General features: G+C 36.2%; 2 protein-coding genes, 4 long non-coding RNA genes and 5 pseudogenes across 8 annotated transcripts; 6 read left to right on the forward strand and 5 right to left on the reverse strand.

Moving 5' to 3' along the window:
* Positions 1–10667: 10667 nt before the first annotated feature.
* LOC146872051 (large subunit ribosomal RNA) lies at positions 10668–12848 on the reverse strand (annotated as a pseudogene).
* Positions 12849–23948: 11100 nt separating this feature from the next.
* On the forward strand, positions 23949–37215 carry LOC146872052 (uncharacterized). Its single transcript, XR_014983696.1, has 3 exons — positions 23949–24106; positions 24199–24342; positions 33164–37215. It is a non-coding gene; the product is annotated as an uncharacterized LOC146872052 (long non-coding RNA).
* A 1471-nt stretch (positions 37216–38686) lies between these two features.
* LOC146872053 (uncharacterized) lies at positions 38687–39563 on the forward strand (annotated as a pseudogene).
* A 9929-nt stretch (positions 39564–49492) lies between these two features.
* Positions 49493–52402, reverse strand: LOC118450397 (uncharacterized). 2 transcript variants are annotated; one of them, XR_014983722.1, is made up of 7 exons: positions 52288–52402; positions 51943–52123; positions 51289–51455; positions 50881–51201; positions 50640–50797; positions 50033–50552; positions 49493–49949 (listed from the first exon to the last, which is right to left on the reverse strand). It is a non-coding gene; the product is annotated as an uncharacterized LOC118450397 (long non-coding RNA). The 2 variants fall into 2 exon arrangements; XR_014983721.1 differs by having other exon boundaries at positions 50881–51455.
* Positions 52403–52449: 47 nt separating this feature from the next.
* Positions 52450–53366, forward strand: LOC118450401 (uncharacterized). The gene is made up of 3 exons (XR_004840703.2): positions 52450–52958; positions 53053–53132; positions 53226–53366. It is a non-coding gene; the product is annotated as an uncharacterized LOC118450401 (long non-coding RNA).
* A 3525-nt stretch (positions 53367–56891) lies between these two features.
* LOC118450398 (uncharacterized) lies at positions 56892–59685 on the forward strand. 2 transcript variants are annotated; one of them, XR_014983706.1, is made up of 3 exons: positions 56892–57182; positions 57269–58038; positions 58961–59685. It is a non-coding gene; the product is annotated as an uncharacterized LOC118450398 (long non-coding RNA). The 2 variants fall into 2 exon arrangements; XR_004840698.2 differs by lacking the exon at positions 58961–59685 and having other exon boundaries at positions 56895–57182; positions 57269–57477; positions 57637–58462.
* Positions 59686–65944: 6259 nt separating this feature from the next.
* LOC118450405 (uncharacterized) lies at positions 65945–69043 on the reverse strand (annotated as a pseudogene).
* Positions 69044–73178: 4135 nt separating this feature from the next.
* On the forward strand, positions 73179–74182 carry LOC146872054 (uncharacterized). The gene is made up of 2 exons (XM_085664505.1): positions 73179–73522; positions 73622–74182. The coding sequence occupies exon 2, from the start codon at positions 73641–73643 to the stop codon at positions 73980–73982; it is 342 nt and encodes a 113-aa protein (XP_085520631.1). The 5' UTR covers positions 73179–73522; positions 73622–73640; the 3' UTR covers positions 73983–74182.
* On the forward strand, positions 74004–74673 carry LOC146872055 (uncharacterized; annotated as a pseudogene).
* A 20692-nt stretch (positions 74674–95365) lies between these two features.
* On the reverse strand, positions 95366–97156 carry LOC146872056 (small subunit ribosomal RNA; annotated as a pseudogene).
* Positions 97157–103312: 6156 nt separating this feature from the next.
* Positions 103313–117548, reverse strand: LOC118450400 (uncharacterized). Its single transcript, XM_085664507.1, has 2 exons — positions 109193–117548; positions 103313–108999 (listed from the first exon to the last, which is right to left on the reverse strand). Exon 2 carries the CDS (start codon positions 108326–108328, stop codon positions 107948–107950), a length of 381 nt encoding a protein of 126 aa, XP_085520633.1. The 5' UTR covers positions 108329–108999; positions 109193–117548; the 3' UTR covers positions 103313–107947.
* Between the last annotated feature and the right edge of the window lie 16843 nt (positions 117549–134391).

The following is a 134391-nucleotide window of genomic DNA, read 5'->3' on the forward strand; positions in this document are numbered from 1 at the left end:
ACGCCTCAGAGTCATCAAACGCACATACGGGAAACCAAAAGTAAAATATAACCTAAAGAAAAAAGACAACAAAGACCCTGAAAAGAAAAGAGACGGAAAAGATGCCGGAAGCACAAAAAGAATTATTCTTCCTTTGATTCTTTTGGAGATTTTAGCCATAGGAGCTGTAAGTCATAGTCTAATTGTATCTACTATATATTGAAAATAATTAATCTTTTGCGGACGATGAGAGAGCGTCGGCGTGGATGACAGGAATTTGAGCGCGCAGTAAAAAAATTGTCTACGTCGCACCTGTACGTTAGAAAAACTAAAGCTTTATTTAAATAACTTTTTCATGATAACAATATCATAAACATACAAATTTAGTCATGTTTACATATGAGACCTTTTATATTCAAGTTTTGTATGGTATAGTTCGAAGCTATCACCTATGTGCAGAATAAGACTTCATCACTACAAAGTTTCAAATTTCATTGAGACTATTTGTCTTTTTAGGCTAGTATATCCATGCTTATCTTATCGTTTAAGAGGACAAAAGAACGCCAGCTACTGTGCGAGAATTGGGAGGCTATATGCCGACACGCGTCCGCAACGATAAAAAGGCTTGAGCGGGTATTTACCGACACTCGTTCGCAAAGGGTTAAATAAACATATCACTATTGCAAAGTTTTTTCTACATAGTATGTTGTCAATGATAAAACCTACACATATCGTTCAAAAGCATAATATCCACGAAAGCCATTATAGTGATGTAACGTAAGATAATCTAATAAAATAAGTATAATAAGATAATATACGCGGAAGCCATTAGAACAGCATTTACTATCTAATAGGTTAAAATCAATGCATTGGCTTATTCTTTCTTGTTAGAAGCCTTTTCTTTAGTCCTGATATTTTTTTAAACTCACTAATGAGACAAAATTAATACGTCTACTAATTAATCGTGATGCCTCAATTGATCGTGGAGAAACAGTATGAAAACATGTGCACTTCGATCATAAGATAGTAAGACAAGGAGAAACAATAACAGACGAAAGCCAAAGAAATGAAAGGAAACGTTTCATAATTTTTTCACATGTCGTTTGTATTAGATATCTGTCGATGGCGAACATTTGTCGAAATAATTAAGAACATGATTTCTTGATAATTCGCGCGTCAAATCACCACATAATGTGATATATTTTTCCTTCTTTTGTTATCAAAAATTACCATCATCGTATATGTCATGATGTAAATAATTATATTCTTCTGTTTTTTCTTATTATTATTACTATATCATATATTATATCATATATTATTATTATAGTAACATTAATAATAATAGTAATATAATGAAGTGACATTTCCTACAAAGGAAACCATAACAAAATAGTGCTTGGAGAGAAATCTCGTAGATAATGTAGAAACGAACTCCTGTTTTGGCCTTCATAAAAAGTAATGCATTATATACATATATATATGCTCATTAATTATTAATTATAAACAAATAATCGACAAATGTATATATTTTATATGCATTTTTTATCGAATAAAATTATACTGCTACACTGTCCTATCTACCATAGATCACCGCGAAATTCACGTCACGTTTATCAGTGGAGAAATTAAATATAAGATGTTGGATAGTAACAACTTAGTAATTTATCAAATAAGGAAAAAAGAGCAAATTCATTATTTTCGTTTACATCGATGCAATGAAAAAATCACCGGAATTATTTACGTCTTGAACTTAAAATTCCTGAATTACGAATCTATACGCTTGCCAATATGTGGTACATTGTTTATAGAATCTCTATCTTCTTAGTCTATAAAATCTAACAGAAACTATATTTTTTCAAAAATTTAAATATTTGAGAAATTCAGACCTGGTTGACATAAAAGATTTGACCCATATTTTCTTATTTTTGCCATAAAATCATTTGGCCAGACCTCATTATCGAATGAATTACGGTAGCTTTTTCGTTTGAGCATCGTGGAACACATTTCTTTAGGTTTGGAAATGTTCAAAAAATCTGAGCATCAGCTATTTACATACACAATTTAGCAAACAATTGTTACTTCTCGGACATAAAACATGTACAATTCAAACGTTTATATGAAAACTAATAGTGGTGATACGAGCTTTAACTCTTTTGCCGCAAATTTCGAGGAGCGCCGCAGTATACTAAACTTTCTTCGTGAAAAATATCGAAAAGAGCATTTACGCCATCAAAGACAACAGTTTAATCTACGCTATAATTTCGACGGATTTTTAAAAAAGCTTGGTATTTGTACATAAACTGTTCTCGAAAAAATACCATTTTTTGACACAATTCTTTTCAAAGAAAATAAATCTATTTTAAAAATCCATTTACTGTAAATTAAACCTTCGTCTTTAAAATGAGACTCAGTTCGTCAAAATCTGTCAAGAATTACGCCTCATCTCTTTAATGGCATTAATACATTGTGTACGGTATTCTGCGCACTCAACGCGCTCCCAAGGCCCGCACATTTTTGAACACTCCAGATGCATGCTTGGCAAACAATAGGATGGGTATATGCACATTTTTGATTTGCATTTGGTATTATATTTACATAAATTCTTAACTATAAATTTTATACTTCTATTTATTATGTAAGGTTTTTTACATTTTGACGATTATTTATTTCACAAACTTGAATAATGTTTTAGAGTGTGATATCTAGTTAAGCATAGTCCATTGTGCAATAGTGTTCGACACGAAGTGCAGCAGTATCTTGTTTCATTCTTTTTTTCATTGGACGAACAAATTTTATATTGTTCGACTGAAAAATTTTTGCCTTTACTCGTTATTGGTTCAAGTATATGCTGCTTTATATTACCAGCGAGTCTTATGGTGGGTCGATGCGTAGATGATTTGTTGTATTTGAAATACTTTTCTATATTCATAACTGTATCCGTTTATTTTTCTTCCGTCGTCCATAATTTCATCACAGGAAGTTGAAAATCTTTATATTTCATTTTTATTCTCACACGAATTATAGATCTTGAATGCATTGAACAGACCGCAGTTGAGATATAATACTACCTTTTTTGGCCATTTAATTGTTTTTCTCAATATTGAGTAGTATGATAGATACCAATCAGCAAATTTGTCACGTCCCACTCGGTACGGGCCTCAAAAATTTTTTAAGTACACGACTTATCTTGAGGCGCTTTGACCTTTGTGAGCTTTGTGCCCCTTTTGGCCGTTACCTGCTATGCGCAGTTCGTGGCACGGGATGGACACCTATACGTACAGTCGTCTGGCTTGGCAACGTTGACTAGAAACTTCAGATTGCTCATCGCCCGGGGATTGGATGGTGCTAAGTCCCTCAGGATGAAGATTTTTCTTTGTAATGGGTACGGATCGATATTGAACTATTTTGCGTTTGTTAGTAGTCTCTGATGGAGCGATTCCAAAGTCCGCGTGATGACGAAGCGGATCGTAATACGCCGCGAGTATCCGTCGTAGGTGATACTTTCTTCCACCACGTCGTGTTCTTGGCATAAAGGATGATGAGATTTGGGAATGGAGAATAATAACTCTAGTTATTATTTAATGGATGATTACGATATCTCGTGCGATTTGTTCGCACCTCTAGTTATCTGGGATTGGATGAGTTTACGATAACTCGTGCGATTCGTATGCAACTCTAGTTATCGGGTGCTGGATGAGGTTACGATTACTCGTGCAATTCGTACGCACATCTAGTTATCAGATAAGGTTGTTATTGCCTTTTACTCGTGCGATTCATACACACCTTTAGTAAAGGATAACAAAGGTGAAGATTTTCACGTTAAAAATGGAAGCCTTTAGCTTTGAACTTGTCGACTGTGTAGTAGGAAGATCTTGAGACTCGCGAGTGAATTTAATGATTTTAATTTAGAACTACGCGAGGTTGCCTGGGAAGCACAGCCGTGGTTATGAACGAACACCGAATTAAACTTAACTAATTTATTAATAATTGTCAAATAACAGTGTACAATCATCTTTAAAATATAAGGAAACGAAGTTCGTATAAGAACGACACGTAGCGAATAGTAATCACATAGTATAACGACTAACTATGCGTTAGTATAATCAAAGTGTAGTAGTCGAAAGACGGAACAGTATAATTGAAGTGTCGTAGTCGAACGACCGAACAATATAACCGTAGAGACAAGAGATGCGGTTGTTTACATACTCTGTTGGTCTGCGGTAAGCGGCTCGAAGTGGCGTCGTAGTGGGAATGATGGCGTCGTGCGTAGTGGAGATGTCGCCGCCATGGCCCCGTGGTGAGGATGGAATTTTAGAAAGTTCTACCTGGAAAACACGTGCGTTTTCACTTTCACAAATTCCTTGAATTTCTTTGTCCCTTTTTGCTTTTCCAGAATTTCGCATCGCTTTCACAAATTCCTTAGATTCTTTCGTTGCTTTCTCTTTTCTGGAATTTGGTGTCACTTTCATAAATTTCTCAGATTCCTTCGTCGCTTTCACTTTTTGGCGTCGCTTTCATAAATTCCTCAGGTTCTTTCGTCTCTTGAATTTAATGTTTATACGTTCGTTACTTATTTGCTAGTGTGTATTCTATAATAATGTTAGTTTGTAATAATAGAGACTCCCTTTACATCGGGCTCGAATGTGTCATATAATTGTGTTAGTTACTTATACATGTAAGGGTCTTAACTTATACGCTTCTTTGATTAATAAAAGAGTTTGAAAAAATTTATAATATAATGTGTCATACAAAAGGTGTCTCCATTTATTCCTATACTTAATGATATAAGAAAAGTTTTATTTGTTGGTATTAATACTTTGAGTGTGTGAAGGGTGCGGAATGTAACGACGCCGTTCATGTTTGAATTATATTCTGCAATGCATTTTTGCATGGTTTTTTATTTTCCAGTACATTCAACCATTTCAAATTTATGAATTGTCGAAATCATTCGGATATCTCTTTTATCTTTCCAAATTTGCAACAAAATATCACGTTTACGTTTGAAAATATTCTCCCCTTTTTTTAGATTTAACGATTTTATAATGTATAATTTTAAAATTTTATATGGTATAACGGCTTCGTATAATGATAATTTTTTGTTGGTTTATAGACGGTTCGAAATTTATGTTTGAAATGGTCTGTCATGGGTTTAATCTTGTCCAATCGGTCTTGACATTTTTCGTTATCGTTGAGATGCCAGTATTTCCAAATTTGGCGAAATTTCTTGGCATGACTCTTCCGAAAATTGGTGTGCAAATTAATGGACTTGTTGTCCAGTATTCATCTTTTTCTGACTTTTTTACTAATCTCATCAGAATTATTAAAGCGAGAAATTTATTCATCTCCTCAGTGTCTGTATCCGTCCACTTTCTATCTTTACATTCTTCGATATCAATTTGTTGCCGTTTGTGATATAGATTCGTTTCAGTTACGAATAATTTCATTAAATCTTCACCAAAGAAAAGGTCTACAGCTGATTGTATGCTCCATTCATCAAGCGATATTTGCATTCCTGTTTGTTCCTTACAGTTTTGCATATTACTGGTGCCATTTGTTCGGCTCCATTCCATTTCCTTTTCGTCGGAAATACTATTATCCTCCTCATCGGAATCTATTACTGGCTTCATCAAATTTTTCAGTTTTCTAACAAGAATTTCCCTTCCACTGTCTGAATCTACCCTGTCATTTGATTCTGGCGCACTAACATTTGACAGGTTATTGGCTTATATCTCGTCGTTACTTTTACTCATTTTTGAGGATTGGATATTTATATGAATATAAATAGGTAGGTAGATAGATGGACATAAATAGATAGATATATTATAGTAGATATAGTAATCGATACTCCGTGATCCTAATCGATACTCAGTAGACAAACACTTGACAAATAATAGACAAACAATAGATGAACAATAAGCAACTGACGCTTTGCAAATATTTGTATACATGAACCCAGCCGGTAACTGATGATTGCGCGAAGGCACGTATACGTGAGTTCGGCCGTCAAAGTGTTAATATTTGGTCTTAGAAATCGATTCCATTCATTCCTTTGTTGTACTCTGTAATAAAATTTGGTTTTGTAATTCGATTGGACCCTTGTGTTGTCATTTTGACTGTTTCATGTTTTGTCGTCATAATATAAACATCTCGCTTGTCTTTCCATTTTATAGTAAGTATTCAGTTGCAGCTTCTTATTGCGTATTCCCCCTTTTTAATTTTACATTACACAAATCTTTTGGCATATGCTTTCTATTTCCACGTACTGTGACAATTACATTTGTCTTATAATTAAACGATAATGTCATAAACAATTTTGGGGAAGAAGGCCAGTTATTTATGTACAAAGTGTGATCTCTGTGCAACACTACCTCAGAACTCTCTTTGACAACACTTTCCGAAGCGCTAATCTTCACGGTTTATTTTATCGCGGCCTGTATATATTTTAAATTCATAGTAATAAGTCTTATCGAATGCCCATTTCTCGTAAGATACGATCGCGTTGTATGGATCTAGACGTGCTTTGTGTGTTCGATAACATTTTTGTAGGACGTAATCCATCATCTGTCTCTATCGTCCCGCATCCTGTCCCACATGTGCGGTCGTAAATCCTTCCTCTTGTTGTTCTAGATTTAATTGGTAGTGCGTTTATTCAAATTTTGCTAGCATTGACGAAGGCCCGCCCTGATAGTAACTGAGAGCCGTTAGTTATTTATTGATATTGATGGAGGATTTTCCTTGATTCCCTTAAACTGCCGCCATCTGTTGAGCCATGAAGAGCTTTCGCCCATCTCTCTTCCAGCTTGCCTATTTGCTAGTCCGTTCTGATCTTCTCGAGTCGGCCGCCGGCCATCCTTGCATGTTTTCGGAAGAAGTATCTCCATGAGATCCTTCAGTTCAGCCGTTACCTCGTCCTGTGACCACATTGACATGTTCTTATAAGTCGTCCCCAGTCTACCAGCCCGAAATTTGGAGCCAGTAAGCGGGTTTGAATTGTCAATTTTCTTAGAAATAGTCCTTTAAGGTTAATTATTGGATCAACTAATTCAACAAAGCTTACGTCTGGTTCCATAAGTGTCCCCTTCCGTAGCTTTGCCAAGTAACGTTGTACTAAGTCTTTATGACACTGGTAGCATCTTTGACCCTTAATGATTGTTTGCGTGCGGTTAGGGAAATACGGCATGAAAGCCACATTCAAGGATTTAGCGCCTCTTTGGAGCAATCTTGCATCTTGTTTCGCGAGGACGCTAGATTCTTCATCACTCCATGGCGTCTTCTGGGTTTCTAGATATGATAGACTTTTGTTATCATATAAATTTTTGTGCTTCCGCTGTTCATGCACACTTCTTCCCCTAGCTTTATCAAAAGTCCTGTCGTATCCGTTTATTCCGCACCGATAAGTTGGTGGACCATAAGTGGGGTTGGAATAATCTGAGTGTTTTCTAGCATTAGTAAAACTATTCATGGCTCTTCTCTTGTTCTTGGGCCGACTTGAAAGCGGTCGAAGAGAGCTGGCAATTCTCCAGGACCATGATTTCGCTGAGACAATTCTTGGCCTATCCTTCCTCAGGAGAGTTTTATTCGAAGGACGATTGATGGTGGAATCTGGTAATGAGAGACTGCTTGGTAACTATGACTTAAAAGAATTATAGTTACTCTGAAAGTTTACCCGTGCTTGTTTGAATTTCTTCATGTTGACATTCAGAGCATTTGGCAGAGCACTTTGCATCAACACCCGTGAGTCCCATCGCTTTGTTTTAATTAGTTATTCGGAATTCCATAATCCGTGGCAGTATATTGTAAAGGTGGACACCCGAGGGCGCCTACATCTATACTACCTCGCCCATTAGGGCATACGCTACGGAACTATCTACAGACAGCAGCCACCACAACGAAGAAAACGGATTTGGAAAAATCCAAAACTCCTGCCGGCGGGCAAGGTGAGCAGTTTAGCCACGACCAACATCCTCGCAGCAACGAATCGCCACGTTGATGCCAGCCGTGCCCACGAGGAACCACGGGGAGGACCACTCACAGTACCACGACCCTTGGTACTCGTTCCGTAGGATGGGATGGGATTGGAAGGATAGAATTAGGGAGAGTGTTGGGTGATATGGAAAAAAATAGGGCGTTGCGTTCGATCATCTCCGACCCTATCCAGATCGAGAATGGGTTTACCTGAGAAGATTACAGGCTCTCATCCCCCATCACAAGGACTCCGACAATCCCATCTGAACAGGACTTACGAACTAACAACCCTTGATAAGGAGGGTTTCTTTGCAAAACTCCGCGAAGAGTGAGAAGGCCTCTGCCGAGTGAATATGCCTCGCTGCTTCCGCCCAACTCCTTTCACTGAGAATTTCCCCCAAAGCCACCCTTTGGGGTTCAAAAACCGGACAGTCGACGATTTGATGCAAAACCGTATCTTCTTCGCCACATTCGCATGTTCCTTCCATGGTGATGTTCAGCGACTTCAGCTTGCCCTTAAAAGTTCCATGTCCTGTAAGAAACTGAGATGTGAAGTGGTTAGGATAGACGAAACGGGCACCCATCTTTTCCTTGATGTCCGGGAAATACGCGTACGTAGTCCTTCGTTTTAAGGAGTTCTCCCATTTGGACTGCCAATCCCTGAAAATTTCTTCGTCGGCCTGTCTTACCATTGCGCGCTTATTTTTCGCGCCTTCCAGTTTTCGCATCGCTGTTTCAATGTTCCTATCTTCCCTAATACTGTATAATTTTCTACGCTTTAATAAATGGAGATCTATCGATGGCTCCGCCGCCACGACGCAGAGGGATTCCGCCGCGGTTGTACGGTACGCAGATGTTACCGAAATGAGGGCTGATCGTTGAGTCGCGCTTAACTTTTTCAGATCTCATTCGGTGCAGAGATCCGACCATCCTGCTGCCGCGTACGTGACCATGGGGATAAATACGCCTCGATAGATCGCCCATAGAGCCCAATGGCGGAGTCCCTATTCTATGGCCGCTAATCTATCTAACTTCGCGAACAATGGCCCGATTTTGTGGTTGAGGTACCGGCAATGCGTCGTAACCGCCAGGCCTTTATCAAAGTATACCCCGAGGTATCTAACGGAGTTCCTAAATTTTACGGTTTTATCCCCTATACTAATGGTGGGTGGTCTACTAGCTAAGTCGATCTTTTTTGATGTCGTTTTCCGCTTCCTATCCGGGCGTAGCCTCTCCTACCTATAGGTTTCCTCTTAACCCAGTCACTTTTCCGTACGATAGCCTCCGTCTTGCGTTCAGAGATAGATAATTTGGCCGTCGAGCCCCATCCGGTAATGCTTTTAACCACGCGATTTCTCTTCTCCTCAAGTTCCTTTCGAAAATCTCCATCTAGGGTGACGAGTAGGTCGTCCGCGTTGACTTCCGATGAGTATCCGGAGGAGCTGGACAAACATGACTTTCCAGCAGGTGGGGCCTATTACCAATCCTTGTGGTCATCCTCTCGAAGCCTGTTTGGAAATCTCATGAGCGATTTTTACCTTACGGTCCGCGAAGTAGCTTGTCATTACATTGAAGACGTTTCTCGGGCAGTCCCGGTCCCGGAGTGCCTTAAGAACTAAGGCCCATCAAACATTGTCGAAGGCTCCCGAGATGTCAAATAACAATGCAATGAGATATCTCCGTGAGGAGGCAGAAATGATTCGGCGCATCTCTACTATCGCGTCTTTGGTGGAGCGTCCCAGAACAAAGCCATATTATTTGTCCAACAGTTTAGCCGGTACGAGGGATGTTTCATTAAGACGCAACTTCAGCAGCCTTTCCAGAACCTTTACTACTACGGAGAGAAGACAAATGGGAAGGTAAAACTTGGAGTCCTCTGCGTTCTTATCCACGCCTTTAAGAAGTGCTCTTAAGGAGCCCTCTTTCCAGATGGATGGGAAGATAACCCATTGGAGGCATCCGTTAGAGGTCTACGAATAGGGATACGATGGCGGAAAATGCTCTCTTGAGCACGCATACCTCGATAAGATCGGGCACCGGGGTCCTTCTGTTTCTGAGGGATCCTATTACTCGCGCGACCTCTTCCTTCGTGAAGAGGGGGGCATCTTCGGTTTCAGAGACGTTTCGGGAAGTACTGCGTACCGCACGCTGTTCCGTTGTGTCTTCGGACATACAGTCGTGCGGGACATGCGTGTTGAAGAGGACTCTAGCCGTATCGCGAACGTTCACGGTTTTGTCGCCCTATCGCTTGAGGATATTTATCACTCTCTCAATGCGGAGTTTTCCCGCCTGCTGTTTATAGATGTATCTCCACGCGTTGCCCTGTTCCGTGACGAATTTCCGCCAGTTTTCTAATTTCGCACCTCGTACCGCCTTACTGTATTCCCGCAACGACGAACGGTATTCGCGCATTAACCCGACACGTGCCTGGGAATTTCTTTCCCTCTGGAAATGGCAGTCGAATGGCAGTCGAAGAGGACAACCATGAGAGAGCTATCTGCCAGAAAGACTCGCACCAAGGAAGATCCGCGGGAGGCCAAGGGACGAGATCGAGTTCGAATCCCAGTACCGTAAACGGAACTGTTCATCTCGTCCAGGTTCGGCACGTCAGCCAGACCCGCTTCCCTACCAAGGCCGATATTGCCCGCTCATCGGAGCCAAACCTTATTCCGAAGTAACGGATTCAATTTGACGACTTCCCTTATCTATCTATTAAGTACTTCATTTAAAGGGACTTCATCTTAGAGACATGCTGCGGATATGAGAACGAACCGGCGCGACACCTCCTCGTGGCCCACTCCTGGATTTTCAGAGTCCGAGGGGAAGATCCGGACATCGCCATAAGTGCAGTACTCTTCACGTTCCTAACCCTATCCCTCTGCTAGAGGTTTCCAGGGAACTCGAACGCTTATATAGGAAAGAAAACTCTTCCTCGGTTTCCCGACTGCATCTACAATTCATTTTGGGTTACCTCGACGAATACTCTTACGAGGGCTCGAATTGCATGCGATTCCGTTACCGGTATCCGGAATAGGAACCGGATTCCCTTTCGCCGGACGAGTGTTTCGTTACTTACGAACAATATTATGTATGCACAACGTCATTGACATAGGATTTCTCCTAGGGCATAGGATTGACTGACTCATATGCAATGTATGTACACAAGAAACCCTTCTCCATGTCAGTTTTGCAGGGCCTCGCTGGGGTATTTGCTACTGCCATCAAGAACTGCACCGATGGCGGCACTAGACAGGCTCAAGCCAAGACCGTTCTGCGCACACCGCCCTCCTACTCGTCAGGGCTTCATAGCGACGCATCGTAAGGGTAAACCGCTACACTTGCCGCTGACGGCAGAGTATGGACGCGACGTTTTAACGCCATCCATTTTCAGGGCTAGTTGCTTCGGCAGGAGAGTTGTTACACGATACTTAGCGGATTCCAATTTCCATGGCAACCGTCCAAATGTCTTAAGCAACTTACGCTTTTCATGGTATCCCATAAGCGTCGATTTAGGCGCTTTAACTCTGCATTAGGTTCATTCCACAGAGCCAGTTTTGCTAACAAAAATTGGCCCACTTGGCACTCTGATCCGAAATCTCTCATGTCTTCATAGTTCAAACAACCAAGAGATCTCACTCATTTAAAGTTGGAGAACATGTTGAAATAGTTTCGGCCTCAAGGCCTATAGCCATTCGCTTTATCAGATGAGAATCGTTTGCGTACGAGGTGAACGGGCGAGAGCCAGCTATCCTGAGGGAAACTTCGAAGGGAAACATCTACTAGATGGTTCAATTATTCTTTCGTCCCTATACTCAGTTCCGACGATCGATTTGCACGTCAGAATTTCTACGATCCTCCATCAGCGTTTCTCCTGACTTCGTCCTGACTAGGCATCATAGTTCACCATCTTTCGGATCACAAAGGGTACTCTGGGTACGTCTCTTTTTGCAATGAGAACGAGACTCTCCGGGAGTGCGGAGCCGCATCTTAACGCAGTCTATACTCTTGAAATGGACCTTCACTTTTATTACGCCTTTAAGCTTTGCAATCCCAGTGACATCTTAGATTCCTTGGTTCGTGATCCAAGACGGGTCCTGAGATTGTCCAAAGCAGTAGCGTCGCAGACTGGTATTATTGTGTATTTCCCGTCCAAGTACTCCGCCTGCCAAAAGCTGGTCCGGCTCGGGGACGGCACCAGGTCCGTACCTCCGAGACACTGACCGCGCTTGCGGCGGTCCCGACGCGGTTCGATAATTGCGGCAAGATACCTTATAAGTTCGACCGCCGGGCAGCCGGCCGAGTCTACCGCTCGGAAAGTAGAAAGCTATCCAATGAGTCGCAACGTTCTACTAGAGGAGAAATGCACGACGATGACACCGTACAAGGCATGAGTGATAACGTGTTGCCAACTGTATTCGGCCACATCGCTCACCCGGCCGAGGCTGAGCCGCTGATTCTAAATCTCCTTATTCGATCTTTCCTATAAACTATACCAGAACGTTTTCACGTACAATTGAACTCTAACTTCGAAGTTCTTTTCAACCTTCCCTCATGTTAATTTTTCAATATCGGTATCTTGGTCATATTTATCCTTAGATGGAGTTTACCATCCACTTAGAGCTACACTCTCAAGCAACTCGTCTCTAAGGAAATATCTTTCGGAGACGTTGCACCGGCCGCTATGGGCCTAGCATCCTCTACGTGTAAATGGCCCCATTCAAAATGGATTTGGACGCGGTATTGCGCTTCGGGATGTAAGGCAGATCCTCCCGAACAAAATATTTCCCTGCGGCTGTATCGGGGAATTTATTGCTGGACTGCTTCCTCTTCCCCCCACGCAGTTACAAACGAAATCTTTGTTATTTTCTCCTCTTCTGCTTAATAATATGCTTAAATTCAGCAGGTGATCTTGCCTACTCTGAAGTCGTCTTAGATTATTTTAATCGATATAGGAACATACTAAATAGAAGAAAAGAGAAAAAATTGCGGAACGAAAAGAAATATCCAACGAAGAAAGGTCGTATAAAGCAAAAAACGCCTTCGTTCGAGGACACAACAATCTCAATCAACAAAACTCGAGCCATGGCTATAGGGGCAGTGAGAGCTTGAGCACAAATTCAAGATACGTCCGAGATGACACGATATCGCAAGAGAGCCAATGTCTCGATTCAATTGCTCGGTAAACCTCGTCTCACCCTTTTCGAATTGTTCTCGCAATGGTGGACTTTCGTCCGAAAGTTTCTATCTCCTCCCAGCTTAATTAAGTTCGAATGCGGGGGAAAGGAGGCACACTTCGTGGACAAAACGAACCACTGGGTGCACGAATCCTTTTCGAAGGAGGCGGCAACCGCGAGCGAGAGATTCAGATATTATTTAGAAAAAAGCGACGTCGCTATGAACGCTTGGCCGCCATAAGCCAATTATCCCTGTGGTAACTTTTCTGACACCTCTTTCTGAAAATTTTTCAAGCCAAAAGCATAGATAGGCCGTGATTTCGCATTCTCTATGCGTACTAAATATCAAGACCAAGCCAGCTTTTGTCCTTTTACTCTACGCGAGGTTTCTGTCCTCGCTGAGCTGACCTTAGGACACCTGCGTTATTCTTTGACAGATGTACCGTTCCAGTCAAACTTTCCGCCTGCCAGTGTCCTCGAATCGGATCACGCGGTTGTATTGACGGCGATCGGCAAAAGCCTCACGCCAATCTTACACGCTTGGCTCTAGAACACCGTGACAATCAAGTGCAATGGCTCGAAGCACGCGCTCCGTATAACCGAGTAAGTAAAGGAACGATGAAAGTAGTGATATTTCACCGGTGATGTTGCCATCTCCCACTTATGCTACACCTCTTATATCTCCTTACAGTGCCAGACAAGAGCCAAGCTCAACAGGGTTATCTTTCCCCGCTAATTTTTCCCATGAAAAATTTCACACAGAGCCTGTTCCCATGGCAGTGGTTTCGTTAGAAAATAGATAGGGACAGAGGAAATCTCGTTAATCCATTCATGCGCGTCGCTAATTAAATTTAGGCATTGGGCTATTTTTTTTTATACAGAGAGGAAATGCATTACGCATACCGTCAGACCATATCTTTTGGTTATGTGGGACTACAGATTTGCTACCCACTAAAATCTACTTGTCACCGCTTTCTTGCTCGTTGCGGATTTAAATATTGTGGGGTACCCCAAAAGAATTAAAAATTTCCGTTTCTTTGCTTCACATATGTTCTCGTGACAATAAGACGGGACACAGTTGTTCTCGTGTTAAAAATTTTGAAAGCATGAAGACCACCTATAACGACTCTGGAAGATATTATTCTCAGATCACTTTTCTTAATAAAATAATTATCCAGTAGATTCTCAGCCGAATGTGAACACCACATACCGCGATTGTTAAGAGTGATACCAAAGACACTAACATCTTCAACTCGAAACCGATCCTTAACTAGTTATATCATTTTCGCGTCATCATAATTGGAAATTTTATTCACATCCGCGTAATTAGGGTCATACTTATCACATATTACTTGATCATCAAACACAAAACATTTATCATCTTTAGTTGCCACGATGTCTTGTTTCTTTAGGCCTTGGGGTGTCCTGATCTTCGTCGCCTCATCCACCACAAGGTTGTTGCTTTTAAGCCTACCGACAACATAATGGGAAACACAATCATGTCTACGAATTCTAGCATCATGTGTACGATGGCATTGTTGCAGGATATGATTCTGTGTTTCAACGCAATCACATCTAGCTCGGCACGAACGATCTTTAACTTTGCCACGCGAAGTTCGAGACTTAATAGGCAATGCGTTAACTGTGACTCTCTTAAGTCCAGCCCCTCCTCGTGGTGTGAGTCGGTAACATACATTTCTATTTAGTGTGTATGGCTAACGTGGCTCTGGCAGAGGGTTTTTGTGGTTACCAACCCTTCAAACTCCTAAATTTTATTGATCCAAGAAACATAAATGTGCCTCGGATAAACGCAAATAACCTTGAGTTCTCTGACTCTAGTGACCAAAAAATTCAGAATGAAGCTGAAATGTTTAGCGGTGAATTCGCTGACTGTACTAGAGAATTCGGAAGCAAGAGAGGGCGAAGTGTGCACTACAATCATGCACGTAAAGATTGGTATGAAGAGCAGAAGCTATGTTGTCTTGGCAACAAGGCGAGATGAACTGAGGAAGAAAATAGATTATTAGTTAGGAGAGAAGCACAAATCATTCATAATGCCGAATGCCTAGACAAGAGAGTCAATATCAACCAGGCTCTTGAACTCCTATTTTCCGGAGAGGACTGTAGATGCTATTAAGAACTATAGAGTCGATTATAAGACAATGGTTGAAAAGTTCCTGGCTGAACTTAGGGAACAACATCATGAACCTGACAGACTCCGGAAAAACAGGAAGTACTGTCGGACAACTATAGTGTTGATTTGAGGATCTTCCTAGCCTCTTCGCAACCATTGGGCATTGAAAGATATCGTAGATTTAATGTGAGTCTGCTAAATGCTATATGCAACGACATTAGAGATATAAATACTGATGGGCTTAAAGATCGTATAGCTTGCTACATCGAAATTTTTCCACCTTAATGTCGTGGGGCAAAGAAAATTAGGCAAGCAGAGGAAAGTCTTCGATTGTCTAACAAGAGGCTGAGAAGAATTATCTACACTAAATGTCAACAACTATGGGAGAAATACAGAGGTAGGTGCTGGAGAGCGATTGAGAGCGAAAAGCTACAAGATGCCTTGATTTGTCTGACTCGTGATGTAATGGAATCCTATTGGCATGCAATATTCACCGATGAAAACCGTTGTGCACCCGAGCTTCGATCAATTTGAATACTATGCACTATGTACTATACACTATGGAATCCCACAAGTATTGCTGAAATAACATCATCTTTTCCAGCTATCAGTTCTTCTCCTGGTCCGGATGAAATGGCGACAAAGGAATTAAAGGAGATTCCTGTAGAAATACTCCTACGGATTTACAACATCTTCATGATCTGTAGAGTATTCCTGAATATCTTTTGGAATCTCGGTCGATTTTTATACCGTCCTAAAAGAAAGATGTTTTAGAACCAGGTCAACTAAGACATTTAACCGTAGCACCAGTCTTGATTAGATCATTTCATAAAGTTTTGGCGAATAGGCTGAAAGCAGTCCATATTGATGATAGGCAACGAGCATTTAGAAATACATATGGCTGCAGTGATAATATTTGTCTGCTGGACTTGGCTTTAAGATACACGAGAGGTTCGGTAGGCTAACTATACATGGCTTCAATAGATATTGACAATGCCTTCGATTCTATATATTTTGAAGCATTAGAAGTAGTCATGAGAGCAAAGGGATTACCACAACCCATGATTCGTTACATTTCATTAATATACAGAAAAAGTGTCACTCGTTTTGATTATGGTTGGTCGCTTTCTGATCTTATACATCTATCCTATGGGATAAAACAAGGTGACCCATTGTCACCTATGTTATTTAATCTTGTTATAGATGAAATGATAAAGAGCTTGCCGGAGGGTATTGGAGTTGAAATCTCCGGCATGACCATAAACATCTTGGCCTTTGCTGATGATCTCAAATTAATGGCTACTACTACTTTTGGATTACTACATCTGCTTGATTGCGTCAGAAAGTTTTTGAGTAGTGTTGGACTGAAAGTGAATGCTCAGAAATCATGCTCCATAGCTATAATAGCTCTTGGTAAGCTGAAAAAGGCAGCTATTGATTGCTCATATGTCTTCAAAATACTTGATCAAGAAATCCCGATTCTCAAAAGGACTGATGAGTTTAGATATCTAAGCGTCTCATTTACACCTGAAGGACATGTTACGATAATCATTAGGAACATGCTGAAGGAGAAAATTCAGAAATTAGATAAGGCTCCGTTCAAGCCTCAACAACGGCTTTGGATTTTTTGCGTGTATGCATTATACCATCTCTTTACTATCTTCTGACTATTGACGCGATACGGGTTGGTCTTCTTCGTACGATTGATCGCGACATTAGAGCTGCTGTTAGGAAGTGGCTTCGATTACCATCTGACTGTCCTAATGCTTATTTTCATTCCGATAAGCAAGATGGTGGACTTAGTATCCTCTCCTTGAGGTTTCGTGCTCCGTATTTGCGTCGAGCGAAAATTAGACGGTTAAGAAGATCTGAACTTATTATCGGCGATGTTTCGTGACGGACGAGTTTCTTGAGAAGGAAGAAAGTACATGTGATAAGAGGCTAAAGAGTGGTGGTTTCTGGATTAGTCATGATGATCTGAGAAAAATGTGGCGAGAAAAGCTTGCGGAATCGTTTGCTGGTAAAGCACTGGCTGATTCTATAAAAGTTTTGAACCAACATGATTAGACCAACTGATGGGACGAAGTTTTTGAGTGGAAGAGACTACGTCAATTCCTTAACACATTGTAGGCCGGCCCAACGAAAACGCGGGATTCGAAGTCTGTCGCTTTAACGCCGGCCCTACGATAATGCGGGATTCTTTTGCTTGGTAATTTGCCTTCTGTTGCCATGATTACGCCGATCTTCATTTTTTTATACCATCGAAACGTAACGTATACGATGGTTCAGCAACAACTAAAACAAGAGTCACTCTCGAGCTACGTTTTCCATAGCCAGTACATCTATCGTAGTCTTACGCTTTTAGTTGAAGAGCATAAGTCTTCTTATTCTGTATATTTTTACCTCTATAATATGAGTGAATTTACTGAGTATATTGCTGATCCTCTGTCAGATTATTCAGTAGAATCAGAAAATTTTGACATAGAAGTCGGGGACAGTGATAGTGATGTGGCTCCAAGGAGGAAATCAAAAGCTGTTCCATTACAGTACTCCAGTGAATCGCAGAATCACTTATTTATACTGATACTGAATCATGGTCAGATGTTGATAAAGCTCCTGATATAACAGAGTTTATTGCTGAGCTTGGTCCAAAGATTTTTCCTACTAATAAGCAAAGCATAAAAGAAATCGTCGAAATGATTATTGGCAATGATTTATTTGCATTGATGGTGAATGAATCAAACACCTATTATCATCAAAATAAGGACAAGATGTGTAAGGGAAAGAAAATATCTAAGTGGAATGATGTTTCTCTAGCCGAGATGAAGAAATTTCTTGGTATGATTATATTGATGGGCCAAGTGAAAAAAGATCGAAAAAATGAATACTGGTCCTCAGAATTTTATACCAAAACACCATCGTTCTCGATGATAATGTCACGTAACAGATTTCGCCAGATTTGGGACACATGGCATTTTTCAAATAATCGTACAACAGTTGGTTCTAATAAACTCGAGAAGATTCGGCCGATTCTAAATTATTGACTAGATAAATTTAAATCAATATACACCCCTAAAAAAGAGCTTTCATTTGACGAATCTATTATTCCGTGACGTGGAAAATTGTCTATAAAAACGTACAACCCAGCAAAAATAATAAAGTATGGCCTACTTTGTCGTATGTTATGTTAAGCTAGAAGTAAATATATTTGCAACATGGAAATATACTGTGCGTACTGTAAAATACTGGACCAAACTATAATGTCATTGCTCGATACAAATATAGGTATATGGTATATCATCTAACTACGGACAATTAATATAACAATATTCGTACTGCAGAATTGCTACTAAAAAATAGTACTCAAGTTTGCGGTACAATTAAAGCGAATAGAGGTATTCCCGAATCTATAAAGCATATCAGATTAAAAACTGGAGATTATACATTTAAAAGAAAAAACGAAATTTTAGTACAGGCGTGGAAGCCAAAACGCAAAAAATTTCCTGAAAGGAAAACAGTGAAATGGACAAAAAAAATAGTTTTGTTTCTGTTAAATTGTTCAATGCATATAGATTATATGTTGAGTTCAATGGTAACATTATAAGATATAAACAGTTTTTACATGCTGTGGGACGTTTATGGATCAAGGAATACTCAAGTGCTCAAAATGTATCGAGTGATTGTGCGGAAGAAATACGTCTGCATTAATTCCTACACCTCGCACACCAAAATATGATCACTCTCAGATACTTTCGAGTGATTTGAAGAAACACAACGTTACTCGAATTATTGGATCTGGGAACAAAAATCGATATGTACGACGTACATGCAAAGTTTGTTCTGCTAGCAAAAAAAGAAGCGTGAGTAGTTTTATATGTGCTCTATGCCTAGTACTATTACATCGTGGAAAATGTTTTGAAAAATACCATACATCCCTTAAATATTAATATTTTTCTTTCCGTTTATATTATATATATGTAATAATAAATCATAAATAAGACAGGTGTATTTTTTCATAATTATAAATAAAAATTTTTGATTTTGCTTCTATTTTGGGTTATCGTTAAATTGTATATGACGAAAATGGAAACAAAATATAGTGCTTTACAAAAATGTACAAAATTTTAAATATTTTCTTCACGTACTCATTGATTGTAAACAAGCGAATCATGCGGGCGCCCAGGTTTTAGGCGGCCGATACGGTACTAGCGCTCAGTCTTTAAATGTCTCAGATGCCACCGGTGTACAATGCGTTTAAACCTTTCGTAACGGCGGTTTAGTCCGCCGTAGCGCCACTCTTGAACGAGACCTCCCGCTAAAATTGTGCACATTGCGCGTAGATAATTTATTTTGAAAGAAAAGGGATTTTTCTTTAAAACAATATACTTATAATATCTACATAAGATATAAACTTATTTAATGGGTAAAAATGTTTCATTAACAATTGAAAAAAGGGAATAAATAATATATAATATACAGTAATAAAATACAATATATAATACAATATATACAATAATAATACAATATATAATACAATAATAATACAATATATAATATATAGTAATTAATAATTTAATTTCCTATGACATATTCTGAAACACGGATGCACGCACAACCCAACATTACATTCTTGGCATTGATATTGAGATTCTCGTCTGTTATCGTTCTTTGTACATACGACACACCTTCTTGATCTTTTTTTCCCGTTAATTTCATAAGGAGAAGGAAAATGTCTTCCGTTTAGTCGTGCTGAGTAATTGTTTCCGAGTCATATACAATGATTACTTGATTGTTTATGATATTTTTTCAAAATGTAGTCGATCAATTTTAATTGAAATTTTGCAATTGATAGTGTTCTACCGATTTTTAATTTATATAAACAATATGAGTTCCACAGACACATGTCGATCATATGAAAAAAATACTTCTTATACCATTTCGTCGTTTATTTCGTAGAATGTATGGTGCTGATGACCATGTCGGTCTTCGCCACAGCACCCATCAATTTATTGTATTCAAGTACACAAGATGATTTCTGTACGATATTTTGTGTACTGTACCGTTTTTTTACATCCGCAAATTCTGCCTTATGTACTGTAGAGATCATCCAAACTTCTTTTTTGTCCCGCCATTTCATGGCTAACATATTTTCTGCTGAGCGAAAGCACGCTTCACCTTTTTTCAATTTTTCGTCCATTTTCGGCACCCCTTTCCTTCTCTTTTTGGCAGTGCCACACGCATTTGTATAATTTTTGTGCAAGACATCAAATAATGCGGGACTTGTATACCAGTTGCCCACATGAAGAGTGTGGCCTTTACCCAGATATGGCTCTAGGAAGGACATTACAATGCTTCCCGATTTGCCATAATCTTTATTTTCAAGCCTTATAGTGGTATCATTCCCCCCCTCGTATAAACAAAATCTTGGATATAACCTGTCTTGCAGTCGCACAGAACAAACGATTTTATGCCGAATCTATTTTTTTTGATGGGATAAACTGTTTGAAAGACAGTCTGCCTTTGTATAGTAGCAGACTCTCATTGATACATAAGTTAGAATAAGGGTAGAAGACGTTCGAAAATGCTGCACGTAACTCATCAATGATTTTTCGGATTTTACGTAATCGATCGGAACTGGATGCTTGATCATCACTGAAGTATAACCTTCGTAGAAGTAAGAAGTACCGGTCTCTGCTCATTATATCGCTAAAAATATCGCTTCTCAATAATTTATCTCAGCTCCAGTGTTCTGCCAATGATAGCCTTTTGTTGCGGGTCATCAAAAAACATATTTCAATAATGCAGTATAGTTCACTTAGATCTGCACCAGCTATTATTTCATTATTGTTTTTCTTTTCTTACCAATAGCTATTCGTTTTTTCAACAATGTACTCCATTAATTATTCACCCACAAATAATTGGAAATAGTCTATAATTTTCCACGAGCTTCTTATCCCTGATTGTATTCCCGAATTCTGTGGATTGAAATGGTGAACTTTGGTTTCGAATTTTGCCGATATCCATACCATATTTGACACAGTCGCATTTTCCACACGATTCTCTTCGATTTCCTCAGACTCTGAGGTACTTAATACATTCAGGCGTCTTTTTTTGCGAGGAACTATTTGTAATTCGCTTTCATTGCTGCTATCCGAATCAATTTTTAATCTATCCAAGTTGAGCATCAGTTGCAATTCTCTTCTTGATGACATTTTGTGAAGGGAAAAACCTAAGCACTTTATTGAAATGAAAAGTAACTTATAATACTTGTAAGAAGTGAGGATATTTTTAGACCGCAGGCGGACGTATCAATACAAAACTTCGCTGAAATTCTTTATTCTAAAGTTTGTAGTATTTTCGATTTTCTATTTCTTTATAACACGTAACACAATAGTAATGAAAAAACGCAGGTAGAACAAATATAATTTGAATGGTGTGTCGTTTATTCGTTTCGTCAAAAGATTTACACATCAATCACAAGGGGCGCTGCTATCCAAAAACTAGATCGCGGTTTTACCAACATGTTGAATATATCCGGTGTTCGTCTCCAGAGGGCGATCATGTGAATGTCGGATATATCCGGCGTTCGACTCCGCGGGTTTTCATGTGGATGACGGATATATCCATCGTTCGGAGCGAAAGGGTTAAGACGCTTAAAGAAGGTCGACAACATTGTAAGGGCATCAGTTATGAAATGGCTCGATCTACCTCAGAACACAGTTTCCTCTTGCTTCTATGCGAACGTTAAAGGAGGATTATCGTAACGTAAAGTAGAGGACTATCAGTTCCTTCTATGAGATGACTAATGCCACTGCACAGATGGCTTCGCCTGAAAGCCAGAAGGACTGGCAGTCATAATAACTTGTATCATAAGCAGTAAATTGGTCTTGCTGAAAGAAGCACACGGGACAGACACCTTATAATTGACACACGGGAAAAGCTGGAGGAGAGATGGCCGAAAGCTCGTCATGGCTCTACGGATAGCGGCGGTTTGAGAAAATCGAGAGTAGTTCCTCAGCAACATCAATAGAAAATGGACAGCTCTCGGGCAACATCAATGACCAATCCAAGAAGAAGGCAGGAGCGAACCGGAGTAGGATAGAGGACCATGCAATATCATGTTGCCTACGAATTAGGCATAAGGAAATGGAGGAGTGGGTTTTTTAGTGGGTATTTCATCACATCGTGATGAGTCCCACACGTATAGCAACAACATGGTTACAGTGCGTAAAAGGCTGATGTGCTAGTCCGAGCGATGAGGCGTAAATCCACGTGGTTCCCCGTAGGCTTGTATCATAATGTGCATGGCTATTTCGTCCTCCCGGTTCGTCCTCCGGGTGCCTGGGGTTTTTTCAGGCTCTGCGCCAGAAGCGTAGTTTGCTAGTAAAATTTTGCCTAACACGATCTTGGCGACCACATGCCGAAGTAGGTTAAATCCTAAGGTGCGGCGCATCCCACGGGTCTAAGAAGGCCATCAGTGTCTGTCCCTATCTACTGAGTTCCATTATGGCGGCAATACGGGACTGTCGCTTCTCCGTATGCTTCTCATTTTGTTCGATTTTTGTTAATTTATTTTATTCTGTCGGCGAAAAATTTATATCTCGCATGTTAATATGCGAGCGATAAACATAATGTGAAATTATTCAAGACAGGGGACCGAATATTTATCGCGTAATTAGTGTAGAAATGTGTTCGGTTACACCGTTAAGGTTATGTACGCTTTTCCAGAAGTAGCCTGCGTTATACTCTATGGCCGGATGGAAGATTCAACTGTTATTTACAGTTGCACGATAGAAGCGTCGCCGTGGACGCAAATGGACACTACTTCGGTAGATAGATTTACGCCGCCCAGTGATTGGCTGTTGGACTTGGACATGAACTACGTGTAGTGGTAAGAGCTACATCTTATTTCCTGCACCGTTGTCGTTCCTAACCTCAATATTTATAAAGAAGGGTAACGTACGAAATATCATCTACGGCCCTACATATCTTGTCGCCTGCGGTTTAAGAAATTTGAAATTTTCAACACATCGTCATAGGAACGTGAACGTAATAAGATAGCCATGATGGAATTAGTTCATTTTAATGGTGAAATGGATGCATGATCAAATATTTACTAATTAAAAATGTTTTCTACTCTTTCGATTGTGTTAAGTTATTATTTGATTATTGCATTATCATTCCATTATTATTATAAGTATACTACACTATTTCGAAGTACTACTCCCATCATCGTGTATTGTTTCTTTCTTCTGCTTCGTTTCTTTTGTACTATTCTCCATGCCTTCTTTGTTTCACTTCCTTCGTCATATTTCCTTCGTTTTATTTCATTCGCTTTATTTCATTTGTTTAACTCCATCCCTTTTATTTCTCTCCCATACTTTCATCGTTTTATTCCTTTCACCTATTCCTTCGTCTGTTAAATAAATTCCTTCTTATTGTCCTTTTGTTGTACTTCTTTCGCTTATTTCTTTCGTTTTATTCTTCTCGCTATATTTCCTTCGTTTTATCTCCTTGCTTCACACCCACCGTCTTATTTCTTTGTTTTATTTCTTCCGTTTTATTTTTTTTTGTATTACCTTCTTTCGTTTCATTTTTTTTTCCATTCCATTTGTTCCATTTCTCTGTTTTATTTACGTATCTTATTCTCCCTTTTCTAACTCATTGTGTTTTTTCTTTCAGGTGTTTCCTTTTCAGCTTAAAGATTTCTTTTGGCATCTTCTTTCCTTAGGTATAATAAAGGAATTGCCCTTTAAATTCCATGATAGTTGCTCGTGGGGAAAAATATTCCGGAGGTAAACTAGCCTCCCGCTCGGATCTTCGGGAGGAGGCTTTCCCAGGGACGGTCAGCGTGGTGAGGAGATGTTCCTGAATAACTATTTTCAACTCATCTAGCGCGATCCCAAAGGTGACGAGTAAATGCACTTGCGGCGTTGGGTGTCGTAGGAACGCAGCAACCTGCCGTGTGTGTTCGCGCTCGTCATTTGAGGCCACTCAACAGGCAATCTCCCGTTGCGTTCCTAGCCCCGCACAATCCGGACTGGATCAGGTGGTAGCCAGTCTTCGTGCGGCTGTAGTCGTTTTGGGAAGGTGCGATAGAAGTTTGCCGAAGCCATCTTTTAAGGCCGCGCAAACAAAAACTGCGAACACTAAACCGACTGCGATTAGATTAGGGAAACACAGCGCCAGAGCTGCCGTGATAAGTCCTTCAAATTCGGATAGAAAACAGATTAAATAAAATCTAGGTTACGAATTGACAAGCTCACGATCGCGAACACGAGCATACACCCGCATGCATCCCTTGCTAAACTTTCTTGGAAAGGAACGTACGCATGCCTCAATTCACAATGATAATGACAACTCTCGCGATAACCGCGCATACGGAGTGCATGACAAGACTCTCCTACCTCCGATCATCTAACGAGACTGCGTAGAAACTCATCGGGAATCACCTGAAACGTGCTTTGAAATAAACGATGCTCCATCGGGAATTCTTGAAGCGGACTCTACATATGCAACGCTTAAAACCACCGATGTGATAAACGTGGTTCAACAGCATAAAGCATAGCGGGTTTCCTTCGTTGAACCCCGCAAAAATACCAACGGTAACGAAACGATTTCGGTCAAGAGCCCTTTCCGTCCCGTAATTTCTGCGTTTTCAAGAATCCGGTTACTGCAATTGAATATTGGACGCTCTAGAACGTTAACGGGCGAGGTTCGTGAACTAATCAGTCATAAGCACATGGATATACTGCTTTTGCAAGAGCCGTACGTCCAAAAACAAGGGCTAGGTTTTGAAATCATAGGTCTAGGTAACGGAACGAGAATTGCGGCCATCCGCGAGGAAAGACCTTGGTCGGCGGTTGCGGCGACCAACCCAAATATCGAGTTATTGTTCATCTCGCATCTTAGCACTCCGCACTGCGTCTGTGCAGAAGTGCAAGAACACGGCTCCTCCTTCTACGTTGTCTCGCAGTACTCCGAGCGCACGTTCTCCCTCGCCGCAGCAAAGCTAGAGAGAAGCAGTTTAAGATCGGCTTCAGAAGTGGAGACACGAGCCAAAGTGCTCACAAGTGTTCTCCAAGTAGCATGCTCCGAATCTATGCCTCGCAAAAAGGCTCACCGGAAGTCAAATTCATGATAGTCATTAGCATTAACAAACCAAAAAAAGCAGTAGCTCGATTAAGACGCGCGTTCCAACGGGAAATAGATGATTAGTCAGGCCGTGAGTTAATGCGGAAATATCGTTCTTTCTTGTGGGCCTACAGTAATGAGATACGACGGGTTAAAGTAGGTAACACAACAAAATTCGTCTCGCAACAAGTCAACGCGGAACCGTGGGGCAATATATATACCCAACAGACGAATAAATTTTAGGTCGAAATAGTTATAAACACCCTTAAACTATACGGCGTGAAGACCATCAACGTTCAAGATGCGGCAAAAGTTCTTAATACGCACGTACCGGACAACTGCGTATCCGATGATACACCAAAACAACGGACTATACAAGACATTTCGTGTTACGCTCCCGAAACTGCGGATATCCCTCTCTTAGCGGAGGAAGAGCTCGCGCGGGTCATAGGGTCCCTTAAAAACCGTAAAGACACGGGACCGGATCTGATCGAAGTGTGTGCTCAAAAGTGCATTCGCTGTTATTTCGACTCACTTTGTGAATCTTTTTACCTCCGATGGGACATCTTCCCTTCTATTTGGGAAGAGGGCTCCTTAAGAGCACTTGAAGAGTCACAATAAAGATGCGGTAGATCCCAAGTCATACCGACCGATTTGACTTCTCTCCGTAATAAAGAAGGTTTTGGAAAGGTTGCTGAAAGTGTATCTTACTAAAACCTTCCTCGCGACGGGTAAAATTTCGGACAAGTAGTTTGGTTTCGTCCAGAGACGCCCAACGGAATATGCTATCGTGAAGATGCTGCCTCTTCACGGAGATATGTCGTCGCATTGTTGCTCATAGGAGCTTTTGACAACGTATGGGGACCTCCAGTTCTCAAGGCAGTTCAAGATCGAAACTGTCCGAGAAACGGCTTTAATGTGATGGCAAGCTACTTCACGGATCGTAAGGTTAACATCGCTCTGGGAAACTATGAGGTTTCAAAGTATGTCTCGAGGAAATGCCCTCAATGATCGGTCCTTGCTCTTTCTTTCTGGAATCTCATGTTCAACCAGCTTCTGAGAATACTGGAGGAATCCTTGCGAGAAGTCAACGTGATTGCGTACGCGTACAATCTACTCGTTATTGTAGATGGAGATTCGTGAAAGGTACTCGAAAAGAAACGTTACTGCGTGGTAGATAACCGGATGATGCTCGTCAGCGAAATTGTCGATCTTCGAGCGTAAAACCGAAGCGATCGTTCTTAGAAGTGACTGGGTGAAAGGGAAATCCATCGGTAGAAAGGGATGACCGCGTCCGTATAGGAAACGGAAGACAGCGAAAGAAACGGACCCAGCTAGTAGTCCTTCTACTATAAGGATAGGGAATAATAGTGTAAAATTTAGAAATTTCGTAAGATATCTTGGGATACAATCGACAAAGAGTTAGGGGTGTTGACAAATTGCAGTTACCTAAACGACAAAGTCGGCCCACTGCTCGCAAAGCTAGGTAGACTAGCTGCTAGTAAATGGGGACTTCGTCACTGCACACTCTGAGCAATTTATCGCTGCGTGTTTATTCCTACGGTTACGTACATTGCAGTAGGATGGTCCGATCTCTGCACGGAGAGGGATCTCAGGACGTTACGACTCAACGGTTGGCACTTATCTCAGTAACATCCGCGTATCGCACAATCGCAACGGAATCTCTCTGCGTCGTTGCAGGGGAGTTTCCGATTGACCTCCAGTTATACAAACGGAAGAGATTAAACAACTTTAGAAAGAACAGGAACATCGAAAAGGCAAATCGAAAATTGGAAGACATGAAGCTTATCGCGCGCGTTAGCAAAAAAGGTCGACGAGGAAATCTTTGCGATTTGGCAGTCGAGATGGGAGGATTACTCCAAAGGAAAGACGATATTTACTTTATTCCCGGTCATCAACATCGCATCATATCATCGAATATCCGGTTTTCGAACCACAGAGAGTTGCTTTGGAAGAAATTCTCCGCGAAAGCAGTTGGCCAGAAGTAGCGAGACATCTTGTTTTCACGGCCGAGGCATTTTACCTCTTCGTGGAATTTTGTAAAGAAACCTTCCTCATTAAGGGTTATGAATCCTGTTCAACTGTGATAGTCGGAATTGTCGTGATGGGGATGGGTGCCCGTAATTTTCTCAAGTTTATTCATTCTCGAACAGGATAGGGTCGGGGACGCTCGCATGCATCTCCTTTTTTCCACTACAACCCAACACTCTACCTAAAATTTGCTATCCTATCATTCCTACCCTATCCAACGGAACGGGTGTCAAGGAATCGTGCGTTTTCGTCGTATCATGTTTCTCGGATCATCCATGCATTTGGTCGAATCATGCAAGCCGACCGAGATGCTCTCCTATATATATACCAATTAAGCAGCCTAGTGGTTGGCGACGCTGGACGAAATACACGGCGTATTTTGGGAAAAATCTTGCAATTGAATCGCTCAAAAGTTTCCCGTCAAGAAACATAATCAATCGACCCTTTATATTCTTTTGGGCGTCTATTTACCCATTTTAAATTTACCAGGAACAAATTTTGTACTAAAATGTCGTTTTCGTCGATAAATTGTTTAAAACATTTGTTTTCGCAAATTAACGTTAGACGCGTATCGTATCGACGAAGAAACGTTAAATAAAGCCTATCCACCGATTTGTTTCGGAAAATCTACATAACTGCACGTTTTATCCATTTGTTAATTAAGGTGAACAACGAGAACGTTACACATCACGATATCGTTCTTTCATTTGACACTACGTCATTTCATTTGATTGAGAGGACAAAAACATCGTTTTCGCCGATGAATTTTTAACCCTTTCAGCGCTATGAACCCATATATGCGTCCTCACACAACCATTCGATTTTCGCTACAAACCCATATATGCGTTCTCACACAACCATTCGGTTTAGATTATGAACGCATATGTGACAGGTACTTACAGATATATATGACTGGTAGTATAAATGTAAATGGTCTGTATAAATATAAAAAAGATATAAAGATATAAATATAAAAAAGTCAATAAGCGTTTAAATGTACTTTTATGCAATCGTTTATCAATATTGATCATTAAATTTGTGTGTGCATTCATTGCGCATTAGTTAACATATCGCTGCCAATTTTGAGGTTATCAATACTGCTACTTTCTGAAAATCTTTTTTTTGCTTTTTAAAACTTCATTTTCAATTACCTCTAAAATGTCCGAGAATGAGTTTGAGAGCATTAGTAACAGTGGTATTGACATGGCCTGTGAACATGACATTGTAACACTTGAAATTAAAACATTTGAAAAAAAAAAGATGAGGAATTCGTCTTCGGATTTCGACGAGAAATATAACAAGTGACACAAGCGGTAAATATCAGTACAATAGGTTGGATGTTAGAACGAACATAATCAAACCTTCTTTTGTAGCTTCGGAAACCGAAGAGACCATTTCATTGTATAAGCAAAGGAGAAGACGAGTTCAAATATTTAGTTCATCTTCTGAAGAGGATGAAGGTCTACATGATGAGAATAATAAGTCGACATCTAATGATACGGAAAAAAACTTTGTATGGTCTAAGAAAAATTTTGTACAAAAATTATATAATTTTGATGAATCAAATTCGGGGTTAAGGGTACACTTATCGAAAAAATCCACTGCTTTGAATGCGTTTAAGGTATTTTTCTCGGAAGAATTAATTACTGCTATCTACGAGAAAACAAATAATTACTATAAAAATGTAGTGCAAACTAAAATATACGCAGTTAATTCACGCGTAAATACCTGGACAGATACTTCACCTTCGGAAATATATTTATTTATTGCCATTACAATGCTAATTTCCAGAGTGAAAAAAACATCTATAAGTGAATATTGGTCTACTGATAAAGTTATAAAAACTGACATTTTTTCCAAACTAATGAGCAGAATTAGATATGAATCATTGTTAAAAATGTTACACTTTAATGATGACAATAATAATAGCTCGCATGATCCGTTAATAAAAATAAGACCGGTAGTTACTGAACTTAAAAACGCATTTTCTAAATCATTTTATCCATATGAATATTTATGCATAGACGAAAGTCTTTTACTTTATGAAGGAAGATTATTCTTCAAGCAATATATTCCGACAAAATGGAGTAGGTTTGGTATTAAATCCTTTGTTATTTGTGATTGCAAAACCGGCTATATACTTCATAATTTATTCTGGAAAAAATACTGATATCACTGAGGAATTATCATCAATTGGGCAATCTGGAAACATTACTTTGACACTTCTGAAATCATACGTAGGAAAAGGGCATATATTTATCAGACAACTGGTATACGAGTCCGCACTTATACAATCTACTACACGAAAAGGAAAAAACCAATGCTTTTGGAACTGTGAGAAAAAGTAGGAAAGATATGCCTAAAATGAAAGAAAAATTAAAAAGCGGAGAATGTACAAATAGATCAACACACAATCTATTAGCGTTAAAGTGGCGCGATAAAAAAGACGTGTGGATGCTGTCCACCTCATATTGTGATGATTTCGTTGAAACAACAAAACTTAATTATTAAATTGGGAAACCAACTCGAAAACTAAACTGTGTAGCAGACTACAATGCCTTGATGGGCGCAGTTGATAAAATTGATATGATTTTGAATTCACTTCACTGCGTGCGAAAAAGCACAAAATGGTATAAAAAATATTTTTTCCACCTCTTAGACCTTTCTATATATAATGCACATATCCTATATAAAATTGCTAATAAAAAAACTAACACATTTGAAAACTTTAATCTTCTTATAAAAGACATATTGAGAGAATACCAACCACATAGAGTAGAAGCTAAAGGAGAAAGAGTTCATTCGGACGACCTTTCATTTCGGTTAACGGAGAGGCATTTCCCTACATCCTGCGTAACTAAAGAAAATAAAAAATATTTTTCACAACACAGATGCGCTGTTTGCACTAAAAATTATCGCAGAACTGACTCGCGTTACGAATGCACAAAATGTAACATTGGCTTGTGTATCGAACCCTGTTTTGAGATTTACCATACTACACAAAATTATTAAATTTTCAATTTACAATATATATTTTAATACTATTATATATAATTTAATATATAATATATAATTTAATACTGTTATATTGGTTATGTTGCTTAATGAAATAAATGGTTATTAAGGCTTTTGAAGTCACCACATAATTTACTTCAGTTACAATCAATATACCTTGCAATTCAGTCTTTTTTGTACGGAGTGGGCAGTCCACGGCGCACGCTTTAGGTCGGGCAACTCACCGCTGAAAGGGTTAATAACAATTGTTTTTGTAATTTAATAAAAAATAAACAATAAACGCGGGTCGTATCGATGAAGGAACGTTAAATAAAGCCCTTCCAACAATTTATTACGAAATATTTACAGAACTGACATTTTTATTCATTTGTTAATTAAGGATGGTAAAAAGGACAATGTTATAACAAAGGATTACTTAATTAAATACGTATTAACCTTTTTATTAAAAAACTCGATTTCTAAAACAAATGGTTTATGCTTAATAATATATATTTAATTAGCAATATTATTTATAATTTTCATTTTTCTATATGAATTTTGTTAACAAAAGCGTGATGAAACGAGAAGAAACGTCTAGAAACGTATAGGGGCTCGATAGAAAATATTTTTTAAATTGGTCAATTCGTTTGGAAATTTTTTCCCATAAGACGCCGTGTATTTTGTTCAGCGTCTCCGACCACTCTGACGGATAATCGTTACATATAAGGAAACATATTCGTCGGCTTGCACGAATTACCCAAAATTGGCGATTCGTCCTAAATTCTCAGTCCGATCAAAATGTACGATTCACCCAAAGTGCACGATTCGATTGAAGCGCATGATTCGACCAAAATGCTCGATTTGATTGAAGCGCATGATTCGACCAAAATGCTCGATTCGTCTAAAATGGACGATTCAAGCGTAAGTTTCAAAAATGCTATACGACTTAACGAACGATTGAATCTATTAAAAGGACATTCTCAGTACTAAGAGGATGGAACAATTATTCGGAAATATTATGATGAATATAAAACTTATACGAAAGGGTCGTATATTAGAGAGAATTACGAAACCGTTTCTTATTGTAAACTTATACGAATGGGAGAATTAGTCGAAAGTCATTGAACTGTGACGGTAAATCGTTCCAGAAACGGAGTTCTATCATGTCTTGATGTTTTTGCAATGTTTAATTACCGTCGCCGTTACTCGGCAGAATCGAAAGGGGATGCTCTCTTTAATTTATAATTGGAAGCTAATGCGTTCGATACTCCAGGGACTAAGTTTTTTGGCGGGAAGAGGTTAGATTTTTATCCGGTTGTCCGTTCCCATAAGACTCCATGTATTTCACTGTGTGTCGCCGACCACTCGGCCGCATAATCGGTATTTTTGAGAGTGCGCACGTTTCAGCTTGCTCGAATCGTGCTTGAGAAAGTATAATATACATTACAGCATTACACGAATCGATGTCTTTGACCGAATGGCTCTTATATGGTACGCGCTTCGGCGTTAGATAGTTCATTGGTTTGTCTTTGATAAAAGAAATGTACAGAAAATCACGGCTACTTACTGATCATCAACTCTCTCGATTCCGAGCGACAAAATTAACTTCTTTATATACTCTAAGCGCACACGGAGTAGAGATTCAATCTGTAGTCTTTGCACTGAAAAGCCATCAGATCCGAACTTCAAATACCGAATTGTTTGAACCGGTGAAGGCAAACTTTTCGGGGGTGATTCAGTTAACGCTGTCTACACCACGATTGTCCGTATTCAGCATAAAATCGCAACGTTCCAATAATAATTCAGTCAAAGGTCGGAATGAGATTGAGGCCATAACAACATAATATAATATAAAGTCTCAGGCCCAATCTCTCTTAATAAGTGTTAACAACGAGAAGCGAACTTTTAAGAAAGGGTAGTCTTCTCTTTGATAAAATATGTAAAAGCGATAGTATTCCGAGGCCCCGTGATCGAAATGAATACACTTTAAATCCTTTAACGAGGATCCATTGGAGGGCAATTCCGGTGCCAGCAGCCGCGATAAGTCCAGCTCCAATAGCGTATATTAAAGTTGTTGCGGTAAAAAAGCTCGTAGCTGAATCTGTGTTTCACATTGTCAGTTCACCGCTCGCGATGTTTACTGGCATGTTGTGGGACGCTCTATCGGTGGGCTTAGCTCTTTGGAGCGGTCCGACTAATATCCCCTCGCGGTGCTCCTCAGTGAGTGTCGAAATGGGTCGGTACGTTTACTTTGAACAAATTAGAGTTCTTAAAGCAGGCTAGCCTCGCTTGAATACTGTGTGCATGGAGTAATTTAGTAGGAACTCGGTTCTATTTTGTAGGTTTTCTGAAAATAATGATTGATAGCGATATGTTACATCCCTTTTCATACTTAGAATTTTAATACCTGCAAATAACATTATTCTTAGATCATTAAGTATAGGAAGTAAATGAGGCCACCTTACGTATTACGCATTATATTATATTTTTTCAACTCTCGCTTATTACTACAAAAAAACGTATAAGTTAAGAACATTATTTGCATTTGTTAGAAACTAACACAATTATATGACACATTTGAGCCCAATGTAAAGGTGCTCAAGTACCTAGTAATACAAACTAACGTTATTATAAATTCTGGAAAAGGCAGAAAGGGACGAAGGAACCTGCGAAACAGATGATGCAAGTGTTTTCCAGACGTTAAAAGGATTTTTCCAAACTCTATTGATAGATGCAGCGTAATCCCCACCATGACTCACGGCAGCGTCATCCCCACTATGACGTCACTTCGAGGCGCCTACCACAGTCCAGTCGAATTTATAAACAACTACACGCCACGTCTCTTTGGGTATTTTGATCAATCGTTCATATGGTTATATTGTTCGGTCGTTCAACTGCTTCACTTGGTTATCTTGATACTTTGTTCTTGGGATACACTACGTGGCTACTATACGCGTCGTCTCGATATTTGTTTTCTAATTGTACACTGACACTTGACAAATATTGTGAAATTATTAATAAAATATTTAGGTTTAAATCAGTATTTGTTCATATAACTCCAGCTGCGCTTCCCAGGCAACCTCGCGTAATTCTAAGCTATATTCATTAAATTCTCTCGCGAGTCTCAAGGTCTTTCTACTACGCAGTCGACAAGTTCGGAGCAAATAGGGCTACCATTCTATAAACGTGAATCCTTCACCTTGGTTATTCTTTGCTAAAAGTGTGTACGAATTGCACGTGCAAGAGTAATATCATCCATTACCGGATAACTAGAAGTGCGTACGAAACGAACGACTTATCGTAACCACATACATCACCCGATAACTAGAGGTGCGTACGAATCTCAAGTGTTTTTGTAATCACATCCTTTATATAATAACTAGAGGTGCGTACGAATCGCACGAGTTATTATTCTGCATTCCCATATCATAACTTCCTTTATGCCGAGAACACGACGTGGTGGTAGGAAGTATCACTAATGCCGGATATTCGCGTCGTTTTACGATCCGGTTCGTCATTACACGGATTTGGGAATTCTTCCAACGGATATCACCCACACAGCAGACTTCTCACAGCAGAATTCTTCCAACGAGTATCACCCACACAGGAATTCTTCCAACGGATATCACCCACGCGAGGCAGCTCCTTATCGCCTCGTATTCAACTCAGTGGAAGAGAAGATCAGAAGCCCGAGTAACTTATCACTGTCCGATCATCGGACAAAAGGCAGCTTAGAGATTCATCATGGTCTACCACCTGTCAATGTTGAACACTGAAGAAGTCATCGCATCGGAAGACTGTTCGTATAGGTGTCTATCCCGTGTCACGAACTGCGCATAGCTGGTAACGGCACAAATCTCACGAAAGCCGGAGCTCCTCAGGTAAATCTAGAACTTACATATATTTTTGAGGCCCGTACTGAGTGAAACGTAACACAAATAGGTAATAACGGTGGGAGACGCGATTAATATGGCATGTCACCCGATAAAGCGACTCATTCCAACACACCCATCGAGAGAATGGAAATGCGTAATTCTAGACACACTGAGCGGGAAATGGTGGACGTTTATAGGAAATTGCTTCATTTGGAATCTCAAATACCTGCACGCGAGCAGGCCATTCGCGACCGCGAAGAAGTGCTAAGGCGTGAGACCGTACGCGCGTCTATCGCGAAATTAGAAATGGATCCTATAGCGTTTATGACGCAGGAAATACTCACCATAAGGAACGAGAGCCGCTCTACTTTTAACGACCACTCAACTAACGAGGATGATACCGCGTTTTGACGGGAGAAATATGCCTCTCTCCTCGTTCATAAAAGCATGTAAAAGAGTGCGATAAATGATATCGGATTACCCGGAAGACCTTTTCACAAAAGCCGCGATACGAATGTTACACGACTCAGTGTATCGCGCGATTGAAGAACGCGAACTTAAAACCATGAACTCATCATGTAATCGAATTAGGCCAATGTTAGGAACGCTTTATTCGTAGGAATTTTGCAGATCAGAACTTCGAAATATTTTATTGCGAGAAAACGAACCAATGATAGTGTATATCGGCAGAGTAAGAGAACTCCATGAAGCGCTCATGGACGAAGAAGGATACTGGGAAGAAGCGTCCGACGCGAAAAAATGCGAAAAAGATGAACTTGCTCTTCACAGCTTTTGCACCAATTGTGTTCTTCCCATTCTTATCGCCTAGCCAATGCAGAGACCTTACCGACGCTTGCAATAAGGCAATAGATTTAAATTTTACGATGCAATACAAATGGAAGAGAAGAAAGGCCGCAAAGTCATGACAACAAAGAAACAACCGCGAGAGACCAGCTGATTTTTATTATCATGAATCGCGAAAATCAAGAGGAGCTAGCACACGAATAATACAGACTGGCGTTTCACCCGAAATCTGTACATATTGCAAAAAGATAGGACATACTCGCGATAAATGATATAAAAATGCGCAAAAAGCAAAAGCGTAACCAAGCTCCTACCCATAGAACATATCATACTCCTCCCTCTCCTCGACTACCTTATACTCCACCTGCTGTAGGACCTTCCCTTTCTCCTACCTCAACAAATTCAAATTATCCAAAAGAATGTCGGTATTGCAAAAACTACTGACATACAATTGATGAATGTCTCAAGAAGAAGTGGCAAGAACGCCAGTCACCCTCCGTCTAGAGACACTACTTCGGGCGTTAACGCACAAATGCGTCAAATAATGACAGTAAGAACGGACGAACCAACTACATCCGCACAGTCCGACTAAATTGAGATCCGAGTTCGCCTTCTGTCGTCATCACTTCAACAGACCTGAAAGGAAAAATAGAATTCTTAGTCGACACGGGATCAGAGCCTAATATACTAAAAATCGGTATTGCTGACGATTATTTAATGTATAGTTAATCAAACAAAATCAAATTAAACCGAATTACAAAAGAAACAGTATCTACGTACGGTGCTTGCACTGTCGACATTTACGAATAACCCGTAAAATTCCACGTTGTACCCAACTCCTTCCCTATCCCACATGGCGGCATGATCGGATCCGACTTCATTAAAGATGCTACAAAGAACAATTATATTAAAGAACACGTAGAAAGGCATGAAATGACTATACTTTTCGTCAAACAGAAGGAGGTAAGCATTCCGGGGCGAACTAGTAACGTAATCAAAGTAGGTATATCGGACAAAAAAGATAAGCTATGTGCCCTTTTCAATTGGCGGTTGCGGTACGCCCGCATCAGACACGTTGAGGTAGACAAGGTTTCCGGTCGGCGTCACGGTGTTAGCAATGCACTTCAGGTACTCTGCTATTGGTCCTGGTATAGTAAAATTATCAGGAATTAGTTTAAAAGTTTAAATATTAAGTAAAGGAATATGTAAGATAATTGATATAACGAAGAGAACACTTATAATTATTCAGTTTTTTGTATCTGTTCTTACAATTAATTCAAATATATGTGTTCTTTTACGATCTTCGTAATTGGCTAATCTTTAGCACTATTGAAGAACATTAATAATCAAACTGAAAAATAATCAAAACTAAATAATCGGTTAATTATCGGTATCTTGGGAATACATCGGTTGGACAGTTGCGTATTTGCTTATTGCAGCTCGCTGATTGGACAGTATTTTGCACATTAATAGGATGATGTTGTTTGGTCGGTCGTTAGCACTTTAATAGGCTTTCGGAAGTTAATCAATGTGAATTTTGATCTAGCGATTGGATTGTAACTTTGACATCTATATTTATCATAGGAGTATTATTCCCAGGATTGATAATTAAGTGTGTATCTTGATGGAACAAATTTATTTAGTTCAGAAGATAGAGTGTCAAAAGTTCGTTGAATATTCGAGAGAATTCTGTTATCGTATGAAACGCGTGGTTATTCACGTGTTCAGTTGGATCATCTAATCAGTTGGTAAAAACAATTCGACTAAAAGCCCGGGAAACTACTTGATTACTTCCTTACGTACTATTCTTTCTCTTTATTTTCTTCTTCTTGTTCGATATTTTATTTGAAGATCGTTGTTCTATTTCTTTATCTTTTGCTATCTTTATTTTTTCATTTTCTTTGAAGAATGAAAGGAGACTTGAGAAAAATATCGTTCGCAATTTTCGCTGCTCACAAAAAAAAAATACATATACATAAATAGAACGCACATACTTATAATATACATATATACACATTGTTACGTATATGGAAAAGAAAAATAAGTTTGATTGGGAGAAATGAAACCACTCAACTTCATTTCCCCCATCTCCTAGTCCAACCCGGTCCTCCTATCCCCAATCCAACCCATCTTTCCAATATGAAAAATCATATGAGTACTGTTAATAATATTGATATATTATTTTAAATGTATATATATATATATATGTGTGTATGTATTTCAATATATATATTTATATATATTCATGATAGAAAAAAACATGATATAAAGTTAATCCCTTTCAATCACCCTTTAATTAAGCGATCAGAAACACTCTATCCCTATATTATAAGCATTATATTCAATATATTGAAGCGTATATTTATTGAAATAAGTAAATATATATATAAAATTATGTATCAGAAAGTTTCTATTATGTTAAAATTATAGATATTAAATAATGAATCATAATACTTTCTGTTTACTCATTACCCATCAAAAACCAAGGCAAGAAGAGTAGATTGACACAGAGGAGTTTATGTTACGGTATAGAAAAGTTGTGAACATAGTAAGAGGGCTAATTTAAGAAAAGAATGAATAAAAGAATATAAAAAAGAAAGAAAAAGGTATGCAAACATCATTTAATATCATAGCTAAATATGTGAAGTTGAGCTTAAAAGAAATGTAAAGTATGCTGCTTCTTATAACTTTTATCGGCATACCTATCTTCTCTCTCTCTCTCCCTCTCATCCTCTTCCGCTCTATGAATAGATGAACAAACTATCTTTTAATAAGAAACAAAAAAGTCTTCGTAGCAAAATATATGATAGATGAAATATATCAATATGTTGTTAAGATTGGAAGGAGACGATTTAAATATTTATTTTTACTATTTATTTATATTCTTTCTCTATCTCTCTTTTCCTCTTTCTCTCTCTCTTATTTTTTTTATATATATATTTGTTTCCAAATAAATTTTTATAATTAATTGATTTTCTCAATTGAGTTTTATATTGATTGATGTAATATTAAGATATTGATATTTAGTACATTGATAATAGAGAAAAAACAGAAAAAGAGAGAGAAAGAATAATATGTAGCGATCTTTATTAAAAAATTTCAATTTGTTCATACGATTTTTTTGAATGAATTACTTTTCGAAGATATTTACTTTATAATGAGTGAATTCACGACGATATAAGATAAAGATAAAGATCTATAATATGATGATGATATTCGATAACAGAATGTTATAAACGAAATTTGTTAGACAATTTGGATAGAATGAAGACAACAAAAAAATGGTATTAAGAATCCCATTACTTTGATTTACCGCAATAAAATAAATTCATTTTTCGGAAAATGAATCGAGGATCTTGATCTCCATCGTTTCAGTCGATACCTATTTACGCATAAATCAATATTATAATTACAAACAAAAATAATAATAATCTATTTATTCGCCTTCTGTTATAATTAATTGACTTGACTTAACAATAATATATAAATGAAAGTTTCTATTTAATTTTATTGTAATAATTACTAAATTTATTATCATTGTAGATAACAAAAGAATTTGTAAATAACAAAGGACAATGGAAGGACGGGCCATGAGAAGCGCGGCAAATCTACCTGAAGAAAGTATACTTTCTTTACATATATATATATGTGTATATATATTTATATACAAAAAAGAGGAAGGGAGAGAATCGTCGGTTCAATTTGGAGAGTTAGTAACTTTGAAATTAGTAAAACCATATACGGGACATGTGAGAAATACTGACAACTTTTTTACAAGCTTGTCAATACCGAGTAAACTTCAAACAAAAAAAACTACGCATGTTGGAACTATTCGCAGAAAAAAAAGGAAGCTACCAAATTTAGCGAGACAAGCAAAAGGATAGTGAGACACGCTTCTCAACATTATTATAAAAATCGAAAGATTTTATTCTTACAATTTAAAAAACTAAAAATAATAAAAAAGTATTGACACTTAGTTCAATGTATTTATTCGTTGAAATTGAGATAAGTGACATCCGTATACCAGAGATAATTAGATTTTACAATAGCACAAAATTCAGTGTAGATGTAACCGATCAAATAGCCAGAAAATATTGTGTAAAATCTAAATGTCAAAAATGTCCTGTACAGGTATTTTTCAGTATCTTAGATTTAGCCGAGATAAATGCCTGGATTTTATACAAAGAAACGACGGATGGAGGAATATCCAGGCAAGAATTTTTATTTCAATTGGCAGAAGAGCTTGGAACCGAATATCCAAAGGAGAGACAGCTAAGCAAAGAATGTTCATCAAATACAGCTACAAATTCATCTGGATGGAAAGTTTGTCAAATAAGATATTGTAAAGTCAATAAGACTAACAAAATCTGTATAAAATGTAAAAAATGCTTATGCGAAAAATGTGCGATACAAAATACTGTAATTTGTAAAAAATGTGTTGAAAATGCATAAGTGTAAATAAAACTTTTCTAAATAGAAAAAGAATATTTTATTTACTATCCAATTGACTAAAATCTTTTTCTATATTTAGATAAATATTTTTTTTGAAGCAGTCATTTGACCGCTCAGAGTAGGATTTGGTATACATGAAATGTCAGTAGGTTTAGTGTTAAGTGGACTCCTGAAGAGGAAATCATAACAAAATATCGCTGGGAGAAAAATCACATAGGTAATGTGGAAACGAATTAGTGTTTTGATCTTTATTAAAAATAATATACAATGTATATACCTGCTAATTATTCACTTTGAAAAAATAATGGACAAATGTACATACTTTATATGCATTTGTCATAGAACAAAATTGTACTACAGCTATATCTTATCTAGAACAGCCATACGTGGAGAAAATAAATATGAGATGCGATAGTAAAATCTTACTAAATTATCATATAAAAAAAAAAGAATAAATTAATTCATTATATTTGTTTACTTTGATACAATAAAACAAAATCATTGGAATCAACTAGCGTCGAATACCTACGATTCCTGAATTGCCAATCCAGATACTTGCAAATGTGCTATAAATTGCAGAACCTCCAGTGTTTTAATGTATAAAGTCGTACTTAATTATTTTTGTCAAAGAATCACTTGCCCGAAGCTCATTAAAATGACCGAGTAAGTTACTTCTCCGTGCGAGCTTCGAGAAATGTATTTCTTTGCGTTTGGAAATATTCAGAAAATCTGAGCATCAGCTATTTACGCACACAAAAAAGCGGGCAATCGTGATTTCACAAACATAAAACACATGCCATCCAATCCTGTATAATATTAAAATCAATACTGAAGATTCTCTTTCGTCTCTAATTTCGAAGAGCTTCATAGTACAAAAGTATTTCTTCGCGAAAAATGTCGGAAACAGCATTTACGTTATCGATGAGAATAATAGGAATTCTTGACCAATTCTAATTAGCAAGATCTCATTTTAAAAAAGAAGGTTCAATCTCGGAATAATTTTTCGAATTTTTAAAAAAGCTTTTTATTTTATATAAACTATTCTACATAAAAAATACCATTATTTAAACCGATTTTTTTCAAAGAAAATAAAGCGTTTCCAAAAATTTGATGAAGATATGTCCTAGACGAAATTTTCGTATTTAAAATGAGGCTTTGATCGTCAAAATCGGTCGAGAATTACGTCTGTTCTCATTGACAACGTAAATCATTATAAAACCAGAGGAAATAAGTAGTCTTAACGTGCTTTGATGTGCGATTTGCTCCTGCAGCAAAACATACGAATTCAAAGAACCATTTTTAAAGAGACTAATTACTGAAGATCAAACGTGGATTCTCTGCGAGAATATTAACGTAAGTATATTAAAGAATATTAAAAACGTTTAGTAACGCTCGTTAATCATAAAATAATTTTATTTAATATTCCAATACGGTTAAATTTTGAACACGGAGTAGTTGATTATTTTCAATGACTTCACTATTATCAAAATAACCTTCTTTTGGGTTCTGACACGTAAACATCGAAGATCTATCTTTCTGAACGTCTAAAATTAAAACATTAATACTTTCGCGAATTTTGTAGTTATTTAAAAAATATATAATTTACATAGAGTACAATATGTTAATATTTAATCGATGACGCATTTATTTGAACAATTTAAAGCTCTAAACTCAATACGCAAAACTTAAAATAATCTTAATTTAAATTTTCAATACTTGAAAATTTTGCAATGATTGACGACTTAAAATGTAAACATAATTGATTGCCCTTGATGTTTGCTGGGTCAGCATCCTTTTGAATTTCGATAATTATACAGCGAAACATTCTTTCTTATTAGATTTTCAAAAAAAGTTAATCAAATTTTTAATCAATTTTGTTGGTCAAATAAAGTGATAGAGAGAGATAAAGAAAATATGTTGAGGTTTAAATAATTTCAAGTAGTTCTTACAATTCTTTCATATGAATTTCTTTTCGAAAATATTTATTTTATGAGTGACAGCAACATATGATAAAGATAAAGATTTTTAATATGATGATATTCAATAAAAGAAAGTTATAAACGAAATATGCTAAACAATTTTGATAGAATGAAGATTAAAAATAATGGTATTAAAGATCCCTTTGAAATACCGCAATAAAATAAATTCATTTTGTGAGAAAAAAACGAGAATCTTGATCTCTATCATTCCAGTTGATACCTATCTGCATATACATTAATATTATAATTACGAAAAAAATTACTTCGTATCGTCATTCATTTACACTATTTGGATTAAACAAGTAATTAATTATTATGTTATTCATGTATTTTCATTTACTTACATTAAACAAATAACTAATTGCTGTGAGTTTTATAATTATAATCATTTTTCATTTTTTATATAATATTTTATGCTTTTCTTTACAAAATATCAATTATTTAAATTAAATGTAATCAAATGAATTATAGAGGGGGCGATGAGGTTGGATAAAGCTCGGATATATCAGTAGATAATATGATAGAAAAATGGACCAAATAAAGTACACTAATTTTCGATACTCTTTTTGCCGCCTCTGTTAATTATCTCACAGAGACACAGAACTTCCATTGAACCACTCCCAAACAGACCTGCCTACTCTCTCTTTCTTTCTCTCTTACATGGCCAGTTGGTATGCTCCTACTTGAACATACGGCATGTAGGTGCAAGGGTGCCAATGCACATTGAAATAATTCACCATGTTTTAAATTAAAAATAATATCTAAACCAACAGTTTTAAGAGGTAACGTTATTAACGTATTTTATATAAGGTAAAAAATTGCATCAATCTGTGTATTCAAAATTAGAGTTTTATTAAACAGAAATTGTAATTGCACTTTGTTACGACATCGATACACAAAAATGTATAAAAGTTTAATAGAAATATGTAGTATTTAATACAATTTAATTTTATTCACTATCTTTTGCTCGAAGCGTACGTAACTTCAGCGACATGTACAGACAAAATATGGATTACAAATACAAGCGAGGAACGATATCCCAATCATGGATATATCTTATCGACGTATAAGCTTGTTTAGTTCTTCCCCTCTCACACATACATAACAATTGGTATCCCGTGGGTCAGTGTAAGTAGCTTAGTAGACTGTAAACACACATTTTTCAGTTTATCATATGTATATCTTCCTTTGATAGTGCGTGCGTCATGCAAGGGCCCGACCTAGATACGCATTTGTTGCTCGATAAATGTACAAAAAGTAATAAATATAATTGACGAATATAGAGAATGATATATATATTTGCGACAAAAAATAAGAATTTTTCTAATATTTTCTTAAAAATAATAAGTGAATACTTATATTTTATATTATTTTAATACAAATCTACGTTAATTAAATAAAATATAAATTCATTTCCACACTACTTATGAGGTAGAACTTTCAGTGCTTTTCTTTACATGATTTCTCCTGTATGAGTAATCCATTCTATATTACTTCTACTATTATTTCTACTTTAATTCCTGATAATAATAATATAACAATAATAATAAAAATATAATATAATAATATATTGTCTTCAAAAATTATTTATATACATCCAAATATTATTTAATACATTTTATACTACAATTGTAAAGACAATTATCTTCGATTAATCGAAAGAAACCAGATGGAGCAAATGCATAACCATCATAAAGTAGTTACACAAGAAGAATCGATAGCGGACAAAAACAAAAGAAACGTTTTGTATTTTTCTTCATATGACATTTGTATTAGATGGACGGTCATGTGTCGAAATTATCAAGAACACGATTTGTTGAGAATTCGCGCATCAAACCAACATTTAAAATGATACATTTTTCCTTCTGTTGTTATCATAAGTTACCGTCATCATTTGTGTCACGATGTATTCAATATAAATACATTCTTTTGTTTCTTCTTATTATTACTATTTTCATTACTATATTATTTCATTACACATTATTATGGTAATTATAGTAGGAATAATAATGATATGAAGTTAACTCTTATAGAGGAAATCATAACAAAACAACGCTGGGAGAAAAATTTCATAGAAAATGTGAAAACGAATTTATCTTTTGATCTTTATTAAAAATAAAATATAATGTATATATTCCGTAATTATTAATTTTGAAAAATTAATCAACAATATATATATATATATCATATGCATTTATCATCGAAAAAAATTATACTACTGCTGTGTCCTATCTAGAACAGATTACCGCAAATTCACTTCAGCCATCAGTGGAGGAAATAAATATAAGAGATTGGATAGAAACACATTAGTAAATTATCAACTAAGGAGAAAAGAGTAAATCAGTTCGTTATTTTCGTTTACATCGATACAATAAAAAAAAACCACCAGATTATTATAAGCTCCAAACATGCTTGAATTATGAATCTAGACACATGCCAAAGGACTTGCATTGCTAATAGAATCTTTATCTTCTTAGTTAATAAAATCTAAAGAAACTATAAATTTTCCACAAATTTAATAACAATTTAGAATCTCATATTTCTTGGCATAAAGGATAGAACATGTATTTTTTTATTGTTGCCATAGAATCATCTGGACAAGGCTCATTAAAATATTCGAATGATTCACCGTAACTTCTTCTGAAACCGTACTTCTTTGCGTTTGGAAATATTCAAAAAATCTGAGCATCAGCTATTTTCTTACACAACCAAGCACGCAATAGCATTTTCACGGATATAAACATACACTATTCAAGCGTTTATATGAAAATCTGTAGTGGGTGTACGAGCTTTATCTCTTTTGTAACAATTTTCGAGGGACATCGCAGTATTAAACTTTTCCTTCGCAAAAAATGTCTAAAAGAAAATCAATAAGAATAGAAGTAATTCATGACTAATTTTGATGAACAAGATTTCATATTAAAGATAAAAGTTTAATTTACAGTGTATTGGCTTCAAATTTTTATAAAAAGTATTTATTTGTGGATATTAATTTCGAAAAATATCACTTTTTAACACGATATTTTTTTGAAGAAAAAGCATTTTTCAAATATTTGATATCAATACGCTGTATATTAAACCTTCGTTTTTAAAATGCGAGCTTGTTCATTAAAATTAGTCAAAAATTATTTTATAATATTTTTATGGCGTAATCCATTAAAAAACCAGGGGTAATGAACAGAATTGAGCAAAGTATGACTAATTAAAGGTCGACGAAGAATAATAAATGTTAAATTCTCTTCAAATGCGGCAAACGGTAGAGTGGTTGAGGAAACGGGGGAACTAGGAGATAGGAGGTGGATTAGTTGATTGGTGGGCTCTATAACAGATAGGAAGGAAAAAGAGGTAACAAAAAAGGCATCAGAAAGAACTTTCAACATATTCTCTTTCTCTCTCTCGCAAATCAAATGAAATAAAAAATCGATTGGAAGTTCTTCGCGATTGCACGCACGTGGAAAGAATCAGCGAACTCGTTTTCTTCGATCAAAAGTGAAATATTAAGTATGAAAGAGAGATAGATAGATATAAGGAGAAAGAGAGCAAATGAGTCAGTGAGTAAGTAATAAAAAGGGAAAGGAAGGGAAAGTCATAGTTGACAAAAATAATTCGACTAAAAGCCCGGGAAACTATTTAATTATTCGCTTTCTTGCTATTGTTTCTCTTTATTCTTCTTCTTCTTGTTCTATTTTCTATTGGAAGATTGTTGTTTTTCTTCTTTTTGCTTTCTTGTCTTTTATTCGTCTCTTTCCATTGCCGTACGAATAATCATTCTCTCGAACGTAAAGATGGAACGATGCTTTTCAATTTTCTATCGTATATTAATACATCTCTATAAATATATATACCCATGTATATAATATCTACCTTTGATTTATCAATTGAATACGTTTGTATAAATATTTCTATTGAAAAGCATCGATATTTCTTCCACATTACGATATATATAATATGATCGTTCCACGTGGATGAAAAGTTCTATAATTTATTTGTAATCCGTCGGAGGTATATTTTTATATATAGATTGTGACAAATCGATCTATTTTACTGACTTACAAGTTACTTTTTTCTTTCTTGAATATGGCTAATACGTATATACGTGATTAGCTTCTTCTTTTTATCCAAATAATTAAATTGTTTGGTAAAACAAAATAAGATTAACGTGATCAAATTCAGCATAAACAATAGTACATCGATTAAACATTACAAAGTTTGTAACAGGCGATAAACACAAAACAAAATCTATTTAAACTTACAATATTTCAAAATTTGAAGTATGCGATCATTGGCTACTTGTTATGTTAACGAAAACGGACTCTTGATTGTCTTTAACGCTTGCCCTATCAGCTTCCTTTGGAATTTCGGCTACTAAACGTCGAAACTTTCTTTTTTATTACATTATTAAATAAAAATTAATCAGATATTTAATCAACTTTGCAAGCAAAAGAAAAGTCTCGATGAAGTTATTGGTTTTGAATGAAAAAAGTCGAAAAAAGTTGTTACTTTGGAAGAAAAAAGTCAAGTAGAGTCATTGATAAAAGATGAAGAGACTTGTACAATCACAGAATCGTAAGCCCTGAAATAAATTAATCAATTATTAGCACTTAATAATTGATATTCAGAAATTAATATTATAAATTGGTTCTCGTTCCATTCCCTATACAATCTCGATTTTTTGTTATGTATGAGTTGCATTAGATTCATCACTTTTCTTTCACGTTCTAAAATTAGTTAAACAGTTTTAGTTCTTTAATTCCGTAATCATCGTATACTTTATAGTAGTAACTTTTCTCTTCTTTTTTTCATCGCTGCATCTTGATACCTTTCTATTACCGAAGCAGGACCTCAAAATCGAGGGATTTAGATTTTTATACGGGTGTTTAAAGTCTTTATACCTGAAATGTAAAAGGACTTCTTTTGTAGAGACGAAGAAAGAGAGAGAATGAATGAATGTTGTAGATGGAGATTGGTCAATAGTTAAAGCTAAAACATGATGCATACGAAGTATAACACTATTTAGTGTTACACATAGTGTGAAATATAGAGATAGAATATTGGTGGCATCGGCGCATTATACCGTACAGTTTCAAATCCGATTAACCACTCGTAAATGAGAAAAGTCCAATTGAGTGCGAGACATCGAACAGTATGGTTGAGTAGCCCAGTAGAGAACGCTTTCTCGATCAACAGAAAACGGGGTCAATTAGTCATTACGACATACCGTTCGTTTCCTTCTTCATTATGTTTTGTCGATCATTACTAAAAAAATTATTATAGCCTTCGATCTCTAAGAACGAACGGACAAAGAGTTGAAGTTTTTATTTTTTCACTTTTTCTTTTATTCCACCCCGAATTCTTAGAAATTACTCAACGTATTATCGCTTGTATATATAGTTAGCTATTAGTATTGTATTATCATTATCGACATTATTATTATTATTAATATCATATCTCTTTTTAAACACGTAAGTATTGGGTTGGCAATTAAGTGATTGCGGATTTTGTCGTTTCCTTCTTATTTGAAATCTAGCAATCACTTAGTTGCCAATCCAATACATTGTGTTTTAGTGCGGTCACAATTTTTTCCATTTCATTCTATTTTGATTTATTTTCTTTTTTCTTATGGAGAATTGGGAAATTTTCTAAATGCTTTACTTACTATCGATTTTATATTATTGTAGCAATTATCGATGTTCGTAAAATTAATTTAATCATGCTTTAATGCGATTTAATCGATCATCATTAGATCGATTAAATAGATACAGATGGAGAGAGTGTGAGAGAGACACATGAGTTATGTAAAGCAGTGAAAAATAAGAAGTAAATTGTTGTGAAAGTTATTGTTCATTCAAGTCTGTTTGTTTTGCAGAATAATAATCGACCAATTATGTAAAAATAAACTTTATGTGCAATATCACTCGCTCATTTTTTGATTTGATATGAGATTTACTGTTCATTTTCGTGTAATAATCAATTTTATGGAATGAAAATATAATGATGTCTCGATGATAGCATACTTTGGAATATTACAAAATTATTATTTACTTTTTATTTATTTGATTAAATGAAAAATATAATATATTATCTATGATTAATACTTTCGAATACTATTCTTTTTAATGTGCTACTTTCAGGGATGTTTTTCAAGACTTGTAATGTATTTAATAATATAAATACAATAGCTCATATGAGCAAATTACTTATAATAGTCATTTTTCTGTCAGAAGATGGTTTACGTGATAGATAATATGTTCTTTTAAATATTTCTTAAATAATTTTCATAATTTTTTATTATAATGATGATATTATTGCTTTTGTGTTTGTTTTCATCTAAAAGCAAATGAGGCATTATTCTGTTGTTCGTTATTCTGGCACATTATTTTCACTATGCAAAGATCAACATAATTGAAATCAAAGTAAGCTCTGCGCGTATTTTCTTTTTTGCTTACTTGTTTCTTTATAAAAAGAAATATCATGGAGTTCATTATTCGCGTGACTGCCGTAGTAGCTGTGAAGAAGGCGTTTTAGAGGACCATCGCAGAATTTTTCTAAGCGATAGGTGAATTTTTCAATTTCTTCGATCTTTCAATCATGCCAACGACGAATAGGTTCGAAAGTCTGTCCCTACTACACCGAACCAGTAGTCACCCAGGGTCATCCTTTCAGTCATGTTCGCGTCCGCTGTGAGTCATCCGGATATTTCTGATTGCTCCATTGATATATATGACGTCAACATTTAGTTTACACTTGCAATTGTAAACTATAGTAAAGATTGCTATATTGAATTCTTGTCGGTAATTCATATTTCTCTTACTATGATATTCTACATTTTTTGGCTTAATAGATTAATGGATAACTATTAACATAATAAGCTACTGGATAAATTCTGAAATTGTAATAGTGGCACTGCTGGGTATAACTGTTACATCTATTTCTATAGTTAATTCTAACATGTAGAAAGATAATGCTATGAGCAATCGAATTTTCAATTAGTTTAAGCTAATTTTATCAGCTCTACCAAGTAAAAGTTCTAAAGTTTCTTTATATATGATGTCATATAAGCGATAGATGTTTTATTGATAGACACACGTTATAACAAAATTAGCAAATGTAAGGTATTAATTCTAGCGACGTTCGCTTATACAATAGTTGAAACAATTTAAAGATCCATTCGACTAACGGTGTCAATGTTGTATAATATCGAGGGAAGAAAAATTTTTGTGAACTATTCGAATATTTCGGATGTAATATTTTAGCATTAATCCGATAAAATTGCAGGAAGTGCGTCGGATATGAACATTACATTGTTTCCGATGTTAGACATTATAGAAATATTAAATTGACTGCATAAATTAACATTTTACTGAATATATATATATATATATATATATATATATATATATATATATCTCGGATTGATTATGTGTGGTGATAAACGAAAATATGTTTCTCTGTGAACAAAGGAATAAATCTTTATTTGTTAATTAAAACTTATTTGTTATTTACAATCTTATCTGTGAACAAAGAAGCGACAATTTACGTTTATTATTCAAACTACTTAAATTTTATTTAATATATTATCTTTTATGAATTTCTTTATACACTCTCGTGCTACTTTTCTCGTCTAAGTTCTATTTCCTATTGCCCATTTCTCTTCCAAATCTTAACGACTCGATTTGTAGGTAAGAAAAGAATTTGTGATTAACAAAAGACAATGGAAGGGCGGGCCATGAGAACGCGCGGCAAATCTACCTGAAGAAAGTATACTTTCTTTACATATATATATGTATGTTGTGTGTGCGTAATATATATATATATATATATCAATTGAATATATATAATATATTGAAACCCATTTATAAGAGAAGAATCTTGTCGAAGTTGTGGGTGAATTTATAACATTCATTCGTACTTTATTTTTCTTTCACAATTCCTTTTTTGAATGATCAAAAGAGCGCTTTATAAAATTTTGAATATAAATAAATATAAGTCCACCATTCAGCATAATTGACATAATTGACCCTAAAGAAAACAATTCTAAACATTTTTTGATGGTAGTCTATAAAACTATCAGAAATTTTCAGTTCTTTGAATCTTCTGATGTGAGTTTTATCAAATGTTTAGCTTATTTAAAATTCGTATTAAAGTTTATTACCTACTTGTTAATTGCAATCTAAAAGTGAATATTGAGTACCTTTCATTTTTTTGATTATTATTTCAATAACCGTTACTATTAAAAATCATTTGTCAGCTGACAAGTGATTTTAACAGAATGTATTCGTGTTATTACTATGTTGTTGCTGTTTAATATCCTTTTTCATTGTACCGTTTTGCTTTCCATCATTATTTCGTCAGAGCGGTTATCGAATATTAGAGTACATATATTAAATATTTTCATCTTTTCGATTATCTGAAATGTGTGTTTATTTTATTCAGTGTTTCTATTTATCGCAATTCCGAGCTCGACTTTTGATATAAAACGTTACTTCTTACTTCATCGTTGATGTGTAAATCTTAGAATACTTTGTTGCAGTCTGTAAGCTGTCGTATCATTAGTTGCTGCTAAATTTGACTATCACAAGAGGCTCGCTTTTGTATAACATCCTTGTTGCTTGTTCCGTATTATTGAAGGCTCTTTTCTTTGATGGTCTAAATCCAGATTATTTGGTCTGAATCTTTTATTCCATTTCCATATTTTGTTTTCTTGCGGTTCCTTTTCAACGTCTTGTCAAAATGACTGTGAAATTCACAGTATTCTTCTACCTCTTTTTCAAAATATACTTATGCATCAAAGGATTACATTATGCTCATGTAATTTTTGCGCATTAATTTTTACTTGTGCAATTCATGGTCGACAATTTGAGGATGATCTTCTAAATATTGAAAATTTTCTATTTTTTTTTTTTTTGCAATACAACATGAGAAGCTATCTCTGAAGAAAAATGTCTTGTGAATGATCCTTTAACTCATTGTTCTTTCTCCATGATTTTGCTGTTAAGATTCGATTCTTTCTCTAAAATGTTATATTTCCAGGTAGTTTACTTAATCTGTTTCATTTTTTGACATCTATCTCTTATTTGTAACGAGTTTATACAATTACCTATTATTTATTGTTTTGGATTTTCTATTTTAATTCGTTTTCTAAATAATTCACGTCCTTGACTGTAGATAATGCTTTCTTCAGTTCTTTTAAGAGTTTTCCTAATGTATTAATGTCTTTTCTCCCATCATCATTGGCAATGGTAGCATATATAAGTACTATAAGATAAAATTCACATATGATTATTAACAACTTATATAAAATTTTGTAAGTAAGAATAATAAAATACTAGAGAGAGAACCTTTGAACTACCTATGTTGGCATCAAAAATGCCGTAAGAGTGCCGGATGAAGAATTGCTCAATGGACATGAAATGACCAACAAAGTACAATGTACAAAGCAAAATATCAATTCAAAATAAATTTGCACCTGATAGAAGAAACCTATAACAAGTGCTAAATTTTCATAAGACAGATGTATATTCAACTACTTTAAAAAATGCTTCTGTTTCTCGAAGAGTGTACCACCTTGCGCAATGATAGATTTGAATACATTTTGATTTCACTGCAACTCATTTTATAATATAAGAAAGTGCGTGAATATAAGCAAAAGTAAAAAATGTCTGCAACATTTAAATTTGGTTATGATTCAAGAGCATAAAGAAGAAACTATCCTCTATCTCTATTAGAAATATATAGTATGTACATACTTGTGCGATATATATGCGTCTCAACACAAATGATGGTCACAGAAGCATTCCCAAAATATTCCTTGTAGAAACATTTCCTTTACTTTATACTATTTTTGTCAATACATTTTTGTATTATGGTGTCTTTTTGGGATCCAAATATTTAACATTGGTATGATCAGAGTACTCTACAAATAAGTAATATAATGAATGTAGTGACATGACAATATGTAATGATGGATCTATGCACAGGTGATAGAAACAATGGCATGGGTCCTGTAAAACAGTACCTTCACGCAATTAACTAAGTTTATGTTACATAATAAATTTAGGTAAATATCTGTCGGTCGATATATAAATTTTATATCTGTATTTGTTCCTATAATCCAGTAAGAGTATTTTTTGCCACATCATTTGTATAAACAGTTAAAGGAAGAAAATTTTATTATGTGAAATTGATTTACTTCAATACGAACAAATTTTACGTCTCAAGTAGCTTGAAGGCTAAATCAACCTATAGCTATAAATATTTCTTATCAATGCTTTCATACTTACTGACAAAGAAATCAATAACTGTGGATATAAATATTCCAAACAGTATTTCCATTGTGATTACGGCCTATCACTATTTTTTGTTGCCTGATTACTTCGTTTAATTGCTTCTTTCATATTTACCTTTAATATATTAACTGCACCTGTTTATGTTGTCTTTTAACCAACTTTGTAAATGCTCGATAGAATCTTTTGCCTCATGTATTCCTGTTTAATAGATAACCTAAACGTGGAGTTGAAATCTTTTTGAAATTCAACGACGACATTATTCTTTCCTTTGGTTGAATTATTTAGAAACGATTCCCTGAAAAAAAACGACCTACGATTTTTATATTTATTATCTTTAATGAGAATCAATATTAGCAATAATATACAAAGAAAATGACTGGTAGAAAAAAAATAAATAGTAACGTCAAATATAATTTTTTTACTAAAGTTATTTATAATACTTTAAAAAAGAACATTTACCTTACAGTTAATAAGAAAATAGTGTGTTATTGATTTCGAATAATTCGCAACAAACACATTATGATTAAAGTATCATTTTATGATATATATATGTAGATAGTATGGTTATGCAAATGATTTTCTGTAAGTTGGTATTAACTTAACATTTTTGTTATACATGACGAAAGCATATCACTTGAAAAAATTATACGATCAAATGCATCTATTAATCTATTTTTTAAATAAGCATTAAATAAAAGGTTAAGCTAACTTAATTTTAAACGTTTAGTGACTATTTCATCACGTTTCCATTTGTAGAAGACGTTGTTATATGGCTTGGAAAGTGTAAAATAAGGGTTAGAAAAAATTTTCTAATTACCTATAATTAAGGAGACGACGAAGTTCTGTTGCAATAAAATACCACAAAGTTATGCAAACTGATTAATTCACTATTACATTCAATATTCATATATACTTATGTTTATACTTGTATATATAATAAATTTCAAATATATATGAAGTAGACGCAGTGTTTATTCGTAATACGTTTAATTTATTTTTATATCTTAAAATAATCTGATTAAATAAAATTAGATTCAATATAAATAAGCGATGTAGTGTTTATGCTAGTACATATTCTTCATGATCCTGGTGCAAAAAGCTCATCGTACAAACGATCAATGAATACTCCGGTAAGAAAATTTATTTTTAAACTTTTCTTTAATAATTTTAATAATTTTTTATTATATAACAATGATACTAACAATTTCGTTTCCTTTTTTTTAGATTCAATAAAAGAAGAATCATTTGCCATCGTTTTGAGGCAGAATGCTCATCGTGCAAAGGATCAACAAAGCCTACAATAAGTGAATTTCTTTTTTAAATATTTCCTTCATAATTCAAAAAAACTTTCATTGTAAAGATCATACTAATAACTTTGTTTTTCTTTCTTTTTTCAGATAATCAATGCAATCATGCGGGTAATAATGAATCGAGTGTTGTACCATATAATTAATATAATAATCATGAACTGGAAAGATTCTTCGTTCGTTGCTTTAATTTCGTCCACGTTTTGCAATTTAAGTTTTAGTATCATATGCACTTAAATCAACTCAAAGCAATCAATCATTGAGTTATGATTTGTTTCTATAAAGTTTAAAAGTATTTTTCTTTTTATATTGTCACAGTATTCGTGTATTAGAGTTAGTGCATCAATGATTATGAACGAAAATTAAATACGTTTTCTTCTATAAGAGCATATTGGTAAATAAATTTTTTAATTTCATACTTAAGAATTTCACAATTTTTTTATTAATATAGATTTAATAAAAATTTGTTTGTCTTTTTACTAATCACTATTACGATTATGCCTTATCGATCTACAATGACGATGTGTACCTTTATTTTCAAATTACTTATATAGCCAACTACATTGTTTTGGACATCCTATGGATCATAGCTCTTCAATTTTGACTTATTTCGCGGACAAATGTTTTAGAGCTAATGTAGAACTTGATGTAGCAGAAATCGAACGAATTAAAAATACCTTCAGTATTCAATCATGCCGAAAATGAAAGGTCTGAATCAGCACAAATTACTGTTTGTAATATTTTAAATAAGTTATTCACGAGGATGACCGTGAGAAATTCCTCTTTTGGTAATTTCTATTTTGCTCGGTATTTTTTAGGAAAGTTGTTTTGTTTCGCATGATAGACTATTAGGGAAGGTGCCTTCTCTCTCACTATCCAGTAATATGATCAAGGTACAATACAAATACAATACAAATGGACATATATAAGTAATATTATTTTCTTGTTGATTATACCATCGAAAAATTTATTTATTTTTAAAATATAAAAATTTAAATAAAGTAATTATTCTCCTAATTAATAAATAATTTTAGATATGTCACATATTATAGCATATACTCGATTAATATGGAAAAATTTAAATAAAGTAAAAATAATTATTCTTATACTCTTTAATAATGTAATTAGGTAATTATTATATTAATTAAAAATGATAAATCATTATTTATTTATTATTAATTATAATATAAATAATAAATAATTATTTTATATTCTAAATTATAATCTTTCAATGTATATTAATATAGATAATATTATTTTAATAAAAATATTTATAAGTTTTTTTAAAAAAATAATTATATAATTATAAAAATTTAATTGTAATATAAAAATAAAGTATAAATAGGTATAAATTATAAATTATAATTATCTAAATTATATAAATATTTATTGATAAATTAATAAATGTTATTAATATATATTAATAAATTTAATTTATATATACATATATATATATATATATATATATATATATATATATATATATATATATATTAAAATGTATATAAATTTAATTTGATATAATATATAAAATAATTAATTAAAATTTTTTAAGCGTTAGATTTTTATTTGGTAAAAAAATTATATAGAGGGAGGGGAATAAAATTTAAAAAAAAAATTATCAATTTTTTGATGAAAAAAATCATATTTTTATTTTAAATTAAGTAAAAAAAAAACTAAAAGTAAAAATTTATTTATTTTTTGATATTTAATGAAAATTTTAATATATATATATATTAAATATATATATTATATTTATAATAAATATATATATATATATATATATATATATATATATATATTAAAATATAAAAATTTAAATAAAGTAATTATTCTCCTAATTAATAAATAATTATCATTATTAAATAAACCGCAATTATTAATTCCTTTTTATTTCGTGCTGTTTTAGTTTATTTTATTTAGTTTTTATTAATAAAAATTCAAGTAACCCTTTTTAATTTACTTAGTATACATATACTTTCAAGTAGTTTTCTTTATTATAATAATGATATTAGTAATATTGTTTTCGCTTTATATCAGATCTTATTGTGGTTGTCCGTGCAGCCATGGATGAGTCAATTCTTGTTTCAATAAAGTAATAGAAAAATCGTGAAGCTGACTGCGTTTTTACGTTTATTTAATTTTATTTACGTTTTGCAATTTCAATTAACTTTGAGGAATATGTTTATTTGAATAGATTTCGCACAGAATTTTCTGTAAGTAATCTGCAAGGAAACCCTCCTTATTAAGGGTAATTAGTTTATAAATTCTGTTCAGCTGGAATTGTCGGAGTTCTGGTGATGAAGGTGGATGCCTGTAACCTTCTCAGATTAGGGTTGAACAGGATAGAATCGAAAGAGCTTATATGCATCTCCCTATTCTATTCTTCCTTTTTTTCTCTATTCTTTTCACAAAACCTCAATACTCGCTACATTACCCTCTATCACAACAACGCATCCTATCCTACGGAACGTGTGTTAGGGATCGTGATACTGTGAGTAGGCCTCCACGTGGTTTCCTGTGGGCACGGCTGGTATCACCGTGGTGATTCGTTGTGAATGTTGATCGTGGCTAAACCAATCAGCCTGCTTACCGGCAGAAGATTGGGCTGTTCCGGCTCTGCTCACTCGACGATTGTGGTTACTAACTGTAAATGATTTCGTAATGAACGCACGAACGTATTAATGAATGGTATTTTTTTCATTCAACTGCATTCTTTTTCTATGCCCACATACTCAAACAGAACTCCGGTGTGCTATTGGCACCCTTTCTGATACGCAGTGGTTTGTAAAAATTACCAAGGAGACGGGGTTTGTGTCAGTAGTGGATGGTAGAGCAACCTGGAACAGTAGCATAAGGTGTAAGATGCAGGTGGTTTCAGGTGAGTAGAGGCGTCATAATAAAAAGCTCTATTTGGGCCTGAGGAGGAGCTCGGAAAAAAGTCTAAAGGAGAAACAACGCACAGAAAGAGAGAGAGAGAGTGAGAGAGAGAGAGAGAGAGAGAGAGAGAGAGAGAGAGAGAGAGAGAGAGAAAGAGATTATCTTTTTACTGCCTCGTGTTTCTTCGTTCGTGCGTCGTTCTAATGACCGATTTTTTTTATTTACTTTTATAATGTTTTCTATCTCTCTCTTTCTCTCTTTCTCCTTCTTACATTTGAATGTCTTGCCGTCTGCCCTGTAAATCTCAGACATCTCTCTCACACTCTCTCTTTCTCTTTCTATCATTCTCACCTCACTCTTCGTATACTGTTTGTACCTTTATTACCATATTATCTCACATTCTCCTTCTCAGTTCCACTCTTGTTCTCTCTCAAAGGAAATCTTATCTCGCTATCTTGCTTATTCTATGTCTGTGTGTATATATATGTGTATATATTTTTATATATTATATATATATATATATATATATATATATGTAAAGAAAGTATACTTTCTTCAGATAGATTTGTCACGCGTCTCATAGCCCGCCCTTCCATTGTCCTTTACTATTTACAATTTCTTTTGTGACTTTGAAATCGAGTTGTTAAGATTTGGAAGAGAAACGGGCAGTATGAAATATAACATAGAAGAGAAAAGCAACACGAGAGCTAGAAGAAGATACATAAGATAAAAGAAATAAAATTTAACAGTGTGAATAATAAACGTTAATCGTCGTTTCTTTGTTACAGGTAAGGCTAATCAGAACTAAGCATTAATTAACAAATAAAGATTTATCACTTTGTTCACAGAGAAACATATTTTCGTTTATCACCTCCCATAATCAATCAGAGATATTATATATATACACATATGTATATACATATATGTATATATGTATATATATATATATATATATATATATATATATACATATATATATGTTATGTAAGATTTGTAAAGATAGAAGGAATCAATAATAATAAGAGAAAGAAGAAAATTTACAGAAAAAGATAGTAAAAACAGATAGCACATTGCGATCTTAAGAATCTATTAATATTTGTCACGTAATAATGTGTCGACTCGACTTTTTACTTCATCGACGAAATTAGGTACAACTGTAATGAAAAAGTAAAGAGAGAAAACCTTTTTGCATGCAGTAAATACAGTTACATAATTCTATTCGTATAAAATCGTAATAAAATCGTTCATTACAGGAAAATGAGCAGTAAATGACGCGAGTGATATTGCTCATAAAGTTCATTATCGCATAACCGGTCGATTACTGCTTCGCAAAACGAACGGACTCATATGTGATTCGACGTGAATGAACAATAACATAATGATGATCGATTAAATCGCATTAAAGCATGATTAAATTAATTTTACGAACATCGATAATTGCTACAATAATATAAAATCGATAGTAAGTAAAGCTTTTAGAAAATTTCCCAGTTCTCCATAAGAAAAAAGAAAATAAATAAAAATAGAATGAAATGGAAAGAATTATGACCGATGCTAGCGAAAGCTGCTAAAAATTTTCAAGTGCGATCACTTAATCAACAAAATAATTTAATTTACTTAGAAGACCGATTCGTCAACGGCACGATCTACTTATAAGACCGAAACTGATCTTTTTTGTGTCGATTACACCTTTGAATGCACATCGACACGATTCGATCTATCAACGAACAACGACGAATACTTTTCCATTAAAACGATATTGTGAAGAAAGTCTACGAGCCACAATCTTCTACGCCACAAGCACGAGAAATGTACAGCGCTGAAGAACAAGAAAACAATATAAATAAAATAAACATGATTTCCAATGTTAAGAGTTTAATATATAAGCGGATAAAGTTCAATTACTTTTTTCACGAGAGAACAAACATTCGTGTCAATTGGTCACGATCGACTAATAAACAAAAAAATCTTCAAATTGCAATAAAACGTGTACATAGATTAATGATACAGAGATGAAAAAAACGTGAGTATGTGTATTCACCAATTCTACTAACGAAACCAACGTGCATGCCATAGTAAAATTTGGATCCTCTATATACACGAAAACGAAATAGAGAAAATTTATTGAGCACAAGATTAATATAGAAAATGATAGAGAAAGATCGAAAGGAAATTATTACTTTTCTCACGGGAGATAATAATTCTTTTACTCTCGTGATGAAGGTTTAATGTAATAGCTACAATACGGATAGAAAAAAAACCATGCGCGCTAAAACACAATGTATTGGGTTGGCAACTAAGCGATTGCCGGATTTCAAATAAGAAAGAAACGACAAAATTCGCAACCACTTAGTTACCAACCCAGTACTTACGTGTTTAAAAAGAGATATGATATTAATAATAATAATGTCGATAATGATAATACAATACTAATAGCTAACTATATATACAAGCGATAATACGTTGAGTAATTTCTAAGAATTCGGGGTGGAATAAAAGAAAAAGTGAAAAAATAAAAACGAACGGACAAATAGTTGGTCCGTTCGTTCTTAGAGATCGAAGGCTATAATAATTTTTTTAGTAATGATCAACAAAACATAATGAAGAAGGAAACGAACGGTATGTCGTAATGACTAATTGACCCCGTTTTCTGTTGATCGAGAAAGCGTTCTCTACTGGGCTACTCAACCATACTGTTCGATGTCTCGCACTCAATTGGACTTTTCTCATTTACGAGTGGTTAATCCGATTTGAAACTGTACGGTATAATACGCCGATGCCACCAATATTCTATCTCTATATTTCACACTATGTGTAACACTAAATAGTGTTATACTTCGTATGCATCATGTTTTAGCTTTAACTATTGACCAATCTCCATCTACAACATTCATTCATTCTCTCTCTTTCTTCGTCTCTACAAAAGAAGTCCTTTTACATTTCAGGTATAAAGACTTTAAACACCCGTATAAAAATCTAAATCCCTCGATTTTGAGGTCCTGCTTCGGTAATAGAAAGGTACCAAGATGCAGCGATGAAAAAAAGAAGAGAAAAATTACTATTATAAAGTATACGATGATTACGGAATTAAAGAACTAAAACTGTTTAACTAATTTTAGAACGTGAAAGAAAAGTGATGAATCTAATGCAACTCATACATAACAAAAAATCGAGATTGTATAGGGAATGGAACGAGAACCAATTTATAATATTAATTTCTGAATATCAATTATTAAGTGCTAATAATTGATTAATTTATTTCAGGGCTTACGATTCTGTGATTGTACAAGTCTCTTCATCTTTTATCAATGACTCTACTTGACTTTTTTCTTCCAAAGTAACAACTTTTTTCGACTTTTTTCATTCAAAACCAATAACTTCATCGAGACTTTTCTTTTGCTTGCAAAGTTGATTAAATATCTGATTAATTTTTATTTAATAATGTAATAAAAAAGAAAGTTTCGACGTTTAGTAGCCGAAATTCCAAAGGAAGCTGATAGGGCAAGCGTTAAAGACAATCAAGAGTCCGTTTTCGTTAACATAACAAGTAGCCAATGATCGCATACTTCAAATTTTGAAATATTGTAAGTTTAAATAGATTTTGTTTTGTGTTTATCGCCTGTTACAAACTTTGTAATGTTTAATCGATGTACTATTGTTTATGCTGAATTTGATCACGTTAATCTTATTTTGTTTTACCAAACAATTTAATTATTTGGATAAAAAGAAGAAGCTAATCACGTATATACGCATTAGCCATATTCAAGAAAGAAAAAAGTAACTTGTAAGTCAGTAAAATAGATCGATTTGTCACAATCTATATATAAAAATATACCTCCGACGGATTACAAATAAATTATAGAACTTTTCATCCACGTGGAACGATCATATTATATATATCGTAATGTGGAAGAAATATCGATGCTTTTCAATAGAAATATTTATACAAACGTATTCAATTGATAAATCAAAGGTAGATATTATATACATGGGTATATATATTTATGGAGATGTATTAATATACGATAGAAAATTGAAAAGCATCGTTCCATCTTTACGTTCGAGAGAATGATTATTCGTACGGCAATGAAAAGAGACGAATAAAAGACAAGAAAGCAAAAAGAAGAAAAACAACAATCTTCCAATAGAAAATAGAACAAGAAGAAGAAGAATAAAGAGAAACAATAGCAAGAAAGCGAATAATTAAATAGTTTCCCGGGCTTTTAGTCGAATTATTTTTGTCAACTATGATTATGTAGTAATCCGATTACACAGCGAACGCGTGAATATCCAAGCAATTCATACGATAGCAGAATTCTCTCGAGGATTCAACAGACTTTCCCTTCCTTTCCCTTTTTATTACTTACTCACTGACTCATTTGCTCTCTTTCTCCTTATATCTATCTATCTCTCTTTCATACTTAATATTTCTCTTTTGATCGAAGAAAACAAGTCCACTGATTTTTTCCACTTGCGTGCAATCGCGAAGAACTTCCAATCGATTTTTTATTTCATTTGATTTGAGAGAGAAAGAAAGAGAATATGATGAAAGTTCTTTCTGATGCCTTTCTTGTTACCTCTTTTTCCTTCCTATCTGTTATAGAGCCCACCAATCAACTAATCCACCATCTATCTCCTAGTTCCCCCGTTTCCTCAACCACTCTACCGTTTGCCGCATTTGAAGAGAATTTAACATTTATTATTCTTCGTCGACCTTTAATTAATCATACTTTGCTCAATTCTGTTCATTACACCTGGTTTTTTAATGGATTACGCCATAAAAATATTATAAAATAATTTTTGACTAATTTTAATGAACAAGCTCGCATTTTAAAAACGAAGGTTTAATATACAGCGTATTGATATCAAATATTTGAAAAATGCTTTTTCTTCAAAAAAATATCGTGTTAAAAAGTGATATTTTTCGAAATTAATATCCACAAATAAATACTTTTTATAAAAATTTGAAGCCAATACACTGTAAATTAAACTTTTATCTTTAATATGAAATCTTGTTCATCAAAATTAGTCATGAATTACTTCTATTCTCATTGATTTTCTTTTAGACATTTTTTGCGAAGGAAAAGTTTAATACTGCGATGTCCCTCGAAAATTGTTACAAAAGAGATAAAGCTCGTACACCCACTACAGATTTTCATATAAACGCTTGAATAGTGTATGTTTATATCCGTGAAAATGCTATTGCGTGCTTGGTTGTGTAAGAAAATAGCTGATGCTCAGATTTTTTGAATATTTCCAAACGCAAAGAAGTACGGTTTCAGAAGAAGTTACGGTGAATCATTCGAATATTTTAATGAGCCTTGTCCAGATGATTCTATGGCAACAATAAAAAAATACATGTTCTATCCTTTATGCCAAGAAATATGAGATTCTAAATTGTTATTAAATTTGTGGAAAATTTATAGTTTCTTTAAATTTTATTAACTAAGAAGATAAAGATTCTATTAGCAATGCAAGTCCTTTGGCATGTGTCTAGATTCATAATTCAAGCATGTTTGGAGCTTATAATAATCTGGTGGTTTTTTTTTATTGTATCGATGTAAACGAAAATAACGAACTGATTTACTCTTTTCTCCTTAGTTGATAATTTACTAATGTGTTTCTATCCAATCTCTTATATTTATTTCCTCCACTGATGGCTGAAGTGAATTTGCGGTAATCTGTTCTAGATAGGACACAGCAGTAGTATAATTTTTTTCGATGATAAATGCATATGATATATATATATATATATATATATATATATATATATTGTTGATTAATTTTTCAAAATTAATAATTACGGAATATATACATTATATTTTATTTTTAATAAAGATCAAAAGATAAATTCGTTTTCACATTTTCTATGAAATTTTTCTCCCAGCGTTGTTTTGTTATGATTTCCTCTATAAGAGTTAACTTCATATCATTATTATTCCTACTATAATTACCATAATAATGTGTAATGAAATAATATAGTAATGAAAATAGTAATAATAAGAAGAAACAAAAGAATGTATTTATATTGAATACATCGTGACACAAATGATGACGGTAACTTATGATAACAACAGAAGGAAAAATGTATCATTTTAAATGTTGGTTTGATGCGCGAATTCTCAACAAATCGTGTTCTTGATAATTTCGACACATGACCGTCCATCTAATACAAATGTCATATGAAGAAAAATACAAAACGTTTCTTTTGTTTTTGTCCGCTATCGATTCTTCTTGTGTAACTACTTTATGATGGTTATGCATTTGCTCCATCTGGTTTCTTTCGATTAATCGAAGATAATTGTCTTTACAATTGTAGTATAAAATGTATTAAATAATATTTGGATGTATATAAATAATTTTTGAAGACAATATATTATTATATTATATTTTTATTATTATTGTTATATTATTATTATCAGGAATTAAAGTAGAAATAATAGTAGAAGTAATATAGAATGGATTACTCATACAGGAGAAATCATGTAAAGAAAAGCACTGAAAGTTCTACCTCATAAGTAGTGTGGAAATGAATTTATATTTTATTTAATTAACGTAGATTTGTATTAAAATAATATAAAATATAAGTATTCACTTATTATTTTTAAGAAAATATTAGAAAAATTCTTATTTTTTGTCGCAAATATATATATCATTCTCTATATTCGTCAATTATATTTATTACTTTTTGTACATTTATCGAGCAACAAATGCGTATCTAGGTCGGGCCCCTGCATGACGCACGCACTATCAAAGGAAGATATACATATGATAAAGTGAAAAATGTGTGTTCACAGTCTACTAAGTTACTTACACTAACCCACGGGATACCAATTGTTATGTATGTGTGAGAGGGGAATAATTAAACAAGCTTATACGCCGATAAGATAGATCCATGATTGGGATATCGTTCTTCGCTTGTATTTGTAATCCATATTTTGTCCATACATGTCGCTGAAGTTACGTACGCTTCGAGCAAAAGATAGTGAATAAAATTAAATTGTATTAAATACTACATATTTCTATTAAACTTCTATACGTTTTTGTGAATCGATGTCGTAACAAAGTGCAATTACAATTTTTGTTTAATAAAACTCTAATTTTGAATACACAGATTGATGCAATTTTTTACCTTATATAAAATACGTTAATAACGTTACCTCTTAAAACTGTTAGTTTAGATATTATTTTTAATTGAAAACATGGTGAATTATTTCAATGTGCATTGGCACCCTTGCACCTACATGCCGTATGTTCAAGTAGGAGCATACCAACTGGCCATGTAAGAGAAAAAGTAAGAGAGAGTAGGCAGGTCTGTTTGGGAGTGGTTCAATGGAAGTTCTGTGTCTCTGTGAGATAATTAACAGAGGCGGCAAAAAGAGTATCGCAAATTAGTGTACTTTATTTGGTCCATTCTTCTATCATCCTTCTATCTATCATTCTTCTGATATATCCGAGCTTTATCCAACCTCATCGCCCCCTCTATAATTCATTTGATTACATTTAATTTAAATAATTGATGTTTTGTAAAGAAAAGCATAAAATATTATATAAAAAATGAAAAATGATTATAATTATAAAACTCACAGCAATTAGTTATTTGTTTAATGTAAGTAAATGAAAATACATGAATATCATAATAATTAATTACTTGTTTAATCCAAATAGTGTAAATGAATGACGATACGAAGTAATTTTTTTCGTAATTATAATATTAATGTATATGCAGAGAGGTATCAACTGGAATGATAGAGATCAAGATTCTCGTTTTTTTCTCACAAAATGAATTTATTTTATTGCGGTATTTCAAAGGGATCTTTAATACCATTATTTTTAATCTTCATTCTATCAAAATTGTTTAGCATATTTCGTTTATAACTTTCTTTTATTGAATATCATCATATTAAAAATCTTTATCTTTATCATATGTTGCTGTCACTCATAAAATAAATATTTTCGAAAAGAAATTCATATGAAAGAATTGTAAGAACTACTTGAAATTATTTAAACCTCAACATATTTTCTTTATCTCTCTCTATCACTTTATTTGACCAACAAAATTGATTAAAAATTTGATTAACTTTTTTTGAAAATCTAATAAGAAAGAATGTTTCGCTGTATAATTATCGAAATTCAAAAGGATGCTGACCCAGCAAGCATCAAGGGCAATCAATTATGTTTACATTTTAAGTCGTCTATCATTGCAAAATTTTCAAGTATTGAAAATTTAAATTAAGATTATTTTAAGTTTTGCGTATTGAGTTTAGAGCTTTAAATTGTTCAAATAAATGCGTCATCGATTAAATATTAACATATTGTATTCCATGCAAATTATATATTTTTTGAATAACTACAAAATTCGCGAAAGTATTAATGTTTTAATTTTAGACGTTCAGAAAGATAGATCTTCGATGTTTACGTGTCAGAACCCAAAAGAAAGTTATTTTGATAATAGTGAAGTCATTGTAAATAATCAACTACTCCGTGTTCAAAATTTAACCGTATTGGAATATTAAATAAAATTATTTTATGATTAACGAGCGTTACTAAACGTTTTTAATATTCTTTAATATACTTACGTTAATATTCTCGCAGAGAATCCACGTTTGATCTTCAGTAATTAGTCTCTTTAAAAATGGTTCTTTGAATTCGTATGTTTTGCTGCAGGAGCAAATCGCACATCAAAGCACGTTAAGACTACTTATTTCCTCTGGTTTTATAATGATTTACGTTGTCAATGAGAACAGACGTAATTCTCGACCGATTTTGACGATCAAAGCCTCATTTTAAATACGAAAATTTCGTCTAGGACATATCTTCATCAAATTTTTGGAAACGCTTTATTTTCTTTGAAAAAAATCGTTTTAAATAATGGTATTTTTTATGTAGAATAGTTTATATAAAATAAAAAGCTTTTTTAAAAATTCGAAAAATTATTCCGAGATTGAACCTTCTTTTTTAAAATGAGATCTTGCTAATTAGAATTGGTCAAGAATTCCTATTATTCTCATCGATAACGTAAATGCTGTTTCCGACATTTTTCGCGAAGAAATACTTTTGTACTATGAAGCTCTTCAAGATTAGGGACGAAAGAGAATCTTCAGTATTGATTTTAATATTATACAGGATTGGATGGCATGTGTTTTATGTTTGTGAAATCACGATTGCCCGCTTTTTTGTGTGCGTAAATAGCTGATGCTCAGATTTTTTGAATATTTCCAAATGCAAAGAAATACATTTCTCGAAGCTCGCACGGAGAAGTAACTTTCTCGGTCATTTTAATGAACTTTGGACACATGATTCTATGACAAAAATAATTAAGTACTTTATACATTAAAACACTGGAGGTTCTGCAATTTATAGCACATTTGCAAGTATCTGGATTGGTAATTCAAGAATCGTAGGTATTCGAGGCTAGTTGATTCCAATGATTTTGTTTTATTGTATCAAAGTAAACAAATATAATGAATTAATTTATTCTTTTTTTTTTATATGATAATTTAGTAAGATTTTATTATCCCATCTCATATTTATTTTCTCCACATGTGGCTGTGCTAGATAAGATATAGCAGTAGTACAATTTTGTTCTATGACAAATGCATGTAAAGTATGTACATTTGTCGATTATTTTTTCAAAATGAATAATAAGCAGGTATATACATTGTATATTATTTTTAATAAAAATCAAAACACTAATTCGTTTCCACATTGCTTATGTGATGTTTCTCCCAGCGATATTTTGTTATGATTTCCTCTTCAGGAGTCCACTTAACACTAAATCTACTGACATTTCATGTATACCAAATCCTACTCTGAGCGGTCAAATGACTGCTTCAAAAAAAATATTTATCTAAATATAGAAAAAGATTTTAGTCAATTGGATAGTAAATAAAATATTCTTTTTCTATTTAGAAAAGTTTTATTTACACTTATGCATTTTCAACACATTTTTTACAAATTACAGTATTTTGTATCGCACATTTTTCGCATAAGCATTTTTTACATTTTATACAGATTTTGTTAGTCTTATTGACTTTACAATATCTTATTTGACAAACTTTCCATCCAGATGAATTTGTAGCTGTATTTGATGAACATTCTTTGCTTAGCTGTCTCTCCTTCGGATATTCGGTCCCAAGCTCTTCTGCCAATTGAAATAAAAATTCTTGCCTGGATATTCCTCCATCCGTCGTTTCTTCGTATAAAATCCAGGCATTTATCTCGGCTAAATCTAAGATACTGAAAAATACCTGTACAGGACATTTTTGACATTTAGATTTTACACAATATTTTCTGGCTATTTGATCGGTTACATCTACACTGAATTTTGTGCTATTGTAAAATCTAATTATCTCTGGTATACGGATGTCACTTATCTCAATTTCAACGAATAAATACATTGAACTAAGTGTCAATACTTTTTTATTATTTTTAGTTTTTTAAATTGTAAGAATAAAATCTTTCGATTTTTATAATAATGTTGAGAAGCGTGTCTCACTATCCTTTTGCTTGTCTCGCTAAATTTGGTAGCTTCCTTTTTTTTCTGCGAATAGTTCCAACATGCGTAGTTTTTTTTGTTTGAAGTTTACTCGGTATTGACAAGCTTGTAAAAAAGTTGTCAGTATTTCTCACATGTCCCGTATATGGTTTTACTAATTTCAAAGTTACTAACTCTCCAAATTGAACCGACGATTCTCTCCCTTCCTCTTTTCTGTATATAAATATATATACACATATATATATATGTAAAGAAAGTATACTTTCTTCAGGTAGATTTGCCGCGCTTCTCATGGCCCGTCCTTCCATTATCCTTTGTTATTTACAAATTCTTTTGTTACCTACAATGATAATAAATTTAGTAATTATTACAATAAAATTAAATAGAAACTTTCATTTATATATTATTGTTAAGTCAAGTCAATTAATTATAACAGAAGGCGAATAAATAGATTATTATTATTTTTGTTTGTAATTATAATATTGATTTATGCGTAAATAGGTATCGACTGAAACGATGGAGATCAAGATCCTCGATTCATTTTCCGAAAAATGAATTTATTTTATTGCGGTAAATCAAAGTAATGGGATTCTTAATACCATTTTTTTGTTGTCTTCATTCTATCCAAATTGTCTAACAAATTTCGTTTATAACATTCTGTTATCGAATATCATCATCATATTATAGATCTTTATCTTTATCTTATATCGTCGTGAATTCACTCATTATAAAGTAAATATCTTCGAAAAGTAATTCATTCAAAAAAATCGTATGAACAAATTGAAATTTTTTAATAAAGATCGCTACATATTATTCTTTCTCTCTCTTTTTCTGTTTTTTCTCTATTATCAATGTACTAAATATCAATATCTTAATATTACATCAATCAATATAAAACTCAATTGAGAAAATCAATTAATTATAAAAATTTATTTGGAAACAAATATATATATAAAAAAAATAAGAGAGAGAGAAAGAGGAAAAGAGAGATAGAGAAAGAATATAAATAAATAGTAAAAATAAATATTTAAATCGTCTCCTTCCAATCTTAATAACATATTGATATATTTCATCTATCATATATTTTGCTACGAAGACTTTTTTGTTTCTTATTAAAAGATAGTTTGTTCATCTATTCATAGAAAGAGCGGAAGAGGATGAGAGGGAGAGAGAGAGAGAAGATAGGTATGCCGATAAAAGTTATAAGAAGCAGCATACTTTACATTTCTTTTAAGCTCAACTTCACATATTTAGCTATGATATTAAATGATGTTTGCATACCTTTTTCTTTCTTTTTTATATTCTTTTATTCATTCTTTTCTTAAATTAGCCCTCTTACTATGTTCACAACTTTTCTATACCGTAACATAAACTCCTCTGTGTCAATCTACTCTTCTAGCCTTTTTTTTTGATAGATATTGAGTGAACAGAAAGTATTATGATTCGTTATTTAATATGTATAATTTTAACATAATAGAAACTTTTTGATATATAATTTTATATATGTATTTATTTATTTCAATAAATATACGCTTGAATATATTGAATATATGAACTTATAATATAGGAACAGAGTGTTTCTGATCGCTTAATTAAAGGGTGATTGAAAGGGATCAACTTTATATCATGTCTTTTTCTATCATGAATATATATATAAATATTATATATTGAAATACATACATATAAATATATACATTTAAAATAATATATCAATATTGTTGACAGTACTCGTATGATTTTTCATCCTTCAAATGATACATGTCAAAATTTCGTGACATTCTGATAATTACTTTACAAGTTATAGTGGTTTTAGTGAGCCCAGTTTTGTAATTTTCAAAACAATAGATAGAAGAAAACATAAGAAAAGTCCACAAAATAGTTTTGAAAGGCCGTAAAGTGGCGTTGCATGTTATAACTGATACCTTAAAAATATCAGAATGTAGTGTGTTTACAATTTTATAAGAAAATTTGAGCATGTGTAAGTTGCTTTCGAAGTTGGTGCCGCGTTTCTCACACCGGAACAAAAATAACAACGCGTCGAGGATTCAGAGCGCAGTTTAGAGTCGTTTACGCGAGATAAAAAAGATTTCTTGGGTCGGTATGTGACAATGGATGAAGCATGAATCCACAACTACACATCTAGCTCAATTGTAGAAGTTATTGCCAAAACTGAAACCTATTTTGAGAGCAAAGACAAATCGTTCTAAAAAAAAGCATCGAAAAGTAAGAGGAGTGTTGAAATGAATGTATCACTCTTGAAGGAGAATATGTTGATGAATAAAGTAGAATATCTAAAAAAGAATTTATTTTTCCTAGCTAGACCGGAAATTTATTGAGTGATGTTATACAGATTGTTATGCATATTATGTAGGTAATTTCAATCGTGACTGGGCAACAGAAACCATGTTGAATTTTCAAAGCTGAATAATTGTAAGAGCGTCATTAATTATATATTCAATCATTGTTTTCCTTATATTATTAATGTTTTTAGATTAGTTACTGTATTTTCGGTTGGTAATTCATTACACATTTCGCTCAATAGTTTCATTTTAAATTCGTCTATTTTTCATGACAAGATCGGAATGACGAGTCGATTTAGAAGATATGAAAAATAATTGACAGACGCTTAATCTGTCCTTCGTGGGGTTCATTCGTTTATGGAAGGAAGAGAAGAGGCTAAAATCCAGAGTGTGTAAGTGACATGGAAGTGCACGGATAACGAAATAACGAATAGGATAAAGACCGAAAAGGAATTAATTAATCTTTACCGAAGAGAGAAAGAAGAAAAATGAAGGGCATATATAATATATATGTAAAGAAAGTGTACTTTCTTCAGGTAGATTTGCCGCGCGTCTCATAGCCCGCCCTTCCATTGTCCTTTATTATTTACAATTTCTTTTGTGACCTACAAATCGAGTTGTTAAAATTTGGAAGAGAAACGGGCAGTATGAAATATAACATAGAAGAGAAAAGCAACACGAGAGCTAGAAGAAGATACATAAGATAAAAGAAATAAAATTTAACAGTGTGAATAATAAACGTAAATTATCGTTTCTTTGTTCACAGTTAAGACTAATTAGAAACTATGCATTAATTAACAAATAAAGATTTATCACTTTGTTCACAGAGAAACATATTTTCGTTAATCACCTCCCAAAAGCAATCCGAGATATTATATATATATTTGTATATTATATACATAAACACAGACATGGTAGCAAAAAAGAGAAAAGAAAAATAATCAACAATCCCAAGTATTGTTTCGTTGAGGAGAAATAGGAAATGAGTGAAAAGAATGTATGAGAGAGAAGAAGAAAAAGACAAAGAGAGAGCGATAGAAAGAAAGAGGGGAGTGAGAGAGAGACAAGAGGTTTTTAGATAGACATGTAAACTGATAGTCGATAATCCTTCTCCCTCTTTCTTCATATGACGGATAGAAAATATTGACGCGATATAACGACCATCAGGCAAGCGACATTAAGCCGTTTTCACTACCTGAATAATATATCCGTTCTATTCTGATACTAAAGTGAAATAACATTTGGATTAACAAACCGTTATTACTAAAACCGACCTTTCTCTCTCTCTCTCTCTCTCTCTCTCTCTCTTTTCTTTTATATGAAAACAAAAAAGAAGAAAAAGAAGGAACATTGGCGTAATTTTCATTAGAATAGAAACTTTATCAAAGAAATTAACTAATATCGATAATTATACTTTTCAGTGTTCACATTCACATCGATCGGAGTTTATACAAACTTATGGACTTGTTTCCTCGAGTTTACAAGTAGATAAAAACAGAAAGAGAGTGAGAGAGAAAGAGAGAACGATTATCAATCCAAGCACCTAACTCACTCTATCCGGATATAATTACGCGGAAAATAATTAATTATTCGTGCATGCGTAACTATTAATACTTAGTTATTATAATGAAAATTACGTAAATGTTTATAAACATATACTAAATATTTCATTTGTTAACGATTCGATGATTCTCAATTTCTCGCTTTCGTGAGTGAAATATCGATGGACATTAGTGTTCGATTACATAGAAAAAATATCGTTGCAAAACAAATAGAATTGATTAGAAGAGAAATAGGTTTTATCTGGATTAAAATTAAAGGAGAGATACGATTAGAGTAACCGGCTAAAATTTCAAAAGGAATTGATTAACATCTTTGAATCCAATGGAACAGATGAAAAGTATCAACGATATCCAGTACTTCAAATTTTAATCGAAAGACATAGAATGTCCCGATTTAACTAAGTCAAATGGTTTAAAATATTTTAATTTTATTACACATACTCTTTTTCTTTATCTATAATTTTTAATCTGAAATTTCGAATCCTCCATCTTTTCTTCTCTTTTGTATTTTCCAATTGAAAAAAAAATAAAAAAAAATGATCTCGATAGAATATTTCTTGAGTATTTGAACGCATTACTTTTAAAACCATGTATATATATAGGTATTTGATTGTAAATTAGTTTTAAAAATAACATGGAATATATGATACTTTAACAATGCGTTTCATGTAACGCACGATAGAAAACAGTTGAAATAATAAGCGGTAAGCGCACTTATAGGTTGTCGGAAAGACGAAAATAATTTAACCATTTGATGAATTTTTAGAGAATCTTATATATATGTGTAAAGAAAGTATACTTTCTTCAGGTAGATTTGCCGCGCGTCTCATAGCCCATCCTTCCATTGTCCTTTATTATTTACAATTTCTTTTCTTACCTACAAATTGAGTCGTTAATATTTGGAAGAGAAACGGGCAGTACGAAATATAATATAGAAGAGAATAGCAACACGAGAGCTAGAAGAAGATTCATAATTTAATAGAAATAAAATTTAACAGTGTGAATAATAAACGTTAATTGTCGTTTTATAATATCTCGGGTTGACTGTTCACAGAGAAACATATTTTCGTTTATCACCTCCCATAATCAATCCGAGATATTATATATGTATATATACTTATACGATAAATCCCGAAGGATAGGGAAGATTGAGAGATAAAACGAGTATACGTGAGAGAGAGAGGAAAGATGCTCAGGTGCGTTAATACACTGGAGTCCGATATGATACGAGCCGTCCGAAAAAGCGCTTGCTTTTAAAAACTGGGATTGCGCTTGGTTTTACGATGTCGAGCAGAATTATGATCCTTCCTGAGCATGCAACAATCTGTACGTAATAAATGATCTCAAAGGTTCATTATGCGGTTAACTTCAGCAAGGTCCAATCACGTCATCAACAGTATTATTATGTATACGTGCACGAGCTTCACATACGAATGAGGTGATGGATTTATCAAGAAATTTAACAATGCGGGCGAGTAATAAAATCTGGTCCTATTCTATAAAGTCCACTGTTGTGTATTGCGTGTTTGCTTCACTGGTATATTTGGGTCTGATTGTGACAAAAACGAATTCTTTCTTTAGAATGATCCTCTCGAATAAGCGAATTTATTATAACTTAGGTATAATAATATAATTTATCATAACTTACTATAACTTAGGTATGTATGTACATACGTAGATATGTAATATATAATGGATTGTTTACGTATCTTCTTCAACATAGGCTTCGACGAAAGCGCACTGCAGCACTGCAACCTAATATACAAATATATACTTATACATATATAGAGCATATATTTATTGATATATCATTTTTTATGAAATAAATTCAATTCACAAAACGTGTATATTTTCTATCCTTTATGTAGTACATTACTGTTGTAGCATTATCAAGTTCTATTCAAGCGGAATAATCGTTGTAAAGTCTCTCGTAATAAAACGTGTTAACGAGGAAAAAGAGAGATAGAGAGTGAAAGAGAAAGAGAGAAAGAGAGAGAGAGAGAGAGAGAGAGAGAGAGAGAGAGAGAGAGAGAGAGAGAGAAAGTAGATTCTATTTGTCCGACCCATGGTGAGATAATTTGATCGTTAAAACAAATTTCATATTGTTAAAGTAAGTAATAGTAAAAATAGATAGTCGTATCAAAAAACAATATTTGACGAGTATTCACTGAGCATTCTCGCAAAGTAACATCAATTATGTTCGTATACTATACGACAGCTGAGCAAATGAATTATCTTCTCGTCGTTAAACATCCATTAGCGCCAATTAATTCACATATCGTTAGATGTTTGAACCGAGACTAGGGACTATGTGTTCCCACGACATTACTTATTTGCTCTCTATTCCTTTTATGCGTCCCGAAACTGGAGGACGTATCTGTAAGCAAATTAACTTGATACATCTCAGTAATTAATATTAATTATGTGTACTATTAATTATGCATCACTGTATGTAAGTAGCTTCGTGAGAGACGAATTATCCTGAGCTGACATAATTATGCGTATTACACGATTTATAATAAAATAAAGATATCACTTACTAAGAGAAACGGCAAGAGAAATTAACACTAGATTTACCAGACCAGTTATTTTACTGGTCATGCAATTTCAATTCAAAATTCCTACTGCATGTAACATTTGCTTTCTGAAATGATGTTGTGAGTTTTGTAGCTATAAGTAGAAAATACATTTTATGAATTTAATATTACATTATATATCATAGTAACAAATATATTTTTTGTTATTGACACTTATACCAGTACCAGTCAAAATGACTGGTGCACGTTTCTATGAAGAAATTTTGTAAAAAAAAGACATTGGGGAAGCTATTACAATTGATGGGTACTGCAATGTTTTATCAACACGAAAATACGATTTCTGGAGAATTATGAATACATTATAGGTAGCGCCCCATACGTCATTCGTTCCTTTATCAGCATTGATCCGATTATGCACAGTATTTATTTAGGAATCAGGCCCAACGTTGCGGACCATCCAAGAATATAATGCATTGTTTCGAGCATTTACTTTGTAAGTGGCGATGGTCAAACAGTCTTGTTTCGAGCTTCATTCTACAAACACGAAATAAATTCTTAGTACAATCGATCTCAAAGCGTAATCATTCACCGTTATCCCACAGTGACACAGGTAAGAAAAATTTATGTGTATATTGAAATATTCAAAAATTGATTCTCTTGTAAGAATACTATATATTGAGAGAATTACTTGATTTCACCTTTTTTTTAGCGATCGTCAGGCCTTAAAAATGGAAAAACGAGTAAATGTTTTTAGAAATTTGAAAAATGCAACCAGCATACTTCAGGAATGTTCAGATGTAGAAAGTGATGAATTATATGATAGCAACGGCGAATTAATGGAGGGACAAATTGATCCACAAGACAGTGACGAAAACAGTACCATTATCGAGACCAGTGATGAGGAAATTTCTGATGAAAATATAGATCAGTCAAACGAGATTAATTGTGAAAATATTCCAAACAAACGTACGAGACGATGCATGCGATTTTTTTACAGTTATGAAGACGAAGGTGAAAGTAACGTACCAAATAAGCAAACTGAAATTGCTTTAAACGGGACTATTTGGTAAAGAATTAAAGAAAGTGGTGTTGCTAGTAGATTACCAATTCAAAGTGCTTTTAATGATGTACACGGACCAACCAGCACATGCTAACAGAAACATTATGAAGAGGAATCTAAGTAGTGCGTTCCTATTACTGATTGATAACCATATTTTGGAACATGTACGAATTTGTACAGAGTTAGAAGCCTCTCGAGTTACGCAAGCAAAATTGAAGGCGTTTCTTGCAATATTGTACGCTCGTGGAGCGTCCGAAGGAAATAATTTGAGGCTTCAATATTTGTGGAACAACAAGTGGGGACCATCATTTTTCTCCACCACTATGAGTAGAAGTGATTTTGCTGAGATTCTGCGATATATACGTTTCGACAAAAGAAATCGGAAGAGTCGACGTTTGCAAACAAACAAATTCGCTTTAGTCTTAGCTGTTTGGGACAAATTTATTGAAAGTAGTCAAAATTGCTTCAAGCTCGGAGCTTATATTACCGTGGATGAGCAACACTTTCCAACGAAGGCCAGATGCAGATTTTCCCAGTATATGCCAAACAAACCCCATAAATATAGCATAAAATTCTGGCTGGCGTCTAATGTACAGATGAAATATGTGGTAAGTGAGTTTCCGTTTTTAGGAAAAGATGAGGCTCAGGATGCATCAATCCCCCTAAGCGAATTTATTCTAATGAAACTTCTCGAACTGTGACAACCGATAATTTCTCTACAAGTTTTTCTTTGACGTTAAAATTAAGATCTGAAAATACCTCGTTGTTTGGAACAATACGTGCAAATAAGAGGGAATTGCCGAAAACCTGCAAACTGAAAAAATATGGCATGGCTCGTTTCTAAACGTTGTTATATCAATCCAATGGATGCACACTTACCATTTACAAGAGCAAACCAAATAAAAAAGTATTTATACTAAGTACAAAGCATAAACATGTCACAATTGATAAAACTGCTAAGAAATTATCTGAAACTGTATCGTTTTATAGTAGAACTAAATTTAGCGTCGATGTCACTGATCAAATGGCACGAAAATATATCGTGAAATCAAGTTCCAAAAGGTAGCAACTTCAATTCTTTTTCAATATTTTAGATTTAGCCGGAATAAATTGCTGGATAATGTACAAATATACAACAGGAGAAAATATCACATGTAAAGAGTTTTTGTTTCGATTAGCAGAAGAGCTTGCTTCAGAATATCAGACTTCAAGGCAAAAACCACACGAAGCCGATATATTAACTACAAGTGGCACGGATCCTGCACGCAAATGGTGTCAAATAGGACATTGCAACAACAATGAGACTACAAAAATTTGCAATACATGCAAAAAAAGTGTATGAGGAAAGTGTACACGCAGCAAAATCTACATATGTAAAAATTGTGATGGACAAACAGTAAACAATTGAGCGTTTTGTTTCTTGATAATGACTATGAATCCATTTATCTGGTAAAATCGATATTAATCAACTTTTTTGTCATGTTTTAAGTGTGGATGAAGACTGGAAGCCTCAATAAGAATTTTTTTTACATCAGTCATTCTGACTGGTTTTGATAGAAACAATATATTAAAATAGCCGGTATATTTAGTGTTAATGAATATTGATAGACGTTTAAAAACATGATCAGGAACTATCATCATTCATGGAGGAATTATCGTTGACGGGAGGATTCGATCTTTCGATAAATTATAATTAATTTCTCATAAATACTCTGATGTGTAAGAATCATCAGTGTTCTTCCCAACATATACATACACATAGACAGAGGACAGATTCATCCCATAGGCAAAAGTTTCACTTTCATTACTATATCTCCGATTACTATTCATTAAAATTAACTTTAGAGTGACTTTGCTATTTCATTTTATGACATCCCCATAACATATTACACGTACTTTTTCTTAAATAAAATATCAATCCCTACCCCATCTCACCCTTTTCTTACTCTCCCAACCTCACTCTAATACTTTTCGACGAGTCATTACAAATTGGAAGTAAATTAGATATCTACTTATTTATTTGCAGGTACTTTTCTTGGAAATGATAACGATCATTCGAAACGATGGATTTATTGATCGATTGACGCTGATCTACGAACGAGATAATGCGAGTCTAATACGAAGTAAAAATAGATGAGACATGTCAGATCTGACCAGTGATATATATTTACGTTCCATATATACGTTCGAAGGAATGTCTATATACACGGCAACAAGACGAATAAGAGATGGGAATTGAAAGAATGGGTGACCAGGTTGGATTGGGGGATGGGGGAGCGCGTTGGACTAGGAAATGGGTGAAATGGAGTCGAGTGGTTTCATTTCTCCCAATTAAACTTATTTTTCTTTTCCATATACGTAACAATGTGTATATATGTATATTGTAAGAATGTGCGTTCTATATATGTATATGTATTTTTTTTTATGAGCCGCGAAAATTGCGAACGATATTTTTCTCAAGTCTCTTTTCATTCTTCAAAAAAAAAAAATGAAAAAATATAGAAAGAAAGCAAAAGATAAAGAAATAAAACAACGATCTTCGAATAAAATATCAAACAAGAAGAAGAAGAATAAAGAAAGAATAGTACGAGAGGAAGTAATTAAGTAGTTTCCCGGGCTTTTAGTCGAATTGTTTTTACCAACTGATTAGATGATCCAACTGAACACGTGAGTAACCACGCGTTTTATACGATAACAGAATTTTCTCCAGTATTCAACCAACTTTCGTCAATCTATTTTTAGGGACTAAATAAATTCGTTCCATCACGATACACACTTAATTAACAATCCTGGGAATAATACTGCCATGATAAATATAGATGTCAAAGTTACAATCCAATCGCTAGATCAAAATTCACATTGATCAACTTCCGAAAGCCTACTAAAGTGCTAACGACCGGCCAAACAACATCATCCTATTAATGTGCAAAATACTGACCAATCAGCAAGCTGCAATGAGCAAATATGCAACTGTCCAACCGATGTATTCCCAAGATACCGATTATTAACCGATTATTTAGTTTTGATTATTATTCACTTTGATTATTAATGTTCTTCAATAGTGCTAAAGATTAGCCAATTACGAAAATCGTAAAAGAACACATATATTTGAATTAATTGTAAGAACAGATACAAAAAACTGAATAATTATAAGTGTTCTCTTCGTTGTATCAATTATCTTAGATATTCCTTTTTTTCATATTTACACTTTGACAAGTTTACTTATTTTGTATATACAATAATTCGACTTTATTAATAAACGCTAAAGCACACTTTGCGTTAATAAAAAAAATAATTACTAAGAAAAACATCTCCAATGAAAACAACTCGTATGCGATATAGCAACATACGATCGGCATAATGTTACGCGGTTGACGGAAAAAGAATAACAGTAAATACTAAAAGATCATGCCAAAATATCACAAAACTTATCATATGGATACCGTCATCCTTATTCTCTAAGACTAGTTACTTATGTTTAAAAATGAGATAACAATGAAGCATTAGCCCGATGAAAAAATGGCGTTACTAAAAAGCTACGATTCGATGTACGACGACTATCGATGAAATTTTATAAGAATAATAAAGGCGTTAAAAAGTGAAACAAATACTGACATTGCAAAAATAAATAATTCGATATAGAAAACGTCACTAGGAATTTATTTTCACGAATATTTTTTAAACGTAACGATGCCATATCTTTCCAACATTTATGCGCGAAAGTCGCGTTTTTGAAAATTGATTAATATATAAAATAAGGATAGAAACAATGTTCTTATTACTTACAATTAACGAGACGACGAAGCTTGGTTGCAACCTCCATAGAGTTATAAAAATTACTTGTGGAGTGAAAGGAAGGAGACTAATTGGATTGTCGCTCATGCGTATTGTGTCATCTGTGCAATGGACATCACAAAGCTTGTAATTTTTCGGTCTATTATATTAAAATATCGAAACATTAAAAATATGATACACGAATTTAAAAACTGTCCAAACGAATACCTTGTTAGTCCAAACTAAATAATAAAATTAATCAATTCAATTTGATGCCTGTAGAAATAAAGCTCATAAATGTAAAGACAAAATTTATAAGGAAAATTATTTTCCATGTGAATATCTTCTATTCTCGAAGTTGTTACAACGAAAGTATTAATTGTGAAGTTTTCATTGTGTGTGTGTGTGTGTGTGTATGTGTGTGAATAAATACATTTTATTCTTTTCGATAGTACAGGATTTCTCATCCAATTATTACCAAATTATGATAAACGTTACTACGATTGTAAATGACGTATTATTCAATATTTATAAATAGATCTTCGACAAAGTATAATTTTTTTAGAGATATGCATAAATAGGGAAATACATAAATGGATAAATCTTTCGAATTATTCCATTTATTAATTCATTATTTCGCTTGTAGTATTGAAATGCATATGATCTGCATACGCGTGATACGTATATGAGTTTATTTTATATTTCTGTATTTTTAGAAAATGTAATTATTCCAATAGAAAATTTTTGTTTACATTTAAAATCCGTATTAATTATATTTGTCACGCTTTTGATGTTCCCACATGTTTTTATTAGGTTTGAAACTGTGAAACGCGCGTTGAATGAAAATAAATAACTAAACAAAAACGCCCGTTTCATACTTTCCATTCTAATATTATATGCTTTTATTGTTTTTAATTGAATAAATTAATATTTCTATTGACTGGCTGTGTTCACGCAGTAATGTAATGTAATCGAATTATGGTGGGTAATTTCGATTCCTTGCTGATGATCTCATCCTCATCTTAGACGTCTGGATTTTTCTTACAGTCTCTTCTAAAATATCAATCGATATCAGAATGCGCAATAGCAGAGGCCGCGTTCGTAAGTTGGCATAAATTTTTGCGTCTCAATTTATCTTTTATTTTCTTGCTTTTTGAGTTTGCTCGCTAACTTGATACAGGATAGACGTATTTCCTATTCCTCGCGATTTGTTTTTGTTTACAGTTCTTATAGCGTACATTAACCTCTTGTATTATCTCGGCGCGGTGAGACAGTAAGCGTACATCGTACGGCTGTTGGCTCAAATATGCCACTAATAAAGATAAAAATCTCAAAATTAGGAGACATATGCTCATCACATATACATCAAATATCGAAGTGAAGGATATCGATATGTCCACTAATGCTTCAATTTATCGAGGTGAGATCCTATCTTCTAGCAACAAGAGGAAATCCAATACAAACACAGATATGACAAATTCACGCACGTTCTATCAATCCGAGATATGGCTACAAGATATACCTATACAAAACTCATATAGTATTCTCTCTGAAACCGATACTATACCAACAGGTAACATCAAAACAAATGAAGACGCCTAAACAAATGAAGAAAATAAACCTCCTATTTACATTCTGGCTCAAGTCATTGTACCCCTGATAGAATTATTTGTTCAACAAGCAGGTAACAAAAATTTTACTTTAAAGCAACTCAAAGATAATCAGACAAAAATCCAGTTATCATCCTCGGATCACTATGGGAAAGTAATAAACGAGTTAAAAAGCAAAAACGCAAATTTTCACACCTATCAAATTAAAGCTGAAAGAAGTTACAAGGTAATTCTACGCGGAATTCATCCAAAAACAAATTAACAGAAAGTCATTGACGAAATCAAGGAACACAAACAAGTTGTTAGGTTAATTAATAATATAGGCGAATATGATACTAAACAGCCACTACCTCTATTTGCTATTGAACATGAACCAAATAATAATAACAAGGAGCATAGAAAAACTACTGAACATATTAATTAAATTCGAACCGCCAAGACCGAAACGTGACATACCTCAATGCCATCGCTGCCAAACCTACGGTCATACAAAGAATTACTGCAATAGGTTACCTGCTTGTGTTAAATGTGCAGGCAATCACTCAACTACATTTTGCCCAAAGCAGAGTAAACTAATAAACGTATAGTGCTTTTTACTGCCAAGTTAATCATCCAGCAATCTATAAAGGCCGTTTGGTACGTATACAACTACAACACAAAACATTTCCTTCACTAAGACAAAGAACATTATCTGAATCTAACAATAACAATATTCTTTATACCATAAAATACAATCCAAAAATAGACATTTCTCAAAATTATACTAAACACTATTACAAGAATAATAGAACCTATGCACAAGTAATATGCAAACAGACCTCGCAAAAACAAAACCTAACACCTTTTACTTGCTCAAAGAATTCTCCTGGAAACATATATACAGAACTTAAACAATTTTTAATTCAATTTTGTTGAAAATATAGAACTCATAACAGACATGCTTTCAACACAAACATCACCGTTACAGCACAAATACATCAAATAACCATCATGTTAGACCTCTTAACGAAATTCTTGAATACCTAAAAATAATGGATGGGTCAATCAGAATAGCTGTTTGGAACAGCAACGGGTTACAACAAAGAACACAAAATTTTCATCTACACACATAACATCGATATTATGGCAATTTCAGAACCTTTAATTTTTAACTTTACAGTTAAAAATTATATAAAAATACCATACAACAGCATATATGATATCAAACACCCATCGGGAAATACATACGTGAGTTTTGCGATTATCATTAAAAATAATATAAAACACCATTTATATGCCAGTATATATTGTAAAGGTGGACGCCCGAGGGTGCCTACACCTATGCTACCTCGCCCATTAGGACATACGCTACGGAGCTATCCACCTCTTGCAGCCACCACAACGAAGAGAACGGATTCGGAAAAACCCAAAACTCCTGCCGGCGGGCAGGGTGAGCGGTTTAGCCACGACCGACATCCTCGCGGCAACGAATCACCACGTTGATGCCAGCCGTGCCCACGGGGAACCACGGGGAGGCCCACTCACAGTACCACGACCCTTGGTACTCGTTCCGTAGGATGGGATGGGATTGGAAGGATGTAAGGTATAGGGAGAGATTTGGGTGAGTGTTGAGAGAAAAAAAAAAAAAAAAAAAAAAAAAGGAGATGCGCACGAGCTTCTCCGACCCTGTCCTGTTCGAAGGTGGGTTTACCTGAGATGCTTACAGGCTCCCACCCCCTTCACCGGGGCTCCGACGATCCCAGCTGAACAGGACTTGCGAAGCTAACAACCCTTGATTAGGAGGGTTTCTTTGCAAAACTCGGCGAAAAGGGAGAAGGCCTCAGCTGTGGAGACAAGATGTCTCGCTGCTTCTGGCCAGCTCCTTCCACCGAGAATTTCCTCCAGAGCCACTCTCTGGGGTTCGAACACCGGACAGTCCATGATGTGGTGCGAAACCGTGTCTTCTTCACCGCACTCGCAGGTTCCCTCTGGGATGATATTAAGCTCCTTCAGTTTGGCCTTGAACGCTCCATGTCCTGAAAGAAGCTGAGTCGTGGAATGATTAGTGGAGACGAAGCGGGCACCCATCCTTTCCTTGATGTCCGGGAAGTATGCATAGGTGGTCCTTCCTTTCCTGGAAACCTCCCACCTGGCTTGCCAAATCCTGTAAATGTCATCGTTAACATTCCTAACTATCTCGCGTTTGTTCCTCGTACCTTCCAGTGGTCGCGTAGTTAGTTCGGTGTTCCTATTTCTCCTGGCTTCGTATAGCTTCCTCCGTTTTAAGAGCTGAAGATCGATCGGGGGCTCCGCCGCTATGACGCAAAGGGATTCCGTCGCGGTTGTTCGATACGCCGAAGTTACTGAAATGAGAGCCGATCGCTGAGTCGCGCTTAGTTTCCTAAGGTCTCCATCATTGCAGAGATCCGACCAACCCGCTGCCGCATACGTAACCGTAGGGGTAAAGACGCCTCGATAGATCGTCCGCAAGGCGTGGTGGCGGAGTCCCCATTCTCTTGCCGCTAATCTACCTAGCTTCGCGAAGAGCGGTCCCACTTTGTCGCTAATGTACCGACAATGTGATGTGACCCCCAGACCTTTGTCAAAGTGTACCCCGAGGTACCTAACGGAATTCTTAAACTTAATAGAATTATTCCCTATTTTGATGGTGGGCGGCCTGCCGGCTAAATCAGTTTTCCTCGTGGTCGTTTTACGCTTACGGTCCGGGCGTAACCCTCCCCTCCTACCTATGGGACCATTTATATGCCAATACTTCACTTGATTATCTACAAGCAACAACGATTACATTAGAAACCATAACTGGAGAAACACAAATATCGGCTATATATTCACCGCCAAAAACATAAAATTACTCAAGAGCGATATTCAAACTTCCTTAAAAGCCTAGGAAACGAATCTATAGCAGTAGGACTACAATGCTAAGCACAAATATTGGGGATAAAAAAAAGATTTTCAATTAGGGGTAAAACAATGCTCGAAATCACACAGAAATTATCATTAATAGCACTTTCAACCGGGGAACCTACCTATTGGCCAGTAGCATCAAACAAATCACCAGATCTTCTAGATTTCATGTAACTAAAGGACTGAACAAGGCGCACTACAAATTAATCTCAAGCACAGAACTAACTGACACACATTTATACAGATAGAATTTCTACAAAAACCAATCCACATAGAAAATACACCCAAATTATACAATAGAAATACGGACTGGGATAAATTTCGGTCAACTATTGACGAAAACCTAAATTCCTTCAGAAAACTATGAGAATGCCGTGGACTACATAATAAAAATAAATCAAGAATCAGCATAGTTATCTACTCCTAATATACAAGAAAATAAAAAGAATTGTTCATATTTAGCTTATGTTTTGCAGAAAATTAAACAAAAACGAAAAGTTAAATACAAATGGCAAAGGCATAAAACAGAAGAAAATAAAAGTCAGTTAATGCACTCACAAGGGAGGTTAAAATAATGATAAAAGAATACTGTAATTCCGGGTTTAGCAAATATCTCTTAAACCTTACGCCAAATGAAGATATAAACTATTCACTCTGGTAAGCAACAAAAAAATTAAAAAAAAACCAATAACGCGGACTCCAGCACTGCGAAAATCAAATGGATCTTGGGCAAAGACATGTGTTTCCATGGAACAAGCCAAGACATTTGCTAACCACTTATATCAAACTTTACAGGGAAATAGTATGACCACGACAGTAAATGCTATAACCGTACGCGATAGTACTGAAAGCGAAGATCAAAGCAACTTGATAGACAAGACTACAAAAAAAAGAAATGAAGTAATTGATAAATACAATAAAAACCAAAAAAAGCTCCAGGATTTGATCTCTTAATGCGAAAGTAATTAAAGAACTCTTTAAAAAAGCCATCAGAATGATTACCATAATATATAATGCCGTACTTAGACTCCATTACCTCCTTGACTCATAAAAACTGGCAGAAATAATAATGCTGCCTAAGCCGAATAAAGATATTCATGAACGATCTTCTTACAGACCTATTTCCTCATTACCTATTCTACCCAAACTGTTAGAAAAAGTAATATTAGTTAAAATTAAAAAATATAATTAATAAAAAACGATTAATAAGAGATCACCAGTTTGGCTTTAGGGAGAGACATGCTACAACTGAACAGGTCCACAGATTAATTAACCAAATAACAACTGCTGTCTATTAATCGTAACAAGAAATACTGTCTATTACACGTCTATTCTTAGACGTAGGAAAAGTCTTTGACAAGGTATGGCATGAATGCGTATTGAAAACCATAAAACAATCCTTACAAGTACCAATTTATCTCTTACTTAAATCATACCTAAACAATAGAACCTTTTACGTTAAAGTTAAGGACTCGCACTCAGCAATACACGTAATATTTGCCGGTGTTCCACAAGAAAGTATACTGGGTCAGGTCCTCTATACGCTCTACACTGCTATATGCTGACACTATATTAACTGCGGATATCCCGATAACGCAAGACATTACATTAAGTACATTCGATAGTGCATTCTTAGCCACACACGAAGATCCACAAGAAGCAGCTTTAATCTTGTAAAATCACATAAAATTGCTTGAAAAATGGCTGATAGTTCGAAAAATTAATGTCAACTACAATAAATGCAATCACATTACATTCACTCTTCGCAAAGACAAAATACCAGCAACCACTATACACAATAATGAAATACAGCAAACAAAATCAATCAAATATTTGGGTTTGTATCTTGACTCTAAACTGAACAACACATACATAAAAAAATACTACAAATTAACCCTTTCGCTTCGAGCGCCGGATATATCCGGCATCCACATGATGTGTATACAAGTACCATCTGTGGTCAATGACAAATTTTTCGTTATCGTTAGATCTTTTTGAACTGATTTTATTGATATATTGGATTAATCTTGTGATTAATCCAAAATATTCGCGTTATGAATGTAAATATTGTAATGTTGGGTTATGTATAGATCCATGTTTTAGGAAATATCATACAGAATTACACTACTAATTTCTAAATATTAATATACTAACTAATTTGTGTTACATTAATAATAATATTAAACGTTCAATTTTAAAGTCTTGTAAATATGTAAATAGCTAAGAATTTGTCAACTGTAATTAGTCTAATGTCTTTAGAATAACTAATATAATTTTGTTTAAGTGTTTTCATATTAAGATGTGAGGAATACATGCTATATTAGAGCAACAATTGTTTTATTCAGCATAGTAATTATTTAAAACTTAAAAAATGTATATACAAAAACTACGCTCACTGTGCACATTTCTGGAGCTTGCTTTCGTACGGTGACGACACTTCGGCGGACCTTCGGCTTGTGCCGAAGCGAAAGGGTTAAACTTAAAAGAAAAGACATTTACTGGTTAACAGGCCAAAAATCTAAACTAAGTATAGAACATAAGTTACTAATATAGAAAACAATAATAAAGCCTACTTGGATGTACGGCATCCAGTTATGGAACACGGCAGCTAAAAGCCATATCTCTGAAATGGAAGCTATGCAATCAATAATAATCCGCACAATAGTGGACGCGCGTCAAAAATAAGAACTTACGTAACGATTAACAAATCCCAGCAATATAGAAGGAGATACAGCGGATGTCTGACAAATATAAATCAAGGATCCTAAATTACCCTAAACCGCTAACCAATACTTTCTACATCGACAATACAGCAAGAAGACTTAACAAAAAGAGGCCTTAAGATCTAATTACGCAAGTCTGACGCAACACGATATTGTAATAGTGTTATTCCACTGGAAATAGCATTCACGTGCTACCCTTAATTCAATAAAACAACTCGCCGAATATCTCAAATGTTAAATTGCGGGGAAATTCCTGGAAATTAAAAAAAAAAATCTGTAAGACAATGACCAAAGGTGTTGCTCATGGAAAAAATATTTAGTTTTCAATATCTCACTCTATATGTGAATGAGTGAGCCCTATGCGTCCCACTCAGGGTGGAGGATAAATAAATAAATATCAAAAAAGGAAACAAAATATTTCCTCGCCTTCACCACGAAAAAAAGATTCAAATAACATTCGATTTTTATAAAGTAAAATGAACGCAAAAATATGAATACGGATATGGGTATGAAATGATCGATAAAAGCAATTAAAAGAATAAAAAAGAATAAAAAAGAAAATAATAAAGAAAGAGAAAAAAATCTAAAATTATTGGTAACATATTAATATTTCTTACGATTTAATGCGTAATTTATATTCGACATCTGAAGTATGCCAGAAGATTTAATCGGCGCAAGCTGTGGAACAAAGTTAGTGATATAAGACGATGCCAGGAGGGAGAAGGAGGAAGGATATTCCAGAATATACTATCCGAATTGATCGTAACTTCCATTGGTTGAAGAAGAGTACGTCATATTACTTTATAACATGACATAATAGAAACAAAGAAAGCTATTTAACGAGAAAGAAAAAAGATAAGGACGAGAATATTCTTCAAACAAATTTGAGAAAAATTCCAAAGAAAATGATCGAGAGGAAAGATGAACATAAGATTGAAAATTGCGATCGCTCTGGCTTATATGAAAACGCTTATACTCTTCAATTATCTGTTTTCGGTAAGATTAATAATATTATATTTTTAAGGATTTTTTAAAATGTTAATACTGAAATCATTTAATTGGAATAATTATTCAGAAAGAGTAATTAAAAAATGTTTGATCATTTTGTTACATCGTATTAGATATGTGAAGTAACAATGTTTTATTTTTAATAAAAAATAAAAAATAAGAGGAAAGAAATGAAATATAGTGTTAAATTAATATTTCGTTTAACTCGCAGTACGATGCTTTCTAATACATAAGGATTTTTAATTTTTTCGTTTGACGACGAATAATAATAATAATAAAATTTGGAAAAATTCTATTATAAATTTATATTTTTTTCATACTGTAGGTACATTGTTGTGGAAGTAAAGGCTATACCGATTCTTTATCCGTGAATCCATCCAATATTTCAACATCATTGTTGTTTTGAACCCGTGAATTGTAATACTTCTGATCATAATGACATATATACCGAGATATTATTAAGGAAATTAAGTAAAATATATATTTAGTAAAATAATATAGAAATATCTTGGAATGTTAATAATCATATTGTTTTTTTTTTAATTACAGGCTTCTTTAGAAACTTGTATTAAGTAACATTATTATCGGATATATCGGATTCGTGGCTAGTACTGTAATTAAAGTTTCATTCTTTCGAGTAATTGTATTTTCTGCACGTTGATTGGTTAATATCATTAATAACGTGAAGTACGAACGGGTTCGTTCGATCAAGAAAGTTTATTCGTTATATCGATTCTCTAATGGCTGATTCTGTACTGTCATCTACTAGTAATTTTATTCTTGTTTACATTTGTCAATATTATTGAAGTATATAGAGTATAGCATTATTAGTAGTAGAGAATAGCATTATTAAATAATAATAATGTTTCTTGTCCACAAGTAATTACCAGATTTAGAAGAAAATAATGATTTCTATCGAATGATGGAAGAACCAGAACCGTATTTTATTCCATGAAACATTTTCAAATCCATCGAAGAAGATTAGTTTTTATTTGAAATTGTATATCTTACGTATATATACGTATCTTTAATTATTTTTTTTTATTATAGAATTAAAAGTTGCTTCTGTGAAAGAATTAATAATTCTTCGTGATTCCGAGAAACTGAAGGAGATTATGTTAGAAATAAAAAAATAAAATGGATTATTTAGGATATCGACCGATGTCACAGGCACCGTTGAATCTGATTCGGAATATCAACTGATCGTTGAAGCAGTTGATATAGACAATGAAATATGTAATCCGTTTCTTTAACCCTACAGTGTTTGCAAGTTGATTATACTAATCAGTTTCCTTATTCATACTTTTACTTTTAAAGCTTGGATATATCGATTCATAAGAGACAAACATTCGGTAACATTTCAAGATCGGAACTCTTTTCTCAGCCAACAATGATAAAAATCACGAATTAATATTATTTATATCATAATCTTAATTTACTATTCATATTTTTTTTTATCGAGAATAGGAGAGCTATCTGAGCCATTGCCTAACGTCTCACAAGATATTTGATTTCGATTACTCTATTCTAGACAGTCATAATATGTTTCTTCTTCGAGAGTATCTAATGGTATTGAGGATTCATCACCTGTTTATTTCTCTAGTCTAGATCATTGATCACTTATATCAATCAATTCGTCTGAATAAATTTTCTGAATCTGAAACATTCGAACGATTACAGTACAACGATTCGCTGGAAGAACTTTCATTTGATTTACGAATGGGTAGCATCTGCATTGCTACCGGTTTCTTGATAATACATCGGCTTTTGCGTTCCCGTCTTATACACTATTTTACAATTATATTCTGTTAATTTTAATTCGGTTAATTTTAACGTATTTAGGGTTATTATAGAGTTTTGATAGTATTTAACCAGATCAATGCTTTATGGCCTGTGACTAACGTAAATTCTCGACCGTATAAATAAGGTCGGAAATAATATACCACATGAACTATCCCACATAATTCTCATACGATCATCGAATAATATTTCTCTGCTCTGTTTAATAATTTCGAACAATACGAAATTAAAAGGTCATCCTCCATAGGTCTTTGACTTAAAACTACTTCTTTGGCATAATCTGACACATCCGTACTCGCATTATATTCTCGATTGAAGTCAGGGCATTATAAAACTAGTTCTCTACATAGCGCATCACGGAGAGTAACAAATGCGTTATCATGTGATTTGTTCCAAATGAATGTTAATATTTTCTTTAATACATCAGTCAACTGTTTCGCTATCTTCGATAAAAAAAATCTACGGTAATATCCAGCAAAATGGGGGATTATTTTATTGAGGAATATTTTTAAAAATTGAGGAATATTATAAATATTTCGCGGACGCGGTAATTTTCTGACTGTTTCAAGACTCTTTGTATCCAAATTATAACTCTACCTTATTCAATGATATGGCCTAAATATCCTCCGGGTGGAGAAATTCTCAGGGGCAGTCAGGATGGTGAGGATAAGCTCGCGCATAGCCATGTTGCATACATCTAGCGCGATCCCAAAGATGACGAGTAGATGCACTATTGGTGTAAGGCAGCGTAGGAACGTAGCAACATGCCAGGTGAGTACGCGCTCGTCGACTGAGGCCACTCACTAAGCGATCCACCGCTGTGTTCCTTGTCCCGCACAATCCGGACTGCATCAGGTGGTAGCCAGTCTTCTTGCAGCTATAGACGGTTTAGAAAGATGTGATAGGAGTTTGCCGAAGCCATTTTCTAAGGCCGGGCAAACAAAAACTGTGAACACTAGACCGATCGTGATTAAATTAGGGAAACACATTGCCGGAGCTGGCGCAATAAATCCTTCCAATTCGCATAAGAAACCGCCTAAACATCACTTTAATTATGAATTGATACGAACGCGAACTCAAGCATACACTCGTATGCACGAAAACGTGCTCCAAAATAAACGACGTTCCAACGGGAGTTCTTGAAGCGGACCCTACAAGTGCAACTTTTGAAACTACCGACGCGATGAACAGAACAACTGCTCGAAGCAGGATTGGCTTCGTTAAAACTTGCATAGGTACCAACGGCAACGAAACGATCTCGATTAAGAGCTCTCTCCCTCCCGTAATTTCTGCGTTTTCGAGAATCCGGTTGCTGCAACCCAATATGGGACGCTCTAGAATGGTAACGGATGAAGTTCGCGAATTAATAAGCCAAAAGCGCATGGACATACTGTCTTTGCAAGAGCCGTACCTCCAAAAACTAGGGCTATGTTTTGAAATCATAGATCTAAGTAACGGAACGAGAGTTGCGACTATCCGCGAGGATTCAAACCACAGCGTGGAGAACTAATGCCTAGGAGTAGGCAATTTAATTAGGGAACAGCGATTCCTCCTCAAATCGTAGACTCAACCGAAGTGCGAGTACCACGAGTAAGGCAAAACCCCGTAATTGTGAAGGCAACCAAGGAAAACCTGGTTGATGTATCACCTTACGCGGAAGGCCTGTTTACTGGCACAACACCCACGCATCATATTTATAGTCACAATCTTGATTACTCAACGTTCCCATTATTATGTGAACGTATATATGCGGATCTAGAGTTTTAGGATCCTTGCCTCAGAATGGAGGTACCGTTTTGTGCTTTCATACACGTATATACGGGCACTTTGAATGTAACGCTAATTGACTATGTAGGGATCGTTAATGCGGAAGATTGCAATGCCGATGAAGAGTAGTCCTTAATTCTAATTCCTGATGATTTTACTATACCAGGACCAATAGTACAGTATCTGAAGTGCATTGCTAACACTGTGACGCTGACCGGAAATCTTATCTACGTCAACGTTCCTGATGTGAGCATACCGCAAGCGCCAATTGAAGAGGGCACATAGTCTAATTTATCTTTTTTGTCTGAAGTATCTACTTTGATTACGTTACTAGTTTGCTCCGGAATGGTTACCTCCTTCTGTTTGACGAATGGCAAAGTCATTCCGTGCCATTCTACGTATTCATTAATAAAGTTAATCTTTGCAGTATCTTTAAAGAAGTCGAATCCGAATATGCCGCCATGCGGAATGGGAAAGGAGTCAGGAACAATATGAAATACTACGAGATATCCGTAAATGTTAATGGGGCAAGAACCGTACGTAGTTACTGTTACTTTTGTTATTCCACTTAAATTTATCGTGTTTGATTCATTACACATTAAAAAATCGTCAGTCTTATCGATTTTTAGTAAATTAGGCCTTGATCCTGTGTCGACTAAGAATTCCGTTTCTTCTTTCAGGTCTTTTGATGTGATGACGACACAAGGTGAACTCGGATCGTTTTTTTAATCGGACTGTGCGGACTTATTTGGTTCATCCGCTCTTACTGTTACTATTTGACGCGTTTACGCGTTTACCACTGAGGTCGCGTCTTTCGACGAAGAGTGATTTGCGTTTCCTGACAGTTTCTTGTCACATCTTCTTACGACATTCATCGATCGTGTCCATAATTTTTGCAAAATCGTTATTCCTTTAGATAATCAGGAGAAGGTCCTACAGTAGGAGGAGTGCGAGGTAGTCGAATGGGAGGCGGATGATATGTTCTATGAAATTGAGTTACGTTTTTGTGAATCATGTGTATTTCTGTAGCATTTGTCACGTGTATGCCCAAACTTTTTACATTATGTATAGATTTCGGGCGGAAGTCTGTATTATTCGTGCGTTGGCACCTCTCGATTTTCATGATTCCGAATAGTAAAAATCGGCTGGTCGTTCGTGGTTGTTTCTTAATTGCAATGATTTTGCGGCTTTCTTCATATTTCTTTCATATTGCATTCTGGAATGTAGCCCGATCGCTGTATCACACGCGTCTATGAGGTCTCTATTGGCTAGCTGTCCATGGGGAATCCAGTGCAGAGGCTGTGGAGAGCAAGTTCGTCGATTTCGCGTTTCTTTGCATCGGACGCTTCCTCCTAGTAATCTTCTCCCTTCATAAGCACTTCATGGAGGATTCCTACTCTATCGATATGTTCGATCATCGCTTCGTTCTCGCGCAATAAAATGTTTCGAAGTTCTGATCTGTAGAATTCTTGTGAGTGTAATGTTCCTAACGTTTGCCTGAGTCAGTTACATAATGAGTTCATGGTTCTAATTTTGTGTTACTCGATTGCACGATACGCGGACTCGTATTTTTTTTCGTATCGCGGCTTATGTAAAAAGATCTCCCGGGTAAACTGGTATCATCTGTCGAGCTCCTTTGCATGCTTTTATGAAGGAAGTGAGAAGTATATTTCTCCCATCATAACGCAGTATCATTCCAAATGCCTCGTTAATTGAGTGGTAATCAGAAGTGAAGTGGCTCTCGCTCCTAATGATGAGTATTTCTTGCATCATGAACGCGATTGGGTCCTTCTCTAATTTCGCGGTAGACGTACGTTCTGTCTCACGCCTCAGCGCTTCTCCGCGGTAGCGTATAGCTTGCTCGCACGCGGATAACTGAGATTCTGTAAGAAGCAATTTTCTATGAGCCTCCTTTATTTCTTGTTCAGTGAATCACTTGGGCCTAGTACTACGCGTTTCCATTCTTTCGATGGGTGCAGAGAGTTTGTCGGAATGAGCTGCTTTATTAGATGACATGTGTCTCCAACCATTGTCACCACCAGTTTTGAGTTACGTCCCACTCAATACGGGTCTCAAAAAAATATAAATTCTTACCTGAGGACATCCGATCTTCGTGAGATTTCTGCCCCTTTTGGCTGTTACCTGCTATGCATAGATCGTGCCACGGGACGAACACCTACACGAACAGTCTTCTGATTCAACAATATAGACAGGTGATGGACAATGAGGAATTTCTCGACTGCTTTTCGCCCGCGGATCGGACGGTGCTAAGTCACTCGGGTTGCTGGTCTTCTCTTCTGTCGTGATGGATACGAAACGATACGAAACTGCCTCGCGTGTGTTAGTGGTCTCCGTTGGAATGATTCCCAAATCCGAGTGATGGCGAAGCGGATCGTAAAATGACGCGAGTATCCGTCGAAAACGATACTTCCTACTACCACGTCGTGTTCTCAGAATAAAGGAAGTTATGATTTGGAAATGCAGAATAATAACTCGTGCGATTCGTACGCACCACTAGTAAATAATAATCAAGGTTTCACGTTTATAGAATGGTAGCCCTATTAGCTCCGAACTTGTCGACTGCGTAGTAGTAAGATCTTGAGCCTCGCGAGAATTTAATGAATTTAAGTTAGAATTACGCGAGGTTGCCTGGGAAGCACAGCCAGAGTTATATGAACAAACACCGATTTAAAATTAACAAAACTAATTTATTAATAGTTGCCAAGTAACAGTGTACAATCATTTAAGATATTAAAGAACGAAATTCGTATAAGAGACGTAGCGTATAGTAGCCACGTAGTATATCCGACGAACGATGAAAAATAACCGAAGTGAAGTGGTCGAACTACAAAACGATATAACCAAAGTATAGTAGTTGAATGATCGAACAATATAACCGAAGAGTCGTGGAACGCAGCTCCTTATATACTCGGCTGAACTGCGGTAGGCGGCTCGAAGTGGCGTCGTAGTGGGAATGATGGCGTCGTGCGTAGTGGGGATGTCGCCGCCGTAGGTCATGGTATGATGGATGGAATTTTAGAAAGTTTCGTCGGAAAAATACGTGTTTTCACTTCCATGAATTCCTTAAATTGCTTCGTCCCTTGCAGCTTTTCCGGAATTTGATATCGCTTTCACAAATTCCTTAAATTCCTTCGTCCTTATCTACTTTTCCAGTGATTGACATCGCTTTTACAAATTCCTTAAATTTCTTCGTATCTTTCTGCCTTTCTTTCAATTTAGTAATTATATGTTTATTACTTATCTGCTATCGTGTATTTTATAATAATGTTTATATTACTAGGGACTCCCTTTACATCGGGCTCGAATGCATCATATGGACGGACTGTTTATTTAGAAAGTGGTGCAAGTTCATGTTTCGAGAAAATTAAAGGTTAGCATATTTGTCAATAAAAAATTTGAGTTCATTATATCAAGTCTGGCAATGTTTCTACTGATTTATCAATATGTAATTTGATAATATAAATTTGATTTCGGCGAATTTAACTAAAATAATGTATATTTCTGGCTTCAAATGGACTTACACCACTTTCTAAATTAGTCAATAACTGACTTACAATTTAACTTACAATTATTGTAAAAATCGTATAATTTTAATTTAGAAAAATCAAATATTACTTAAAATATACTTAATATTAATCGAATTTTGTTTACACATAATGACACCATATAAAATAGAAGTAGTATTTTGTAATTTTAGACGTTAATTACATTATTAAAATTACAAGATATTGGTAGTATTTACTTGTGCTCTGCATGTGACAGTGTTTTGATATATTCATGATACACCGGAGATATATAAGGTAATAACTGCTTGATATCTTTATATTTTCATGAGTAATAGGCCTGGCATATTTGTACAAAGGCACCAAGACGATTTTTTCAAATTTGACGGTCTTTCAGGATGCATAAGTAATAAATTTACAGTTTATATTCTTTGTCTGTCATCGATGTTTTATATAAAATTGCGTATGGTGCACTTTTGACAAAACTTTATTCAACATATTTGCAACCAATTTACCTTTTCTCCATTACTGTTTCTTCTTATCTGTTCTTTTATTGCGTTTTGAAGATTTGTTGAAACGAACTTCTCCCGTTTCATTTCATGTAAAATGAATTTATTATGTTCTCTACATAGTATTATTATATCAGAATAATTCTGTAGTGTGTACAGAAAATTTTTTTTTCGTAATACCATTTCTATGATGCCAAAATCTACATCGTTCGGAAGATATAAATGCCCCGATAGTAAAAGTTTGTGATCAATTATGTCAATGTTATTTTCCAATGACTGGACAACCTTCAACCACATTAATGCCATGTGTAAATTTCGATTTTGCCCAGTACACATGTCAGAGTAGGCAATAACATGACATTGGGTCGTTACATTTTCTAAATGCCTCAAACAGCAAGAAGCTACTTCTTCCGATCTCCTGAAAGCAATAGTTTCTACCCGCACATACATATTAACTTTATTGTCGTGGAAATTTTTGAAACCCCCGTTTAAAATATATACAAATATACTTCACTTATAATATAGGATTGAGACAGATAATTTGTCGTAAGGTAAGGTTTTTTGTAAATCAAAAGAAAGGGCAAAGTATTTATCAGTATTTTTTGATGCCAGAATTTTATTTTCTTATAATGCTTTTCTTGCTAATACAACATCTTGCAAGTGAACATCATGTCTTTGTACAAGAATCGTTTTTCCTTTGTCATCAATTGTTGTCTTAATTTTCATGTTCAAGAAATCGCATTTTGCACAGGTATCTTTATTGGCAAATAGAAATGCAACTTAAAATTTCGTTTAAAGAATTTTCTGTATGTCCATTCATTAACTGAACTCAAGTTATTTTCAAATGTAAATCAACAGACTACTGCCCGGCAACGATCTCTTAAGCCACCTACCTATGGAAGTTGTACTTATACCACTTTCATAATCAATAATTACGCAATTTTTTTTGCCGACCAATTTTAAATTGTACAAAACATAGGAATTTTTTAACAAATTAAACACTAACTAGTTATAAGTAAAAAATTTACAATAAATTAAGAATAAATTACGTGATATCTCTTTTTTTTTTTAAATGGACTTACAATATTTTCAAAATAAACGGTCCACATAATTGTGTTAGTTACCAATGCAGATAAGATTCGTACCTTATAGGCTTCTTTTGATTAACAAGAGAATTGGAAAAAAATATATTATAATGTGTAATACATAAGCTGTCCCCATTTACTTTCTATATTTCATGATCTAAGAAAAATGTTATTTGCAGGTATTAATATTCTAAGTGTCAGAAGGATGCAGGATGTAACACCCGACAAGCGAATCTATCACTTTCTGCCGGATACAACAGATTATCGGACACCTCATAGAGTGCATATCACTTGTGTTCGAAGAGCCCGTATTCGGGGATAGCGACGACAAGGGACTTATCTAACGTTCTTGTCGATTTGCCGGAAGGCTGGCCGCGTATTGATTCCCCAATTTCCACAACCGCGAACGCCTTAATGCGCGAGTCGACCCGCTGTACCGATCGGACGCCAATGAGGATAATTATCGCACGACGCTGTTGGAGGCACGAGTCAGAGGAACACGGTCCGCGATCATGTATCCGTGACAGAAACAGTTTAACGCACGCCTCGATCCTAAGGATATGCGTCGCTCGAAGATGCTCCGGCTCGGTGAAGCACCGTTACCCCTATGGTACATTGCCTTTTTGTTTGTTTGTTTCATATTGTATATATGCACTCTCGTTGCTTCCTTGAGCAACATTAATATACGTAAATGGTCCTTCCGTAGGTTTAGAAGTTCTGACTAAATCATTCAGTCGGTGGTAACGACGGGCGGTATGTACGAAGGACAGAAACGTAATCAACGCGAGCTTATGACTCGTGCTTGCTGGGAATTCCTCGTTCATGGGGACTAATTGCAACTTCCAATCACTAGCATGAAAGAGATTCAGCGGGTTACCTGGACTTTTCGGCCAGGGAAAGACTTTAATTCTTTCAATGTAGCGCGCGTGCGGCCTAGAACATCTAAAAGCATCACAAGCTTGTTATTGCTCAATCTCGTGGGGCTAAAATTCGCCTAACTCTCTAAGATATGTTGGTACGTTGATAGTAAAAACCGCTAGATCGAAATCGACGGACTTCAAGATACCAGAATGTACGTCTATTTAGCAGGCCGGAGTATCGTTCATTATCAGAATTAACCATACAAATCGCTCCACCAACTAAAAACGGTCATGCACCAACACCCACCAAAACAAGAGAGCTATCAATCTGGCAATCCTTTCGGTCTCCGGGTCTCGTGAGGCTTCTTGCGTAGAGTCAAATTAAGCCGCAGGCTCCACTCCTGGTGGTTCTCTTCCGTCAATTCCTTTAAGTTTCAGTTTTGAAACCATAATTACCCCGGAATCCAAAAGCGTTGGTTTCCCGGGAGCTACCCGCTGAGTAATCGGAGGAACTTCGGCGGTTCGCTAGCTGGCATCGTTTATGGTTAGAACTAGAGAGGTATTTGATCTTATTCGAATTTCTAACTTTCATTCTCGATTAATGAAAACATTTTTGGCAAATGATTTTGCTTCTGTCCGTCTTGCGACGATCCAAGAATTTCACATCTAACGTCGCAATAAGAATGCCCCCATCTGTCCCCATTAATCATGGAGACCAGAAACCAACAAAATAAAACCGATGTCCTATTCCATTATCCATGCACACAGTATTCAGGCGAGGTTAGCCTGTTTTAAGCACCCTAATTTATTCAAAGAATACGTATCGACCCATCTCGACACTCAGTGAAGAGCACCGCAATGGGATATTAGTTGGACCGCCCCAAAGAGCTAAGCCCACCAGTAGGACGTCCCATATCATGCAAGTAAACACCGCGAGCGGTGAACCGACAGTGTGAAACACAGATTCAACCACGAGCTTTTTAACCGTAGCATTTTTAAAATATGCTATGGGAGATGGAATTATCGTGGCTGCTGACACCAGGCTTGCCTTCCAATGAAAATTCGTTAAAGAATTTAAAGTGTACTCATTTCGATTACGGGGCCTCGAATGAGTCCTGTATCATTATTTTTTGTCATTACCTCCCTGCGCCGAAAATGGATAAATTGCACGCCTGATACCTTCATTGGATGTGGTAGCCGTTTCTCAGGCTCCCACTCCGAAATCGAACTATGATTCCCCCGTTACAACGATGGTAGGCGCAGAACCTACCATCGACAGTTGATTAACGGAGATATTTGAAAGACTTGTCGCCGATGCTAGGAAAGTGCAATCAGCTCAATGTTATTTAGAGTCATCAAAGTAAACGGTGGACGAATGTAAAACATACGCCAACGATTAGTTTTGATCTAATAAAAGCGTTCCTCCCATCTCTTGTCGGAACTCTGGTTTGCATGTATTAGTTCTAGAATTACCACAGTTATACAAGTAAATGTGGATCTAAGAAACCATAATTGATTTAATGAGCTATTCGCGGTGTCACCTTAGCACGGTAAGCACTGAAACATGCATAACTTAATCCTTGAGACAAGCATAAGACTACTGGCAGGATCAATCAGGCAGCTCAAGAGGTTCTCCCCGTCTGAAAGAACAGTAGATTTTCGCCGACACTATTTTACATATTGTGGCCGACACGTATGCCGGACAATGATATTATCGCTTTTACATATTTAATCAGAGAAAAGAATATCCTTCCTTAAAAGTTCGTCCCTCTTTGTTAACATGTATTAAGAGAGATTGGGTCTGAGACTTTATATAATATTATGTTGTTATGGCCTCAAACACATCCCGACCTTCGACTGAATTATTATTGGAACGTCGGGATTTTATGCTGAAGACGGACAATTGTGATGTAAACTACGTTAGCAGAGTCACTCCAGAAAAATTTGCCTTCAATGGTTCAAACGATATTCACAGTTCGGATCAGATGGCTTTTCAGCGAAGAGACTATAGATAGATTTTCTCGTCTTCGTGTGCGCTTAGAATATATAAAGAAGTTAATTTTGTCTCTCGGAATCGAGGGAGTTGATGTTCAGTAAGTAGCCGTGATTTTCTGCACATTTCTTTTACCAAAGACAAACCAACGAACTATCCAACGCCGAAGCGCGTACCACATAAGGGCCATTCGATCAGAGACACCGACCCGTGTAATAATGTTAGAATATGTAATATTCTTTCTCAAGCAGGTGTCGAGCAGGCCGAAACGTGCACACTCTTAAAAATACCGATTATGCGGCTGAGTGGTCGGCGACACACGATTAAATACATGAAGTCTTATGGGAACGGACTGGCGGATAAAAAGTTCAACCGCTTTCCGCAAAAAGACTTAGTCTCTGAAGTGTCGAACACATTAGTTTCCATTTAGAAATTAAAAAAAAGGATCCCCTTTCGGCTCTGCCGAGTGAACGGCGACGAAAATTAAATATTGCAAAAGCACGAAGACAAGAAAGAACTTCGTCTCTGGAATGATTTATCGTTACAGTTCGATGACTTTCCACTAATTCTCCCATTCGTATGATTTTACAATAAGAAACGGTTTAGTAATTCTCTCAAATATACGACCCTTTCGTATAAGTTTTATATTCATCATAATATTTCCAAATTATTCTTCCGTCCTCTTAGTACTTAGAATGTTCTCTTAACGGCGGGAGAAGCAATCGTTCGTTTAGTCGTATAGCATCTTCGAAACTTACGCTCGAATCGTCCCTTTTAAACGAAATGTAAATTTTGGACGAATAATGCGATTCGATCGAATCAAGAATTTTGGGCGAATCGTACGTTTCGCTCGAATCGAACATTTGAACCAATCGTGCGTTTTGGTCGAAACGTGCATTTTGGGCGAATCATGTTTTTCGAAAGAATCATACACTTTGGGCGAATCGTGCATTTTGGTCGGATCGGACATTTAGGACGTGCACGCCGATATATATGTTACCTTATATACACCGATTTTGCGAACGAGTGGTCGGCGACGCTGGACGACGTACATAGTGTCTCACGGGAAAAAACTGCCAAACGAATCGACCAATTTTAAAAACATTGTCTATTGAGCTTTTATACGCTTCTAGACGTTTCTTCACGTTTCATCACGCTTTTATTAACAAAAGTCATATAAAAAAATGCAAATTATAAATAATGTTGCAAGTTAAAAATATATTACGCATAAACCATTTGTTCTAAAAATCGATTTTTTTAATAAATCAAAAGGTGATTACGTATCTAATTAAGTAATCCTATGTTATAACATTGTCGTTTTTACCATCCTTAATTAACAAATGGATAAAAAAGTCAGACTTATAGATATTTCGAAACAAATCGTTGGATGGTCTTTATTTAACGAATCTTCGTCGATATGACACGTTTATATGTTTATTGTTAAAAACTTTTTTGCAAAAATAATTGTCATTAACAATTCATCGACGGATACATTTTCACTCTCCCGATCGATAAAGTCAAATGAAAAGTGTTACGTCCCTGATAGTCGGACGAACAAAGAAAAGTTAAATTACTTGAGCCGCTGATACAATCAGGTCAAGGATTGAAACCATTCACTCCGACCTCTCGTTTTGGCAGGTATTAGGTTGGTGCGTATGAAATGTCGGATTTTCTTCAAATGTGAACGTTTGTTTCCCTGTTTTTGTTATGTTTTTGTTTTTGACATAACCTGGTTTATAGTCGTACTGTCCATTGCCAGGATCACATTTTAGCAAAGAAGATTTTTTCAAAAGTGTTCCCTTTTGTTATTTGCTTTGAATTTTGTACCGATATGAATTCAACCGACATTCGTGTAATTTTCTTATATGAGTATAAACTTGGTAATAATGCTGCAAAAGCTGTACGCAATATAAACCAGGCGTTTGGGGAGAATTCTGTGAACGATCGAAAAGTGCAGCGTTGGTTTGAAAAATTTCGGTCTGATGATTTTTCCTTGCAAAATGAACCGCGTGGAAGACCCGAAATGTCTGTGAAAAATGATGCTCTGAAAGCATTGGTGGAAACGAATCCAACTGTTTCTTCAAGGGAACTTGCTGCCAGAATGGAAGTTGACCATACAATATTGCGATATCTTTCTAAAATTGGCATGGTGAAAAAAATGGATAAGTGGATAGCGCACGAACTAACCGAGCGAAATAAGCTGAATCGCTTGAACGTATGCTCATCATTGCTAACCCGATTTAATTGAGATCCATTTTTCGATCGGATCATTACTTGTGATGAAAAATGGGCTTTTTACGACAATAGGAAAAGGCGTGCTCGGCCGCTTGATAGGGATGAGGCTTGTGCTCATGCTCCACGGCCATCACTTCATCCACGGAAGATTTTAATCACAGTTTGGTGGAATGTGACTGTAGTAATACACTCTACTCATTCCTTCGAACTGGAATGACAATTACAGCCGAAAAGTATTGCCAGTACATTGAAGAAATGCATGAAAAATTGAAAATTATACACCCATCACTTGTTAATCGGCATGGCCCAATACTTCTCCACGACAACGCTCGGCCGCATACATCGTACAAAACAATTGCAAAATTAAATGAATTAAAATATGAAATTTTGCAGCACGCACCTTATTCATCGGATCTTTCGCCAACCGACTTTCATTTATTTAAACATTTAGAACTGTTTTTACGGGCTAAACAGTACGAAAATGAAGACAGTCTGAAAAATGCCATATCAGAGTTCATTGATTCTAAAGATCAGAATTTCTTCAAGACAGGCATCTATGCATTAAAATCTCGATGGGAAAAGTGTATTAAAGTAATGGAGCATATTTTGATTAAATAAACAGCTTTTGGAAAAAGATATGCAGTTTAATATATTCGCTTATGAATCCGACATTTCATTCGCACCAACCTAATAGTTTGGGGTTGAGAGTAGTAATTTATTCCTCTTTATAAAAATGTTTGGTATCACAGAAACTGTCCACTGCTAATATCAAGAAGATTTGTTGAAGTCTCCTTTGACTTACCAAAATGTATAATCCACCAGTAAAAATTTATTCCTTGAGTTGCCTTTCCTTGATCCCAGAGACCCTTGATTACCAATAAAAAGTCGAATGAGAGAGGGTTTGGGTGTTGATGTTAGTGACGACTGATAACACGTAATTCCAACAAATAAAGTATATAATTGTTAGTAAAATAATGTACACAAAATAACAGTTCACTTTTATTTATCTTTACATTTAAATTATCGATACCGTACGCGAACGCGTTTATTTTATTAATATTAATTTAATTTTAATCTTAAACTCTTCACTTAACCGACATAATGTTTATTCTCATTCAAAACCTGATATTCTATGTATAAAGCAAATACTCGGTTAGAACAAATCAAACTAAAAATTAACTTATAAGACAGAAGAGCTTATCCTTTCTTCAAAATAATTCTAAGAATAATTCCTTTATTGGATTCGACAAAGAACTGATCTTAATTCGTAGGTAATACTGTCCGATAATAATTGTTAACAATACTCTGATCTTCCTTAACCCTTTCGCTTCGGCAGTCCGCTCCGCCGAAGTGTCGTCACCGTACGAAAGCACGCGCCAGAAATGTGCACAGTGCGCGTGGTTTTTGTATATACATTTTTTAAGTCTTAAATAATTACTACGCTTAATAAAACAATTGTTGCTGTAATATAGCATGTATTCCTCAGATTTTAATATGAAAACACTTAACCAAAATTATCCTTACTTCTTATAGAACACGATATGTATTCGTAGAAAAATGAATATAATCCGCAAGATCTGATAGATATTTTGGATGCGGTTTTGATGTAAAACCAAAGAGTCGGAGTACTATATTTATATATTTGATTAATTTGGATTAATCACAAGATTAATCCAATACATCAATAAAATCAGTTTAAAAAGATCTACTGATAACGAAGAATTTGTCATTGACCACAGATGGTACTTGTATACACATCATGTGGATACCGGATAAATCCGGCGCTCGAAGCGAAAGGGTTAAGATCGTTGTAAACTCGTAAGAACTTTAAGTAAAAATTAACCAAAAACATCCCAAGTCTTTTCCCTATGACTTGTATTTTTAAGATTATTATTTTAATTAGAAACTATCTGAAACTTCTCTGTAACTCTCTTTAGTTTTAAATCAGAAGCCTTAATTTCCAATGTTCACAATTAGAAATTATTCCGTATTTATCCGTATTATTCCGCTTACTCGAACCGCCTTTTCGTATATGTGTTGGTCGAAAACAAAATGTGGCGTGATTTTTCTCATTCCCTATTCTAAGAATTAGCTTATGTATATTTCATTATTCTGAACAATTCTTCGATTTCTAACTCCGGTTTTATCCAGTTATAAATTCTAAGAATTGACTTTTACAAATTTTATTATTCCGTTCAATTCTATGAATTCTAACTCCTGTTTTATCCAGTTATTATTTCTGAGAAACTGACATACCACTTTAGCCGAATGTAATTCCGAGAAATATTGGATTCTATAATGCGGATTTTGTCAGATGTAATTACATTTATGATGAAATCGTGGTTACATACAATTCTTAGAAGTCAGCGGATGTTATTGCGCAATATAGCCTGTTGTTTCTTTATTTCTTCGCAAACTACCAGTATAAAAACGTTTTTATACTACTATTATAAAAAGATTTCCTTACATAATACCATTATAAAAACGTTTTTATACTACTATTATAAAAAGATTTCCTTACATAATACCATTATAAAAACGTTTTTATACTACTATTATAAAAACATTTCCTTATATATTATAAATATCAAAAACATTTCTTTTGACAGTAAAATTACAAAATCATTCCCTTTCATAAAATAAAGCGTAATTTAAATATTTATGCCATTATATGACAATGAACAATAATAAAATAATTTTTCAATAATTATTCAATAATATAATTCCTTTTATAGACGAATAATAATAATGATTATTTAACAATAAAATAACATATTTACTTATTAATTGTTTAACATAAAATTATGAAATAATAGTTTCCTTTATATTTTTACCTAATCATAATAATTAACTTTATATTATTAAATTCAATTATTATTATTCTTTAACTCGTATGACAACAAATGTGTAATAGAGTTCCAAAAGACAATGTGATCAATAGTAATCTTATGAAATAGATTTATTGATGGTAATATCACGTGGATACCAATGATAAATTTATCGATAATAAATTTTTATCAATTAAGAGATTACATACTAAGTAGTTACCGACAATAGTCGTTACTATTACGACAATAATCGTGGAAGTAATATTGAAAATAGTGAAGTTATCGAGATTTTATTCCTGATTCAAATAGTCTTTACCGTGGATAATAAGTTCATCCACGTCGTCAGGCGCTGACGTGACAATGAACGATATCGTGATATAAACAAAGTTTTCGTTGTTCGCCTTAACACGTTCACTTCGACGCGGGCCACCGGTGGCCCGCACTAAACTATCCCATCGGGCGGCGCGGGCCACCGGTGACCCGCAATAGATTGTCTCATCGGATGGCGCGGGTCATCGGCGGTACGCATTCCATTGTGTTCTGAATTATTAGACTATTAGACACTAAAAATTAAAATAATGAAAATTTAACATCTATTCATTAAAAACATTTATTTTTAATAATAATTATAATTAATAATATATCAGAAACATAAGTTTTGTTCAATAACATTAACATAATAATACAGTATTATAAAAAAAAAACACAAATACGGTAAAAATAATAAAATCTGATACTGTTTTATTTATAACTTCATTATTTATTGTTTTTTGTGTAATTTATTAAAACATTTCAAGCAAAGTGTTGGCTGACCCTTGCAATGCCAGGGTGAACAGGCAATAATCACGCGCCACCAGATGAAGCGCGATATTAATTCGAGCGCCGCCTCATAGCAAAACAAATGAAAATTGGCCAGGGCGTGAACGTGTTAATTAACAAATGGATAAAAAATGCAGTTTTGTAAATTTTTCGAAACAAATCGATGGATAGGCTTTATTTAACGTTCCTTCGTCGATACGATACGCGTTTAATGTTAAAAATTTACTAATTTACGAAAACAAATATTTTATACAATTCATCGACGAAAACGACATAATGGTACAAATTTTAATCACGGATAATTTAAAAAAGGTAAATAGAAGTCCAGAAGAATATAGAAAATCGATTAATTATGTTTTTCGACGGGAAACGTTTCGGCAATTCAATCGCAAGATTGTTTCCATAAGACGACGTGTATTTCGTCCAGAGTCACCGACCACTCAGCCGCTTAATCGGTATATATAGGGGAGAATCCCGGTCAGCTTGCACGATTCGGCCAAAATCCATGGGTGGTCCAAAAAGCTCGATACGACCAAAATGCACGATTCGTCCAATATTAAGTACTCAAACAGAACGAATAAAGCGAAACGCATATCTTGTCCAGAATGGGGAAACGTAGACTCCTTTAATATGAAAGAGACCTGAGTGATAAACTGTATTGCCTGGATTAAACAAGTCTCCCTGTGCGCAAGATAAACTCCCATTTGCATAAGTTTTCAATGCAAAAGTTTCAAAGTCCGACAATCGCATTGGTTCAAAAGGCACTAGCATACCTTTCCCTCGACTAGTAGAAATATTTCAAAGTCCGACGATCGTATCGGTTTGAAAGGCACTCGCATAACTTTCCCTCGATTAGTCGGAAACTTTCAAAGTTTGAAGGTCTTTGTTTTCTTCTGGTTTCGGAAATAACATGTGTTCATGAGAGACCACCGACCATACGATTTTTATCTTAGTATCGTAGTCGCGTTGCTTTCAGGTATCGAAGCAAGCATCCTCACTAGTATCTTTTGCATATACGATTATTAATAAATATAATTATAAAATTTATGTAATAATAAATGTATATATAATTATTAACCCTTTCGCTCCGAACGACGGATATATCCATTCACATGATCGCCCTCTAGAGACGAACGCCGGATATATCCAACATGCTGGTAAAATCGCGATCTAGTTTTTGGATAGCAGCGCCCCTTGTGATTGATGTGTAAATCTTTTGACGAAACGAATAAACGACGCACCATTCAAATTATATTTGTTCTACCTGCGTTTTTTCATTACTATTGTGTTACGTGTTATAAAGTAATAGAGAATCGAAAATACTACAAACTTTAGAATAAAGAATTTCAGCGAAGTTTTGTATTGGTACGTCCGCCTGCGGTCTAAAAATGTCCTCACTTCTTACAAGTATTATAAGTTACTTTTCATTTCAATAAAGTGCTTAGGTTTTACCCTTCACAAAATGGCATCAAGAAGAGAATTGCAACTGATGTTCAACTTGGATAGATTAAAAATTGATTCGGATAGCAGCAATGAAAGCGATTCACAAATAGTTCCTCGCAAAAAAAGACGCCTGAATGTATTAAGTACCTCAGAGTCTGAGAAAATCGAAGAGAATCGTGTGGAAAATGCGGCTGTATCAAATATAGTATGGACATCGGCAAAATTCGAAACCAAAGTTCACCATTTCAATCCACAGAATTCGGGAATACAATCAGGGATAAGAAGCTCGTGGAAAATTATAGACTATTTCCAATTATTTGTGGGTGAAGAATTAATGGAGTACATTGTTGAAAAAACGAATAGCTATTGGTAAGAAAAGAAAAACAATAATGAAATAATAGCTGGTGCAGATCTAAGTGAACTATACTGCATTATTGCAATATGTTTTTTGATGACCCGCAACAAAAGGCTATCATTGGCAGAACACTGGAGCCGAGATAAGTTATTGAGAAGCGATATTTTTAGCGATATAATGAGCAGAGATCGGTACTTCTTACTTCTACGAATGTTATACTTCAGTGATGATCAAGCATCCAGTTCCGATCGATTACGTAAAGTCCGAAAAATCATTGATGAGTTACGAGCAGCATTTTCGAACGTCTTCTACCCTTATTCTAACTTATGTATCAATGAGAGTCTGCTACTATACAAAGGCAGACTGTCTTTCATACAGTTTATCCCATCAAAAAAAATAGATTCGGCATAAAATCGTTTGTTCTGTGCGACTGCAAGACAGGTTATATCCAAGATTTTATTGTTTATACGAGGGGGGGGGGGGGTGATACCATTATAAGGCTTGAAAATAAAGATTATGGCAAATCGGAAAGCATTGTAATGTCCTTCCTAGAGCCATATCTGGGTAAAGGCCACACTCTTCATGTGGACAACTGGTATACAAGTCCCGCATTATTTGATGTCTTGCACAAAAATTATACAAATGCGTGTGGCACTGTCAAAAACAGAAGGAAAGGGATGCCGAAAATGGACGAAAAATTGAAAAAAGGTGAAGCGTGCTTTCGCTCAGCAGAAAATATGTTAGCCATGAAATGGCAGGACAAGAAAGAAGTTTGGATGATCTCTACAGTACATAAGGCAGAATTTGCGGATGTAAAAAAACGGTACAGTACACAAAATATCGTACAGAATCCATCTTGTGTACTTGAATACAGTAAATTGATGGGTGCTGTGGACAAGACCGACATGGTCATCAGCACCATACATTCTACAAGAAAAACGACGAAATGGTATAAGTATTTTTTCATATGATCGACATGTGTCTTTGGAACTCATATATTGTTTATATAAATTAAAAACGGGTTAAACACTATCAATTGCAAAATTTCAATTAAAATTGATCGACCAAATTTTGAAAAAATACCATAAACAATCAAGCAATCATTGTATATGACCCGGAAACAATTACTAAGCACGACTAAATGGAAGACATTTTCCTTCTCCTTATGAAATTAACGGGAAAAAAAGATCAAGGTGTGTCGTATGTACAAAGAACGATAAGAGACGAGAATCTGGATATCAATGCCAAGAATGTGATGTTGGGTTGTGCGTGCATCCGTGTTTCAGAATATATCATAGGAAATTAAATTATTAATCACTATATATTATATATTGTGTTATTATTGTATTATATATTGTATTATTATTGTATATATTGTATTATATATTGTATTATTATTGTATATATTGTATTATTATTGTATATATTGTATTATATATTGTATTTTATTACTGTATATTATATATTATTTATTCCCTTTTTTCAATTGTTAATGAGACTTTTTTATCCATTAAATAAGTTTATATCTTATGTATATTATAAGTATATTGTTTTAAAGAAAAATCCCTTTTCTATCAAAATAAATTATCTACGTGCAATGTACACAATTTTAGCGGGAGGTCCCGTTCAGGAGTGGCGCTACGGCGAACTAAACCGCGGATGAGAGAGGTGTTACCCAGGGTCAAAAGATAATATAATCCTGGTAGCACCATCACTCTTAGCGCGAAGAGCATCTGTTGTGGCATCAATGGCTTCAAATTTAGATAATTTTTGAAGCGCGCATTAAAGGAGCTCGATTTCCTGTCCTTTTGATCTAACTTCTTGCATGAACGGTACGCCCAGATATTTCCACTCGTCTTCTCTTTGTAAGGTAGGCAACTGACACAGTAAGGTTGGCACAGGTGAACATGGCTCTCCCGTCCACCACCGTCTTCTTCATGTGTGGCACACTCCGAATTATCAAAGTGAACGATTTACCTGTATTTATAACCAAACCACATTTAATCGTTCACTATATCCAGAGTCAATTGGACTCCCTGGGTTGTAGAAGCCACGAAGCCGAGGTCGTCTGCAAACGCAAGTGTGTTATACCAGACTCTGTCTACCTCTGCCCCCACTACATTGGATATTCTATGTAGGAGCCAGTCCAACTCCATGTTAAAGATAATAGGTGAGAGCGGGTCCCCTCATTTAATCCTACACGTTGGTTTTATTTCACCAGAGTCCCAGTCATCACATGCAAGCATCGTGCTGCTCCGTTCATATACATCGACTATATATTTAGTCAGATGTTTTGGAAACCATACGATGTTAAGGTGTCCCTGATTGTTATATGTGACACGGAGTCTAAAGCATTCGCAACGTGTAGCGACGCTATAAATAGAGGCTTGAAGTTCTAATGGTATTAACGGAGAACCATGACAAGAACAAAACTACACCGAGCCATTCCATCATAAGGTAGGAAGGCCCATTTCCTCCTTTCCAAACGAATTTTCTTGACAAACCTGTTGGCAAAGATCTTGTGGTGTATCCATGTCAATACCGATAAGACCGTAATTGATCGAAAGTTCCCCAGGTTGGAGGCAACCTCTTTCTTAAGTATCAAGGTAGTTTTAAATTCCAAGATAAATTTCGGCATTTTGCCTACAAGTAGCAATAAGTTAAATATTCTCACAAGAATTCTTATGGGTATCTTTTTCAGCTGTCTAGCAGTTAGGCCATCAGGGCCTGGCGCTGTATTATTGTCCGTCAAAGCCCGATAAATTTCGGTTGGCTCGATTGGTGTCAGTGGCGCTTTCTTTTCGTTTGTTGGAACAAACTGAACCCACGGAGACAAGCTGCTTGATTTTGACATGATGGCCCGCCAATAGAGGACCATTACCTCTTGGGGCGTTAGTGGTGGATGCGCTTTTTAGGATAACACGAAGACATTCGCATGGGCCTTCCCTACACGCCCTGTCTGTTATCACATATTCTGCCCTACGAACTTGCCTCTTTGTCTGTCCGTTCTTAACTTCTCGAGTCGGCCGTTGGCCAGCCTTACATGGTCTCGGATGAAGTTTCTCCAAGAGATAAGCGTTCACTTCTGCCGCTATCTCGTCCTGTGACCATGTTAACATGTTCTTATAAATCGTCCCCAACCTACCAGCCCGAAATTCGGAACCAATAAACGGGTTGCATTTATCATTTTCTCAATAATAGCCCTTATGAAGTCAATTATTGGATCATCAGTTACAACAAAGCTTAACTCTGGTTCCATATGTGTCCCCTTTCGCTGCTCTGCCAGGTAATGCTGAACTCGATCTTTATGACGCTGGTAGCGTCTTTGACTCTTAATGGCCTCTTGCGTGCGGATTGGGAAATACAGCATGAGAGCCACATTCAAGAATTTGGCGCATACTTGGAGCAATCTTACTTCTTACCTCGCGATGAGGCTAGATTCTTCGTCACTTCATGGCGCCTTCTTGGTTTCCAGAGATGATAGAATTTTTCCATCATTTTCCATCAATTCTTATGCATTCGTTGTTCATGCATACTTCTTCCCCTAGCTGTATCCCAAGTCCTGTCATATCCGTCCATTCCGCACCAATAAGTTGGTGGACTACTCATGCCGGAAAAACCAGAGAGTTCTCCAAAATTATTAAAACCATCCGAGGCTATTTTTCTTGTACTTTGGCCTGAAAGCGGTTGAGGGGGCTGGTATCCCTCCAGAACCGTGGTTCCGCAGAGGCAGTTCTTGGCCAACCCACCTTCAAGAGAATTTCCTTCGAAGGGCAGTCGATTCCGGGACCTGAAAAGAGGGGACGACTACTTGCTAACTATGACTTAAGAGAGTCATAGTTACTTCCGCCATTAAAACCATAATAGAGCCTCTTCGCGTTAAGACAAAATTTCCTCTTATTTTCATGCCAATGTTAAAGATGGAGGACTTTCAGTTCCTTCTATGCAATGGCTAATGCAACTGCGACAGTGCGACAACCTACCTCCAACGTAGTACAGAGCCGCGCTTGACCTTCTAAACGCGTTCGTACCCGACGACGACCAAGTGGACACCTGCGAGTGGCAGCAAAACGATCGTGAAGCCATGGGTCAGGAACCCGACACTGAGGACTACGAAGTCTTCATGGAGATCCAGGTCGCCCACGCAATGAACAGCCTGGGCAACGGAAAGCATCGGGCCAGGATGGAATCTAGGTGGAAGTCCTGAAAAGAGCTTGCGTATACCTCCTTCGTAAAGTTACTGTCATAATGAACGGTTATCTTCGGTGGAGCCTCTTCCCGAAACCATGAAAAATGGGTTTGATCGGAGCGTTCCTTAAAATCCAGAAAAAGGACGAATCCGGAGCGAAATCGTTTCGGCTGATATACCTGCTCTCAGTACTCGGGAAGATACTCGAGAAGCTGATCGCAATTCGTCTACGAGAAACGATCACGAGGGAATAAATCACATCTGATAGGCAGTACGGATTCCGGAAGGAGAAATCCACGGAGGACAGGATACTGAAACTCCGCTCGATCGTCCACGAAAGAGAGTAGAAGTACGTACTCGAGATAACCTACATCTCAGAAGCGTTCGATAATTTATGGTGGCCCAGCGTGATGAATGCACTGAAGCTACGATGCCCGCACAACGCTTTCCATCTCATCATCAATTACTTCGCGAACTGTTACGTGAAGTTAATCGGACGATACAGGAATGTTGGCAAGTCGGTCTCGAGAGTATGACCGCAAAGATCGATTCTCGGACCGAACCTCTGGAACGTCGTCTTCGACGTCGTCATAAGTGAACTGGAGGAAGAAGACTGTGAGGCAATCGAATACGTCGACGACTTGTTCGTCGTCATGTACGGCAACAGACATCTGCAGCTGCAAGAGGGAGGGCAACGGTTAACCCTTCCAATGCGAAAAGTGCCTTTATGCGCTCAACTACAGACGCGTCTCCTAAGCGAACAGCGCCTATAGGCGCCGTGCATTTGTTTTGCATCTTTTGCTATTAATAAATGCAAAATAATGGCCATTAATTCGTTTGTCTTCGACGCGTTAGCTGCACACGCTTCTTGTGCAAAGATTTTTTTGAATAATCAAATAATTTTATCCACAGATTGTGCCCTTATAATGGACAAACGGACAAATATAATCTGCGATGATATAGAAGAATCATCGGATTCTAACCTTTCTGCAATTCTTAGAGAAATTAAATACAAAGGTAAAAAGCCGATACTCATACTACAGGAGACGCATACTGTCAAGTAGCTCGGAATCTTATTCCGAAAATGTTAAAGTATTACCTGACATCGATCCACGAAAATTTCTTTGGAACGCACAGAAATTAATTCCGAATGTTTTTGATTTTGATGAAACTCTATCAGGAGTTAAAACAAACATTAACGATAAATCGTCAATAATTGAAAATTCTCAACTTCTTTTCCAGAACTATGCTTGAACATAATGTGAGAGAATCCAATAATTATTATACCATGAAAACTATATGCAGTAGTCACTCGCGATTGATGTCTAGGAAAAATACAATAGTGACCGAAATGTAACGATTTTTTGTTCTGTCGATGTTACTGTCAAGAGTAAAAAAATTATAAATAGACGAAAAATATTGGTCAACTGACGAATTAATACGCACGGAAAATATTCCAAGAATAATGAAAAAAAAAAACAAATATATAGCCCTGTTACAAATTTTGCACTTCCACGACAATAATGAGACAAGACCAGATGCGATAATACATATACAAAGCATCATCGACAGACAGCGTAATTTTTTTTCGCGGGCATTTTACCCGTACAAGCATTTATGCATCGACGAAAGTATGCTGCTTTTCAAAGATTGATGTTTTTTCAAGCAGTATATACCTTCAAAACGAAGTAGATTTGATATTAAGTCGTATGTAATTTGAAACTGTCATACAGGATATATCGAAGATTTTATTGTCCATTGTAGAGCACGCACGGATATAAATGACAATCATTTAGCAGATATTGGCAAATCAGGGAATATTGTTATGACGCTGATAGAACTGTATCTAAATAAAGATCATGTTTTGATCACTAACTGGTACTCAACCCCGGCATTATTTTCGCTCCTATATCATAATAAGACAAATGCATTTAAAACAGTGAGGAAAATAAAATATAAAATATTTAAATATACTCAATAAATTATCCAGAGGCGAAATTACGTTTCAGTCTACGGATAAACTATTAGCGCTAAAATGGATGAACAAAAGAGAAGTGTTAATGTTATCAAGCTATCATTCTGCTGAGTATATAGAAACAAAAAAAAATGTAACAGGAACACAAATATTAAAACCAACTGTTATTGTAGACTATAACCGCGTTAAGGGAGCAGTTTACAAATTTAATTAATACTATTCGTACAACTTTGAAGTGGTCTAGGAAATTCTATTTCCACATGCTGAACCTTTCCATTCATAATACTTTCATACTCTACAAAATTATATCCATAAAGAACATAACATTTGCAAAATTTCATTTATGTCTCATTCATGAAATTTTACTAAACTATCCAAATGAAAATGTATACAGCAATAAGTGCGGTGGCCAAACAGAATCCAAAGATAATCTTTTACAACTAGTTCCAGGACATTATCCATCAAAATATATCAATCCTATAGGAATCTGGTAAAACGGTCGCCGGAAATGTGTAATTTGCAGCAACCACAAAAAGCGAACCGAAACACGATTCGAGTGTAAAGAGTGTAACGTGGGATTATGTATAGAACCCTGCTTCAAATTTTATTATTCAAGGAGTGATAATTCAAGATTGCTAAAGACTATTTAAGATTATAAAAAATTATTGGAAATTACTAATATTGTACATATTAATATTATTATTGTTTGGCCGGCTTGCCGGCCAGCCACTTCAAGAAAAAGACCAGCAAAAGTGGCTCCGCAAACCGTTTTAGGAACGACTCGCGTATCATGTTATCCGCGCAAAAACAACCTTCAACTATCGCACTTGCTGCGGAGAGAGCAATTCTTTTCTGAGCACTCCACAACGAAAGAGTTAATACGCACGTACCGAACGACTGCATATCCGAAGAAACACCGGAACAGCGGGCGATACAAGACATTTCGAGAAACGCTCCCGAAACAGCGGATGCCCTTCTCTTCACGGAGGAAGAGGTCGCGCAGGACGTAGGGTCCCTTAAAAACGGTAAAGACCCGGGGTCGGATCTGATCGAAGTGTGAGCTCAAAAGAGCATTCACTGTTATCCCGGCTCATTTTGTAGATCTCTTCAACGAATACTACCGATGAATCACCGTCCCTTTTATTTGGAAAGAGTACTCCTTAAGAGCACTCTTCAAGGGATAAAATAAAGACGCGGAAGATCCCAAATATTACCGAACGATATGTCTTCTCTCCGTCATGGGAAAGGTTTTGGAAAGACGGCTGATAAATACGCTTCACCGAAACCTCCCTCACGCCTCCCTCACGGGAAAAATTACGGACAAACAGTTTGGCATCGTCCAGGGACATTCAACGGAAGATGTATTCGTGGAAATGCGTCGAATTGTTCTGCCTCCACACGGAGATATCTTGTCGCGCTGTTGTTCTTTGTCTCGGGAGCACTCGACAATGTATGCTGGCTTCTAGTCCTCAAGCCATTTAAAAATCGAAACGGTTCAAGAAACGCCTTTAAGGATATGACAAGCTACTTCGCGGATTGTAAGGTCAAAATCGCTCTGGGAGGATATAAGATATCAAAGCAGGCCTCGAGAGGATGCCCTCAAGGATCAGTTCTTGGTCCTTCTTCCTGGAATCTCATGTTCAACCAGCATCTCAGGATACTAGAGGAATCCTCAAAAGTCAACGCGATAGAGTACGCGGACGATCAACTCGTTATTGTAGCTGCAGATTCGAGAAAGTAACTCGAAGAGAAAGGGAATCGCATGGTAGATAGCATCACCGGATGGTACTCCACCGTGAAATTGTCCATCTCCGAGCGTAAGACGGAAGCGATCATCTTTAAGAGCGATTGCGTGAAAAGAAAACCCATCGATAGAAGAGGATCACAACGTCCGGATAAGAAACGGAAGACATCGAAAAAAAACGGACTAGCAGGCCTCCTGCCATAAAGAAAAAGAATGATAGTATAAAATTTAGGAATTCCGTAAGATGTCTTGGGGTACATTTCGACTAATGCTTGGGAGTCACGACACAGTGCCGTTACCTAAAAAACAAGGTCGGTAGACTCTAAACAACGCTAGGTAGAGTAGCTGCTAGGGAATGGGGACTTCGTCACTACGACCTCCGAGCAATTTATCGCGGAGTGTTTGCCCCTACGGTGACGTACGCGGCAACAGAATGATCTCTGCACGTAAGTGTACCTCAAGAAGTTGAGCACGACTCAACGATCGGCCTTATCTCAGACACATCCGCAGATCGCACAATCGCAACGGAATCTCAATGCGTCATAGCAAAGCAGACCCCGACTGATCTATAATTATACAAACAGAGGATATTATAAGTCCTTAGGAAGAACAGGAACATTGAAAAAGCGATTCGAAAATTGGAAGACATGAAGCTTAAGCGCGCGTCATTAGAACAACTCGGTGCGGAAATCCCAAAAAACAGTGGGAAAATTCCTTTAAAGGAAGGACACTTGTTTTTTTCCTGGACATCAAGAAAAGGATGGGTGCCCGTTTCGTCTCTCCAAACTATTTCTCAACACAATTTCTTTCAGGAAATGCAGCTTTCAAGGCAAAGCTAACGTCGCTGAATCTCGTCACGGATGGAACATGTAAGTGTGGTGAAGATAATACGGTTTCGCATCACATCACAGAATATCCGGTTTTCGAACATCAGAGATTTGCTCTGAAAGAAATTTTCCACTAAAGCAGTAGGCCAAAAGGAGCGAGAAATCTTATCTCCACGGCCGAAGCCATTTCCTTCTTCGCGGAATTTTATAGAGAAATCCTCCTCATTAAGAACCATTAGTTCACGAATCCTGTTCAGCTGGGATTGTCGGAGTTCTGGTGTTGAGGGTGGGTTTCTGTAATCTTCTCAGGAAAACTGACTCCCGAACAGAATAGGATCGGAGACGCTCACATGGATCTCCCTATTCTCTTTGTCTAACTACAAAGCGCACAATCCCAAAAACCCAATAATCCAAAATTCCCATCCTATTCTACGGAACGAGTGTCAAGAATCGTCACACAAATAGTAGACCTCCCTGTGGTTACCCATGGACACGGCCGGCATCAGCGTGGTGATTGGCTGCTGTGAGGATGTTGGTCGTGGCCAAACCGCTCACCCTGCCTCGCAAACAGAAGTTTTAGTTCTTTCTAAGTCCAGTCACTTGGCTGTGATGGCTGCTGGTCTGTAAGTGATTTCGTAGCGCATGCCCTAATGGGCGAGGTCCCATAGGTACTAGCACCCAACGGTTGTCTACCTTCACACTATTTTTTTTCCACATTCTCATTCAGCTTCAAGTTTTCTTCTTGCAATATCTTTTCTTAGTTTCAATAAAGAAGTTGCTTCTTAAATATTCCAAGATGGTTATCCTTGGGGATAAAAATTCCGGAGGAAAATTAGCCTCCCGTTCGGATCACCGAGTGGAGGCTTTCTCAGGGGCGGTTAGCGTGGTCAGGAGAAGTTCAGGTATAACTTCGCTTAATGCAATAGCGCGACCCCGAAGCCGACGAAGTACGGATGCACTTCTAGCGTAGGGCAGCGTAGGAACGCAGCAACAAGCCGATCAGGTGTGCGAACGTCATCCAAGGACACTCACCGCGCGACCCACAGCTGCGTTCCTTGCCCCGCAAAAACCGGACTGCTTCAGGTGATAGCCAGTCTTCGAGAGGCTATAATTGTGTTAGAAAGATACAATAGGTCATCTTCTAAGGCCGCGCAAACAAATACCGGATTAGGTGCGATACGTCCTTCCAGTTCGGGGAAAAAGACAGGTCAAACGGAATCCAGTGTGCACAAATAACCACACGACCGCGAACGCGTGCATACGCTCGTATGCAATCTGCACAATCCTTTCCGGAAACGGACATGTGCCCCCAGCCCCTAGAGATAACCGTAACTTCAGCAGTAATAGGACCAGAATAACGCGAAGAAATAAACCCCTATTACCGATCATTGAAAGCAAGTCACCACGGTCTAACCCCCAATATCGGAAGCTGCAAAAGAGGTAAACTTAGCCCCATCAGAAATCCTTGAGGAACACGACTCACAGGTATCCCCTGAGACCACTTGCACGATAGACGTTGACCCCGTAGTTAACGTACCGCCAAATACCATCGCCGAACCCTGCGTCTCAATCTGCGGCAACAACACGACCTCCACCAATCCCCCCACCCGGATAATTGAGTGTCCTCGAAAATCCATCTTCTGCAGCTCAACATGAGGTGTTCTACTACGGTTACAGGTGAAATACGCGAAATGACTAATCAGAAGCGCCTAGACGTGCTGCTCTTGCAGAAGCCGTACGTTCAAAAGCACGGGATAGAATACGAAATCATAGGATTACGTAGCGGAAAAAGGAAAGCTGTCACTTACGACGAAAGACCTTGGTCAGCGGTAGCGGCGACCAATCCGAACATCGCATTGGTATTTATATCGCAGCTCAGCACACCGCACTGGGTCTGTGCGGCACCCGGCTCCTTCTTCTATGTCGTCTCTCATTAATTTCAATACAGCGACGAAATCGAGGAGCACCTTAGGCATGGAATCGGTACTTTGTGCTTTAAGGGGGAAGAGAGTAATCATCTCACTGGACGCCAATGCGCGATCTCCTCTTTGGGGCCCTCAAGGCACTGACGAGATAGGCTCCAAATTAGAGGCTCTCATTCGTGAATTCGCGTTAAACGTTATTAATGACGGGAAACAGCCTCCCACGTATTGGACTACAATAGGCTCCTTTTACATCGACGTAATTCTATCGTCACAATCCATGAACCGACTCGTAGGCCAATGGAAAGTGAGAACGGGATGGATGTCCAGCGATCATAATTCGATCGATTTCGCGATATATCCCCCGAAGGCTGAGTCAGAATGGGGGGAGGGGCTCGGAGCGCGGGGAACAAAAGGTTCAACACCAGGAGGGCCGATTGAGACCTGTTCGCTGAGCGCCTACTCTTCCTCACCGCGGCAAGGCTGGAGGGAAGTACCTTAGAATCGACTTCAGATGTAGAGACACGAGCCAAGGCACTCACCAGTTTCCTACAAACCGCATGCTCTGAGTCCATGCCCCGAAAGAAGACTCACTGAAAGTCCAACCCGAGGTGGACATCCGCGCTAACTATACAAAAGAAAGCGGTCTTCTGGTTAAGACATGTTCTCCAAAGGGAAAGAGATGTCCAGGCACGTGACAGGCTAATGCGCGAATATCGTTCGTCGTTGCTGGAATATAGCAAGGCGGTACGATGAGCGAATCTAGAAAGCTGGCGGAAATTCGTCACGGAACAGTGTAACGCGGACCGGTGGGGTTACATTTATAAACAGCAGGCGGGAAAACTCCGCGTAGAAAAAGTGATAAACGCCCTGAAGCGAGAGGGTGACAGAACCACGTACGATCGCAATACGGCTAGAGTCCTCCTCAACACGCATGTGCCGGATGACTGTGTGTCCGAAGATACGACGGAACAGCGCGCGGTACGCAGTACTTCCCGAAACGTCCCTGCAACCGAGGATGCCCCTCTCTTCACGAAGGAAGAGGTCGAGCGTGTAGTAGGAACCCTTAGAAACAGAAAGGCCCCGAGCCCCTATCTTATCGAGGTATGCGTGCTCAAGAGAGCATTTGCCGTAATCCCATACCAATTCGTAGACCTCTTTAATGGATGCCTCAAGTGGGACATATTCCCATCTATCTGGAAGAAGGGCTCCTTAAGAGCACTTCTTAAAGGTGTGGACAAGGACGCGGAGGACCCCAAATCCTATTGGCCCATTTGTCTCCTCTCAATTATAGGGAAAGTTCTAGAAAGGCTGCTTAAGTTGCGCCTCAACGAAACATCCCTCGCTACGGGAAAACTTTCGGACAAACAATTTGGTTTTGTCCAGAGTCGCTCCACCGAGGACGCTATAGTAGAGATGCACCGTATCGTTTCTGCCTCCTCACGGAGATATGTCATTGCAATGCTATTCGACATCTCGGGAGCCTTCGACAATGTCTGATGGCCCTTAGTTCTTAAGGCACTCCGGGATCGAGACTGCCGAGAAATGTCTTTAACTTAATGACAAGCTACTTCGCGGACTGCAAGGTTAAAATCGCTCTAGGGGAGCATGAGATTTCCAAACAGGCTTCGAGAGGATGCCCTCAAGGATCGGTCCTTGGCCCATTCTGCTGGAACATCAAGATTGACCAGCTTCTCCGGACACTCGAAGATTCATAGGAAGCCAACTCGATCGCTTATGCGGACGATTTACTCGTCATATTAGACGGGGACTCCGGGAAGGAACTGGAGGAGAAGGGAAATCGTGCGGTTAAAAGCATCACGGAATGGTGCTCGTCGGCGAAACTGCCGATCTCCGAGCGGAAAACCGAGGCGATAGTTCTTAAGAGCGATTGGGTGAAGAGGAAGGTAGGAGGGGAGGGCTACGCCCGAATCGTAAGCGTAAAACGACGAGGAAAACAGACTTAGCTAGCAGGCCGCGCACCATCAAAATAGGGAACAACTCTATCAAGTTCAAGAATTCCGTTAGGTACCCCGGGGTAGACTTTGACAAAGGGCTGGGGGTCACATCACATTGTCGGTACATTAGCGACAAAGTGGGACCGCTCTTCGCGAAGCTAGGTAGATTAGCGGCAAGTGAATGGGGACTCCGCCACCACGCCTTGCGGACGATCTATCGAGGCGTCTTTACCCCTACGGTTACGTATGCGGCAGAAGTTGGTCGGATCTCTGCAATGAAGGAGATCTTAGGAAACTAAGCGCGACCCAGCGATCGACTCTCATTTCGGTTACTTCGGCGTATCGAACAACCGCGACGGAATCCCTCTGCGTCATAGCGGCGAAGCCCCCGATCGATCTTCAGCTCTCAAAAAGTAGGAAGTTATACAAAGCCAGAAGAAATAGGAACACCGAACTAGCGACAACTGGAAGGTACGAGGAACAAACGCGAGATAGTCAGGAATGCTAATGAGGATATTTACAGGATTTGGCAAGCCAGGTGGGAGGTTTCCAGGAAAGGAAGGACCACCTATGCATACTTCCCGGACATCAAGGAAAGGATGAGTGCCCGGTTCGTCTCCACTAACCATTTCACGTCTCAGCTTCTTTCAGGACATGGAGCGTTTAAGGCCAAACTGAAGGAACTTAATGTCATCCCAGAAGGAACCTGCGAGTGTGGCGAACAAGACACGGTTTCGCACCACATCATGGACTGTCCGGTGTTCGAACCCCAGGGAGTGGCTCTGGAGGAAATTCTCGGTGGAAGGAGCTGGTCAGAAGCAGCGAGACATCTTGCCTCCACAGCTGAGGCCTTCTCCCTTTTCGCCGAGTTTTGTAAAGATACCCTCCTAATCAAGGGTTGTTAGTTTCGTAAGTCCTGTTCAGCTGGGATCGTCGGAGCCCCGGTAATGGGGGTGAGAGCCTGTAAGCATCTCAGATAAACCGACCCTCGAACAGGACAGGGTCGGGAAGCTCGTGCGCATCCCCCTTTTTATTTTTTTTTTTTTCAATACACCACCCAACTTTTTCCCTAAACCTTACATCCTTCCAATCCCATCCTATCCTACGGAACGAGTATCTAGGGTCGTGGTACTGTGAGTGGGCCTCCCCGTGATTCCCCGTGGGGACGGCTGGCATCAACGTGGGGATTCGTTGCTGCAAGTATGATGGTCGTGGCTAAACCGCTCACACCAGCCTGCCGGCAGGAGTTTTGGGTTTTTCCGAATCCGTTCTCTTCGTTGTGGTGGCTGCTGTTTGTAGGTAGTTCCGTAGCGTATGCCCTAACGGGCGAGGCAGCATAGGTGTAGGTACCCTTGGGTGTCCCCCTTTACAATATACCTTCACACTATTTTTTTCCACTTTCTCTTTCAGCTTCAAGTTCTCTTCATGCAGCTTCTTTTCTTAGCTTTAATAAAGAAGTTTCTTCCTAAAATTTCCATGATGGTTGTCCGTGGGGAAAAATATTCCGGAGGTAAACTAACCTCCCGTTCGGATCTCCGGGTGGAGGCTTTCCCAGAGGCGGTTAGCGTGGTGACAAGATCGCGTATAGCTTTGCTTATTGCAACTAGCGCGACCCCGAAGGTGATGAGCGGATGCACTTCCGGCATAGGGCAGCATAGGAACTCAATAACACGCCGATCAAGTGTGCGAACGTCATCCAAGGCCACTCACCGTGCGATACCCCGCTGCGTTCCTTGCCCCGCACAACCCGGACTGCATCAGGTGGTAGCCAGTCTTCGAAAGGCTATAGTCGTTTTAGAAATGTGCGATAGGAATTTGTCGAGGCCTTTTTCTCAGGCCACGCAAACGCATGCTGTTGATGTTCCATCGGTCGCGAACAGAGGAATAGGCGCGATATGTCCTTCCAGTTCGGGTGAGACAGGTCGAACAGAATTTAGAGTGCGTACCGACTACCACGCAACCGCGAACGCGCGTATACGCTCGCACGTAATCTGTGAAATCCTCCCCGAAAATAGAACATATGCCACCAGCTCCTAGAAATAACCGCAACCCCCGTAACAATAGGGTTCAGGTAACGCGAATAACCCCCTACCACCGATTATTGAGCAAGTCAACACAGTTTCACCCCCAATATCGAAAGCGACAGAAGAAGTAGATGTTTCTCCATCGGAAACCCTTGAAGAACACGACTCAAGCGTAACCTCTAATCCGCGCGATAAGCGTGGATATCGAAATAGGCACCGCGAGTTACCTTCGCCGAATCCTGCGTATCAATCTGCGGCAACAACACGATCTCGTTTAAGAATTCCCCCCGCCGGTAAATTGCGCATCATCGAAAATCCACTTCCTCCAGTTTAGGGGCGTTTTAGAACGGTAACAAGCGAAGTCCGCGAATTGATTAATCAGAAGCGCCAAGACGTGCTGCTTTTGCAGGACCCATACGTCCAAAGGCACGGGACAGGATACGAAATCATAGGATTAGGCAGCGGAACAAGGATAGCTGCCCCTTACGACGAAAGACCCTGGTCAGCGGTAGCGGTGACCAATCCGAACATCGCGTTACTTTTCATCTCGCAGGTCAGCACTCCGCACTGCGTCTGTGCGGAAGTGCAGGCACCCGGCTGCGTTGATCCTCCTTCTACGTTGTCTCTCACTATTTTCAGTATAGCGACGAAATAGAGGAGCACTTTAGGCACTTGGAATCGGCACTTCGTGCCCTAAGGGGGAAGAGAGTAATCATCTCACTGGACGCCAATGCGCGATCTCCTCTCTGGGGCCCTCAGGGCACTGACGAGATAGGCTCCAAATTAGAGGCTCTCATTCGGGCATTCGCGTTAAACGTTATTAATGACGCAAAACAGCTTCCCACGTATTGGACTACAAAAGGCTCCTCTTACATCGATGTAATTCTATCGTCACAATCCATGAACCGACTCATAGGCCAATGGAAAGTGAGAATGGGATGGACGTCCAGCGATCATAATTCGATCGATTTCGCGATATATCCCCCGAAGGCTGAGTCGGTTCGAGGGGCGGCGTCGCTCGAGGCGCGGGGAAGAATAGGTTCAACATTAGGAGAGCCGATTGGAACCCGTTCGCTGGGCGTCTACTCTCCCTCTCCGCGGCGAGGCTGGAAAGAAACATTTTAGAATCGGCTTCAGATGTAGAGACAAGAGCCAAGGTGTTCACCAGTGTTCTACAAAACGCATGCTTCGAGTCCATGCCCCTCAAAAAGACCCAGCGAAAGTCCAACCCGTGGTGGACGTCCGCGCTAACGACGCAGAAGAAAGCGGTCTCCCGATTAAGGCGCGCGTTTCAAAGAGAAAAAGACTACCAAGCACGCTTTGGGTTAATGGGCGAATACCGTTCATCGTTGTGGGAATATAGTAAAGCAGTAGGACGTGCTAAATTAGAGAGCTGGCGAAAATTCATCACAGAGCAGGACAACGCGGAACCGTGGGTGTATATTTATAAGCAGCAGGCAGGAAAACTCCACGTCGAAAGAGTGATCAAAACCCTCAAACGAGAGGGCGGTAAGACCATAAACGTTCGCGATACGGCTAGAGTCCTCCTCAACACGCATGTCTCGGACGACTGTCTGTTCGAAGACACAACGGAACAGCGCGCGGTACGCAGTATTTCCCGAAACGTCCCTGCAACCGAGGATGCCCCTCTCTTCACGAAGGAAGAGGTCGAACATGTAGTAGGAACCCTTAGAAACAGAAAGGCCCCGAGCCCCTATCTTATCGAGGTATGCGTGCTCAAGAAAGCATTTGCCGTAATCCCATACCAATTCGTAGACCTCTTTAATGGATGCCTCAAGTGGGGCATATTCCCATCTATCTGGAAGAAGGGCTCCTTAAGAGCACTTCTTAAAGATGTGGACAAGGACGCGGAGGACCCCAAATCCTATTGGCCCATTTGTCTCCTCTCAATTATAGGGAAAGTTCTAGAAAGGCTGCTTAAGTTGCGCCTCAACGAAACATCCCTCGCTACGGGAAAACTTTCGGACAAACAATTTGGTTTTGTCCAGAGTCGCTCCACCGAGGACGCTATAGTAGAGATGCACCGTATCGTTTCTGCCTCCTCACGGAAATATGTCATTGCAATGCTATTCGACATCTCGGGAGCCTTCGACAATGTCTGATGGCCCTTAGTTCTTAAGGCACTCCGGGATCGAGACTGCCCGAGAAATGTCTTTAACGTAATGACAAGCTACTTCGCGGACCGCAAGGTCAAAATCGCCCTAGAAGAGCATGAGGTTTCCAAGCAGGCTTCGAGAGGATGCCCGCAAGGTTCGGTCCTTGGTCCTTCCTGCTGGAACCTCATATTTGATGAGCTCCTCCGGTTACTTGAAGAATCATCGGAAGTCAACGCGATCGCGTACGCGGACGATCTACTCGTCATACTAGACGGGGATTCCAGGAAGGAACTGGAAGAGAAGGGAAATCGAGCGGTTAAAAGCATCACCGAATGGTGCTCGACGGCTAAACTGACGATCTCCGAACGGAAAACTGAGGCGATAGTTCTGAAAAGCGACTGGGTAAAGAGGAAACCCATAGGTAGGAGAGGACTACGCCCGGATCGAAAGCGTAGAACGACGTCAAGAAAAACCAACTTAGCTAGCAGGCCACCCACCATCAAAATAGGGAACACCGTTAAATTTAGGAACTCCGTTAGGTACCTCGGGGTATACTTTGATAAAGGGCTGGGGGTTACGACGCATTGCCGGTACCTCAACGACAAAGTCGGGCCATTGTTCGCGTAGTTAGGTAGATTAGCGGCTAGAAAATGGGGACTCCGCCATAGCGCTTTGCGGGATCTTTCGAGACGTATTCACCCCCACGGTCACGTACGCGGCAGCAGGATGGTCGGATCTCTGTACCGAAGGAGATCTTAAAAAGTTAAGCGCGACCCAGCGATCGGCTCTCATTTCGGTTACGTCGGCGTATCGTACAATTGCGACGGAATCTCTCTGCGTTGTTGTGGAGGAGCCCTCGATAGACCTTCAGTTACTGAATTATATATAATATAGTTAGGGAATTATATGAGATTAGGAAAAATAGGAGCATCGAATCAGTGACACGAAAACTGGAAGGCATGAAGCATAAGCGCGCGATAGTTAGGAAGGTTGAAGAAGAAATTTTCAGAATTTGGCAGTCCAGATGGCAGAATTCCACAAAAGGAAGGACCACTTACACATACATCCCGGACATCAAGGAAAGGATGGAAGCCCGTTTCGTCTCTCCTAACCATTACACATCTCAGTTTCTTTCAGGACACAGAGCTTTCAAGGCCCAGCTGAAGGCGCTCAACATCATCGCAGAAGGAACATGCGAGTGTGGCGAAGAAGACACGATTTCGCATCACATCGTCGACTGTCCGGTGTTTGAACACCAGAGGGCGGCTCTGGAGAAAATTCTCGGTGAAAGGAGCTGGCCAGAAGACATCTTGTCTCCACAGCTGAGGCTTTCTCCCTCTTCGTGGAGTTTTGTAAAGAAACCCTCCTAACCAAGGGTTGTTAGTTTCGTAAGTCCTGTTCAGCTGGGATTGTCGGAATCCTGGTGACGGGGGTGAGAGCCTGTAATCCTTCTCAGGTAAACCCATTCTCGATCAGGATAGTCGGAGATGATCGAACGCAACTCCCTATTTTTTTCCGTATCACCCAACACTCTCCCTAATCCTGTTATCCTTCCAATCCCATCCCATCCTACGGAACGAGTGCCAAGGGTCGTGGTACTGTCAGTGGGCCTCCCCATGGTGCCCCGTGGGTACGGTCGGCATCAACGTGATGATTCGTCGCTGCAAGGATGTTGGTCGTGGCTAAACCGCTCACCCTGCCCGCCGGCAGGAGTTTTGGGTTTTTCCGAATCCGTTCTCTTCGTTGTGGTGGTTGCTGCTAGTGGATAGCTCCGTAGCGTATGCCCACCTTTACAATATACCTTCACACTATACATTCCCTATCTACTATGATAGTTTGCCGAACGTCGTACGGGCAACATCGAAGTTTTCTGCTCCCAGATATTATTGCTATACAAGCGATGCAGTGAGTATAAGTGAAACGAGAAGTGACGTGCTTGTAAAGTTACGAGTGTTACAGAACGAGTTTGCAAAAGCTTTATTTAAAAAAAAATGAAATACGAAAAATAGTGACGATTCCAGTGGAAAACTGTGAGAGAGAAAGCAAACTGTCACGCGTAATGGACGCCACAGACCAAATGTCGACGGTGGAAGAAAAAAGCAGTTCCTCCTTATCGACGGTGGAACGCATGAGGAAGAAAGAAAAAAGGAGGAAAGCGGAGTAGGTGATCGACTCTAACTCTGATCCCATAAATAAATAGATGTAATGTCCAACCCAACACAACTAATTGAACATTATCATACAAGAACATCAACAATTCTATCTCACTTCAACAAATAAACTCTGATAACTTCAATCAATAAGATAATAACCTTCGTGCGTCATTTATTTCAAGAAATCATTACCCATACATAGAACAGCATTTTCTTCCATTCAATATATACTTTTCCATTTTCTAAGATCGCTGCATGCGTCATCCACTTAAACTATCAGTATACCATCTCTCCTCCACATTCCATACTACCGTCTCCATTACGTTCTGTAAATATCTTTCTTAAAACTTTGATATGGAATCATTTTCTTGTTTTATCCATACGATTTTGTCTCACTATCATCTCTATTATCTGGTCTTCATCATATTCTATTTCTTCTTCGCCCAAATTGAAAATATTCGATTTAAGTTGAGCTCTCGATTTTATAACATTGATCAGCAGTTTATTCTACTCATTTACACTCATATCCACTAACACTGTTGCACCTTACTCAAAATCAGGTGCAATATTTGCATTATAAGCTATGCATCTAGTATATCCTGAAAATGGTTATGTGACCAGTCCTGCTCTGTTGGATTACTTTGTTCAAAAAACTTTCTTTCCTAATTTTTTTAACCTGTATTCGCAGTGGCCTTTAAAACTAAGTTTGTCATCAATCATTATACCAAGATACTTCATTACTTCCACTCTATCTAGCTCTATTCTATTCATACATTCATTTGCAATTCTTCGTCTGATCTCTTTCCTTACACTACTTATAGTTACGTATTAAGTTTTCCCTGTATTCATTTTTAATTAAGTCCTATTCATTCATTCATCCGCAATGCTTAAAGCCTCATTTACCTTTTTCTCCAATTCCGTACAGCTATCTCCAATTACATATATTAATGTGTCATCAGCGAATATTTTTATGCACAATCTTCTTTTGGCAAAATATAACATCAATACATAATCTTCGATATACAAAATATTGTCAATATCATTTATGTACACATAATAAACACCTGGAGTCATAGTACTGATCATTGGAATAATTTTATTTAAATATACAATGACCACAATGTTTTTGATTATAATTCCAAAAAAATTCCTTCAAGATATACCATTCAGCAATTCTTATTACTCACTCCTCAATAAAACAGAGCCACAAGCTACCAAAAACAATTTAGAAAAACCTGTTAAATCTGTTGAATGTCCTTGACTGTTTAACTTTAATTGCGTACGAGTCACAAGATATCTCGTTTTTGTTTTTTCAACAGAATTAATGACTTAAGCGACGAAAGACAAATGACTTGTTACGTTACCAGGATAATGAGGCCTTGCGCATTTAGTTAGCGAAATAACTAAATGTTGACATTCTGAAAATGCAAAAATAATCAGTCAGTATAGCCATTAAATCGGGAGATTTGTGCCGATCGTCATATGTACCGTACCTTATAAGATGTTTTATTATTGTACAATTTGAAATTTTAAAGTTCGTGTTTTAATTTGTAAGGAAACAGCCTTTTAAAATTACTCTACTTACTATATTTTCAATTTGTTACTAATAATTTATAACAAAAATTATTTTATGAAATAAGCTCTAATTCTATAAAAATAGCAAAATGACACACAGATGTGATGAAAATGAAAGTCAAAGTGAATTGTTGTTTGATGATTTATCGGGTGCACCAAACAACACTTGCGTCGAAAATGAATTCAGTGATAGCAGCAAAAATCCTGAATTAAGTGAGGCTATTAGATATAGAAAAAGACTGTGTAAAAAATATAATGCTTCAAGCGAAAGTGAAGATTCGGAAATGTAGGCTGATGAGTCTATAATTGAAGAATGTACCGATGAGGATAGTTTTCCATATCTGGAATCTTTTAAAGGAATTCGTGGTACGTCGACATCATTACAAAGAAACTGCAGTGTGAAGGAAAGCTGTTGATTTTATATTTGGCACAGAATTTTTCCAAATTATTTCTGAAGAAACAAATCGTTATCATTTACAAAATGTACATAAATATAAGGGTAATTCTAAACAAGACAAATAAAGAATTGCCTCATGTCCAGAAATAAAAAATTTGTTCAGAGTAATTATTTTTATGGGACAAATACTAAAGGAAAACATAAAAGAATATTGGTCCGTTGATCCATATTTGGCTACATCTATGTTTTCAAAATTATTGAGTGGAAACAAGTTTGAATAGATTATAAAATATTTACATTGCAACAATAACATGAAATGATTGTAATTAGTGATAGAATATAAAATAGAACCTGTTTACAATTATCTGATAGAAAAATTTTAAACCGTTTATATTCCTCAGTATAACCTGTCGCTAAACGAAGCCATGATCCCTTAGCGTGGAAAATTAAAATTTAAGATGTACAATTCACAAAAGCTCACTAATTATGGAATACTTGTACGAGTATTATCGGATAGTCAAACTGGATTTATATAGAAATTTGTTGTGGACAAGGAGAAAAACCGCAGGAATTTTCTAATGATTCTTACACCGTTATTAATAATAATGATAAACAACATACTTAGGACATTGGCACCATCTTTATATGGATAACTATTATAATACTTTGAATATTGCTAAATACTTATTACTAAATAAAATACGAATATATGGCACAATAAGCACCAATAGATTTCCAAGATGTTTTAAAATAAAATCGTTAAATCTAAAAAAAGAGGATAATATTTTCAAACGTAAACGTGATATTTTGTTGCAAATTTGGAAGGATAAAAGAGATATCCGAATGATTTCGACAATTCATAAATTTGAAATGGTTGAATGTACTGAAAAATATAAAACCATGCAGAAATGCATTGCAGAATATAATTCAAACATGAACGGCGTTGACCTTGTTACATTCCGCATCCTTCACACACTCAAAGTATTAATACCTACAAATAAAACTTTTCTTATATCATTAAGTATAGGAGTAAATGGGGACACCTTTTGTATGACACATTATATTATAAATTTTTTCAAACTCTTGTATTAATCAAAGAAGCGTATAAGTTAAGACCTTTAGATATATAAGTAACTAACACAATTATATGACACATTCGAGCCCGATGTAAAGGGAGTCTCTATTATTACAAACTAACATTATTATAGAATACAAACTAGCAAATAAGTAACGAACGTATAAACATTAAATTCAAGGGACGAAAGAACCTGAGGAATTTATGAAAGCGACGCCAAAAAGTGAAAGCGACGAAGGAATCTGAGAAATTTATGAAAGTGACACTAAATTCCAGAAAAGAGAAAGCAACGAAAGAATCTAAGGAATTTGTGAAAGCGATGCCAAATTCTGGAAAAGCAAAAAGGGACAAAGAAATTCAAGGTATTTGTGAAAGTGAAAACGCACGTGTTTTCCAGGTAGAACTTTCTAAAATTCCATCGCCACCACGGGGTCACGGCGGCGACATCTCCACTACGCACGACGCCATCATTCCCACTACGACGCCACTTCGAGCCGCTTACCGCAGACCAACAGAGTATATAAACAACCGCATCTCTCGTCTCTACGGTTATATTGTTCGGTCGTTCGACTATGACACTTCAATTATACTGTTCCGTCTTTCGACTACTACACTTCGATTATACTAACGCATTGTTAGTCGTTATACTATGTTATTATTATTCGCTACATCTCGTTCTTATACGAACTTCGTTTCCTTATATTTTAAAGATGATTGTACACTGTTATTTGACAATTACTAATAAATTAGTTAAGTTTAATTCGGTGTTCGTTCATAACCACGGCTGTGCTTCCCAGGCAACCTCGCGTAGTTCTAAATTAAAATCATTAAATTCACTCGCGAGTCTCAAGATCTTCCTACTACACAGTCGACAAGTTCAAAGCTAAAGGCTTCCATTTTTAACGTGAAAATCTTCACCTTTGTTATCCTTTACTAGAGGTGTGTATGAATCGCACGAGTAAAAGGCAATAACAACCTTATCCGATAACTAGATGTGCGTACGAATCGCACGAGTAATCGTAACCTCATCCAGCACCCGATAACTAGAGTTGCATACGAATCGCACGAGTTATCGTAACCTCATCCAATCCCCGATAACTAGAAGTGCGAACAAATCGCACGAGATATCGTAATCATCCATTAAATAATAACTAGAGTTATTATTCTCCATTCCCAAATCTCATCATCCTTTATGCCAAGAACACGACGTGGTGGAAGAAAGTATCACCTACGACAGATACTCGCGGCGTATTACGATCCGTTTCGTCATCACGCGGACTTGGGAATCGCTCCATCAGAGACTCCTAACAAACGCAAAATAGTTCAATATCGATCCGTACCCATTACTTATTGAAAAATCATCATCCCGAGGGACTTAGCACCATCCGATCCCCGGGCGACGAGCAGTCTGAAGTTTCTAGTCAACGTTGCCAAGCCAGACGACTGTGCGTATAGGTGTCCATCCCGTGCCACAAACTGCGCATAGCAGGTAACGGCCAAAAGGGGCACAAAGCTTACGAAGGTCAAAGCGCCTCAAGATAAGACGTGTACTTAAAAAATTTTTGAGGCCCGTACCGAGTGGGACGTGACAAACTTGCTGATTGGTATCTCATACTACTCAATATTGAGAAAAACAATTAAATAATGGCCAAAAAGGCAGTATTATATCTCATCAACTGCGGTCTGTTCAAATAATTCATGTAAGAATAAAAATAAAATATAAAAGTTTTCAACTTCCTGTGATGAAATTATGGACGACGGAAGAAAAATAAACGGATACAGTTATGAATATAGAACAAATTATTTCAAATACAGCAAATCATCCATGCATGGACCCACCATTAGACTCGCTGGTAATATGAAAGAGCATATACTTGAACCAAAGACTAGTAAAGAAGTTTCCAACCAAACAATGTAAAATTTGTTCGTCCAATGAAAAAAAAGAATGAAACAAGATACTGCTGCACTTCGTGTCGAACACCATTGCACAATGCAGTATGCTTAACTAGATACACTCTAAAACATTATTCAAGTATGTGAAATAAATAATAGTCAAAATGTAAAAAACCTTATATAATAAATAGAAGTATAAAATTTATAGTTAAGAATTTATGTAAATATAATATCAAATGCAAATCAAAAATGTGCATATACCCACCCTATTGTTTGCCAAGCATGCATCTGGAGTGTTCAAAAATGTGCGGGCCTTGGGAGCGCGTTGAGTGCGCAGAGCACCGTACGCAATGTATTAATGCCATTAAAGAGAAGAGGCGTAATTCTTGACAGATTTTGACGAACTGGGTCTCATTTTAAAGACGAAGGTTTAATTTACTGTAAATGGATTTTTAAAATAGATTTATTTTCTTTGAAAAGAATTGTGTCAAAAAATGGTATTTTTTCGAGAACAGTTTATGTATAAATACCAAGCATTTTTTAAAATCCGTCGAAATCATACCGTAGATTAAACTGTCGTCCTTGATGGCGTAAATGCTCTTTTCGATATTTTTCGCGAAGAAAAAGTTTAGTATATTGTGGCACTCCTCGAAATTGCGGCAAATGATATGAAGCTCCAACTTTCACTATTGGTTTTCATATACACGCCTGAATGGTATATGTTTTATGTCCGTGAAGTAACGATTCTTTGCTAAGTTGTGTATGTAAATAGCTGATACTCAGATTTTTTGAACATTTCCAAACCTAAAGAAATGCGTTTCACGATGCTCAAACAGAAAAGCTACGGTAACTCAGTCGATAACGAACTTTGGCCAAATGATTCTATCGCAAAAATAAAAAAATACGGGTCAAATCTTTTATGTCAATAAATCGGAATTTCTAAAATATTAAAATTTTTGAAAAATATATAGATTCTTTTAGATTTTATAGACTAAGAAGATAGAAATTCTATAAACAATGTGCAACATATTGGCAAGCATATAGATTCGTAATTCAGCAATTTTAAGTTCGAGACGTAAATAATTCCAGTGGTTTTTTCATTGTATCGATGTAAACGAAAATAATGAATTTGCTCTTTTTTCCTCACTTGATAAATTACTATAAGCTGTTACTATCCAATACCTTATATTTTTCTTCTCCACTGATCAACGTGATGTGAATTTCGCGGTGATCTATGGTAGATAGGACAGTGTAGCAGTATAATTTTATTCGATAAAAAATGCATATAAAATATATACATTTGTCGATTATTTGTTTATAATTAATAATTAATGAGCATATATATATGTATATAATGCATTACTTTTTATGAAGGCCAAAACAGGAGTTCTTTTCTACATTATCTACGAGATTTCTCTCCAAGCACTATTTTGTTATGGTTTCCTTTGTAGGAAATGTCACTTCATAATATTACTATTATTACTGAAGTTACTATAATAATAATATATGATATAATGTATGATATTGTAATAATAAGAAATAACAGAAGAATATAATTATGTACATCATGACACATACGATGATGGTAATTTATGATAACAAAAGAAGGAAAAATGTATCACATTATGTGGTGATTTGACGCGTGAATTCTCAACAAATCGTGTCCTTAATTATTTCGACAAATGATCGCCGTCGACAGATGTCTAATACAAACGACATGTGAAAAAAGTATGAAACGTTTCCTTTCATTTCTTTGGCTTTCGTCTATTATTGCTTCTCCTTGTCTTACTATCTTATGATCGAAATGCATTTGTTTTTATACCGTTTCTCCACGATCAAAGCGTCACGATCAGTAGACGTATTAATTTTGTCTCATTAATGAGTTTAAAAAAATGTCAACCAAGAAAAGGCTTCTAACAAGATAGAATAAAGGCAATGCATTAATATTAACCTGTTAGTTATTAAATGCTGCTATAATGGCTTCCGCCATTATTGAACGTTACATCACTATAATGGCTTTCGTGGATATTATGCTTTTGAACGATATGTGTAGATTTTATCATTGACAACCCACTAAGTAAAAAAAACTTTGCATATCAAGTAGCAACAGTGATATGTTTATTTAACTATGTTCGGTATATAGTAGATACAATTAGACTATGACTTCCAGCAGCTATGGCTATGGTCTCTAGAAGAGTCAAAGAAAGAATAATTCTTTTTGTATTCCCGACATCTTTTCCGTCTCCTTTCTTTTCAGAGTCTTTGTTGTCTTTTTACTTTAGGTTACTTTTTACTTTTGGTTTCCCGCGTGTGCGTTTGGTGACTCTATGACGTATTTATTATGTGTCTATGCCAGAAGAGACGTAACAGTCACGCCGAGATCGCCACAGCCACTCCCTAAGTGAGTTTCTGCGGAAAGTTTGGAATTGATTTTACGTCTGTAAGTTCGTTTAGATTTATCTGTAATGAAACCCCATTGATGTGGTTGGGTTTGTTGATCTTGTTGGTCATCGTCGGTTTTGTTTATGTATGCAGGCTTCAATCTGTCTGTTCAAATGTTTTTCTCTTCTCCGTTGATGTTAATTTTGAAAACTCGGTCACTTATTTGGCCCTTATATAGACCAATGTACAGTTATTCTAGTGGATTTTTCACGTGATTACAGTACAGGAATATATAAGAACAGGTGTCCAGGTCATTTAGAATAAAGATCCTGACTTTGTTGTAACGAGCAGTCAATGTACTTCTAAGCCCAAGCATGAATTCTGATTCTCCAAAAAGATTTTTGACTTTTGTTCAGCAGTGACGCAAATTTCGCCTGGTACGAGTAAATAGATACCTTATAGCATGTCAGTTGGAATGCCTTGGTGTCAAGTTTAAAGCTGATTCTTAAACCTAATAATACTGTAGGTAAGATCTCCGTCCATGTATTAGAGAAACACATAAGCGCTGCTTTGAGAATCTTATGCATCATCTTTACAATTCCATTGGATTGAGGATGGTAGGATATAGTCCGAGTATATGTTGCTCCCACGAGCTGAGCAAGAGTTTGTAAAAGTGCTCACACAAATTGAGTTCCTTAGTCAGTTGTAATTTTTATTGGTGTACCGTAATGACAGGTCCAATGTTCGTGTAGTGCTGTAATGGTGATATCCTTTGTCATGTCCTTCAGAGGTATAGCTACGGGTGAAACTATCTGGTGAAACGATCAATGATGGTTAACTTGGTGCACCAAAGCGGCTGATGCCATCTAAATACGACAGCCATTTTTTGTCCCACGGAGGCTGACGCCGCTTATAAACGACAATCATTACTACTATATATAATATATATATAATTAGTTTACAGCGGCTAACGTCGCCTAGATACAGCAGTCAGTCTATTGGTTTACAGAGGCTGTCGCCAACAATATACAGCGAAGACTTTATTGTCAGACAAATAAAGAATTTTTCTCAGTAAGAGTATTCTATGCGAATAAAGGCAACACAAAATTATTTTGCTAAAAATTCGAAAAATTCTAAAGATTCGAAAAAACTGCATTTATTTTCTGTAAGTATATGGTGTATCAGATTCATATAATATATAATAATCTACAAGAAATAGAGTGGATCGAATCGTTTATTAAATTGGTAAAATCTCTAATTTCACTTTTTTGTTCTTAATGTTAATAAATATTTTAAGTTTTATCCATTTTAAAATGGAATATAATAATAGGAAACAACGGAAACAAGTGAGCGAGACTGATTCGGATAGTTATGATGAAAACAAATCTTATGTAAATACACCATTAAGTAAAATAAGGTGATTACATTTACTTAGTACATCGAAATCTGATGAAACTGAAGATGTTAATTAACAAAGCATCAATCCGAATATCAGATGAACCTCTCAAAATTGTGGGCTCACCATTCATGATTTTACAAGACAACAATCGGGAATTCAAACAGACATATCTGATTCATATCAAATTTTGCGATTTTTCAAATTATTCGTATCTGAGGAATTGATAGATTTCATTGTTGAAAAAAACATCTAATCATTGATGACTAAGAGATAATAGTAATTCTGAACCTGGGACAAAGACAGACGAACTGTACTGTTTGATCGCTGTTTGCTTAATAATGTCTAGAGAGAAATAATTATCAATTGATGAATATTGGAGCAAAAATAAATTATTGCAAAGCGACATATTTTGCAGAATAATAAGTAGAGATCGCTACAAAGTGTTAATGAGAAAGTGTTACTGCGCTTTCGCGGAAGACAAAGTATTGTACAGGTGCGCCGTCGCGAAAGGGTTAAGCAGTATCAGTAGTGTTTGACCTTCAGCAGAAAGGTGATGTCCAAGTGAATATGGTTAAAGTGGTTATCATGTACGTCTATGTGGATTGGCTTGACCTTATTGTGACGGTGAATTTTTCCTCTTAGGCAAGCAATATATTCTGTAGACCATTTTTGAGTACGTCCTTAAGGATCAAGCCAAATGTTTTTTTCGTATAAATTTAAAGATGTGATCCAGCCGTTGTGATGTGAAAGATTATGATGACTTTGAAAACTATCTTGCGTAATGGTTCTGGTAAGAATGGTCTGATGAATCCTGACAAAATATCACAATAGATGATGTTCATTCCTGGTTCTAGTGTGATTTTCGTAGTTTCAATAAAATTGTATCTCTGACCATTGTCGTTCAGTTGTGCTTGTTGGATTTCAAGAAATGTGAGAATGGATGGCATGTTTATAATATTAATGCAGGATAGTGTATCTGCGACTGTGTTATCATCATCCTTCATATAAACTAATTCAGTGAAAAATTGTGAGATGTATTCGAGCTATAGTAGTTGACTTTCCGATGTTCGGTCCAGTTTTTGGTTGAAGACAAAAGTAAGTTGTGCGTTTTGATGATAAATTGACGGAAATTAAAAAAGTGATGCAAAAATTTGACTGATAGAAAAACAGCAAGAAGTTCACGATAGTATGTGCTGTATTTCTGTTCTGTCTGGCTCAGTTATCTGGAAAAAAATCCTACGGGTTTTTAGGTATCTTCCAGCTGTTCTTGTTTAGCTCCGATAGCAGATGCAAATGCGTTGGATGTGAGCGTTATTGGTTCGTTAGAAAACAGAAAAGCCAGCAATGTGATTGTTATGAGTATTTTTGCATATTTCAACTGCCTCATTGGCTTCAAGACTCCATGTGATCTTGGATATATCATTTTTTATTGACACTTTAAGGTAACTGTTGAGAGGCAACATGATCTGAACTGCCTGAAGTATACAACAATGATAGTTGATCATGCCGAGAAATCTGCAAAGTCTAGCGATAGTTTTAGGTTTCTGATATC

The sequence above is a fragment of the Vespa mandarinia genome, unplaced genomic scaffold (assembly GCF_050613455.1).
Source record: "Vespa mandarinia isolate Hongniang unplaced genomic scaffold, ASM5061345v1 scaffold_61, whole genome shotgun sequence".
NCBI classification, from domain to species: domain Eukaryota; kingdom Metazoa; phylum Arthropoda; class Insecta; order Hymenoptera; family Vespidae; genus Vespa; species Vespa mandarinia.

Excerpts from the sequence above, each read along its gene's own strand:
- LOC118450400 (XM_085664507.1), bottom strand. The coding sequence starts at position 108,328 with ATGTTAACATGGTCACAGGACGAGATAGCGGCAGAAGTGAACGCTTAT.
- LOC146872054 (XM_085664505.1), top strand. The coding sequence starts at position 73,641 with ATGGAAAAACGAGTAAATGTTTTTAGAAATTTGAAAAATGCAACCAGC.